Source organism: Epinephelus moara, chromosome 21 (genome assembly GCF_006386435.1).
Source record: "Epinephelus moara isolate mb chromosome 21, YSFRI_EMoa_1.0, whole genome shotgun sequence".
NCBI lineage: Eukaryota > Metazoa > Chordata > Actinopteri > Perciformes > Serranidae > Epinephelus > Epinephelus moara.
In genome coordinates, this window is record NC_065526.1 from 31,829,110 (window position 1) to 31,973,288 (window position 144,179).

At 40.2% G+C, this 144,179-nt stretch overlaps 6 protein-coding genes across 11 annotated transcripts in view; 2 read left to right on the forward strand and 4 right to left on the reverse strand.

The window, feature by feature from the left end:
• Positions 1–3,491: 3,491 nt before the first annotated feature.
• dad1 (defender against cell death 1) lies at positions 3,492–6,703 on the reverse strand. The gene is made up of 3 exons (XM_050033346.1): positions 6,371–6,703; positions 4,575–4,746; positions 3,492–3,733 (listed from the first exon to the last, which is right to left on the reverse strand). The coding sequence occupies exons 1-2, from the start codon at positions 6,579–6,581 to the stop codon at positions 4,616–4,618; spliced, it is 342 nt and encodes a 113-aa protein (XP_049889303.1). The 5' UTR covers positions 6,582–6,703; the 3' UTR covers positions 3,492–3,733; positions 4,575–4,615.
• Positions 6,704–7,788: 1,085 nt separating this feature from the next.
• Positions 7,789–14,880, forward strand: abhd4 (abhydrolase domain containing 4, N-acyl phospholipase B). 2 transcript variants are annotated; one of them, XM_050033341.1, is made up of 8 exons: positions 7,789–7,970; positions 9,038–9,123; positions 9,333–9,437; positions 9,540–9,828; positions 11,649–11,836; positions 11,922–12,033; positions 13,806–13,992; positions 14,151–14,880. In XM_050033341.1, exons 1-8 carry the CDS (start codon positions 7,921–7,923, stop codon positions 14,238–14,240), a joined length of 1,107 nt encoding a protein of 368 aa, XP_049889298.1. In that variant the 5' UTR covers positions 7,789–7,920; the 3' UTR covers positions 14,241–14,880. The 2 variants fall into 2 exon arrangements, with proteins under 2 accessions (XP_049889298.1, XP_049889299.1); XM_050033342.1 differs by having other exon boundaries at positions 7,872–7,986.
• A 2,266-nt stretch (positions 14,881–17,146) lies between these two features.
• On the reverse strand, positions 17,147–38,694 carry tgm1l1 (transglutaminase 1 like 1). Its single transcript, XM_050033334.1, has 14 exons — positions 38,522–38,694; positions 32,859–33,145; positions 32,506–32,700; positions 28,271–28,522; positions 24,875–24,993; positions 23,738–23,845; positions 23,078–23,255; positions 22,317–22,455; positions 21,358–21,550; positions 20,768–20,921; positions 20,164–20,448; positions 18,873–19,033; positions 18,601–18,737; positions 17,147–18,479 (listed from the first exon to the last, which is right to left on the reverse strand). Exons 2-14 carry the CDS (start codon positions 33,142–33,144, stop codon positions 18,335–18,337), a joined length of 2,352 nt encoding a protein of 783 aa, XP_049889291.1. The 5' UTR covers position 33,145; positions 38,522–38,694; the 3' UTR covers positions 17,147–18,334.
• A 12,882-nt stretch (positions 38,695–51,576) lies between these two features.
• Positions 51,577–63,123, forward strand: LOC126382997 (nucleolar protein 9). The gene is made up of 12 exons (XM_050033335.1): positions 51,577–51,625; positions 52,574–52,866; positions 52,962–53,198; positions 53,306–53,512; positions 55,359–55,466; positions 58,501–58,642; positions 58,743–58,935; positions 59,031–59,171; positions 59,364–59,483; positions 59,674–59,886; positions 62,681–62,786; positions 62,897–63,123. The coding sequence occupies exons 2-12, from the start codon at positions 52,641–52,643 to the stop codon at positions 63,049–63,051; spliced, it is 1,848 nt and encodes a 615-aa protein (XP_049889292.1). The 5' UTR covers positions 51,577–51,625; positions 52,574–52,640; the 3' UTR covers positions 63,052–63,123.
• A 12,028-nt stretch (positions 63,124–75,151) lies between these two features.
• rem2 (RAS (RAD and GEM)-like GTP binding 2) lies at positions 75,152–110,337 on the reverse strand. The gene is made up of 5 exons (XM_050033345.1): positions 109,843–110,337; positions 106,139–106,475; positions 103,765–103,838; positions 90,143–90,320; positions 75,152–76,819 (listed from the first exon to the last, which is right to left on the reverse strand). The coding sequence occupies exons 1-5, from the start codon at positions 109,852–109,854 to the stop codon at positions 76,491–76,493; spliced, it is 930 nt and encodes a 309-aa protein (XP_049889302.1). The 5' UTR covers positions 109,855–110,337; the 3' UTR covers positions 75,152–76,490.
• Positions 110,338–142,545: 32,208 nt separating this feature from the next.
• The window catches only part of carmil3 (capping protein regulator and myosin 1 linker 3), a 119,387-nt gene continuing 117,753 nt past the window's right edge, over positions 142,546–144,179 (reverse strand). For all 5 annotated transcript variants that reach the window (XM_050033331.1, XM_050033330.1, XM_050033332.1 and 2 more), the window contains one exon: positions 142,546–143,303. In XM_050033331.1, coding sequence (XP_049889288.1) covers positions 143,263–143,303 — 41 coding nt within the window. In that variant the 3' untranslated portion in view covers positions 142,546–143,262. The remainder of the gene's footprint in view (positions 143,304–144,179) is intronic.

Below are 144,179 nucleotides of genomic sequence, written 5' to 3' on the forward strand. Positions count from 1 at the left end.
TTATCTGATATGCATAGACTAGTACTGGTACTGTTTAAATTTTGAGTTCTACAATAATCCTGTTTTAATGTGTTATGTACATGTATACATATTAGGTGATTCATTCTTCTTCCAATAGACTGGTTGTTCTTTTCCTTATGTAGTAGGGAGGGGTGGGTCAACCCTACTAAATAAGGAAATGGGCCCCAGGTGTAGCTCATTCATGCTACCTTATATAAACAACCCAGCAAATCATCAGGCTGAAAAGTCACTGCTCCTCATTCCTGTGGCCAGATATTCCCTTGATGGCCAGCACGCTCCCTGGGTTTGATGTCTCTGTTAAAGAGGTGAATGCCTGGTCCTGCCATTAGCGAGAGCTGATTTATCCTTTCTCATGACCGGTGAGTGCTGACTGCTGTTTTGCCTAGGGGTTATAATTTTAATAATGTATTTAACTTATGTGATATTTTGTAAAAAGTTACACGGTGTTTAACAGTGTTATTGCCCACCTGCCCATTTTAATGTTTTTTCTTTGTCTTTGTTTTTAGGCTGAACCTTGACTGAGGAAGGGAGGGTTGAGGCCTGTCTAAGCCGGGGCCTCGCTCTTCAAGCTTCCACTTCTTTTTCACGGTTGAGTGCTGTTTGCTGTGTGTGTGTGACCTCACTCCCCTTTTTTTTGAATTGGCTTGAGTGGGTCTTCCCATTAATTTTCTGAAATCTGAAATGGTCCCAGTCCTCACCATCTGGTCACACTTTAAGAGAAATTTCAGCTTTAAAGTTAATTGACTGTAAGGAACAAAACATTTACTGGAAACAAGACTTTTCAAGTTTAGGGGAGACTCGTGAGAACCCACAGAACCAATATTCATTCAGATATCTTGAGGTGAGAGTTCAATGGACGCCTTTGTAAAGTGGCCATACCAATGGTTCCCTCGCCAAACTTTTGCCTTAATTTGGGATGTTATTTAGCCCCCTTTCAGACAACCTATGCTGACATGGTTGATACCAATAGATGCCTTAGGTTGTCTAGTTTTAAAAGATGCCATACCTTTGCACTAGCTAGCTTACAAAAAAGAGCCAATCCAGTCTCACTCCGAAGTTGTCGAAATCCGGTGCCTGGGCAGTGACTTGCTGCCTCAGATGAACAAAGCCGTCCTTTCACATTGACATGATACACGGCTGGTCACTGTTACAGTTTAAGAGCGCTTGGAGGCATTAGGGGGAAATGCAGCTTGACAAGAATGAAAGTTAAGGGAAAGGGAAGGCAGGAGGGGTGGTGAACAGGTCCAACAAACACTGACTTCCACCTGGGAGAGGGGTGTTCACATCCCTTTAGATGAAAGAGCCAAACCCTATTCTTTTGTCCTAAGCCCAACCACGTGCTTTTGTTGTTGAAAATAACGTCAATTCCCGGTGTTGCACCAGTGTAGTGCGTTTATTTTGAAAGAGACTGTATGCAAACTGTACATTTCCTTCCAAACAAACAGAACTTAACATGGCGTCCCAGAAAGTCAACAACCAAAGCACCCAGGGTACCTTGCAGTAGAGCTTAGATTCTCTGCCCGAGCCCGAACCCGACACTTAATTTCCCGCCACTATCCTTGGGCTCGGACGGGTCGGGCTCCTCATAATAGACCTAGGCTATGGAACCAGCAACTCTTGACGGTGCCACTGGCCATGCACATGTGAGTTGTCGGTGGTGACAACATGTGTGTCGGCTTCGTCAAGTGTACCAAGGGCAGCACAATGCTGGTACATGACAACAAAAAGACGGGGACCTGGACCCTTAAGAGGCACGTGACGAAGGCTTGCCATGGAAAGAAAGACGGGAATCAGCCTTCAATGTCCACGTTCATATCCTTAAAAGAAATGTCGGGTTTAAACCGGGCTCAGGCTTGTAATTACAGTTAAAGGGACGGGCCTGGCCGGGCTTGGACAGAACATGCAAAGGCTCGGGTGGGATCGGGCTGGATTTTCTAGCTTGCACATTGTATCTGGACGTGGAAATCCATGGTCAAACGTTGATATATTTATGTTTAGAGTGAGAATGTGTTTGAATGAGCATGCCACAGCATCTTAAAAACACTTCTTTTTAATTTTTTTTTTTCACCCAGAGGGGGCCAGCAGTTTTATTGAGGGGGCATAGACCCCCTTGGCCCCACCTTAGGGGCACCACTGATGCCAAATAGTACAGTATATAAAGTAGCTTGAATCTGATTGCAGCAATATAAAAATGTGTTTTACATGTAAATGCTCCAATAGCAATTCTACAAAAATATATGGAAATGATTTTTACTTGTGATCTCTACAGAATGGTATCGCTAGTTTCACTTTGGTGAAGGATCTAAATACATCTTGCAGCACTGACAATAAGTAGCTTCTAGTTACCTTTACCTACCCTATATCTAGGACAAGACATTTAATAAGTGGCTTGATTAGGTTGAAAATTATTTCAGACCTCTCCATAGAAATGCATTATCCCCAGCTCCTTGTTAAGATTCGTCAGATTGCATGTCTAGTATCTGGTGTGTCAGTTCTCAGAATCACCACTCTCACTACTTTAAACTAACCTAACCTCTTTTCAAAAGGACTGGTGCTAATGTATCCATTTCATAGGTAAAGGTCGGCAGATAGAGTACTCTGTCTCTGCTATTAAATCAACAGAGAAAGAGATTTAGATCTGACCTTTACATGAAAAACCTGAGGTGCCAACTTGATTCAGCCTGTTTTTCATCTCTGTATGCAAAGCACTTTCATATCCAGTTCAAACTGGCCTTCACATTCAAACGCCAAGACCAAACCAGCTCAAATTTACCCTCGGGTCCTTCTTTGACAAATGTAAGTGGCTCTGCACAGTCACAAGTAACTGAGCTGGAATGTGTTTCCATCAGTTATTCCACAGCGAGTAATAGCAGCAAACCCTCTCATTGCTCTGGGGTGCAATGTTCTTGCTTCCCCCTCTCTTAGCATGATAGGCACTGTGCTGCACACGCTCACTCTCACTGGCACAAGCATATACTTTAGTCTCGGTTTTTCGGGCTTTTAAAAAAAAAGCAAGAGATGCAATCTGTGGGGTTCAAAAAAAGTTCTACAAGGCATGGAGCCTTTTCCTGGCAATTCTCCCTGTTACAGTTTTTGTCCTGTCAGTCTTTAAACATATATTTCTTTTTCTGTAGCCAACTCAAAATGTAGCTTGCAGATCCCCCAAACCCTGATGAAAAAAGTGCTTCAGAGGTCACTCTGACAAAGTGGAGTTAGGTGGGTATTTATAATTTCATATTAAAAATAAATAACATTTTTTAATGTTCAAATATGAAATATAGTGCATGGCCTTTATTGCTTAACTTATTTTCAGCCTGTTATGGACAAATGTATCTATTTCATTTTTTTTTTTTTTTTTTTTTTTTCTGTTAACCAGAAATGACACCTGTTCACACTTACACTTTTTTGGAGAGTATCATGCATGTGTTTAAAAAACTAAAAACTAAAAAAATAGTTCAAGAACAGCTTCATTATTGTCAAGGTCACCATTTGAGTTGTTTTTATTTCTTCTCAGTGCAAAAGGGAATGCTTTACAAATATCAATATTAAAAAAAAGAATGCAAGAAATCAATCGTCTGTCAGAAAATTGTACCGCATCATATGAAAAGATGCAACTAATTCAGTGTTGATTGTGGGATGGAACTCAGTGGCACAAAAGCAGATGTAGCTTCATGTCTTGGAGGGGAGTTCTGATAACATCTCTTTTTGTCATCTACGGAAAAAAAAAGAAGAGGTCGTTGAGTAAGCGACACTGAGGTTATGGAAGGAGTTATTTAGAAGCAAATGAGAAACAAGAGAATGCAGTATGCGCTTTCCAAGTCTTAAAAAAATCAGTGACAATGTTTTCCTGCCGAGCAAAAGCAATATGTGGTATCATGTGGATCTCCCCAGAGAAGTTAAACTGGAGTCTGTATTATCACATGCACTATCTGGAGCTATTCCACTGAGAATGAAGTGATGAACTGGCAAGAATGGTTAATGTGACTGAGAGCACCCCAAGGACAAGGGTATATTTCTTGTTTTACAGCCATAAACCAACACAGTAAGGCATATATCTACATAAAAGCCCACATAAACATCCTTGGAGTTCATTAAATCTCCCATTTACTGCCCATCGAGAGACACTATAAACACTAATGGATATCTCACACACATCACCTCCCAAAAACATTTTCTCATCCAATTACATTTTTTTCTCATTATTCAAAAGATACCAACAGTACGGAACACACTTTTTAAACTATTTGGCGCTCATGACCTTGAAACCACGTCAGTGCTGAAAAATGTTCAGGTCTAATTAATCAGTGTGCTCCAGAAAGTGTTAGCTGCAACTCAACAATGAGGTAGTTTTAAACAACAGCTGCAAAAATGTCATGCTCTGAGGAGTGTAAAATATACAGCTGGAAGGAAAAGCAACTACAGAATTTAATGTGACGACTGCTGGATGTCAGACGTGTTCAAACATCAATTAAAAATAAATGAAATTAAAGAATAACACATTCATTTCTTTATTGTGGCTAAAACTAGACTGTAACAATGGGATTATACAACACCTTCTGAGAGGGGGACAATGTGAATTAGATGGACGTCTGCTTCAACCAATGAAGTTCATCACAACCAGATGGAGGACGGTGTGAGCAAACAGGAAGTCAGCGAAGGCTCTCTCTGGAGAGATAGACAGGAAGTCTCCTTTGTTCTGTGGGTTGATCTGGATACGAAGACATACTAAGAAAAAAAGCACAAGATACAGAAGATTAGGTATTATTGACAACATTTTGACTGTTACTGACAAATAATTTTATTATTAATTAAGTTGTTTGTTGTTATCATCAATTGATTAACTTATAAGTGTATCAACTTCAGCACTGAAACTCTGCTGTTGCTTCCATGGTTACATTTGTACAGACAGGTGTCTCTAAGAATTATGGTGCATCTGTAAAGTTTGTTTGAACCTGATACTATCTGGAAACAAGAGGAATAACACGAGCAATGGTGTCTGATTCATTCTCCCTAGATCTACATTGGAGTTCAATACTAAAACATCTTCCTCAGTGGAGCCACAATCAGATTGTATGACAATAATGCGACAGACAATATTTTCAAAACTGATTACCAAGGTTTAAAAACTCACAAACAATTATGAAACACTTCATGAAATATTACTTGAACTTTAAATGTGACATACGTTGATGTTACTGTGCAGTGGGGCTGAAACGATTAGTCGAATAATTGATTAGTCAGCAGAAAATGTATCAAATTGAATCACTGATATTCATAAGTTAAGTTGCTGTACTTCTATCACTGTAGACGGATTATCTTTGAGTTCTGGTCTGTTAGCTCATCATGAGCTCTGGTGAATTATAATGAGCTATTTTTCATTGTTTCCTGACATTTTAGAGACAAAGATTAATCAGATAGATTGATTATGCCGTCCAATGCAGTCAGGATCATCATATCAATCAAGATGCTCGGTCTCTCTCAATTAGCCTAATTGTTTATGGAGAAGTTTGCAAGTCATCTACAGAAGATTCGTCAATATGAGCTCTGAGTAACGGGGTTTTGACTGTCCTTCTTTGTTACCAGGAAGTACTCAAAGGTACATCCTGTTGACAATTTCTAGGTAACATTCCTGCAAAACATCCAACCTTTATTAGAGTTATAATGTTCAGTACTTACTGAAACTGTTACAGAGAGGACAGGGTTGGAAATTAACTTTTTGTACACCTGCCACTGTGGCTGGTGGACTTCAAAATCTACCAGCCACTCGATACATTAGCACTGTTTTTTTGGCTATTGCAATCAAGCACCCACTTACGTATTTTACCAGCATTTGGCTGTTGGCTGGTGTTAATGTCTAACCCTGGCAGAGATGATGAATCAGCCTTAACATTGTTATGGAGGCTGTATTTTTTTATGCTGTTTTATTGCTTTATATTTTATATTTTGTGTGATACAAAGGAGTTTCTAATTAGTTGGTGTGATAAAACCTAGATGGATTAAACAACTCTTATTAAAACGTAACACAAATCAAGGAAATGAGGACTGTTGTGTTGACTAGTCTTAGCTAAGAGTGGCTAAAGTGGAGACTGGCCGTACTTTTTAATTCTAATGGTGAATGAACATATCCATGCTCAGTGTACATGCATTATTTATTTTCTGTTTTTTTTTTTTTTTATCATTTCTTTATACAGTTGCAACTCGAGCCATTGGACTTTAGCATGGTTAGCTAACTTGTGTCTGCACACACGTTCACTAATGGGCCCCGAGTCCAGACTGACTGAAACCCTCGCGACTATCGCACTGTATAATTCACCGGCAACACATAACATTTAACTGAATAACTATTTACCTGCAAGAATGAAAGCTCCCACACATGAGATGAAGCCCGACAGAAAGCTATTGAAGGGGAAGGTGCCAACGAGGAGACAGTAGAGGAACTGCAGCGCTCCTGTCAACAAGATGTACAGCAGATACGCATCCACCACTTTGAGCTTGTTGGGCGTCGTGGAGCTGTACTCCTCTAGGAACCGAGAAATAACAGATATGACTGAGTTCGACATGTTTTAGCCGTCTTATTTGTACAAAATGGGGTCAATGAGCGAGGTTTGCACGACTCCTCTTCCTCAAACGAATGAGTGACGTGTCCTCATTAACCGGAAGCGGCCTTGGTGTTACAACGAATATATTCCGAGTCGCTCGGAGAGAATGGAAAAATGGCCCGTTGTGGAAAGAATGATCCTTGGCACCTCCCACTGTACATCAGAGATGGGTAGAAATAAGTAAGAGCATTCACTCCGCTAGTATTCCGAGATACGGCTGCATCAACTGCATTCTCAACTCATCAATGTTTTGTTGGTACTAGAGGAGCCCCAGTACCCTATGGACCAATTTAAAGATTATTTTACAAAATCCGACGTGACTTTGGGACTGTTCTTTACTTATCAGAGGAGGGGGTGGGCGGGTGTTATTTTTGTTTGTTGTTGTTGTTTTAACCCTCCCTGAAGCAACAAATGTTTTTCGTTGTTTCGTTGTTGTAAATTATATTTGATTTTTAAAACACACCCTTTGATGTTTCATAGTTAAAAGTTTAATGTTGAAGATGTTATCCTAGAGTTACATGCTGGTAAATTAATGCAAACAGTTCATTTTTGGGCTGATAAATTAAATGAGATATAGAATAAAGTGATTTTGATGACATATTACTATTTTAAGCCTTTTTTTTCCCAAGACAAAAGCCTTAGTGCATATGATGTGTCCGAGGACTGTCGGATATTTGGAAACTCAATGATACTTTTTTGTTTTCACAATTTCTAGCAATGATGGTATTTTCATTTAAAAAAAAACGACAAAAAAATGCGATAAGATAAGATAAATACAAAATGCAACCTTTTACATTTGTATGCCCCTTCCCAAAGCCAAAACATAAAACATAAGTCCCTCCCCAGTGCTCAAAAAATTATTTGACATGCCTCCTCCACTTTGCACCACTCCGTCCCCATAGATAAGTAACGAACAGATCCTTAGGCTGATTCACACAAAGGCAAATTAGCAGCAGCAATACAATAAAATAATACTTATAATATTATAATACTTACTTATAATACTGGCCCATTTGGATGTTTGTGGCTAATAAACATTGTAAATTGATCACTTTTATAAACCACACAGGGTGTACATTAGTTTTTTATTGACTGTGAACGAGTTAGAGGAGCAGTTAGGAGTGACGCATCTTCGTGATAGACCATCTTTGTGGTTGGTCAGCTGATCCGTGGAATGAACGAGTTACAAAACATTAGAAACTAGCCTACAGAGGAGGTGTCATTTAAAAGCAGGTACAAACCGTGTTGTCGGCCTCACAGTTTGATTTAACTGAATGTAGTCACCGGAATATGTCAACCAATGGACCCTGCTACAACCACAGCTCCGATGCAAAACGATTGTGAGACAGAGTAAGTGACTCGGAAGGTAAACAACTGGATACAATCTCCTCCAGCACGCCGCTAGTCTGCTTACATGACACGCTAACTAAACTTTAAAACACTGAATGTGTTTATTGCGTCGCTTTCCTCCTTTAAGACATTTAATAGGTTCTGTGTAATACTTAACTGAAGGGCTGTGTCATTGTTCCTTAAATCAATTTGGACATTATGATCTTATATTTGGTGTGTTTTAGATATATGAGATAACACATAGATCATTTCTCAAGTGCAGCCATCTAACTATGTACTACTGATATAACACAAATGCTGTCATCAGTAAGCTGTATGCATCAGAAATAGGAGGGGAAAAAAGTTAAACCAGAATAAAATGATCACAAAGTTGCCAGTAACTGTCTCACTGTAATTTAATGTAAGGCATCAGTACTGTAGGAACATGAGGGTTATCATTAGGAACTTTCAGGAGTGGCCAGTGATTAAATCAATGGGATTGTCTGAATGTGCCATTCCTGTTAAACAGGTCTTTAACATTTCATTCACTGGAGATATGACCACCTGTAATGACTCAGCAAATTTGAATTGCCCTTTGACTGCATAACAGGTGGAAACCCTGGTGGTGCACCAGGTGTATTGATGGTGGAGGTAGAAATGTAAGACAGACCTTTTTCTGTCTCCTATCACAGAGGAAGTACAGGGTCAAGCCACCTCAGCTCAGTTTACCCACCTCCATAGTTCCTTAAAAATAAAAAGGTTGGCAATAATCTGTTTTGTAAATGTTTTGTTCATGTAGCAGCGTAAACTACCTGAAATGTAAATAAGAATTACTTTTAAGAGGTCACGGGTAATCATAATGAATATTGACAGTTACATCACTGCTGTGGGTTCTGGCACTGACTTTGATTGACATCATGATGGCCGTGAAACCTGACACTCCTGCCTGTGTCTGCTCCACGCAAACAGATAACGCTGACTCTAACCTTGCACTTGGCCCAGAAGCATTTGTATACATTCAGCATGCGGTGACTAATTCCTGCACTATCTACCATCTCTTCTTTCTGTGTTTTTGTTTCTTTCATTAGGCCAAGTTCAGTCTGGAACTGGTGGCCTTCCTGGCGTCCAACCTCCATGTCCCTTTTAAAGACTACAGAGTCCAAGATTCTTGCTTGTAAGATTGTTTTGATGTATACTGACAGATGCTGGGAACTAATACAAATGTAGCTAATCAGTTGTAATGACATATAAAAGCTGCTAACTCTTAAGAAATATCTACGAGCTTCTGCAAGTGTAATACAACACCATTATGTAACCAGCTGTAAACACAGAACTCCACTGAGGGTGCACTGATCATTACTCCTCTATGACTGGTCACGGCAGGTATTCAGAATGACCTATGGGCTCGGTTTGTGACCCTGCCCAACCAGGATCGAATATGGACTCTGACCCTCACCAACAAGGCGGTGCACAAACCTGCAGAACAAGGTATCACCCTCTCACTGTTTGTTTGTTTATTGGGAGGCAACAGCTGTGATTCTGTATGCATTGTATAACCCATGACGTAACGCCTCTGTCTTTTTCCTCCAGCCACAAAGACTCCCCTGGTGATGGTCCACGGCTTTGGAGGAGGGGTAGGCCTGTGGATCAGGAACATAGACGCGCTGAGTCGGTCACGGCCTGTTTACGCCTTCGACCTCTTGGGCTTTGGCAGGAGCTCTAGACCTCCCTTCCCCTCAGACGCTGCCAAGGCAGAGGAGCGGTTTGTCGACTCCATTGAGCAGTGGAGACAGTCTGTAGGCCTGGAGAACATGATTCTGCTGGGACACAGTCTGGGGGGGTACCTGGCTACCTCCTACGCCATCCAGTACCCTTCTAGGTAATAATACTACTGGGACACCACGTAAAACATGAGATAATGAGGGGCAGCTGTAGAACAGAATACTCACAGCTGGAAGTGATTTAGTGTTTTGTTTTGGAATGAAGGACTTCGGTGAGTCATGTTCTGTGGAAACACATTGGTGAAGGCAGATATTCAGATACTGTGCATTGAGTGTGTCTTATTAAATATTAACCTAGCTCATATCTAAAATTAAGAAAACTGAATTTCAGTCGAATAATAAATATATATACTATTGATTTAAATATACATATGTCAAAATCAAAATTCATGCCAGTCAGATATGATCTCTATTGACAGTAATAATTTTTCCCAGCCTCCATTAGAGGTGGGGGGAAAAAATTGACACAGCATAGTATTACAATATTTTTGTATGGCAATATTGTATCGTCACACAGTGCCAATTAATTATAATAATAATAATCATAAATGTAATAATAAATTCATTTAATTATATAAATTATTAATATTACAAACACAAATAAAACTTTAAATAGCCTACAAGAGTAATATTATTACAAACACAAATAAAACTTTAAATAGCCTACAAGAGTAATATAATCAATTGTGTTTTCAGTCTACTAGATACATTTTGCTGCAAAAAAAAAAAAAAAAAAAAAAAAGGCGGAAGTGAAATGAATAGACTGACAACTTTATCGTATTAGATAAAAGAAATGAATAGACTGACAACTTTATCGTATTAGATAAAACAGATGTTTGTTTGTTTTTGTCCCTTCTAACGATTTAGTTTTGATGAAGTTGGTTACTTGATACAAGTGCTAGCAACATGATAATAATAATAAAAGCAGAGAACATAACCCGCCCTAAAATCGCAACTTGTCACTCTTACACTTGGGCTATTGAACAGATCAAACAAATGATATATAAAGTGTCAATTAGTGATCCTAAGAGATGCTGGTAGATGGCTTTTGTTACCTTTGGGATGAACCAGGCTAGTTTTTCCCCTGTATCTATTCTTTATGCTAAGCTAATTGACTGCTTACTGTAATTTCATTTTACCATACAGATACAATAGTGATATATTGTCATTTAATTCTCAGCGAGGAAGTAAATAAGCACATTTTCCAAAACTTAAAGCTGCAATAATCAATATTCTTATATTAAGTGTGGATAAAGTTATTATGTGTAATATGAAGGGAGCACTCGTATTGACACAGACGTAGAATTACCACCAGATAACTAGAATAACCATCGAACTCTGTAGCTCCCCTCAGCTCTTCAGCCATTTGTTTTGGTTCCAAGTAGAATGAATAATCTCACATTTATCATTTGTCCAGAAACATGACTCCAAAAGATTGCTTATATTTCTCTGTTGTGTCAGCTAGACGTATAAATAGGCAACTGTTTGCCAACATGTTCACCATAACCACTTCATAAGGTGATAATGTGTCAGTGCTGTGTTTACAGTTTTTTTTTTCTGCTGCCCCCAAGTGGCCAAAAAATCTTCTTATGCCACTTTAAACCTGTACTAAAACATGGGGAAAAAAATGTACAAATGAAGATATGGGTGAGAAAATGTCAGATATTAATAATCCATATTGTAAGGTTCCTTTTTTAATCGTACCTCCATATTGTGGTGTTAATAGCTCAGACAAGCAAAAAATAAGAAACTGCAGCTGCTGTGTGTAGAATTTGAAAATTCCTGACTTTGGCACCCCCTAGTGGTAGTATTCACAAAGACAGCAATGCACATCACCTTATGCTGTGTATTTTTTTTTTAAAGACAAATTAATGCCAGTTGATGGGCTTTCGTAATGTATTGTGCCCTCCTCTTGCAGAGTGTCACATCTTATCCTGGTGGACCCCTGGGGTTTCCCAGAGCGACCCCAGACACAGACCCAAGATGGTCAAGATCAGAGGACAGAGGTGGTGAGGAGGCCACCTATTCCACGCTGGGTAAAAGCTATCGCAACAGTGGTTTCCCTCTTCAACCCCCTGGCTGTCATCAGAGCAGCAGGTCCATGGGGTGAGATGTCTTACTGTTTATCCAAAACTGTGCTATGCCACATTGTAATTATTTCCACCCATCTTACAGTATGTCATTGATTCAGGTCCAGGTTTGGTGAACAGATTCCGTCCTGATTTCAAAAGGAAATTTGAAGATCTGTTTGATGATGACACAATGACGCAATACATCTACCACTGTAATGCACAAACCCCGAGGTAAGCCAATACATGCATCGCTTAAGCCTCAGTTATGCTTTCTGCATGGACGGTTCTACAGACATGAGCTGACACAGAATCGTAACAGGGAGAATTTTGGATCTTTTATACTCCATGTGGGTTCCTCCATGCAGCTGACCGATATTTTCCCAAAGCAGTGTATCGAAAACTCACATCTTCTGCATGGTTTTCTGTGTTCTCTGCCTATATGTGTCAGCGCAGTTAGAAAATGTTGGATGTGCATGGACAGGGATGTGCACGGACGGGACCCCTAGCAAATAGGCATGTCTGATGGTGTGATGTCAGTTTGACCATGTGGACACTTGCACACACTCTGGGATGTATTAAGCATAAATCAAGCATGAAAGCTAGAAATAACTCTCTGTCATTTTAACTGAAACTGTTACTGTATCCTGACAGTAGTACATGAGACAGATAGTCAGCTTCCTTGTAGTGCTCATAATGGTGCGTGATTGAAAACAACCAATCAGAGCTGAGGAGTCTTTAACACAGCTGTCAATCATGTAAATCGTGGCTCATAAACTGCAGTCAAACTAGTCAGCGCTGATCAAATCTGAATCAAGGTTCTTTTACTGCATTGCCTTTTTCTTGCCTCGAATGTTTCATAAACATGTTTCAGTATACTGTTTAGCTTTTACAGGTAAAAGAAAGTTTGTGACCCAGCTGCCATGTTGAAAACACTGCACTGCTCACTGGACAAAGCAAACTGTCTCACTTTACAGCTAAACAGTACACTAAAATATGTTTTTGAAGACATCTGAGGTGAGAAGTAGGCACTGAAGTAACAGGATCTTGATTCATATTTGATCAGCGCTGCCTAGATTGACAGTTTGACTGCAGTTCATGAACACTGATTACCTTGATTGACAGCTGTGTTAGAGACTACTCAGCTCTGATTGGTTGTTTTCATTCATGGGCGGTGGGTTCTTACAAATGCCATCATGAGCACTAAAGGAGACAGAGCAACATGAATTGTTTTTACAGTTGAATTGTCTCCTGTTCTTGTATTAAAGTTATAAACTGTAGCTTTTATGCTTGACGCATCCACAAGTGTGTTTTAAGCTGTGTTTGGTCACTCTAATAAAGATAAGTTCTTGTTATATTTGCTGCAACTGTCACTATATAATGACAATAGTACATAATCTGTGAAGAAAATTATGTTCCTCTGCCTCCTGATAGTGCTTGTAATGGCATTTGCAAGAATCCAACACCTGAACAAAAACAACCAATCAGAGTCTCTAGCGCCGCTGTCAATCACGTCAATTACTGCCAGTGAACTGCGGTCAAACTTTCAAAGTGGGCAACACTGATTAAATATGAATTAACACTCTGTTACTGCATTACCTATTTCTTGCTTTAAATGTTTTCAGAAACATATTTCAGTGTACTGTTTAGCTGTAAAATGAGAAAATTTGCATCTTGTGGGCAGTGCTTGGTTTTTGCTGGACTTTTGTCAACATTCTGACTAGGTCACAAACTTTATCTTTGTTCATGCGCAATGTCTTTCAGCAAATGCCATTAGGAGCATAAGGAGGAGGTAGAGGAACATGATTTTTTTCTTTTGCAGATTAGCTGTCTCATGTACTACTGTCAGCATATAGTGACAATTTCAGCAAATACGACAAACATTATATATATATGGAAATGACCAAATACAGCTTTAATCACACTTTTAGTTACATAACATAATGCCTGATAAAAGCTGACCCATCTCGTATCACATTTTCTCTTTCCTCTCCTACTGTTCCCAGTGGTGAGGTGGGTTTCCGGGCCATGTCAGAGTCTCTGGGCTGGGCCAAGAGGCCCATGCTGCAGCGGATTCACCTGCTGCCCCCCTCCATGCCCCTCACCATGCTGTATGGAGCACGATCCTGGGTGGACAGCTCATCTGGGGACAGTGTGGTACAGATTAGGAACAAGGCCCACACCAGAGTGCTGGTGAGTCATGAGGGACATATTATCCAATTAGGGGTCTAAAATGTGCACTTCAGCTTGTAATTAGTGTAATTTTAACTCAATTCATTTTTTTTTCTTCTCCATGTGGTAGTGTATGAGTGCTGACAGTTTTTGTTATCTTCTTTTTCTCCACTGTGCAGCTGATCGATGATGCCTCTCACCACGTATATGCTGATCAACCAGGGGAGTTCAACAGAGTGGTTGAAAATATATGTAACTCTGTTAACTGATGACTTCTGAGTGTGTGTGTGTGTGTGTGTGTGTGTGTGTGTGTGTGTCCGTATGTGTCTGTGCTTAAAAGAACTGAAGACTGAAAGTATAGAGGCAATTCCGGATGGTAATAGGACTGCGAGCTCTGCATGTGCAGCACGCTGGATGGTTTTGCGTCGGGGCATATCAGGACATCAACATGAGTCTGAATGTAATTTTGTTCTGAATCCTGTTCTCATAGTAACAGGTTATTGGTATTAATGTAATTTACTTATCTTGTCATTTGTAAGCTGAGACATGCTTTTTTCAATTTAGTATTGTTAGTAAATGATTTATTTATAACATGATTGAACTTGTGTGTTAATGTGGTCACACAGAGGAATAATTGAACCACTTAATTCAGTGCTAAATTATGTTGCCTGTTATATTTTTAACATTAAGTGAAACACGCACACCAATCTGTATGCACTGGTTTTATGTGATACAGAGGTGCCACATGGCTACTGATAAACACTTTTTATGTGCCCAGCATGAACCATTAAGTACTGTATAACATTTTTCTTATTTAACCTCTGTTTTTCTCCTCTATGTATTTCACTGTATCAAGCAGCTGTTTGTATTTTATACTTTGGAAAGAATAAAAACCTATTTGACAAGCTGCGACTGTAGAAATTCCATGTGATGCACTTTGTTGCCCAACCAGTAGAGGTCAGTAAGTGTCATTCCTATTAGTTTTACAGTGCACTTTACGCTTCTGTCTGTCAGCAGTGGAAAATGGGCAGTGGAACTCCTGCATTCATAATGTTGTGTTAGTAAAAGCACAAATATTATTAGCAAATTAAGGTAGAATAGCTCCTATCAATGTTATAATTATCATATGATTGAATTATTAGCATCAATTTAATGTTGCAGCGGATTGAAGTGTAACTATTTTTCAATATGTTAGTTTAATCTAAAACAGTGTTTCATATTTTATGAGGGTCAAATGTGTTGTATATAAACTATCACTATCAGATAAACAAAGGGGAGTTAAAGATACAATATTTCCCTCTGAAAATCATAATTTAAAAAGGAAATACTCAAGCACATTTAATTGCATTCCAGCACTACTGCCTGTGCTTTTAACTATAGGACATTATGTAGTATGTTCCAGTTCCTTTTATCACCCTATCAGTGGTTGAAGAAATATTCAAAGGGGGATTTAGTGGCAACTAGTGGTGAGGATTGCAAATTGTAACCAGCTGAAACATCTATTTAGAATTTTTTCAGTGTTCATTGTTCAGGAGATTTTAAGTGGGAGCTGAATTATCGTCAGAGTTCTCCTCCTCTCCAAACAATTTAAACCAGTAAAACTCTGAATAAAGCAGTAATGCATTATAAATCAGTGTTTTCTGACGCTGTTCGGCTTGATGGAGATGGACTGCTAGCCGAGCACCTGCTAATGTGCTCTCATCTTTTTTCTCTGATAACTTTAGATCCAGACATTCAGGAGGTTCTTACTGGGGGGCAAATTATCCATAGAGGTCTCCTCCTCTCCAAAACAAACAGACCTGGAAGTTTAAACTAGTAAAAACACTGACTGAATAAAGCAGTTTTGTCACAAATTTCTGTTTTTCCTACGCTGTTTTGCACATCACAGACACTAGCCCAGCACCTGCTAATGTGTGCTTACCTATTTACTGGTAATGTGTGCTCACTCTATTTTTGTTCCAGAAATAAAGGACGCTGCAGGAGCTTAATTATCTGCAGAGGTCTTTTTCTCCTGCAGAGGTCTCCTTAAATCATGATTTAAATCGGTAAAAACACTGAATACAGCAGTTTAACGTTAAAAAAATCAGGCTTTTACCTATCCAGAGCTCGTGTTTGGTTTTTCCCTTCTTGGCTACTGTAGAAACATGGCAGTGCAACATCATGGACAACCGCTCCTTAAGTGGATATAAACAACTCATTCTAAGGTAACAAAAACACAGTGGTTCTTATTTTCAGGTGATTATGCGCTAAATAAAACATACTTATTATATTCCATTTATGTTCTAAATCGTACACACTGGTCCTTTAAGTAAAAGTAGCAATACTAGGATGTAAAAATATACACACAAAAAAGAAAATAGAAATGCAACAGTACGTGGTATTTTTGACAAAATTAACTGTATAATAAAAATTCAAATAAAAGTAAATGTACTTCTAAGGCAGCAGAATGACCCCTGGCACTGTTTTATTATCATGTATTCTCTGATTATGATTATTACTGATGTATTAATTGTTTCACTGTTTTGTATGTAAAGTTTTGAAGTGGAAAAATAGCTGGTAAATACAGCCAGTAAATAAATACAGTGGAGTAAAAAATTAATATTTCCCTCCAAAAAATGTTGCGGAGTCAAAATATAAAGAAGCATTAAGTCCATGCACCACAAAACAGTACTATTTCAATAAATAAAGGCTACTCTGTTTCATTCCAACACTGACCCTCTTCCCATGCTTTTTTTTAAAAGACTGCAGTTAATATATAGTAAGTTAAAGAAAAAAATAAACACTGCATTTTGCAACCAATAAAACACAAAGCAGAAGGGAAGAATAAGAACATAAATATATATAACATTACCTCATCAGTCCCAAGGCATGTCAGAGGAAAAAAATAGAAAATAAAGCATTAAGTCATCGAGATCTTGAATCATGAAAGGCAACAAAGGTGTGTTACCTGCCTCAAGTTACGCAATTTAAATGAGTCACTATACAGCAAATCATACCTCACGCAGCACACTTTTTTTTCAGGTGAAAAAAGGGTTGATTGCAAAAATGGAAAAGTACAGGTAGCCACTTGTGTCCCCTTAAAACTCTGGATTAAAAATAATAAATTCTTTCATTGCCATCCAGTCAAGACTTGTCTCATGTTGTTTAGAAGTAGAAAGTCACTCAGGAGTCAGCCATCATTTCAGCGTAAGGTTTATTACCATCACAACACATACAATACTGAAAAACAGTCCAGGTAGATATGGTAGATAAATAATGTAATGTTATTAAAATACTTCAATTCACATTGTAGTTTGTAGTGCTGAAGTTAAACAGATGAGAACCAGCTGAAGCTGAAGTGAATTAAGGCCACTGTGGTCTGATGTGGTTTGCTTGAATTCACAGCAGTAACCAAGTCCGATTTTTCAGGTAAGATGCAATATATTGTAAGGATGGCTTCAGTGTTATTATACACACACATATGGAGAGGCACACACAAGACACACAAAAGCATCTGGTAAAATTCCTCCCAAGGGAACAGTTTGGTTTGCATTCTGCAAATGGAGAGCTTCACTTGTTGGTTTTCAAAATAAAGGAGGCGTGAGGAATTTGCATTCATCTGGTGATTAAAATAACCTTTTAGCCATGTCCTTGTAGGTTTCAATTTTTGGAAATCACCATCGTTAATTGGTACGGGGGAAAAAATACTTTATCTTTTCAACAATAATTACAAGTGTTTCAGTCAAATGTGACAGAAAAGACTTGGGAAATTATAATAATGTGCCCTTTGCAAAATGTCAATGCCAATTTCAACATCATTCCCTTTAAAAACACCTCACAGTACTCTTCCTTCATGTGAGCCACATGAGGCTCTTTTTGTCTAACAGCACTTTTCACATATGTTTTTTTTAATGACAAGCTATAGGAATAACACACATACAGTATTTACATTATCACAAAATGATCATGACCTGACTTTCTGCACCTTCACATGCTTTGGTCAGTGTCTTGAAATGCACTAGTGTTTTGACAGTCTGTGTAATTTGACAGTTTTATAACTTCAAAGTAAGAACGCTTGTTAATTAAAGCACTTCATTTGCATGCATTTAATCCCTGCTGCATTACTTCACTACAGTTTAGAACTTTCAGAGCAAGGCAGACGTGTGAATTTATATTATTTTAAGTTAAAAAATATAATACTGATAGTGCTACAGTTGCTAATTGTCTATTCATAGTTTTAAAAATAACAAAAATGTTGGTTCAGTACAAAATAAGCAAGATAGTTTAAGATACAGGAACTCAGGACCCTTTACATATAGTCAGAGGCACTCAGCTCATGTTTTATAAGGAAATGAAGTGACATGACAGGATGTGATATCGCCTCTTATTGCTCAAGAACGACAATATCGGCCACTCCATGCACTTGCGTGAGCTGTTTACAGTCAAGAGATGCCACCAGCTTCCTAGGTCCGGGCTGGGTGGGGATGAAGTGCTCTGTCAGTGTCACTGTGGAGTGACCGCCTACATCACTGTGAGAGGAAATGAAAAAAAGAGGAGTGGGATATTAGTCTAGAGAGGGAAATATTGAGGGAAATGTGTGGTGACAGAGATAACCAGGCAAAATAAGAAGGAGGCGTCTCATGTTCTTACCCAACAACCACTTCATGGCCCTTCTGCAGACCCAGGCCCTCCACTCTGAACACCACTCCCTTTAGCATACGTGGCAGGGGGTTGGTGAAGGTAATCTTGGCTGCCATCTCCTTACCAACAACTGCTTCTCCCAAAGGCTGCCAGAGGATAATTCAAAATGTGTCAAGAGGGATAAAGAAGACATTTTCCTATGCTTTTCCTTTTTTTCCAGAGTGAATACTGCTCTGCACTACTAGTAATCCTGGAAATGTACAGAAAAATAGAAAACCTACCTTGATGATGAGGTCAGGTGTACGGAGCCTGAACGTGGTCTGGTTGGCTAGCACTTGCTGGGTCTCACTGACTCTTCCAGACAGGGTCAGCATCAGAGCTGCCTGATCCACCAGCTGGTTTTGGTACTGTTGGTAGGGCAGCACCCACTCAATGGTCTTTTCTGTGTGGGGAGGTACAAAAAAGGGTCTGGGCTCAGTATTCAGCATTTTCACTACGTAAGTTATACTCTATCAGCCCCTTCCAGATTTGGCAGCCTTTATTTAGGGACTGTTTCAGCCTAAATGCCTGTTTTTTAGGGTAGTTTTTCTTAATAAAAATTGTGATGTATGTTGCAATATTTTTTAGATGTTGTGTATTGATGGAGCAAGTGAAAATCAGAAAATAGTTGCAATTTTGGGGGGGTAATTTGGAGGTAAATCATTAAAAAGCAAAGGCAACTTGTTCCAATGTGAATAAAACCGCACTGTTCTGAGTGTTTTATGTAACCCTGTCCTCATGCTTTAGTCATTCTGTGGGTGTGTTTTGCATTAGAAAAGTGTTTGTTGAATCGATGTTTGTTCCACCACAATGTTGCACATGGTGCAAAACAGTTTACCCCTGCTTTTATGCAGAACATGAGGGAATCGCCTTGCCTGGTCTTCACCTGTAATTTTTGTTGGTAAATGTGAGACATTCCTTTCACACATGTATGCATTTTAACAACCAGAAATAAGGAAGTGAGTTTGTTGACACTGCACAGGGGGCTGCTATGATTGGTGAAACTTATAAGAAACTTCGATTGGTCAAATCTGCAGAACAGTCGCTGTGATCAGACTAAAATGCAAGGTCGCGCAGAATTTATGGGGACTGGTTGAATTAGCATGTTGCAATCGCAACATCCTAACATCGTGGAGGTACTGACTTCCTTTTGTATTATTAGCTTATTAGCTTAGCATAAAGATCATAAACAGGGGGAAACAGTGAGCCTGTCTCTGTTTAAAGATAACAAAATTACCCCACGGGCACCTTCAAAACTCACTAATAATAATAATAATGTTGTTGTGAAATCCAAGCAAAAACCAAAGTGTAAAAAAGTCAGCTAAGTATGTGTCGGGTGTATGACTTTACTGACATGGAGTAAAGCATCAAGCAGCAAAGGAAGTGCATCAACCATTGCACAACAAAACAGTTTGCTAGACGATCTGGTCTTTGCGCCAACAGTGCTAACAATTACACACTTCCAAATGCTATGGGGGGAAAAGTTTTATGAATATAGATTCTTGCAGGATTAAAACTTAGTGGAAAGCCAACCTTCATTGGGCAAAAGCTCCACAGCCATCTGCTCCTTCTTAATCGTGCCCTTCAGCACACCAGTGTAGTACATGACAGCCACCTGGCTGTGCAGAGTGGTCCGACGAGGCTGCGAGCTCAGGTTCTTCACCAGGATGGTCAGCTGGGCATCAGCACCCATCAAAGGCCCCTCACCCTCCATCTTCACCTCGACGCTCACATCCTCCGCCATGGGTGTGGAGTAGACATCTGGCTTGCTGCCATAGCGACTGGCAGTCTCCACGGCGATGCGTTCCTCTTCTGAACCTGATACAGAGGGAGGGAGAGAATGTGAGCGCACTTCACTGTGTCTGGTGTTTCAGGATTTATTGACAGATATGAGAGATATGGCATGGATCCTTCAAACTAAGCAAACATCATATTTTAATATTGCGAAGAGCAGGTGAACAGTTGAGGGGTCAGACAAGGGGAATCTATGCACAGTGAAATGATCTATGCAGCCAGAGAGTATTAAATCATAACATTTAAGATTGTTCCAGGTAGCATAGAAATAATTCTGTCTGGTTCTGGAACATCAATCTGGGGAAGAAATGCAATTAGCAAAGTACGATATGCATGCCAGTACCTTCTTGGTGTTTGTACAGGTGTGTGATGTCTGCCCGCTCATCAGAGCCTACAGCTTTAGTGCTGATGCAGTGGCCGACAGCTTTCTTCTCACTGTGGAACTGGCTGAAGGTACCGTCCAGGTTCCTCTGCCAGTAGATCTTGTCACTGTTGACCTGGAAAGTACCCACAAACATGATCAGCTCAAACATCATAGTACATGAGAAGTTTGCCTTGCATACCAATGATGAAGTTGAACCAAAGTATGCAACAGTCTTATTCATTATTTATCTTTGCACAGGTGGATAATGAAGAAATTCCTCTTTGTTATTTCTCTGTGAATAACACGGCTGAGTTCTGTTCTCGTTCTAACAAGAGTCAGGTACCTATTCACAGTCCCTATTCAAAGAAAATGACTGTCAAGAAGCACTTAATGATATCTATTAAACTTAAATGTTTCACAGGTCATAGTATGTATAGTTATTCTCCACCTTTTTAAACCCTTTAACCTGCAATATAATTTGACTAGCTTTTCCTAACTATGGTAATGCATCAAAACGAACCTTGAGAGAACTAAAAGGAAACACACACATGCCAATTTCTAGCACTTACCTCAGCAAAGACAAAAGGTGTGTCGTGTTTGAGGTAGACCTGGCCAGAGCGGATGGCGTTGATGGAGGCAGGGCCACAGCGGAAGGTGCCCTGACTTGTTTCCTGGGGAGTAGAGTCAACAGCCTGCCAGCCTCCATTACCAGGGGGCAGGTCAGGTCTCGCCATCCAGCAGTCATTCCATACGTGGAAGTTCCTAGATGGATAGATATAGTGTTAATTAGTGAGTTATAGAGGTGCTGGTTTCTGGATTTTGTTACCTTTGGACAAAGCCAAAGTAGCTAAAATAAACTAAGCTAACCGTACCTTGCTTAGCCTCATATTTACTGGATAAATACAAGAATTGTATAAACTTTCTCTTTTAACTCTCAGCATGAAAACAAATGAGCAAATTTAACAAAAATGTTAAATCATTTCCTTAAGATTACATTGTATATTCTTCATTTAAACTTTGTAGAAGCCTCCAAATTTCATATTTGTGTTACTATGGTTTCATGAACGTGTGCAGGTTAGGCAAAAGTGGTAGCAAACATTTATGGAGCGTGAATGGATAGAACGTTGTAAAAGGATAAACAGAAATTGGATCCAAAATTATATAGGGAGAATCAATACAAATGAAGTTTGCTAACATCGCTACATTTAGCTACATTTAGCTACATTGCAACAAGTGCCTGGTGTACTTTAGCTTTGTAACATTAGTGAGGGGTACACAAGAAATGGCAGACATCATTCTAAGGGCATTTTAAGGATGCAAGTCAACCAAATAGCAGATAGATACCAGATTAGCCTCTGCAGTCCGAGAGGAATTGTAATTGAACAAGCATGACGTCTCTGAGGTTTCAGGTTAGAGGGGACTGCTTTCAGAGCAAATCTAAATATACGGCACATTCCTAAAGTATGGATTTAGCAGCAATCAATTTTCCTAGAATGTTGTCACGGTCATGTAAAGTTACACATCTTACCACACAGAGTCACTATTGAGGTAGTCGATCGGCTCCAAATTCTCATCAAAATAGACATCATTGGTGAGGGATACATCAGTATCGTGAGCAGACTGGAAGTTGGTCACACTGCGGGCGGGTATGCCAAGACAGCGCAACACTGGCAACATAAAACAGACAGAATAGAATAATTAAAACCCAATTTACAAGGTCATTTGATAATCACATTATGTTCCCAGATGCTAACAGTTGAGCATAATGACTTCAGACATTTCTGCTATGATGGCATTTGCATGGTTGCATGTGATTTTATTATCCTGGCTGACTGAAAGCAACACATGTGGCTCTATAGGTGACAAAACTAGGAGGTATGACAGGAATGCCAATGCGAGGTATTTAGGGTGTGTATGAGCTACGACTTGCTATCAGGTGCAAAGGTCAGCTGGCCACCATGTGAGGGACCCCGCATACATGCACAATTCTGTTACAGAGCAGTGAGAGCTAATAGAAAGGGCCTGATAGACAGGAAGCCATGATCAGAATCATTTGACTGTTAATCAAAGTCACATGAATACTGGGAAAGTCAAACACTATTCTGTATCCTTTGCGTTGTTTGCACATGCACACACACAACACCCACATACAGTGTAGTGTCTTCATACTCCTCTGTCATACAATCTATAGCTTTCCACCCTCTAAGCTCCAATCTTTCTCTCTAATCACACATTTTTCTCTCACACGGCATCACATGCTCTCTCTGTTTTATTCTTCATCAGCCTCACCCGTTGTAGTGACTCCGGAGAACACCCAACACTGTCCATATGACACAGGCGTTCCATTGGAGGAGTGGTACTTCCTCAGGATCTCCACGCTGCTGCTCCATGCCGCAGGAGAGACTCCGTCAGAGTAATCCCCAGACCAATTCCCCACCAGAACCCCAAAGTCATCCTGAGCGTTAATCTGAAAAGAGGATGGGGATACAGGCAATTACAAGTGACTGCTCTCATTTACAAATTAAAATTAGAATTTTCTGAGCAGAACATGATTAGGGCCGTATAATGAAGACACTGAGTTCTTGTCCTCTGCAATGTTCTTGGAAATCTGGGGTTTTGGTAACCTGAGGTACAGCTTTAATTTATGATTTAAAACACATGGAGGGTATTTCATAGGCTTTTGCCAGTATTTTTTAGGATAATTATATTAACATCTGACTACTTTTAGACCAAAAAGTAAAATATTCAGTATTTTCTAATCAGAATTTTATTATTGGCACTGCTTAGACACAGCATATCTCATTATAAAAACTAAATACACTGTAAAAAAAAAAAAAAAAAAAAGGTTAACGGAATAAATGAAATATGAACACTGGAGGACTTGGACTCATGACCTCGGTATTTCTAATATCCTGAGATAGTGGGATGTTAATATAAAACAAAACTCACCATGGCAGATAGGACTCTGACCACGTTGACAGGATCGCCTCGACCAGATGGAGGCATGTCACTCTTCTCCAGGATAAACAGGCACGCTTCCAAGATTCCCTCATGAAACTACAGCCCAAAGGAAAAACACAAATCATCAGCAAAGGAAATTAATTCATTCATATGGGGATTCTGATCACATTACTGGGTTGACGAAATACTGCACTATTTAAAGACAAGTCTTACTATTAAAACATCAATAAACGATACCTACAACAAATGAGAAATAATCTATCAGCCTCCATGCTGTACATTTTTTTTTACATTTTTGGATGGCCTTATGGCACAAAACAAGAAGTTGCTGCTGTTCCTTAGGCACAAATGGAAGTTGAGGGATGGTGGAAGACTGATAAGGCTACAGAAGCATAACTTAAATCATTTGCCACTGATGATTATTAACAGACTGCATTAAGAATAGATACCAACAGGCATATCACCGTAGGAACATGATGTTGCAAAATAGACTTTCATTTTGAAACAACTAAGCAACTAAGAAAGTAAAATAAAGGTTTGTGGTCACCTATGGTTGGCCATTCATTCATCTGATAATTGTGAATCATACGATTATTTCTGATGATATTCTATATCTTACTTATTGTTAAGAAATCCCAGGAGAAGCCCAAAGCCAACAATTGATTTATCCCACTGACAAGTATTCCTTGTTCCTTGCTAAAGCCTGATATATCTTATTTTTCTGTGCCCTACAATACAGCTCCAGTGTTGTCCAAAGAAGTATTCACAACACATCAGTATTGCACTGCTACTGTGCTTTGTTTGTGTCAATACCACATACACCATCCTGCTGCTGCAAATACTCTAGTGCAATGGATGTGTATTAATCCACAGATTAAAAAAAAATACTTCCAAACAAATGTATAGTTGACTTTTGAGTATATGTAATAAAAACTACAGTGCCCAGCTGTTTTAGAGAGGTACTTAGCATTCTTTTTTCAATAAAACTATATATGTGTGACCCTGTTTTAAAGATTTTCCTTTCCAGTAGGAACAGATTGGTGCCAAAGACAATGATGTAATGATTATTCAAAACCACAAGTGTTCAGTATTTTCCAGTTACATTTTGTCTTTCGTCGTCCGTACCTGTCCAAAGTTCCACGTGCGAGCACCTATTTGTTTCTCTGTGCCGTAGTAAATCCTCCCAGTGTCATTCAGAACGTACTCCTTACTCTCCTCTTCGTCATCCAGGAACACTGTGTCCTCTGAAAAGACATGACAACATTAAGCTACATCATTGAAATCAGGCATTACAAAACTAAAATTGATCCTATTAAACAAGCCTTGACAGGAAATACAAAGAAACACTTTTTTTTGTAGAACAAGGATTTGTTTTAATGATGTTGCCTCAAGGCCAAAATTTTGGCTTTCCCTTTCCCTCTGTCTGTAAGAATCCATGCTTTAATCACCTCTTCAGTGACTAAACCGCTCAAGAATGTGATTTCTTTTCACAAATTATGTGACAGAATCCCCAAGGCCAGGAAATAGTTAGGAAACACAATGACTCCATGGACCTTGCAGTGGGGCCCACACTCATTTATGGGAAACAGTCTGTTTTGAGACACATCAGGCCCACAGACTTGGGCGTGCACCCATGACATGAACTTCACAAATCTGTGTCTTTGTTTTTACACCACTTTTATCTCTTGCTGTTGCCACAGTGATTACCAGTGGGTGGAGAAAAGGAACATGACAAAAAAAAAGAAAAAGGGTATTCAGTCAGAGTATTCAAGATGGACATGAGAAAAATCAAGTGGAAGGAAGAGGTTTAACAAAGTCATGAGGGACGAGTGAGAGAAAGAGGGGAAGTTATGCTTGGGAGGGAAAGAGGGGAGGGAGTGAGGGGGAGTGGAGCGTAACAGAGTGTCTTGAGATTTTACAGGAGAAAGTAGAGGCTGAGGCTGACAGAATCTGGCAGCTGTGATAATTTTGGTTTTCGCTTCTTCTTACTGAATATTTCTGCAATGTAGGGAGAAACACACACACAAAGACACAGGAGCATATGAAGGAGGAGGAGGCCAGAAAACAGAGCAACAGAGCTGGGATCGGGTCAACAGATAGCAACAAGGGAGGAGGACTGGGTGGGAAAGCATATTAAAGCAGGAAATACACATGGAGGCAGTAAAAGCTAGGGAGAGGACAGGTTGTCACCAGCTGCAGGATTACTGTGAGCTCGCCCCATGGCGTTTTTATACAGTAATTGTAGGATTTTGAATTTTATGAGCGTGAGGGAGAGATTGGTCTCGGGAAGAAGAGATTGAAAGAGGGAAGAGGAGATTGGGCTTGCTGCCAAAAGCAGCCACACCATAATGAAAGACAGACCGTCTTTTTTATCAAATCCAGGTTCACTGTTTTTTATTTTGCTGTGTTGCAAATACACTTATTTTTGTCAAATATCCTGTGCAGATAGTTTGCAGAGCTCAGCACACTGAGAGAAACTCAGCAGAATAGACAATGGAGCTCATTTCCTAAGGCTTTTCTGTATACGGCAGCATTAATACAGCATCCAACAACTACTTGTTATGTATACAGCAGAGTAATGACATCCTGAACAGAGAATGAAGTCACGCTAACTCTGTGTGTGTTGTGATCTGAATGTCTCTGTTTGTTGTGGTAGTGGTTAGTGCACAAGTCCCTGTGTGTGTATTCCATTGGTTAGCTAATTGTTAAAGCTCTGCACTGTGCTCATACGGTGGTTAACCTACTGCTGATGACGTCATCCTGACCCACGCTGTCATCACAGAAGCCTACCAATTTTCTTCAGGTTGACACCGTTAGCTATGTCAGCATTGTTGCCATTGTTAATGCTGTTCGTGCTGTTAGCATCATTAACTGCTAGCCAGCAGCTAAGCCTCCTCCATGTTTAAAACCATGTAATGCTATATAATGCTCATATACAGGTGTTTTAATAAGTGCACATAATTTAAACTATCCAGACTCATATGTAGCTGTGACTGTTTATAATGCTTATAAAATGGGTGCATAAAGGCTATAAATTCTAAAATGTGTATGATTCACATACATCTTCAACTCAGCAGCACAGATGATCTACACAGTCAGCACAGTTTCAAAGTGGATACCTGAAATTAGTGCCAGTCGTCCCTCATGACTTTGTGATATCACAGTGAGGCTGACCTTTGACCTTTTGGATATAAAGTGTCATCACTTCATCATTTTATCATGTTAGACATTTGTGTGACCTCAACCTTTGACCTTTGTTCACCAAATTCTAATCAAATTATCCTTGAGTTCAAGAGCATGTTTGTGCCAAATTTGAAAAAAATCCCTAAAGGTGTTCTTCAGATATTGCATTCACGAGAATGAGACAAATGGACAATCCAAACACATAATGCCTCCGGACACAACTATCACCAGTGCAGAGGCATAAAAAATTAAAATGATCTCTACTTTTTTCAAATACAAACATTAAGGAAAACCTACACGGCAAGTTGGACCATCTTAAGACAGCGCAAGAATGAAGAATGGGACAGTTCATGCAACAGATGAATTTATATAGATAGATATCAGTTCTATTTAAGCCAACGTCTGTGTTTGTTAATCATTCACCAGACCTTAAAAGAAAGTGTCTATGACATTCAACTAATGACAGAAACACTCCTGAATGACTGCTAATGTTGCTCTGCTGGGTCTGCAAATAAGCAGCACTCTGCTAACATGTTAGGCATACGAGCTTAAAAGGGGGATTATATGTCATTTGTGTTTACAGTTTGTTTTTGCTGCCCCCCCACTGGCTGAAAAAAATATGTTAGGCTTAACTACATGATGGGAAAATAGGTATATTTGATTAAATTACCTTCTTTTTTTTTTATCTGTGATCATTTTGAAAATCAGAAAATACTGATAAACCCCACAAAAGTGTTGAATTTTTGCACAAGCTAAAGTTAAAACTGCAATCTGTATGTACGAATGTCTGAAGTTGAAGGTCTGTTTCATCTTGCAAACTGTTTTGGTCCCAAACATAGTTCAACATGGTGCTTAAGTGACATAACCAAGTGTGCCAGCAGTCTTGAATCAAAGCCAGTGGAGTTACATAGTTACACACAAGGTCACACTGGAGCTATTTGATGGACAGCAACATGCTCATGGATTGAGTTGGCCCTTCTCACCCATGTGTGACTCCTCTCAGAGATTAAAACAGACACCTACTTTGTGCCAGTGCCTGCTATCAGAATGCTGATGCTATTCGTAATATAGCAGCAATGCTCTGGGAACACTTTCCCTGGTAATTGGGCTGTATCAGACAGTTCTACTGCAAGAAAAATATTGACTCTTTGAAGATAATCCGCCTCAAACCTAATAGTAAGGCTGATAATAATTCCAGACATGTTATGTAATGCTGTCTGTCTTTTTTCCTTCATTTTTCTGCTCTTATCACCTATTACCCTTCTTCTTTCCTCTCCACATTCTTGCCCTCGAGCTGTGTAAACCCTCTGGTCCCTTCACATCCCCTGCCAATCTTACCTTCACACCAAGGGTTGAAGAGCATAACGATGTTCTTGCTGGAGTTGTAAGTAGATGCCGCCTCGCCCATCGAAGAGCTTGTTGTCACCGTGAGCCCGTACAGACCAATCACAGCACTGGCTGGCGAGTTGACGGACAGCTTGACCTTGTTGCCATTCTGCTCTACAATCTTTGCCTCCCAGCGTTCATCCTCCAGCTGATCCACCAGTGGGATGATGACATGGGTGCCTTTGGCCACCAACGGCAGGGGACCTACACCACAAGGGTTATATTTAAGTCAGGTTGCACCAGGAATATAAAAGAAACACTGTAATATAATCTTCATGGACAAAAGCCTTATGTATTATAAAACAATTCATGCTATGCTTTTAGGTGGTACAGTCAAATGTGGGCTTTGAATTAATGTGCAAATTTCTACACAATTAAAGGAACAGCTTTGACATTTTAGGAGATAATGGTTATTGCAACCCAACTCTGTCTCTCTAAATATGAAATGAGAGCCTTGATAATGTTATTTAGCATACAGACTGTAAACAGGGGAAAACTCCTCGCCTGGCTCTGTCCAAAGTAAAAAAAAAAAGCCTACCAGCACCTCCAAAGCTCATTATTATTAAGTTATTTCATGTTTCATTAGTTCATTAGTAAAAACGGAAGTGCCATAGTGACTTTTCTAGGCAGAGCTAGGCTCGCTGTTTCCCCTGTTTCTTGAGGGACTACCCATTATTTTGCTCCCATTGGACCGAAAGCCCATTTCTCCAACAACCCGGCTATCCCCAAAACAAATGCCCATTGCCAAAGTCCCATTTCTCTGACAATATACATTCCCTACAGTTAGACAACCCAATGGCCAGAAAAAATGTGCGCTTGGACATTTCTGTAAACCACAGATACATAACATTTGTCAACAACACAGTGATGAATGTGTTTTTAAGGTTTATGCAAGAAAGAAAAAGATCATGTTTTGGCTTAAAACTCCCATATTTGGTAGCACAATAGTTGCTGGACAAGCAGAGATGGGTCACTAATAACACCCAGGATTTGTGGCTCATCACTTGTAAAAAGGTCTTTGGAGCAACAGGCATTTGTTTTTGGGCTTTCAGTCCAATTAGACATTTTTCAGACTAATAGGGCTTTGGAATATTGGGCCGTCTAGTCTTTGTGCTAAGTTAAGCTTGCAGTCTTGTCATAGCTTTGCATGTAACGGACAGAACTCTTGGCAAGAAACCGAATAAATTCCAAAATGTTGAGATTGAGGTTAACTGTCTGAAGGCAACTGATTCGCTATGAACCAATGGAGCTATTAAAATATCTCGCCATCAAAATACCTAGCAAAACATTTCATATGAAAAATGTATAACGAAAAAAGCTCAAGAAGAAAAAAGCCAGAATGTCTGCAATTCAGAAATACATTCCCATATTTGACATGAATTTTTGAATGACATTTTGCTTTCTATATGTGTGAGAAAAGTCAAACTGTGCAGCTTGACAAAGTGCTTTTCAATTCGTCTGATTCTCAGCTGTCCTTGAAAAGTTGAATTAAATAAAGTTGGAAGTGGCAGTGGAAGGACGCCATTTCAATATGCAGCTGGGAATGGAGTAAACTTGATTATTACCGTCACAGTAATTGTTAGTCTGTTCCCACAGTGGATAACACAAGCATAACAAACTGTAAACCACATACTGTATGTGTATCACAGCTCCTTGCCCGGCTGTGCATAGTTTGTCTGAGTAAACAAAAACTCTGCTCTGGAAAACCTCCCACACTGCACTTACGCACGCATCTCTGCAGAAAGCCAAGCACAGTTGGGAGTGTTTCATCTTATGACAGTCAGCTTGGAATTTATTCTTTTAAGCAGCCTGATATTTTACTGAAGGCTGACAAACTACCAAAAAAAAAAACCCACTTTGTGTAAACTTTCTCTTTAAGAAAAATTAATATATCAAAGTTCATTCTAAGCCATTAGCATGATTAAAACAATTGGATGCTTTCCTCTGAGCTATTTGTGGCACCCTGCTGGGCTTTAGCTGCCATTTACTGAAGCAAAAATGGAGTTTATCAAGAGACCATTGTTCTCCATCCGACCGAGCCAGGACTTCCTTTCTCACCTCTTAGGACATGTTCAAAAGGAAATCAATGAAAAACATTTTCTTTTCTGCTGGTTCGGCTATACCTTCATTGAAAATTGAAAATCTTTATTCGTGCTAGTTGAACAAAATAACAGCTAGGACACTGCAGCCATACACAGACCTGCTTTTAGTGCATCACTTAGAATTCTTCCACAGCAAATGTGACTATGAAAGCAAAGGTAATGGGAGCCTGTCGAATGTGGATGGCTCAGATCGTTCTGTGCGTCAATTCTGTCTCTCCTTCGCCCTTCCCATGTAACTATCCAAGAAGCAGGTGACAGCAAATCACCTTTCTGTGGTGATGTAATGACCATTTATTCCTAAGTGTCTAGTAGATCACTGTAGTATGAGGCCTGTGAATACCAGAGCGAGGTGTCCGGTGTCCTGCGGTCTGGAAGCTGTAAACACTGTGGGGTGGTGGGTGGAATCCAAAACTTGTGGTGCAGATATGGCTGAACTGCTGCTGGATTTAAATGTGCTAGCTATGCTTGGCATTTTGACCATATTTCCCATGCTTTGTTTTGAGTCAGTCGTTCATTCCTCCCACTTTCACGTGGCCTTGTAGCAACTTCTGGTTAAAGGGGCACGCCACCATTTCTACACAAGATCAGTTTATTCATGATGGATATTCTAGTTGATAATGTTTTCCGTTGCTCTATAACAGTAGTTCCTAACCCTTTATTGTATGATCAACCCTCATAGACCTGTCAGATAAACTTCCCCATCATCAGCCATCATGTTTTCAGTGTTTTCAACCATTTATCTTTACTACTACTTCAACTGTTCAACAGTTTAGACCTCTACGCTCACTTGCTAACTCACTATGTTAATATTTTTTATAATGAAAGCATAATTTCAGGTTTTTTCAAATTAGTTGAGGTACTCTACAATCTTTCTACCGGCAACAGCTGAAGTACCCCCTTTGGTACATGTACCACTGGTTGGGAAAAGACTTTGAATTTCCTAGGATAACAAAGACATGCATGACCTATTCCACTCTCCTTCTGACTGGCTGGTACTTGTTGCCTTCACTGGTTGGATAGATTAACTTTAGGAAAGAGAAGTGAGATTGGTTAGGCTTAGGGTAAGAATGTCAGGGTAAGCCAATCAGAGACAGAGTAAGGCAGGTCATGCCTTCAGTATCCAACGCAAATTCGCCGTTGGGAATCTCTGGTCTAGAGGAGCCTCCTTAATTCTCAGAAATAATTATATCCTGGATTGGGCTTGGGCCCTCATATTTCAAACACAAATGTAGAGTCTGAGTGGGCATTTACCAGTAGCTTGGGGAGCAGTGGTATCTGCTGGAGCAAATGAAACCCAAACTTGCAAATTTACCAAGTTGGCATGTTTGCCATGACTAGGAGTGACTGACAACTTGTGAAGCTTTCGAAGAGCTTGCATGCTGAAGTCTGTTTACATTTTCCCAGAGCTCAGCACTATATCACATATATCGTTGCTTAAATGGTTGTAGGTCTATCCAGTTGCGTCCAGAGGTATTTTGATCTATGGCAATTATAACAACCCTTGAAAATCAAAAATGAACTGAGGGTTTCCAGGCTGAAATTATGTTTGCAATTTGGTCTGGCCAAGCTAATTTACCAGGTTCGGAGGGTTTACCTAAGCACTCATGAGTTAAATTATGGGAATTGTAGGACCCAGTGCTTTTGGAGCATGACCGATACTGGGTGCTAAAAGTCAGAATATCTTGGCCTCTGCTGCTTGGATTTTGTTCATTCTTTTTTAATCTGTGTCTTCTTACTCCCCCAAATGTATGAAAATGCAATGCTAAATATCTGCAGTATCCCTTTAAGTTCTATCTATATAGTTTGCTTTACTGCGTTGCATCTTTTTATTGTTACAGTTTTGAATCCCTTTTTACCTGCCTTCCACTTTGGGCATTGTCTTGCATCAGGGAATTTAATGCAACCCAAGACGACACAGTATATGTTTTTAACCCTAAACCATGCACACAAATAGCGCACCCAACTCTAAAACACTTCTACCTCTTCTGATGATCATACTGATGATATTTTTTTGTCATATTGTTCATAGGTTCTGTTAGAAGGTTTAAAAGATGTGCGCAGAGACACTGCCAATCCATTCCATACCTGTTTTCAGGTCCAGATGCAGCTTGTCATTGTCAGCACTGAAGGGCCTGTTAAGCTCCAGCTCCATCTGGAAGGTCTGTCCTCTGCGGATTATCATTTCATCCCCATGATACAAGTCGGTGTGATGCTCCTGTCTGTTCTGACCCGTCTTGGAGCTCAGCAGATCCACAGAACACACTGACAACTTGACAATGTCTGAGAGAGGAAGATTTACCATGAAATTGTGTGCCTGCATCACTGCTGCTACGGATTTGTAGAGGTGATATGTACAACATGCAAAAATAGTCTGGAGAGTTGAACTAAACCTAGTCAAAATTTCATACCACAGTTACCCCAAAAGTCAGTGACATTACCTTCCATTTCCTTTGCCTCTCCATTCTCAGGCTTTGGCTTGACAGGCTCCGGGGTCGGGGCTGGGGGTTTCACATATTCCACCTTATCTGTAACATCATAGGAGGTACTGCTCTGGCGCTTACAGCAGCATGGACACATCTTCCTGAACCAGCGGCGGCAGGCTCCCTCTTCCTGTTTCTTCTCCCCCTCTTTGTGAATGGTCAGCTCCACCCTGGTGGGTGGGGCTGCTCCAGGAAAACGCCCCACCTCTGACGTCCCTCTTACTGCTAACCTCTCGCCTGGCATTCTAGGAGACATTTTGGAAAAATGCTATTACAATAGGGGATTAAATTGCAGATACCAATCATCACATTGATTTATGATTATGTTTGTTTAGTACACAGATAAGATGATGGAATCCTGCTCCTCCTGAAGTTAAGTGTGTAAAGAAAGAATTACTGAAAAATAGTTATCAGCTATCAGCTAGCTATCAGATTTATTTTCTTATCATCCCTTTAATCATCTGACCACAGGCCATGGGCACAGATATGCAAAAGGCCCCACCACCTCTGCTACATAGCAGCAAGACACACAGACATCAAGGGCAAAACGTGTCTTTGTAGGCGTTTTGGGACTTTTTGTAGTCACTTTGTGTGTTTTTGTAGTTATTTTGTGTCTCTTTGCAATTCATTCGCATCTCTTTGTGGTCTTTTTTTTTTTTTTTTAACTTTGTGTTCATTTTGAGTCTCTTCCAAGTTGGAATGTTTTGATTGGCCCTGTGCCTGATAGGCCCATTCAGTAATCCATCTGGTTTTGGGACCCACTTGGAGGTCTTATCCTTAGGTTGTGAACCATTGCACAAGTGGTATCTATCAGTGCAAATAGTTTGGGTTTTATTTGACTAAGTTTTGAAATATTTGCCTCTGAGTAATCCCCAGACTTTGCTGTAAACAGTTTTACTGGAATCCCTCCCTACAAGAGAAACAGACATCATAAGAAAACTGCTGACTGCTTTGTGGTTTATCCACAGTAATGGGTGCATTGTTTCTGCAAAGAGATACTGCTGCTGAATCTCTAAATGATTTTCATAGTGACGTGAGTGCCACAAGCAAAACTCCATTCATCTTGATTGTATTGGGGTGAGAGCAGAAAGTTAAAGCCCAACAGCTTACCAACATTGTACAGCAGACGCAGTTTCCTGACTGTAAAGGTCATTGGCAGTGTGATACAGTACATTTCACTCCACCAAGACTTTGTTTTCATAACAATCTGATTAAAAAACTGTCCCCCACTTCTTCTTCTCTTTTCTTTTATCTCCCCATCATGAAACAGCAAATGCACTTTTCCTTTTACTTATTCCCACAATTACCACATTCCAGACTTGCACTCTCCTCAGCAGTCGGGCTTTCTTAAAGCATTCTGAGGTATTCATCCTCTCATCTTTGGCAGCTACACACTCTGAGCAATCTAACATACCTCCTACAAGCAGCTGGATTTCATCCGCTTCACCGCAGCTATTGTGGAATAATGTAGTTTGCGTGTATATCTCTGCAGATGTAAGTGTGCAGGACTGTAGATCATGTGAACATTTATCACACTGTCACATCCCCACCCTCATATAGTGTAATAATAATCACAACGGAATTAGCTCATTTGTCACGTTGAAGATAAGCCTGTCCTTCCTGCCCATCCGCCGATTTTAAAATTGGGCTCACACACACCAAATGTCAACATTAGGGACAGTGAAAGCAAAAGCTGTTTACTAGAACTAGAGCGAGAAAGACTTTCCCTCTCCTTTCCTTCCTTTTTCTCACCATCTGCAAAGTGTACCATCAAAGCCACACAGGGCTGTGGTGTTGCATGCAAAAAAGAAATCTATATTACCCTATACATTAAAGCACAACTGGAGTTTTGTTAGTTCTTGTAAAACGCCCATAAACTGTAATGAGATGCAGTAATGCACATAGACAGGAGAAATGCATCGTTAAGAAAACGTGTAGGCTGTTGCAGATGTTTGGTTTCTAGGGCAATTAGGCTATTCTCATTTTTACAAACACACTTCGCTGAACCCCATCCCCCTTAGTTGCTGTTGCTACTCCTGTCAAACTTAAGCACAGCATGTCTGGTGGCAGATTTACACTCAAACCTCTTAGTAATATTTTAAAAGCGAGGAGCTGATATTTCATACAGATACACAGACGCAGGATTCTGTCTTCTTACCACTGACTGTCAATTCTTTCCACTGAAATGACCACTATCACCAGCTTATTTTATCAACTATAGCCTGCTGGCTAATTAATGGTAACTGTGAGTTAGTTATAAACTGTATCTCCAACTGACTTCTTTAGTATTTCCAGCTGACTAATTTCGATATGAGTTTTATGTAATCTTAAATATGCGGGCTACTTGACGGCTAGTTGCAGGGCATAGGGGAGACCGGGGGCATTTGTAATATCTCCAGTTGCACCAATTAGAAATGAGACAGAACCGTGAAACTCATTATGCACATGGTTCTTCTTTGCCTGCAAAAGGACAAACTCATGTCTCATACTTTTTAAAAGTTTTTCTGCCAAGACTCAACTTAGACTTTTCATCCACAGTATTTTCTTTATGCTGTCAGAACTTTTGAATTATGTCAAGGAATTAAAATCTATATTCTCTATCTATCTAAAATCTATATTTAATGTTAAATATTAGGCCAGTGGTTAAGTCTTTTGCATCTCAATCTGGGGACCTGGGTTCAGTTCGCTGTCTGTGATTCAGAAGCTGTCTTACCTTACAGTCTTGACATTGCCATAGTGGTTAAAAATTCAATTCAATTATTATTTTTGGTTTGTAGTAGTAGCCTTGTATTGAAACTCATTAGGGCTTATTGAAATTCAGATTCAAAACCTGATTGGAGCCATTTAATTTTACACATTTTAAACAAGCTGCCAGTAGACAAAGTGATGTCTCATACTTGTCAGAGTTTTTGTTTTCAATTTGTATATTTATATGTTTAATTATACTGTTTTAATTAAACTGGAATTTTAACTGCGCCTGCATGTGCCAAATGCAACATTTGACTTCCAGTGTTTCAGTCAGGCTATGCTTGGAAAAAAACATTTGATGACTGTCAACATGTCGAGCACAAATTCACTTTACCGCTAAAAATTGTTAAAAATTCCCCCAGTCTCCCCTTGTCCTCAAAGGCTTAGCTTAAAGCTATATGTTCCATACATAACAATGTTTCTTTGGCAAATTTGTGGGTAACAAGTTATGGCTGAGGTTACTGGAGTGTAGACAGAGCCACTGACATTAGCTAAAGTCTTGATATAGGAGCATCTTGACTCCCCCCTAAGTTAACTTTCTGTTCAGTTCCTGTAATAGGATTTCCCCGATGTAAACTGCATCCCTAAAACATAATGTAGTTAGCTAATAGATGCTACTTGGCTTGGAGGAAACACAAGGTTACTGCTGTAGGCCTGCGTAGTAAGAATTGGGCAAGATGTTTGTGGTCTATGGAGCAGATAAACACAAAGCCATAGCCATAGTAATAGTGGTGGAGCTATGATAATCGCTGTTCGGGAGGAGGGTTAAGCAAATGGTCAGTTAGTATCTCTGCACATCTGCTTCGTCATTGTGTCCCATTATGTTGTCTTTGTTAAACTTCAGCGATCTGCTTTGCAAAGAAAAGCTAAAAGCTGAGGCTGGACAGGTTATGCAAGGTGTCATCAAAGGAAAGTCAGAGCATATTTCATACAGATAAGCAGCAGTGAGAGTCTTTGATAAAGTGCTGCTGCTTTTCTAAAGATTTCATGGTTAAATATTTGCATGGGACAGTCGTATCGAACAGGCTGAGCATGTCAGTTTTGGGAAAAAGACAGCGATAGTGAAGTTATGTGTTGCAGTTCAAAGGACAAGCAACAGCTGAGGAAGAGGTGGTCGGGAGGGGCACCACATTTCACAGTATCAGACCACCAAAATCCATGTGTGGGTGGAATGTGTGTGTGCAACTGGGCGTGTGTGATATACGGCCACTTCTGATTTTTCAACTCCTTGAGTTCATCTGCTGGTCAGATGATCGCTCCCTCCCTCAACTGTTTCCAAATCCTCTAAATATTTGGCAAAAACATTCATAATCATTGTGACAGACACAATGGCTCGAGTCAGCTGTGTGTATTGCAGCATGATCTCCACCCAAAACCGAAGTCACACTCACTGACCCTTTCTGTGCTGCCTTCGCTCCATCTCTAATTTTAGCAAAGAGGAACTGACATGTACGTTGAGCTGAAGTGAAAAGCGTGACAGGATTTAACACATCTTGGTTCGAGTGCAGTGAAGTTCAATATGTAAAATGGAGCTTCCGTGTCTTTTTCTATGCACTCACAGACAACTGGTGGCTTTGTATTTGTTGTGATAAAATGCAAGATACAATTCTAATTGGCTAAATAATACTGCAAATATGGACTCTTTTCAAATGTAACAACTGAACAAAAGCTTTTCGGGCTGTTTTGTTGGTAATTTGTGTCTTCACGGGCTTTAATAATGCCAAGTTATCTCACTACTGCACCTTAGGTGGCCTAAAATTGCCCAATTAGAGTCATCCACTCAACCCCCTAAAACCATGAAAAAGGCATTCCAGCGGCCAATTTTTTGGCGGTCTTGCTCTTCCCTCACACTTTAATGCACAAACTTAAATGAATTTATAATACAGCCACCAGCCAAGCTTGAAAACAAGTGTTACTTCTTCATCTTTTCTCCCCGCCCTGCCTATCACTACCACATGTATCACTTCTTCCATTATTCTGTGCCCTCTCTCTCTTTCTGCAGCTCTGCATTTCTCTTCAGTCAGTTTGTGCTGGCATGCCGGCACCTCTGGTATGCCCACTGGCCCCTGAGATAAGCGCTTCAAATTCAAGTCACTGTTTCCAAACAACAACACCAGCTTTAAACGACTGGGCTTGTTTGTCTGATATTGGGCCCATGATGCAAAATGAATTAATTGATTAAATAGATTTTAAAAAGTCTCACAGTTAAAGCCTGGAATGCCATCACATGCAGAATAAAAGGTTTAAATCCTTTGTACTGCACATCCTTTAAGGTGTTTGAGAGAAGAAAAGGGAATCAGCTGCAGCTGACTGGCCATCAACCAACAAGACTGAGCGGAGGTGAAAATATTTGAACCGACTGACTGTGTTCTTTACTAAACATGGACAATGCTTTAAAAAATTGGACAAACTTCTGAAAGATTGGAAGGATGAGAGAGCCTCCCTCTTATCAACTGCTGGAGACCCACCAGTTGATTATTAGATTTTCCTATTTGTTGCAATAAAAGTTCATCAAGTTCAAGGCTTAACTTTACCCAGAACTGCAAAAGACTGAGAAAAAAAAGGATGATGAAGTTCAATAAAAGCAAGTAAAAACCTTATGAATGGTGTAAGACCAGTTTTTATACTATTGCTATATTTTGATATGGTCTGTCCTTTTGTAAATGTGCTTAAATATCTCTTCCTGACTTTATAGGATGTGAGCCTCCCTCTCTGTGGTGGATCACCTTATAAGCCTCAATTGTAAGAGAGACTTTCTCTGGTCTGAAAGAAGAAACCGTTAGGTCATGTGCGCACCGCTTCAAGTTTACTCTTCTCTTAACAGCTCTCTTATTAGAAAAAAGACTTGGAGTAGGAGTGACTGAAAATCTTACTTTATCTGTGGGGATTCTTCTCTGGATCAGCGATGAATCCTCTGCTTCGTCTTGAGTAATTATCTCTCAGCGTCAAACTTTTGGAACTTTTTTTTCTTCCTCACTCGCTCCGTTCTTGGATCAGAATACTTATATGTCTGTCCTGGAATGTACCGCACGGTACTTTAAGCTGACACACACCCCTCATCTGCGCAGCTCAGCCCACCCCGCCCCACCCTCTACGAATTACGAACTGAAGTTTCCCACTCCCACCAGGAGGTCCCATTGCAATTTGGGCGCGCTGCGTAAAAGTGCGCATGTAGTGTGTGTGCATGATAAATAGCACACACAAACAGGGCGAGGGAGACTAAGAGGAGAAAGTTTGTTACGCAATACTTTCCAATACAGGAAGGGAGTGGGGGCAGACAGTCAGAGGAGGGCAGAGAGATAAGTATTTAATGTTTGAATGTGTACGGTGAGTCCTAGTGTGATCACCCAATAAAACCAGTAAATCAGAGGCAGTGGCGCCCTTGGCAAGCTCCTCCATGTGCCCTGTGAGCAGACGGGAAATAAAAGAAAGATTATAGAATCAGTGTATCTGTTAGTTTTACCATCTACAGATGTTTAAAATGTGCTTTCTTTACCATATCATATAAAATGTATATTTAGGCTACAGACATATGTAGTGGTTGTAACCACCAAAATAAACCCAAGCCACAGTTTGAGTGACATGTGGGTGATTCAAGGTTAACCACCTCTACAGAAAATCCCCTGTGTCAATGTTGTCCGAGTCACTCAAACATTACAAGATATTAAACTTCCCCAGCACACTTTCAGTTCTCCTCTGTTCTTCAGTTTACAGAGAAAAACCCTCTGTGACCTCTCATCCAAAAAGACCCATCCTAGATTTAAATCAACTGATCTCATGCCCAAAAATGCGACCTTAGAATTACCGGAAGAGATTTGATAAATAGAAGATGGCCAGAGCATTTACTTGCTGCTGCATACTGTTGATTTCAGTCCAGACCATCAACTCAGCAAAAGCACAATGTGATGAAATGTTTACCAGGTCATTTGTGTCATAGATTCCAGGTCTTTCAAAGTACCAGCAACCAATGAGAGCAAAGAGTGTTGGTGACTAAAGTGCACCAGTAAGTTTGTGGTTTGGCAGGAGATCCTAATGAAGTCATATCTGATACATGATGATGATGAGAAGGGAATACAAGCTGAGATTTACAGCAACAGCCATGATTGCTGCTCTGTAAGGCAGGTACTAAGACAGTACTTTTAACTACAGGCTAATATCAGTATGCTAACATGTTGATGTTTGGCAGGTACTGATATGTGTTTACCGTGTTCACCATTTTAGTTTAACCTCCCCCTAATGTCTGATCACACCAAAACATTAGGGGGCATGATCAGAATATACCTTAGGAGTACAAGAATCCCTTAATATTCAGAAAGTAATAAATTGTTTGACCAAAATATGTATTAATTTTGACTTTTGCTCTTATAATGTGCATAAAATTTCCAATTGACATTGATTTTCCATAACGCAATGAATCGTGAATGTATTTAACAAGAAGGCATGATGTGGTTCAAAGGAGAGAATCACTGCTTTTTTGGGTTGTGGCTAAAGCGGTTGCTAATTTTTTTCGAGACTGCAAAGCATAGGTTACATAATTAGTGACCTTATTTTTGTAATTTTCATAAGCTAAACAGTGAAGTGATGCTGGTGTGAAAGGGGTCTATACTCGACTTATAAAAGCTGATGTGAACTTCCAACTAGTGTCCAGTGTAGCCACGACCCCCAATATTTGTGCTTTGGCTGTGTTTGACATCATATGAATAACTGTGAAAGGAACTGTGACATCATGCTTTTCTTTGTAAAACTACAAAAGAGATTGCATATTGTTGATTTCACTCCAGAGCTTTGACTCAGTAAGATTCCAGGTCTTCCAAAGTACCAGCAACCAATGGTAGCAGACAGTGTGGATGACTAATGTGCACAGGTAACTTTGTGGTTTGGCAGGAGATCATAATGATGTCATGTGTGATAGTATATGATGATGATTAGGGAAGACTCAAGATACATATCTAAACCTGCCTTGTTCTGCCATTTAAATGGTTGCGTCATCCCAGCTGAGATTTACAGCATTGGCAATGCTAGGTGCTCTGTGAGGCTGTGCTAAGGTACAACAGAACTTTAAACGAAATGCTAATGTCAACATGCTGACATGCTCACAATGACAATGCTAACATGCTGATGTTTAACAGGTAAATGTTGACCATGTTTATCACCGTAGTTTATTGTGTGAGCATGCTACACTTGATAATTGACGCTGAACAAAAGAAACAGCGGAGGCTGTTGTATTAAGGCTTGTTCTGCGGGTATTTGTTCATAAACATAGGCCTAAATATTGGACAAACTGAAATTTCGACCTAAATCACCCCGTGGAAGAATCCACAAGAAAAGCACTGGAGCACTCAGATCACTTGTGATGAATTTATTTGTGACTAACGTTTCAACGCCAGCTGCGTCTTCATCAGAGTCAAACCTTCAACCTGTTGATGGAGCTGGATGAAATGTCAGAAGATTACCACAATCATTTGAATATCATTGTCATTATCTGAGAGTAGATGTAAATAGTTGACTACGAGCAAACCAGAATTTAATCATTTATTATTACTTTCCAAATATTTCTTACCCCACAAGCTTTTGACTGTCTTTATATACTGTAGGCTATACTGTCTGTGCAAAGCATTATGATTTTTTATTAGCTCCATTAGAGCAATCCTCATTTCAACTGCCAACAGTCTACAGCCTCATTATCAGCTCTGCATTTTGGCACAGTGTTGTTTTGAGTGAAATGCCAACGTCAGCATGCTAACATGCTCAGGATGACAACAGTAACATGCTGATCTTAAGTAGGTATAGCTATTACTATGTTCACCATCTTAGTTTATGATTTTAACATCGGCAAATTAGGACTAAAAAGAAAGTAGGCTATAGCTTGACTGGACTGGACAAATATGAGTTTGGATCTAATGGCAGTGGATGGATTACCAAAGTTTTTCCAAGTCATCCTTGGGGGGCATGACTATCTCTACCAAATTCAGTGTATATTGATTTAATAATTTTTGGGATGTTTAAGTCTGGACAAAAGTGGTAGACCAAACTCTCAAAAGATTCATGGATTATTGAATGGGCCTATCGGGTACAGGCCTAGGGGTTTCAGAGGGCCCTCTGTCCTTCATTTGCAAAACGTCACTCAAATTAACGTTCACCTACCAGGAAGACACTCGAAATGACCACACAGAGACCCAAAATCACAAACAGATGCATAATGACTACAAAGACAGGCAAAACCTCCACAAAGTATTTGTGTCTTGCTCCTATGTAGGAGAGGTGGTAGGGCCCTTTGCATGTCTGTGCCCAGGGGCCCATTGTCTCATAATCTGCTCATGAACACATTGCCATCCCTTAATCCATGAGGTAATGTATGGCTTAAAACCATCTACTTCCCTTTATCTCCATCACCTTCTTTATAATGAGTGCAGATCTTATAAATAACCTTTACCTGGATACACCTCATTAGTGGACATTTTAAAGAGAGCATTTTAAAACCATTTACATGTAGTACATTCATCATATAAAATACTCCACCTTCTTCTGCTCTTGCAGTTTACCTGTGGAAAGTATTACATGTCCTGTGTTTCCCTTCTGATCAGAAATGACAACTTCTCAGCTTGCCTCACCTCTGATTCATGTAACTACACACCCAAACATAGACTGCCTCCAGGGAATGTCTTTCCAGAGAAAATCTAATGCTGTCATTATCGTCACAGAGGGGGCAGAGGTGCCGTTATTTCACAAGCCAAAAGACAGTCATATGCCAGATGTTCTGAACAAATGATTTTGAGTCTTAAACACGTACATCCTCTTTTGAAAATATTGTACTGTACTATTATATAATGGTACAGGAAAATAGAACAACAACATTGTGACATGGAGAAAGACAGACAGAAAGTGTGCATGTAACATTTTAAATGAAAGAACAGATGCAAAAGAACACTGACTGATTTGTGCCAAACTCCTCTTGTTCTTGCTTTATGGAATTCCACAGCATTTCCAATAGCTGTAAATATATTTCACTCAAAACCAAAGTTGTCAACTTCATTGTGGCGCTGGAGGAAAAGTCTGGGGATCATAACGTCATTAGGAAACATCCTCTGGGGACCATGAGCATTTGGCAAAGTAGGAAAAGTTCTCATGTACCATTATTTCTGCATGTGGCCTGATTTTCTATGTATGCTTATACTGTAATGCATCATGCTGCTGGTGACCCACAATTTGCAGCAACTGTAGCATATCAGGTGTGTTTGTTGGATGTATATATTATGACTCTTTAACCAGAGACCTTTTTGAAATACTTAATGTGTGGGATACATAATTTATATATGCTGGTATTTTCCCCTTTTGTATTTGTCAAGAGTAGCCCTGGTATGATGTTGGGGTGCAATGTATATATTTTTGCTGTTATCTAATTATAAATTTATTGACAACAGGTATGGTATGTCACATGAGTGGTACATACACTATTGGTTTTTAAGATGGTGACTTTCTGTTGTTTAGAAGTCTGAGGAAGAGCAATATAGGGAGCTGCTTGGTGTGCGTACTTATTTGTTTTCTACTGTTTCTTTGGTCCAGCACCCACTCAACTGGACATTGGGGTGTGCACGTTTTTTTTTTTTACAGTTTTTACACCAGATTTCATGGCAATCCATCCAATAGTTTGCTCAAGACATTCAGCTAAATACATGAAAACTTGACCTCATGGTGGCACTGAAAAAACAGGGGACCACCAAAGTCACCGGGCTCCATCCTCCGGGGACCATGAATGTCTGTACGAAATTCAATCACAATCCATCCAATAGATTTTGAGATATTTCATTCAGGACCAAAGTGGTCTACCAACTGACATTACCATGTATGTATCCATACCATATGTGGCTAAACCCCTCCACATATGTATAATAACAATACATTATTAGAGTTAACTGCATTTGCACTACATGTGCTAAGTCATGTTTTCAGTATTGGGTGGCGGTTTATTCAGTCTGTCAGCCCGAGAAGAAACTACTATTTCCTGCCACACAGCGGGGGTCAAACAGTCTGGGTCAGAGTTGGGGAGAATCCTTTAGATGAGATACGCAGGATGGCAAAACACACGGTAAACAGTATCGCAGTGATACTCAATTGGCCAATGGGCCGGATTTGGCCTGCAGTAGGGTGCCAGGTGGCCCACCTGTTTTTGTAATTTGAATGTAAATAAGGTGCAACAGTGCAAAAAAGCATTAAAATAGTGCTTGTTATCAAAAAATAGTGTCATGGGAGGATCCTGGAGACCCCCTGATGGGGGTTCAGGCTAAGCCCCAAATGTCTTTGAATCTTAGACACCCCTGCGTACACCTGACCTGTGCAGGGCTGCTGCAACTGGATTTGCCTCTTGGCGAAGAGACAGCAAACAAAGACAAATTGAAAACAGGCAATTTATTTGTTAAATATGCTGACAAATATTATTAATGTTTGTTTATGAACTGGCCCCTGTCATTTTGCAAAAGTGGCCCCCGGGCAAAACAAGTTGAGTATCCCGTCAGTATAACAACAACAAGGACACGACTGAAAGTCATTAAAAGGCACAGGCTAACTTTCATTAAACATATGCAGAATACTGTAAAGTATAAAGTTTAGAATTTAGTCAGACTGTTACTACTCTTCAGGAAGTATAATGATTGCTAAATTCCTTTCACGTGTGCCAGTTCCAGTATACCGTGCATGGTGGCTTACTAAAATGGCAAACCAGGGCTCGTAAATGGAACACAGCCATTGTTAATGTTATTACTTACACCTGAGCTTTTCCTGATATGGCAAGTTAAAATGTCTGCAATAACATTTTGAGCAAACCCCTTTGTAAGAAAAAAGTAAGGAACTGATTTATACATTTGCTGCAGTATTATTTGTAAAAATCATTTTCTATAAGAACTGTAGCTTAGAGCCATACATTACATTTTGTCATGACTATTTGTATTTTGAGAAATGCAGACCACCAGTCTTATTGTTCATCTTGCTGGCCTGACACCGGTGTGATAAACGACACAGACAACATTTGCGGCTTCTGCAGAGCGGTGGGCGTGAGAGGAAACATAAAGGTGACTCGGGTTCGCTGAGTATCTGAGCATAACAGATGGGACTGGGTCTGGGCTCTCACACTGTACGTGGGAAACCAAACAGCCAGCAGCGGGCCAAAGGAAACTTCCTGACTCTGGGAGACAAATTACGATTGGGGAGAAAAGTTATATAAATTTTTACTGAGAACCGGTGAAAAAAACCCAATAAAGGAATCAATTGCTGTTGTTCATCATAAGTGGACAAAATATGAGCACCACTGTGCTGCAAACATAGAGTACAGCAGGATTGGCCCTGCGTCAGGGAGTGTCAGGGAGAATATTTTTGGTATGCGCTGTATTGACACGTCTCTGTTAAATAATAACCAAGTTCCTCTGACCTTTTCTGAACTTATGAGGACCAAAGAAGCATACAGAGGTGCAACATACACTACTAAATGACTTGTTTTACATTAAAAAATAGGATAAAAGAAGAATATGAATAGGCACAAACTGAAGGTTCATATGGTGTTAAAGGAATAGTTTGTCATTTGCAAAACATACACAAAAATTGTCCCAAAGTATACTAGATTAGCAAGAATTTCTGAGTATGAGACATGAGTTTACTGGACATACTCAACCACCCCCAAAATGCATTGTGACTCTTCAGATTGTTCATTGGCAGACTGTGAGAGGGATGGTTCTGGCACCAGCCAGCAACCAAGCATGAACAAATGTGAAAAACGTGAAAATTCTAGACTTTCATTTCATCTACAAGATTGTAGTTTGGATCGGTAACATAGTGATCAATACAGCCATAATGCAGAGAAGACATTTTGCCTGAGTATACTTCAGTTTGGACAGTCTGCTGAAAATGGCAGAGGTGGGACCAAGTCATTGTTTTGCATGTCACAAATAAGTCTCCAGCCTTTGCACTCAAGTCCCAAGTCAATCCCCAAGTCCTAAACTTTGAGTTTCAAATCTTAAACAAGTTATAATACGCTCTCTGATGAACATAATGCAATTCTAACGATACAGTAATAATACATTTAATTTACAAAAATCATGGAGCCTTTTTAAAGTTTGTCAAGTTAAAACAAGTTTTTTAAAACAAGTATGACTGAAATTAATTCACAAAAAGTGACGCAAACACGTACTCACATAGCATAATAGCACTATTAATTAAATAGCGCCACAACATGTGGGATTTTTTATGTTTTTGTTCTTTATTGTTGTATTTAACTCATCTTATATTGGAAACATGTCTATAATTTTCTCTACCTGAATTGCCTTTGGGGAAGGTACAGGTATTTTCAAGTCAAAAGGCTCAAATCCAAGTGAAGTCACAAGTCACTGATGTTAAAGTCCAAGTCTTTTTGATTTTGTGAAGTGGAATGTTAAGTCCTCAAATGTGTGACTTAAGTCCATATATACCTAGTACACAATTTGCAGTACAAACAGATTGAATACAGTTACAAAGTCTGTAAGTTTGCAATTTCAAACACACTCTTAGTCTTAGCTAAAAATAGGAATAAGGAAGCAAGGTGGGCCCAAAAAGAGTCTACCATATGACCTCCCATAAAACCACAACTTGTGTTTTTACACTTCTGTTTTTGTATGAATAAAACAATTAAGATAAAATGTCTTAATTAGCAAGATGTGCTGGCAAGCATTTTTCTTAAGCTAAATGTTTCCCCCTGCTTCTAGTCTTTATGCTGGTCCCCTGGCTGTAGCCTCATATTTAATGGACAAACATGAGAGAGGTTTCAATATCCTCATAGCCTAACTCGCTGCACAAAAACAAACAAGTGTGGTTTCCGACATCGCTAGAATGCAGATTTGCAATGTATCATCTAATGTAGGGTGTTTGTTAAAAAGGTCAGCTCTTGAAATATCAGAGGGCAAAGCATTTGCAGTAGTGTTTTCATTATTGTTATGACTAATGTAACCTCTAACCCTGTTTCACAAAAAAATTGATTATATCTTGACAGGCAGCCAAACCAAAGATAACTCTCAAGAATTTCTAAAAGCTTATTATTATCTCTAAAGAACTGTTCTCTCCTGTAATAGGCAGGAGTGGAGTATTTACCATTGGAAATGACTGCTGTTGCTCTGATTTCTATGATTCATATCAAGGTTCAGGCTGTGACATCAAGAGCTGTGTGTGTTTTACAACGCTGTGATGAAATGTGTCTGCGTACGTCTCTGTGACTCTTAATCAATTGCAGTGTTCATTCACAGTTTGCCATGCGGGGGCTGATTCATGCGCCGCAGTTGCTCTGGAGATGAACACAAACAGACAAAGCCAACAGGAGCTCTGCTGGTGAACAAATGATTTATCTGTTGCTCTGCCTCTCTGCTCCAAAGCTCCTGCTCGCGCTATTAAAACAAATCCTGACTGAGCATGTAAGGTTCACTGTGTCCTCTGAGTATTAAAGGCAAAACTAGGCTATCTCTGCACACATTATAGACAGGAAACATGTTCTTTCCTGAATAGTACTTAATAATTTACAAAGAGCAGACCAATATCTAATCATTTATTATTACTTTCCATATTTTTCTAATCCCATAAGCTTTTTGCTGTCTCCATTTAGGCTTTATTTGTGCACAAAAAGCGTTATGATTTCCTTACTTATGTTGTATTGAAAGTTCATTTAAGCAATGGTTGTTTCTACTCTCTAAGAGTCTACAGCCTTGTTAGCAGCTCTCAAATGCTAACGTCAGCATGCTAACATGCTCAGAATGACAGGGCTAACATGATCATTATATGCAGGTATACAGCTCTGAGGCTACTATGTTCACCATCTTGGTTTGTGATGTAGCATGCTAACATTTGCTAATCAGAAACACAAAGTGGAGAATGAGGTTGGGTGTCACATTCATCAAATCTCGCTCTCTATAGGATGCTGTCAAAACATGTTGGTACTGAAATTTTCATAACTGGGGTCAGAGGTCACCCACAGGGTCATTCTAGAAGTAAGATACTTTACATTGAGGTGAGAGAGCTTGTAGTGTTTTTCATGGCAAAATGTAAACATCCAGATTTTCTGTGTTTCTCTTCTACACAATTGGTTTATAATATTAATAAAATAATTACCAATAAAAAATACAAATGGAGACCTATAGTTTAAGAAGTTTTTGAGCTAAGCTAGGCTACAACATGTGGTTGTTAGCTTAGTCGCAAGCAAAAAACACATTTGGGGATGCTCCTCAGGGTTGGCTGTCAAATATGCTGTTCTTTGTTTTGTTCACTCCTGGGTTGGGAGTGAGTTACTGCCCCAAGCGAAGGTGTTCAAGTATCTCAGGGTCTGGTTGACAAGTGAGGGTAGAATGGAGTGTGAGATGGATCGGTAGTTAGGCGCAGCATCTGCAGTGATGCGCCGGACTGTCATGGTGAAAAGAGAGCTGAGCCAGAACGCAAAACTTTTGATTTACTGGTCCATCTATGTCCAAACCCTTACCTATGGTCATGAGCTCTGGGTAATGACCATAATAATGAGATTGTGGATACAAGCAGCCAAAATGAGTTTCTGACCAAGAGATAGGGTAAGGGGCTCGGACATCTGGAGGGAGCTCAGAGTAGAGCTGCTGCTCCTTCGCTTCAAAAGGGGCTAGTTGAGGTGGCTCGGGCATCTGATCAGGATGCCTCCTGGGTGCCTCCTGTTTGAGGTGTTCTGGACACGTCAATCTGGTGGGAGGCCCCGGGGCAGACCCAGAACATGCTGGAGGGATTATGTCTTGTCTGGCCTGGGAATGCCTCGGGATCCACCAGGAGGAGCTGGAAAGTGTTGGTGCGGAGAGGGGCATCTGGAGTACTATTGGTGGCATGTAAGAAATCCTTAACCAAGAAATGGCTGAAAAAAGAAATGCCTAGTATTTATGAATGGATTGACTTGGTTTATAATATCTATGTAATGGAGAGACTGACTTTCAGTCTGAGAACCCAGGAGGAAGTTTTCTATTGAGGACTGGACAAAATTGCTGGTATATATCTCAAACATTAGACCTAACTTTGTCTGATAGGTACTAGAAACACTCCCTTTGTATGAAATTAAACATGTTGAATTTATCTTTAAAGTCTGCCGTCCTGTCCAGGGTGTACCCCACCTCTTGCTCAATGTCAGCTGGGATAGGCTCCATGCCACCAACCCCCCAATGAAGATGAATGTCACAAGTGCACAAGATGTATTTGACAGTCCATATCCTTTCACAGAATAAGTTTAAGGAGAGTAAGGTCACTCCATTCTTACCTGACATTTTAGGCTTCCATTATACACTGACAGGGATTCTATTTTGGATAAAGTTTTGAGGGGTTGAAATGAAAGCAAAAAGTGTGATGAAAAGCCCTGTTCTCTCCTACAGCTTGATGGGAGTGTCATTAGTTTGACGTATTTAGAAAAAAAAAATTAAAAAATGAACAAATCGGAATTTGGATCTTATGATGACGCTAGATGGATTACCAGGGACATAAATATCTCTATCAAATGAAATGTTTATCTAAATAGATAAATATTTCATCATTTGAGATATTTCAATCTGGACAAAAGTGGTGAAGCAAATACCCAACAGATTGACATTCCTGTCCCTAAATCCATGAGGTGAAGACTGGTGACAAAACCATCTACTTCCCTTTATCTCCATCACCTTCTTTATAATGAGTGCAGATCTAATAAATAACCTTTACCTGGATACACCTCATTAGTGGACATTGTAAAGAGAGCATTTTAAAACCATTTAGTACATTCATCATATAAAATACTCCACCTTCTTCTGCTCTTGCAGTTTACCTGTGGAAAGTATTACACGTCCTGTGTTTCCCTTCTGATCAGAAATGACAACTTCTCAGCTTGCCTCACCTCTGATTCATGTAACTACCCACCCAAACATAAAGTGTCGCCAGGGGAATGTTGCTTTCTAGAGGAAGTCTAATGCTGTCATTATTGTCACAGAGGGGGCAGAGGTGTCGTCATTTCACAAGCCAAAGCAAGTCATAGGTCAAAAGTCCTGAATTTATGATTCTGAGTGTTAAACATGTACATCCTCTTGACCGAATTTAAGATCTTAATATGTAAGCAGCAACAGAGCAAACACATACCATCATCATTTAGTAGTATAGTATAGTTATAAGAGTTGTAAAATGTATTTATTTATTTAATCTATACTTATTTAGATGCTTTGCTTTGTGTCAAAACTGTACATAAAATAAAATGTAGCCTGTTTTTGAAATTATGACAAAAAACAACAACATATGTAGAAAGAAGCAGAGATGGGATACATGTACCTGTTTTAAATGAAAGAATAAAATCCAAAGAGTACTCTGTTTGATTTAGCCCAAACTCTTCTGGCATATATTAACCATGTAATGAAACATGTTTTTATGCAGAAAGGGTGCCAACACAAAGGCCCGTGACATTGAAATGGGCCTACAAATTGAAAAATGGCTGTCTATTTTCTGCTTAATACACAGCAGTTACCCACCAAGGTTCTTCTGCTTTGTGCATGGGGAAGGTCTGAGGTCTTTCATGCCAAAAGCCCTCATAAAGTCACGAGTCACTGGTGTTAAAGTCTGGTTGCAGGTCATTTTATGATTGAGTCACATGCCCTGCGGACAGGTCCACACCTCTGATCGTTGCCACCAATGTGAGTTTTTGGGTGAACATTGTAATTTAATCCCTCGAGCAGAGTAACCATGCTGCCCTCTGGTGGTTACAATGAAAGCTCACTGCAGTTTATGACATTACAATTAATATTCTGCATACATCAAGTGATTCGGTTTTGGCACGTGTACATCAAATACTTTGCCAAACATGAGGCGTTTCTTTTTCCTATTTTCTGTTAATTACTTAATCACATGCATGTTTAAACACAAGACTGTTTGCAGTGATACATAACAAATATTCATTATTTCAGTCGTCTGAACCAAAGAGGTCATCGCTGTGCACATGCACACAACAGCAGCAGAAATGCAAATATTGCAGCTCTATGTAGAGTGGTCGTGTGCTCAGGATGTGATGTAACATATGATGGATTCGATTTTATATCAACCTGACTGACCATATAGGCTTTCAGTACTCAAAACTAGGCTTTGTATTGGTAGTGTCAGATTTGGGGATGGATCTGCCCACTCCTATTTATTAACTGGCTGAAAGCAATATTGTAAATAGGTGATAATGAACTAAAAGTGATAGTCAGGTTAAGTGTATTTCAATAACGGCCCATGAGGTATTAGGTTTTTCTAATTGGGAATAATGGTCATTCTCATGGAGGAAACTGTGGGCTAGGTCACAAGGAAAGCAACACAGCGACTACAGTAGCCTGGATGGGTCCATTAAAAATAACACTGCAGCTGCAAAGGTTGTATGTAGTGGCATTTAAAAACCCTCCCTTTTTGTGTTGCTGCATGTTTAACAAATCATATTTTTTCAGAGAAACCTGTAGTTGAGATAGTTATAAACATTTTTCAGGTCAAATTTACTCTATCAAACTATGTTTGGAGGTAGCAAGCTGATAAAACTTACAGTGGTATACTGCTTTCAAAGGACATTTTTTGTAAACTTTATAAATAGTAGGCCTATGGGAACTTGATGTTTGTTTCTTTATGAGAAAGGGGGATTATTTATTTTTGCAGGGGACAGCACATAATTAAAAGTAATTGCACCAAATTTAGCAAGCAGCTAATTTACATGTGTTGTCCCTGCTAGACATAAAATCGACAAATATACGATATGTGGCCCCAAAAGTGACGTGATACATAAGTAAATAAATAAAATAATAAATAACCGTAATAATTTCGGAAGGAAAAAAACAGACAAGCAAGTTCTGAAGTCCATACTCTTTTTGGTGGTTAAAAAAAAAGAAAAAAGAAAGGGGAAAAAAAGACGTCAGGAGGCACCGCCCAACACTACGTCATCACTACGCGTCCACAACACACTTCAGTCAGGTCTACACATCTCACACGTGAGTTATACTACACTTTTTCTTTTTTTTACCTTTTAAGAACTGTGTTTCTATCGTTTCATATTTTGCACCAGTTACGCCGAATGTCTCAATAAATGTACTAAAAAAATTGCTAAAGATATCCGACTGTTTCGAAAACTATCGAGCCGGGTTGTGTCAAGAGAGTTAGCATGGACGTCTCCTCTGCTACTGTCTTGTTTATGCAGCCAGGGTCTCTCAGCCAAACCCCTTTTTCAAGAATATGTCAGTATGACGTTTCATCGCTTATCGCCACCAGGCTAACCTTGTAAAACCTGAATTATAACATTGTCCGAATCATTAGTAGCTAGTTGTAAATTCGGCATACATTGGTGTTACCCAAATCTCTTGTTTATATATAATTTCCAACTTTGCCCCCCTTAACATTGGTCTCAATCACACCGTTAGGTAAGATTTGCAGGTGGAAAACAGAATAGCACTAGCATACTACGGTACTAGTACTCTAGGGTACAAATAAGGTACCCAACTGATACAGTAAATCCTATTTGTTAGTCTTGGGACAGCCACTGAAATGTATTGATTACAGAGAAGGTGTTTCCTCTTCATTATTTTGACTACTTTGCAGTGACAGTTGTAGTTAAGGAAGGTTAATGTTTAATTTCTAATAAAGTTTGGTCCTCTTTGTTTTATGTTTTTTTTTTTTATTATCAAATACAGTCTGACCCTGTATCAATGATAAATGTAAAATAATTTTTCGTAGGTAAACAAAACTCAGTGTAGCTGTAGCATCATATCAGTAATATCATTGCATAAAATGGTATTAGCATCCAAACCTGATATTTTAGTAACATTAATGTACACTTTAACTGTAGATAAAGATGTGCTGGTTGGTAAATCTAGAGAATGTGTACTTCACCATCAAAACCTAACGATCAGTTAATGTTTTCCCCTCGTCTGTTCCTATGTCAGCCAGAAGATCGAGGATCTTCTCCATCAAGACCAAGTCATTCTGCTTGTATGTCATAAGTTCCAAGCTATGTTGGCTAAACCAGAGGAAAGGAAGCCGCAGAAAGGGGGAGAAAAGAAGAGGAGACACCCTGGTGGAGATGGAGAAGGAGGAGAGAAGAAGAGGAGGGGAGGTAAAGAAGGAGAAGGGGGTCAGGGAGATGGTGGCAGGAAGCGCCTGGATGCACTGAGTGTGGGCTATTTCCGCAGAGTTGGGGAAAGACTCGGTGAAGGCTTTGAAGACAATGAGGAGAGAGGTGAGGATGATTATTTAATATTTGTCATTATATATCAAACACTGCCTGTGTGTGATCTCTGTTAACTCTTGTTATTCTTTCTATTTCTTTTGTAGAGATGTTTGTAGAGAATGTCCTCACAGAAGTTAAAGGGAAAGCGGCGGTGGTAGCAATGGACCGCACAGGAAGCATCACTTTACAGCGGCTGCTGCCACTGTGCAGTTCTGACCAGGTTGCAGAGGTGCTGGCTGAACTCGGGGGAGAATCAGGGTCGGAGTTTAAGGCGGTTTCATGTGACCGGTGTGGCGGCCATGTAGTGGAGAGTGCTGTCAGACAGATATCCAAGTGGATGGGTAAGATTACATGTTTCATTTCTAAGCAGCAATGTCAAACCTTCTGTAGTAAATAGGTAAATAACAACTCAGCTTTGTGTGTCTCATTTGGATCCATTCATTTTTAGAGTCATCACAGAAGGAGTCGCCTAATAACGAAGAAGAAGAGGAGGAGAGTTGTGGAGTGTTAGAGGCCCAGGTGTTGTCTTTAAGTCAGGTGGTGAGAGACAACAGCGCAGAGTTCATCAAACATGTCCATGGCTCACACGTGGTCCGCACACTTTTACATGTGCTGGCAGGCTGTCTGGGACCTCCACGCACTGAGACCCGTCCAGGTACACACACACACACACACACACACACACATACTCATTTCTTGGCCTAACATAGAGGGTTTCCAAATCTGACACTGTGGGCCCCACTCACACAGAATTCAGTACCTCCACACCCAACCCCTGATTTTGTCACTTTCACTGCTTTTATTATTCTTTGTCTAACTTCTATTTGGTAGATAATTATGGCTTAAGTTTTAGAGCTACAGTACAGATAATTTGGGGCCATTTGGGGATGTAAACAGAAAGTTTTAATGGAGCCATGGAGTCAACAACTTTTTTCAGCATACTTTTAATGGCAGCATTAAAAGTATGCCAACTTAGCTAATAGCTTTTCCTGTTTGTACAGTACACATGGGGATGTACAGACTGCTATAACTGGATTACTGTGATACAGAGGCAAAGGTAAAAACCTGATGATTCTCAGCCAGGTTTTTGGGCCAGATACATTAACAGTGTATATGCACAAATACCATGCATACACCTTTTCCCACATATGAAGTGGTATTTATAAAGGAAGAACGTGCGGTGAGAATATGTGCACCTTTCCCATTCTTCAGATATACACATAGTTTCAGAGATAGCTGCGAATGAAGTGATAAGGAGACAGATAACATGCTTTTAGGTTGTCCGCCAATTTCACTCATTGTCTTATTTATATTGAAGGCGACACATTACTCAGTAAAATGTCAATCAAAGGCGCATTTATAAAGTTAATTTGAAATTACAAGTGATGAATTTTATGATCATTGTTATTTACATTCATCTCCCTCTTAATGATTGTTTAGTTTTTTCCTGTGAAGCAATTTGTGAAGTCAGTTTCAACATGAGCACTATGAACAAATTATTGATCATCCCTCTGACGTTTCATTATAATGCTGATTGAGATTTATACTCAAATGATGGTTTGCAGAAACGTAGTGAATTAGTGATGCAGGTGCTACAAATCCACAGTTGTGTCCTGTTCTGGTACCCTTAGAGAACCTCACCGATGAGACACAGTCAGTGAAATTGCACTGTAATTTTCAATGTCTACTGACTGGTGGAGGGGCACAAGTATTGATGTGCAAATGTATGTTTAGAGGTCTTTCTACATTCAGTTATGGCAAACTTTGGGAGTGGAGATGAGGCTTGTGGATATGCGCCCAGCACCACAAGATTAAGATTTATAAAACAGAATAAGGCGTATTCACAGCTTTGTAAATCTGACAGAATTTCTGCCTTAGTATACACAGTTTAAGCTGTGAGTCTACACAGAGTTTTATACATCTGGCCCCTGGAATTAAAAGGAGCGAATGTTTTCCATGATTTCTAAGTGAATTTATGTTAATGTATTTGCGATGACTTATTAAGCGGGCAGAATCAGCGGCCAGGCTACAATAAGCAGTAAGTGACTTTCAGATGATTTTAGATCAGCAGCATGCATCTGTCCCTTTGACCTCATGCACTGTTTTCGCCTCATGTTTCTCTCTGTATCTCTCCTGTGCCCCAGTTCTGAGGTGCGCCTCACAGAGTTTGAAAACCCCTGGTCTAATAAAGTTGTTGTTGAAAGTCTGTGACCCTGCATTGCTCAGTGTCTGGCAACACTGACCGTATCCACCCTTACCAGACAGAGAGAAAGAGAGCTGTCTGAGAGGCTGTTCATCCTAGAAAATAAGTGGTTTAATCTATTTGTTGAGGTAGTTACCACAGTCTCCATTTTGTCCCAACAAGAAATCAAGGAAGAAAATAAAACTTTAGGTCTGCATGCTCTGTCTCGGCTAGTTCTGTTGGGACTTCTACACACTCAGAGGCTTGTATCTGCAAGCTTGTGTTCACGTTGCCTTTTGTTACTCTTGTTTTTTTCCAGGTGCAAAAGAACGCAACGTTGCTCCTCAGCTGACAGATTTTGAGATTCCAACGTCATTTTGGTACGAGCTCAAAAGCCTCACAGAGACCTTGATGGACAACGTTAATCGTGAGTCATATGTATTCAAACCCAAGCACTTGCTTATCATAGCTGAGAACTTGTATTATGGTCAGAGAAAAGAATAACGTGCGCATTAAACATCTTTAACAGTGGCTGAATTAAGGTTGCCCCATGATCTTTTAAAAGGGAGAACCAGTATTTCAAATAATATGGCAGACATGCCCAAGTCAACAAACCCTGTCAGCAGTGTTGCCTCCCTCTTCTCCTATCTGCTGACTGCGCTGGCATTTTTTTGGAATCGGAAAAACATTTAAGCCTTTTAAATGCGAGTGAGGACTCATAGGAGAGTCAAAGGGGAAGTGCTCAAGGGCTGCTTTTTTTGTGCTGTCTAGATTGTGTTTAGAATTTAAATGATAAATCCAACCTTGCAGTTTTTACTATCAAAACAAAATGAAATGGTCAGTAAATAACTTCGGGGCAAGTGCACATGCTGTGGAGAAACATAAGTGGCTTTAAAGAGAACTCTGCTGCACAGGGACAAAACAACTCCGCATTTTTCATACAGCAAACAGAACAAAAAGTGTCTGGATAACTGGAGAGAGAGACCACATGGGCAGCTCTTTCAGTCTGCTTTGGAAGTGATGGAGGCTGACACAGCTGGAACTATTGATTATAAGCTTTACAAGCATCATAAAGCCAATTCTAAAATTAGACTCTAAATGCACTGTGAGTACAGGAGTAAATAAGGGCTTTAGCGTGTAGTAACTTTGGTACAAGTGTTTTCTGCCTTTACTCTGTAATTATCAGAAAAAATTGCATTAATTGTTCATGTCCAAAAGTCCGCATGTGTACTTGATCAGTTTTGAAATCCTCCACAGGCTTTGGTCCTGTTGCAACCTTTAAAAAACATAACTTGAATGAGTAATTGGTGCTTTGTTACGGATTTTATTCCCGCCACAGATTTCACACTGTTCCACAGATCTACAGTTAGTGGTGATAACCATAGACGGTATAAAATAATGGACGTAGCCACTCTGACATCATTGGTTTTGAAGCCCGAGTTTCACATTTTGGCCATTGCCATCTTGGATGTTTGCAGCCAGAAATGGTGACTTTATAAGTGACCAAATGTGGACGAGAGGGTGGAGCACACATTAACAATAGCTGCTAGCTTGGTTAGCACAGTGTATTTACAGTCTATGGTTAACTGTGATAATGCCAATGCTTATAACCATTAGGGGTGAGTTTGTGTACAAAAATCACTAAACGTTTAGAGTGGGTAATTTTTTTCGTGTAAACGTGTACACGGGTTTCACCGCTGGGTGGTGCTGTTGCATTATACCCGTAAAGCCCCAGTTTTCCGAATACCAACCGAACGGGCCATTTAACCAATGGTTACAGGCCGCCACTCCAAAATATCGCCATTCCGACGGTCCGCCATCTCGAATTCTGGTCCCTGAGTCCTGACAGTAAGCTATGGCTAGCCTGTAGAAGCTGGCACTGTGATACGTTGCTCGTCCGTCTGTCCGTCCGTAGCATGAGTCATGTGCGCCACTTCACCACCGTGCGTAGAAGCACGAACAATTCTGTGTCCTCTGACTGTGGATGCTGTGATTTGGTGGCCTGGTACTCATTGTAGCCCACTGGCGAACGACCCCCTTAACAAATGCGCCATTTTAATAGAACGGAGCACGTAGGCTACTGACCTGTTGCCAAACCCGGTCTCACACCATTTCTTGTCTTATTCACAGTCTATCACAGTTAGTCAACAATTAAAAAACGTTTTTCGTGTACTAATTTTTCATAACCGTTTATGATCTCAAACACGTGTACACGGACTCACCTCTAATAACCATGGAAACAAAATGTACTTAGTGGAAAAACTGAACATCCAACTCCTTACCAAAGGAAAAAAGTGTGTTACAGTATTTTGGACATCTAGTATTTTTTCTACCTATATTAAAGCAACCCCCAAAACATTTGAGATGGAAATAACTTTATGAAGAATGATTTACAATCCCCATATATGTGCGTTTGACCCACAGGTACTAAAGGTACATTTGTCAGTTAATAGTAGCAGTGGTGATGCAGCAGGCTGGGTAAGCTTACAAGAAAAATATCAAAATATAGAATGTTAAGAAGTCACAAAGCAGCATCCTGAGTAAGTTATTAATAAGTTAAATAAACATTGCATGCTGTAGTACACCTTCCGTCCTACCCCTCTCTCTGTTACTCTTTCTCTCTCTCTCTCTCTCTCTCTCTCTCTCTCTCTCTCACACACACACACACACACACACACACACACACACACACACACACACACACATACACATACACACACAGGCAGGAACACTGAGGTCATGTCTCTGTCCTCAGTCCTGACAACTGTGCTACTGTAATGCATTGAGTTTGTGGTTTGCATGTCAGGTCACGTTCAGGTGGTTGATAACCCATATTTTGTTGGTAAGGCAGTGCAGATTGGAAAAGTGAAACTGAAACAAATTCCAGTCTTTAATAAACGGGATGCTGCTTGGGCCATATCTTTAAGAATGGGGACAAACTTAAAGCTCTTATTTAACCTCTTATTTTATTCCTACATGCTCTCATGTTCTTATTTAACGTTTTGTTTTTTTGCCCAATATCTTATTTAACATTTTATTTTACAGATTTTCTATTGGTTAAATAATGTTATGATATTAAACAATTATTAAATTAATCTGACAGCCTGGCCCCAGAGTGTCTGCTTAAAAAAATTCCAACATTCTAAAGTTAACTCCCTTAATTTATTTATTTTTTGAGACCAAGATGTATCTACTGAATGAGACTTTTTAGAGTGTAAAAATCAAGTTTGTTAATAGGGACACTGCTTCTAAATAACTTCTTAAGTTCTCGTTCCTTATCTGCCAACATACACACCCACATTGATATATCTGTAATAAGCTAATTTCGGACTGGCAGAGTTGGTCTCACTCTGTGTCTTGGATTTGTTTATTAGACCACAAGGATAAACACAATGTGTTTTGATGAAAATCACTGAAAGTAAATATAACTTTTCTCTCCCATTGTGTGTTTTCCTTCCTAGTGAGTGTGACAGATGCTGTTGCCAGTGCAGTGTTCCAGACCATGTTGACTGTGTGTCACAGGAAACGGCCGAAACTCTGCAAACAGCTCCTCAAACGCATCATGGAGTACCTGACAAGTCGCAACGCAGCTCCAGGAGTGAGGTCAGAGACGACCCTTGAGCCATTTTCCTTTTGACCAGGAATGAGTCGATTAGTCGACAGCATGTTATCTAACTGTTTGTTTTGTTTCTGTGCTGTTTAGTCCTCTTCTGGTGTTTCTTAAGGATCAGGCCTCCAGTCACCTCATTGAGACGATCATACAGCTTTCCCACAAGGCCCTTCTCCGGGATCTCTATAAGAACCACCTCAAGGGTCAGCTGGTCGACTTGGCCCTCCATTCTATCGCCAACTTCCCCATACAGAGGCTAACCGCCGCCTCGGCCAAATACAAACTGGTTCGTCATGACGTCTGCATGTCACATGGTGCAGGATAAAAGTCAGGATTTTGTAATTGTAAGAATGACTCCATTTTCTCTCTCTCTTTGCGTAGTTCCTGAGGTTGTTTGATGAGCTGATCCAGGGCGTGGAGGCCATCTTAGCCGCAGGCCACATGGGTGTGATTGTCCAACTGGCCGAGAGCTGCGCAGAAAGTGAGGAGAAACAGGACGAGTTGGTGCAGTGCCTTCTCCGTGTAAGCATCAAGGGGTGTTTGTAACTGAGATGTAATGGTCCACCTGGGTCTTAAATCAATGTAACAATACCCCTGTTTTTATTTATTTCTCCCTCTTTTATGACTGAAATCCAAAGTGCATAACAACACAATAAAGCTGCTTAATGTTTGATTTGTTGGTAATGAAATCCTTGTTGATGTGTTGCCTCTCAGGCATTCCACTGTGCTGAGCCCGGCTCGCGACACGTCACCTGCCTGCCTCTCTTCATGTCCCTGACCACCTATGAGGTGTATTACCACTCTGACACAGCAGAGGGCAACATACAGACAGAGGTAAACAACACAGCAGTCTAATGAAATCATTTGGGGATGCATTTTAATTGTAGTTTTGACATTTCAGTTTAATTAGCGCAACACTGCACCACAAACAACATCCCTTTGAAAAATGAATGCACCCTGCAGCATATTGATGTTGAATTAATGTTCAGTGAGGTGCCGTTCTGGTGTTCTTCATCATGTCTAGATCCCATTGTCCTCCATCTGTTACCACGGCTCCCGGCTGGTACAGGCGCTGGCCAAGTTCAAGGAGCGCTCCCTCCTACTCAGCAGCCTGCGCACTCTGACCCCCGCTGACCTCCTGACGCTGGCCTGTGACCCCTCTGGCAGCCATGTCCTCCAGGCACTCATCGCCACATCCAGCGACAAGGGGAGAGGCAAGATCCTCAAGAGACTGGAGGTACGACTACACGAGCATTATAAGAATATTACAGAATAGGAAGCTGTCACACAGGAGAATTTTTACTTTTAGCAGTTCCTGTTCCTGTTTTAAATACTTCCACTGACATTTAACTGACATTTTATCGGATATAGCTCAGTCTTGGTTTTGGTCTTTTTGTGGGATTCATTAACAATACCAGAAGTATAGAATATCAGCAGCCATATCCATTTAGATGTCTAAATGGATATGGCTGCTGATATTCTATACTGATAATTCTATACTCTCTGAAGGCTTAAATTTCACAGTAACTGCTGCTGTTCACTGTCGGGACAGATTGCAGCTCTATATCAAATGCTGCTGCTTCTCCTAACTGTTTTAGATATGCCTCCAGTCTCTGTGTAGACACTTCCTTCGGGAGGAGATAAAAATTTAAGCTAATAGAGAGCAGGGCTGCAAGTAATGATTTTTTTTATTATTGATGAATCTACCGTTTATTTCAGGATTAATCGATGAAGCATTTAGTTATCACGATTTCCCAGAGCTGAAAGTGACGTCTGCACATTGCTTCCTTTGTCCAACCAACATTCCAAAAACCAAAGACTCTTCATTTACTGTAATAAATGACAAAGAAAAGCAGCACATTCGCAAATTTAAGAAGCTAAAACCAGCAAATATTTGTTACTTTTGCTTGAAAATTACTAAAACTATTAATTGATTATCAAAATACTGATTGATTGGTGATTGATTTTCTTTCTTTTGACTAACCTATTAATCAACTAATTGTTGCAGCTCAAATAGAAACCCAAAGTGAAGGTGGAACTTCCAGGTTGCCAGTTTGTCTAGAAATATAAAAAGTAGACCCCAGGAACATTCTGAATTTTTCAGTAAGACTCATGAAAGAAATGCTGAATGAGACACTACATTAAGTTACAGAAACAGGTTGAACAGAGACTAGCTCAGATGTGACATCATGACTGTGGTGCTTAATGAAACAATCATGCATTTTTTGCAAAGGTGTGAAAGTAGTACTGAAACTGTTGTAATCTTGATGGCACTCGACCAACACTGTTATAGCACTGTGTCTGAATACAACAGGCCTTTACTTCAAAGACGTTCTTGTAGTTGCTTCTGACTTCGTCCTTCATAACCTTATCCAGAGTGACGTTTTGGCGCAACACACATCTGCTCTTGAGGCTGAACCCAGGACCTTTTGAGTACTGCCTAGGATTACTGCTACTTTACTTTCCTATTACTACCCACTGTTAACTGGAACATATTTGGCATTTGTAACTGTGTTAAAGACAGAAATTCTTTAAGGTTTAGTCAACTTTTTCATTTTTATCCTTCCTAATTTTAGTCTATCAAAATAAAATCATTTTAGTTAACTTTTAGCTAAGCCCTTTTTGCGTTGAAGCCATCCACTGTCTGGCTTGGATTCTGGGAATCTGCACACATCGCTCAACTAATTCAACCAATGACATTGCTTATAATTTGACAACAGGCTAGACATACAGTTTGGGGGAAATATCATGCATTATGAATGTCTGATAGGGCACCAATGCATTTTATTCCCGTCTAGTAAAAAAAAAAAAAAAATCCTACATTTAAAAAAAAAAAATATTTTTTATTGTCATCATACCATTTCATGTATCTTACTCATTACAAAGCTCATGTACTGATGACATTTCTTTCTAAGTGTGTCACCCAGTGATACATCAGAATAACAAACTATTGATATACAATGATAACTAAAGATAGATAACAACAACAGTTATGGTACAGGTATGTAATCGTAATTTTGGAGTCATAGAAAAATATCTCTGATTCCATCTCATATTCAAGGTCCTGCCTAATATAATTCATGGTTTATAATGATTTTTCTTCTTTCAGTATTTCCACCTTCCTGTACAGCAACATAAGAGGAATTTAAAAAAGTAAAGAGATGAAAAAAAAATAAAATAAAGAAAAAACAATTACCCACACATGCACGAATGCAAAAAAAAACAATACAGGAAAATAAATAGATATAAAAAATACAAATACAAAAATAATTTTAAAAGAAAGTACTCCCCTGGGTGACTGTCAGACCTGATACAAAGAACCACATTCCAAACCTGCATTTTTTCCTAGTTTTTAACTATCAAAGATCTATTTTTAGCCCTCCAGTGTCCCGTCTTCATTATGGAAAATGGTTGTTGCTGAACATTTGTCATCATGGAGTATGTTAATGAAATGAATACAGTTGTGTTAGAAGGAGGGTGGTGCTACGTTCATCACATTTAGGTGTGAGGCAACTAGAAATCACCACTTCACACCACAAATTTATTTTAGTGGACAGCAGATGTGGTTAACCATCCGTGTGGCCCAGGGTGATTAACATCTCGAAACAATTAACACGTGGGGAAGCATACAATGCACACTCATACAAAAATCCCAGAGGAAGTAGAGAGACAACAGTGCATCGAATATATCATGCATATCAAAAATATCTCAAGTATGCATTAAAACGTTAAATAGTTGTGTAGTAGGACACATGAAAAGAAACATTGCAGTATTGTACATAAAAAGTTTTAAAATCACATTTCACTAGAAAATCTCCACTCATTTAAACATACTTCAGCATACATGTTTATTATTGCCTAGACTAGACTAGACTAGACTGGACCTTTATCAACCAGGAACAAAGCCAAAACCTTATAAATGTAAAGATAGTTTTAAGTTTTTATAACATTGCTGTTGACTTTTCTGTTTGAATGGGAACACTATCAACAGACGTCATCACACTCTCTCTCTGTTTTATTTGTCCTCTCAGGGCCAGTATGTTCAGATGGCCTGTTCCAGGTTGGGTAGTCGGGTGCTGGAGGCTATATGGAACAGTGCGTCAGTCAGTCACAGGCAGAACATCGCACAGGAACTAGGTAATATAAATCATTACATAAATCCTGACTTTAAGGAGTGGCTGGATATATTTCTTTAATATAGATAATTTATGTTTTGATTTCCTTTCTCATTTCCCCTTGCCTTCCAGTGCCAAGTGAAAACCAGCTGAGGTCAGATCAGTTTGCTCGCCATGTATGGGCCAAATTTGCCCTCTCCCACTTCGTCCACAGAAGAGCCCACTGGCAGGAAATACAGACCGGAGAGTCCAAAAAGCGGAAACTCTTTAGTGACATCCTTGAGTAAAAAATGCTTATTTATAAGATGTGTTTTTTTTCTCTGTAGTTGGATAAAAAATAAAGAAGGAAATATTCCTTATTTGTGTGTTACTTTTTAACTCCAAAAGAGCATGGATCCCTATTAGCTCAAGATGGGGGTGACACAGTCAGTGAAGGTATACACACATATCCTTTCTCGCAGTGGACCTCTGCCCACCTGCAAACACACCTGCCGCTTCTGCTGCAGCTGCTCATTTATCTTATTTCATTTGTTCCATTGTTGCATATATCAGGACTTTTCCCTTTGTTTTAACTGTGTAACAGATGCAACTGCAAATGTAGAGAAGTATGATACTAATAGGGCAACTACATCCATTTTCATAATTCATTCATTTTATTTTTATGGTTTAAGACAGTCCATAACTATTAGTAAACATCCAAAACCTAGAGTGCTAAATTTATGATGTCATAAGTAAAAAGTCTGGAGCTGCTCCACAGATAATGAAGTGGTTAAGATGTTATAGATCAGAAGAATACTTTGAAAATCTATTCTCAAACAGGCGCATAGGACAGGGATGTGCAGAACACAACTTGCAGAAAAATTCCTGCACACCGTCTAACTTGCAGAATAATGCATCATTACACAGATAGGAAACTTAATAATAAATACAACAAGGCCTCCAAAATGCCACTGGGTACAAATTGCATAAAATAAACATGACAATAATCAAATGCAAGAATGCAAACTTGCAACTAAGTGGGTCCTTACTAGAACATTTTGCTCCCAAAAAGGTAATTGCAGTCAAACAATGCAGGTGTCATTTGTGGATGTTTTTACTTTTTTATTTCTCTATCTTTATGTATAATATTGTAGATTATCACATGAATTCATATTTGGTTTTTATGCCCTCCAACTGCATGTGGGTAATGTGACTGATTGCAAACTCACAGCCACTCCTACCTAAGAGGGCCTCTCTTTGTCAAAAACTATTTGCCTGATAAAGGTTTAGTTATCGAAACATTGCAATAAAATGATTATTTTTGCAAGTTAGACAGTGTGTGAGAGTTCTTCTGTGGAGAGATATTATAGATGACAGTGAGAGCACCCAGTGGAATGCTCTGAGTGTATTGGTACATTTTCTCTTTCGCAACTGAGAGCACTACATTAGAATAAAGCTCATTTGGGTATAAAAAGAAAACAAATATTCTGTGGGTCCACAATATCAGGCTCCCATTCATTGTCTGTGGAGCAGCTCCAGACTTTATATTTGATGACATCACAAGTTGGAGACTTCTCTGGTTTCTGGCTTTAAGAGAGAGAGTCTCATGTTCACAAGTATTGATTGATCTTACCTCGGCCATAAAAATAACATATTTGAATTCTTAATTAAGGTGGAATTCCCCTTAAAGTTTAAATGCACTTAAAAGTAAGATAACTGATTAAAAAATGAAGTACGAGTTCACAAAAACACCACTTTGTTACAGTTACAAGAGTAAATGTTTAAATATTCTAAAACATATGAGTCAGATTGTTTATTCTGTTGTGATGTTGTTTCAACGTGTCCGATTTAATTAGAAAGAATGCACTATATCTGCCCCCCCCCCCCCCCCCCCCTACTGAAAATATGTTTAGCAAGCAAGCAGAGCCTTAAGAACAGCAATCTAGTTGTATGTATCCACTTTTAACTGTTTGATGTAGGGAGCTGCACGGCCACTAGGGGCTGCTGGTGTAATGTTTATTCTCTGAGTCTGTGTAGTTTGCCCACAGGTCCAGGTCTTCTAATGAGCAGATCAACAGGAGCTAAGTGTGTGAACATTAAATCACCTACACTAAAAAGACAAAAGGTTTGCTGCTTGTATTGCTGACTAATAATGACAGTAACTATGCTAATGTAGTATGTGTGCATACATATGTAGAGGCAGTTTTAGTACATGTCAGTGATTTGGTGGGAAAATGGAAGTCTGAATTAGATCTGAAAGTACGGGACAATCTTTGAAGATTGACTCTGCTGTTCCACTAAACGTCGTGTTTCCTCCACGGAAACACAAACAAATTCAGGCTGTTAGGAACCGTTCTGTGCCTCAGCAGCGAGCTTCTTTTGTTGCAGGCCTGTGGGAGACACATAAGCTTAGTCACAAAGGAGAACATTGGTTTTAAATTGATTCAAAGAAAGAAGGCCTTTATCTTGGCAGATGCCTTTCAGTAAAGAAGATGATGGACACGGCCGTGGAGCCACGCTGCAGGACAGCACGTGTTATCAGTGTGGGTACAACCACAAAGGCCACCATCCCCCTAGGTAATAAATACGCTGTCAACTCATTCACAGTTTGATTTGAACCACACAGACAGCATGCAGTGTTCCATACTCAACATACTGTACTGACTCCCTGTATATCAGCTGTAGACCACACTATAGAAATCCCTGTGTCCAATTCTTTTAACCAATTTTAACAAATAATGACACTGATTCATGTTCAGTCCAAAGATCTAAATGAAAATAGTCAGGACCGATGTGTGAGGCAGAAAAAAAGAAACCACTCTACATTACAGTTCAATTCAACACAGTGCTCCTGTAATAAATACCACCTTTTTAAAACTCTTGACACTGTATTGAATCAGCTGAGAGCTGCTGAGTCAACTGTATGGTAATTTGGAGGCTCCAGGTTGTGTTGGGTTGCTCTTTTGTCGTGTATTTTATTGAAGGACGTTTCTGATATTTCTGCGCTTCCACATTTGTGAATTAAGAGGAAAAAATATTAGAAGCATCTCTCAGCACAGTGCAGTATAATACACTGCCACCAAAGAACAGTTTCAAAAAAGAATGCCCTAAACACCTGACGAGAAAGTCTCGGCAAAGAAAATCAATTATTTGATCCAGGTTCTGCATTGTTTAGGATTACGTCATAAAAGTGTTTTGGTTTCAAACAGCATTTGCCATTAAAGAATGTATAGAGGGATTTATTTATTCAAATTGGGCAGGGCTGCTCATAAAGGGGGAACAAGGGGGAGCACTCCCAATATAAGCAATAATAACCAAATTTTGTTTTGAGCCAAAATGTTTGTTGCTTATTAAAACGACAAAAATAAACATTGTACAATATTTATTATTGCTTTAGTAAAATGTGGCCTGTTTCATAATGAAAACCACCTCCTCTAAAGATGGTTTGACTATTTTTACTTCTTCTTCTTCTTCTTCTTCTTTTTTTGCGTATCAAATCAAATCAAATCAACTTTATTGATCCTTTCCAGGGAATTGATTTGTTTCTGCAGCAATGACACAACAGTCACAACAACATGCAACCAAAAAGACAACACAATACTTGTTCAAAGCACCACAGAAAAAATCACTCAGAAAATACTAAAATACTAAAATACCAGGCATGGTAGTTAAAAGTAATTGATGATCAAATATCTTAAAGCCACAGACATACCAGGTGATAAATAAATAAATAACTAAATTACAGTACATTACAGTGCATTAAAAAGTCTGATGGCAGCTGGAATGAAGGACCTCCTGTAGCGCTCGGTCCTGCACCTCGGCGCCATCAGCCTGTGGGAGAAGGTGCTCTGATTAATAACCCCCAGGGCATGAAGGGGGTGTGAGGGGTTGGAGATGATCGCTCTCAATTTTTTGAGAGAGCGTTTCTCTCCAACCCGCTGCACTGTATCCAGCTCAGCTCCAGTAATGGAGCTGGCTTTCCTGATCTTTTTGTCCAGTTTATTTTTGTCTGACATATAGGCACCTTCTCCCCAGCACGCCACAGCGAAAAAGCGTGCGCTGGCCATCACTGTATGGTAGACGGTGCACAACAGGGGTCGGCAGATGTTAAACGATCTAAGCCTTCTCAGAAAGTTAAGTCGCCTCTGACCCCTCTTGTGCACCACCTCCATGTGACCACTCCAGTCCAGTCTGTCATCCACCAGCACTCCCAAATACTTGTGGTTGGGGACCCTCTCCGCCACAGTGCCCTGGATGATAATCGGCGCTGGTGGGGCCCTTCTTCTCCTGAAGTCCACCACGACCTCCTTGGTTTTGGAGGCATTGAGCAGGAGATGGTTGTGGTTGCTCCAGGCCACAAAGTCCTCGATGGTATGCAACTGTTGAAAATAAACACAGTGGCTAGCTGGCCACATCGCCTAAGTTTACTGATCTCAACAATTAGCTACTGTTAATGTTTCCTTACTATGTTGGGACCTGCACATAAATCAGGATGCCAGAAAACAAAGGAAAATGATATGAGGGAGTTGGAAAGGGCTTAAAACCCTAAATTATAATGTGATGACTAACCTATTTCAGTCAACTCAGAAAGTTACTCCCAGCCAGTGTGAAGAGGCGAACGATAGCCAAGAGGCTAATGTTACAGCTAACATTACTAGCCAAGACGTAGCCAAGAAGAAAAAGAGGATATCCCCAAGGGAAAATTCAATTTTTTTCCACTCTGTTGTTATATACACACAGGCCCGAAATACACACATGTACAAGCAGGACCTGTACATGCATTAAATGGAGAGATGTAAAGGTGGGGGGGCTGCCCATAGACGGGTACGTTGAGCAGTTGTGGATTCGGTTCCTTCCCATTTCTGTAGAAGCATTGAAGTATGAGATAGTTTTGTTTTTTATAGTGAGGCTCTGAGATATGCCAACACCTCACTACAATTAAGCTGAATGAAAGTTGCTTTGCAGTGATCAAAGCAAGTAACCATGAATATACCTTTGAAAACTCAACATCAAAGCGTCTGTCCTGAAACACTATCCTGGTTATTATGGGGGTCTCTGGTCTCCACAGGATGAATCTTAATGTTTTTGGACTTTGCCTCTTGCAGAATACAACGCCAAAGTGTCAACTATGCAAAAAAAACTTAACTTAAAAAAGGATTCAAGATAAGGATTCTTTGATGATTTAATGCATGAAGTACTGCAGCATGTGTCATGAATTCCCATTGCTCACCACTGACACATGATCAAGCCAATATGAGTTTATGTAATTAATTAACACTTATGGATCAATTAATGAGTGTTAACTCAGTTACTCTCTGAAAGCAGAACAGTGACTGTACAAATATTGTGCTTATTTAAGTCTAATCAGATTTCCAACACAACATTAATACCCAGTTTTCCTGTCTCACCTCATTACAATCTGAGCTGTTGATATGTACTTTAACATGTCAGCCAGTTCTCCCCTGATCTGTGAGCTGACACCTGCTTGATGTTGTTCATTTGCTGGCATATAAATTCATGTTTGCAGTAACAATGAATTACAAATCATTACATGATGATCTATTAAGCTTGAACTAATCACATAAACTCACAGTGACTCGACCATTTTTTAATAGAGAGCAACGGGAATGCATGATTTATGATACATACATAATGCTTCAATTCAAGCATTACATCACCATGACTGATACACTAGTTATGCATTACTCAATAGGTGCTTTGTAGTGTTGTCAGATATTTCATAGTCTGAGCATATTAATGCCCACAAAGAGATTTGGCCACAGTTTGATACAGCATGCTTTAGCTGCGCCATTGCATACCAAGCCTCGATCAGCTGAGTTTTAATGGTCGTCTCACATCAAGGGGATGTAGCGACACTGTCCCATGATATTGCTTAGCAGCAGGACCAAAAAGTGACAGTCTGTTCTCAAACCAATCTGGGTCTTAGGCTGAACTACTTGGCGTATTACCTGTGGTTCTGCAGGCGACTAGAGGAAAGGCTCCGTTTTTAAATATCCTGATGTTTTCAGATCTCAGTACTTTCAGTTTGTGTCTAAATCTCTTTGATTTGCCCTTTTTCCCTTTACTCTTTGCATACTTTTGGTTTGATTTTACTGAAGCCATTGCCCTCCCTCTATATTGAGAACAAACCTTACATTTCTGTCCCCACATTCTGCTAACATGCTACCTTAGAAAAAAAAGAATTAACAGTATGACATTTATTACATCAAATATTTTTGTAATGGGTATAACATCTAGACCTTTAGAGACAAATGACTGGGTATATTTTTAGTCTTATTTAAATTACTGTGAATGCAGGGGTTAAAGGGACAGTTCACCCCCAAATCAAAAACAAATATTTTCCCTCTTACCTGTAGTGCTGTTCAGTTGCTGAGTGTTGGACATATCAGCCATAGAGATGTCTGCCTGTTCTCCAATATACTTGAACTATATGGCACTCAGCTTGTGGTGCTCAGAGCGGCAAAGACATACATTTGAAAAACTCAAGAGCAATGTCTCTTTCCACAAAACATGACCCAGTTACTCAAGATAATCCAAAGACCATGTTTTGAGCAGTTTCATATGGGAACAATTTTCTTTCTACTGAACTACACCTGTCAACCATATAACTGAGTAGGAGGAAGCGTGCATCTACTCATGCTCTAAGCTATTACGATTAGGCATCGATTTATATGCACCTCACCCATGTAGTTACTCAATCTGCATGTGCTGTGTTTGTGTTGTTGCAAATAGCTAGCCAGTGTATGTTAAAATACGTTGAGTTCCAGAGGGTTTAAGAGTTACACTAGAAGAATGATACTCCTTGCATATCTCTCTGTAAATACTAAGATGGAGCAAGGAGACAGTTAGCCTAGCTTAGCATAAAGACTGAAAGCAGGGGGAAACAGTTAGCCTGGCTCTGTCGAAAGGTAACAGAATTTACCTACAAGCACCTCGAAAGCTTATTAAAACAACACATCAGAGTTTTATTATGGGTTATGTGCCAGATGAAATCTTGACCAGGCACAATGAGCCCTACTTTTCACTCAGTCACCACCAATGTAGTGTATTAGACACTTGATAGTCTATAGTGTGCAGTATTTTAGAGATCATGAAAAAATCTGCATCTAGAAAATCAGACAAATTTCATTGTGGGATAACAGACAGTTAAGTACATGCCACTGACACCTCCATTGTGGGGATTTTTGAGGACACTATATAGTGCAAAATGTTATACTCAAGATTAAGGGACTCACATAAAGTAGACAGTAAATTTAGCTCACTATATAGTAATAACAGAGTGAAGTAACTGCTCCCAGCTAAGAAATATAATGTCACAATAAACACAGGTAAAATCAGAGCTAGTTTTTACACCTCAATTTTTGTAGTGATTAAAGAAACAAGATGTAATGTCAATTATCAAGCTTTACAGGCAGATATTGTTACCTTTCTCCAGATCCAGGCCAGTTTTCCCACCACTTTAACAATTTCATAGCACCATGAAGTTTATGTCACTTGCAGCCACTATCTGTCCCATCTCAAGGTTCGAGTCACAAAAGATACTGCACTAATGATATTACAGTGCAACTACATCCATAAAGATTTGCAGCTGAGAACAATTTGTTCTTTTTTTGCCTGATTGTGATTACTCATGTGGTTAAGTATAAATATTGCCTCTGCACCAAGAATACATAGGCAGAACAATGACAGGGAGGCAAAGCAAACTCAGATTTTCAGACTGTGTGCTACAGGTCGTGACTGACGAGGTGCAGAGGCATTCCTGAAAATTTCAGGTAGTCTGAAAAGTCTAGGCATTATACATATTATGAACATGGGTGGAATATGAGACAGTGGGTCCCTGGGCACAGATATGTAAAAGGCCCCACCACCTTTCCTACATAGGAGCCAAACTAATAGACTTTGTGGTGGTTTTGCCTCTTTTTTTGTCATTGTTTTGCTTCTCTTTGTCGTCATTATGCATCTTGTTGTGGTTTTGTGTCTCTTTGTAGTCATTTTTTGTATCTTTGAGGTCGTTTTTCCCCTATTTGTAGTTATTTTGTGTCTCTTTGCCATTCCCCGACATCTCTTTGTAATCACTTTGAGTAGGCTATCTTCCTGTCCTGTCCTTTTTTGAGGGACATTTTGCAGATAAGGCCAGGAGGGCCCCTGACAATCTGTTTGTTCAGTAGCTAATCCATCTATGTTTATCAATGTGCTTCACTTGACACCAACTCTCTAAAGACACAAACAGTTTCACTGTATGTAGCTATTAGAGCAGATTTTTGTGCATTGGACAGTCTTTGCAGTGAGGCTCATTTGCAGAGAAAGGGGCCAATTAGGCACCAGATGTATGCATATTACCTCATTTAGATATATGAAAATAGCACAGGTGCATCAAAAGGCTATTTGCTTGGCAGTGCAGTTAGGAGTGCATTTCACCCTTTTCGGGTGCATTGAAAGTCACACAATTTCCTTTTGTCATATATTTGTAGAAAAGATTCTTAACTGAGCTAACATCTTCTGGCTCCAGTTTAGCATTTAACAGATGTATGATTGATGTCCATCGTTTCCCCTGCATCTTGGCAAGACAGCCATTAAGCATATTTCCCAGACTGTCCAAATATTCCTTTGAAGAATGTGGCTTAGAGTGTTTGTGAGGTGCACTCATGTTTTTGCAGTTTTTAGACCTTTTACACAGGATTAACTTGATGCATTGCACTGCATCCAGCACATTCATCCATCATATGAGCTAATGTCAAGATCAATACTAACCATGTGATGGGATCTAGTTATAGTTTGCCATGTTTTGCAGAACACGTTTTGCTCTCACCTTTTGACCTGCTATTAATCCACATTACTGGAGATGTGGGGAGCATTGCAGGAGGCATTCGGCCCATAATGATTTGTGCCTTTGTCTTCGACCTGCTATAACAACCACTTAGCCTTAGCTTTCACTTTGGGCTTCTTACTCTGACTAAACCAGTTTTGGTAACATGTGGTTCATCCTGAGCGTGCTATTGAAGCGAGACTGATCTGGCTCATGCTCACTCCCTTGTATTGTTTGGTTATTATAGCTCTGTGCATGTATAATCAGCTGTGTGCACTCAGTAGACAAAGCAGAGGAACAATGACCTTTGGGGTACAATGAGCCATTACTCCTTGAAAACAAATCACATGGATTCCCCGGGGATTTCAGCAAGGCTTCCTTTAATGCCGCTCAATGTCCGGCCACACCAGCGCTGTCCATCACTGCAGCCTCCACATGCCCCGGTCTTTTGCCAGATCCACTACACAGACCAGTATTACCTCCTAACTAACATGTCTACACCCACACCTCAGGAAAATATGCATCTCATTAGTTATGCACAGTGCTCACTGAAAATAGTCTTTCTTTGGTGCAAAGTGAGCAGTAAGTTCGACAGGCTTTCACTGGCACACAGTAGGTGGTTTTTCGGCTGTTAAGCTCCCTCTGTCTTCCCTGCTCTCGAGAAGTATTCTTTTGCCCGAAAATCACAGTCAATGCCCACAGAATGAGTCAGCGACAGAAAGACAGAGAGAGGGAGGATTTCTGTCACGATGTGAGAGAGTGATAGGGTGTCACAAAAACAAATTGTATCATATTGTCCTCTTTCTCTCGGTTTCCTGCGGGCGTCTGTGCAGCTGTCAAATGTATGCTATTATCTGACAGTTATCTGACCTGTTTAAGGCTGATAAAATGCCTAATGTGTCATTTTCTATTCTGCCAGACATGTTGTGTAAAACCCAGCCTGTCTCCGTTGAAAGGGTTCACCTTTTCATTGTGCTTATCGCCATCTGTCTCATTCACCTGCTGGGGGTGAGAAGTCAAAATAAACAAAAACCTCCTCTTTTGGAAAATCAACATAAATATAGGACATTTAAGATGCCAAAGGACTCTAGGACTCATCGTCTCCTTGACAACAGTCTCCAAGCAACCATTACTCCTCAAAGCATTTCTCCAGCCCTGTCTCTCTCTCTCTCTCCCTCTCTGACTCTCTCTCTCTCTCTTCAACCCCTCTGTCTCTTTGCCAGTTTTGCCTTCCTTTCAAGAGTCCTCCCATGTATCCACTCCAGATACTTACTGTACCAGCATCAGAAGCTGAAAACCACAGCTAACTGATGTGATCTCATGTGATTGGCTGGATGGAACTGTGTTCTTGCATTTTTAGCCCAAGGCGCTTCTCTACACCTGCTAAAACTAGGGTGGAGCAGAGAGAAGGGAGGCTGACAGAGATGTTTTCTTGTGCCAGTATTTTTGGAGACTCCAGCCAGTGAACTAGAATGTGTCTTTGGTGCATTGTGTTAAAGGAATAGATGAGACAACTGTTTGTGAACTTACCTGTTTAGTCATGTGAAATCAAACCCAAATTCCTTGTAGATCATCAGCTCTGGTACTCTATGCTAACATTTTACACACCATGATGACTAAACTGTATCCAATTTTTGAGTCTATCTAAAAGTGTTGCTTTTGACGGACTGTCATTCCAGAAATAACCCATGTAACTGATGTAACTAACTTTGTTTTTGGAGCAATGTCAGGTAACCAGCCGCTGCATGGTTATTTTTAGCTGTAGACCATATCCTATGCCACCCTCCCCCTTAACTTCCTTTGGAGGGAGGGAGAGTAATATCGGAAACTCGGTGTTTTGTTTTCAGACCAGACTGCATGGAAAACATGGCAATTTTGTCAAACAAATATGAGGTAAAACTGTGCCAGAAACATATGGCATCCATTCAACTTTAGGAAATTTGTTATTTGCATACAGTTGCTTGACAGATGATGTTATAAAGTCAGTTCATCCGTATTGCAAAGAAACATTCCCTCCCTTTCTTTCAGTGATGTTAAGCCAAGGAGATAGTTTTGCTTTTACTTGGCCAAATTTTGAGATATTTTTTTTTTTGTATCTCAGTACAATGGAGGTAAACAGAAGGTTCCTTCAAATCATTGGAAGGTATATCATTTAAATCATTTAATCATTTAAAGAAATTCCAGGGCAATATCCCTTATATGAGAACATGTTCTTGTCACTGAAAATCTACAGAGCTCACTGTTAACTTTGGACTACTGGTTCTACTTTCTACTGAAGTCATTTGTTTTAGATAAGTCAAAACATCTGCTGTGAAAAGGGGCTACTTAACCAAGCAGTGATTCCCAACCAGTACATAATTGTACCCCAGAGGGTACCTCTGCAGTTGCCAAGGGACATTGAAAGTAGCTCATTTACATAAAAACAATAAAAATCAAAGATTAAAAAAAGTATTTTTTGATTGAAATATTATATATATCCACATATTGAATCAGAAACTAAAGACCACATGTTTAGATTGAGTGTGAAAACTAGTTAGAAAACTAGTCAGCAGAGAAGCTGAAACAGTTAAAAGTAACATATAACTGTTTAAATAGTTAGCAAAAAGTAATATATGCTTGTAATAATTTAGCTTTAGATAAATGGTTGAAATAGTTAGCTAATAGTAATGGATAAACACAGTTGTTAAATGACAAATAAAGTACAAATAGTTAGCAATGGATACATGGTTGAAATAGCCGAAGTGTTGGATCCATGGTGTGGTAGTTTAAAACTTGCAAAAACTGTTGTTGTTTTTTTTGTTTGTTTGTTTGTTTTTGGCCACGTGGGGGCAACAGGAACTAGTTGTGAACAAACAGGGACATGTCATTTTTAGCAAACAATGGCTTTCTCAATTGTGGGATCAATAAAGGTGTATCTTATCTCTTATCTTATCTTACCCAGCATGGAGCAGCATCATCATGAGTTTGGAGTCATGTTTGTGGCCACCTGATTTATGTAACTCCAGTATTCACCCTCTCTTACTTGTGTTGGTCTCTACCAACTCCTGAGGGAAATATCTTGCTCTTCAGCTGCTAAAGGCTCCACTATGTTTACTAGGTACTCACTAACTGTGCCTGTCTGCTGTTTGGGGTTGATCAGATAGTGTACTGTGGGTTTTTAGAGCTATTTCTCTGAAAAGAAGCCGCCTGCTGCAGCCGAAAACAACCCTATAAAAGCAATGAGAGCGAACCAGAACAGTAAAGTTGTGGGCCGACAGCTTAACAATGAGCTGCAACAAGCTATAAAGCTGCGAGAGGAGCTGCAGATTCAAGTGATAATTCTCTGTAGTTTCATCCCTAAAGTTGCCATGTTGTTGTCTCACATTGTATATATATATATATATATATATATATATACATGTATATACACATTGCGTGACATTGCATGTTTTTGCTGCAATGGAACAGCTATCCTAAGAGGCTGTCTCACAGTCTGTCTAGAGGACCCGTGAGTCATCTGATGACCTGTCATGCCAACCTTGTAACGGCTGTAATGAGACATTCATTTCATAACGTTGTTTAAAAGAAGGACAAGACACTCATTCAGGATGTCAAACAAAAATTAATTTATTCTCAGTGGAAAGACAGGAGTGCTTAGTAGACTGTGACAAACAAGTGAGCGTGTGTCGGTGACGAGGCCACGCTTGACGAGATATCCAAACAACGTTTCCAGAACGTTCTGTTATGGGTCACCTGTGTGGCCAGCCCCCACAGAATTCAGTCTCAACACACATACTAATGCCAGTGGGTATAAAGAGAAAAAAAATGAAAAACATCAAACAGCCACAGGTAGATTAGGTTTTCTCTTGTTTGTCCTCCTGTGCTTCAAGAACATCGCAGTGTCCTGTGACTCAGCGTCTGTTGAAGAAAAGTTCAGTCTGGTCATCCCTGCTTACGTCTTACTGCTTATAGCCACTTTGACCTTTTTTTTTTTTCCTTTCGCCCCACATCCTTCGGTAAAGGGTTCTTTGTGCTGATCGCCCATGATGCATTCAGCGGAAATATGGCTTGAGCGCCTTGTATAAAAATCACAGATGCCACTGGTGGTATCATCAAACACTTCAAAATCGGTACGGGACACAAAAGGTGAATGCGGTGTGAAGATTGTGGCTTAAAAAAAATGCAAGGAGCATTTTTTAAATACAAATAAAGGGTCTTGCCTTTGAGATGGCATTGCTAGAGACACTAGCTGGATTGTGCATTAGCTATTGGCCACTGAGGTACAGTCAATCCAGTATCATGTAACTGTAAAACCTACAGGGTCTTGACTTAGATCGTCTACTCGGCATGCTATAAAACAGGGTTCACAATAGGTATATATTAGATTGCTATCAGTCTCTACGTAATCAGTGCGTGCTACTTGGGTGTGTGTTTATTTGTGACCCCCCTTCCGCTCATTTTACCACTCTAAATGTCCAATCAGCATCTTAATGTGACTCTCTCCACTGTCACTAATTTTCTCTCTCCTGCTCTCTTCAGGTAATGACTGCTTGCTGATTCGAGCTGGAGCAGCAAATCAGGCTTGCCTTCTTATCTGTTTCTCTGTTTTTCTCCCCTACCTGGCCTCTTTCCCTCTAAAAATTGGTTTCACTGATAGGGAGAAGATAAATGTTCAGTGCTGAGATCCAGGATGATTTCAGTTTTATCTATCTAACTTTTTCTACCACTTTGTCTCCTTCCATGACATTTCTCTGCCATTGCTTCTACTTCCACCCCTATAAATTTGCTCCTCTTCTCCATCGTGTCTTCCATTTGATTCTCTTCTCCTCCTCCTCCTTGTTTTACACCTCCCCCTCCCCCGTATCCTTCACTCTGGTTCATGTGTGTACGTGTGCAGGAGTGTGTCTCTTTTGCCTGTGTGTATGCATGTATGTGTGTGTGTCACAGTGCACTGAGGTCGTGGCAGGAGCGAGACTTCTGACGGAGGATCTTGCTGCCCCTGTGGCGGCTCATCTCTCTGTAGCGCCCCCGATCCCGGTCCCGGTCTCGCCCGTACGAGCGTGGTACCAGCCCTGACAGGAAGCGCTTGGCCCGGCTGGTCAGGCTCTCCCTGCGGCCCGCCCCTGGGTCGCCATCAGTCCAGCCAGGACCCACGCAGTCACCCCTCGCGGTCCGAACTGCCGCCTCCAACAGCTCATTGGTACCGTGGTCCAGGGAGGCTGAGAGCTCCATGTAGAGGCAATCGAACATTAGGGCGCTGGATTGGGCCTCTGGTGAGAGAGAGGAAGCTTTTTTATGGCACACATTATATATAATCGAGGCTTCACACACTGGCAGCTGCAAGTGGCAATTAGAGGCAGCAGTTTGAGATTTAAGGACATTGGATCATGGAACCAGCAAACCATCGACAACCTTTTAACAACCCTGCTGCTGTGTGATGAGTATCACCACAACATAATACCTCCGGATCAACAGCTCACTGCCGTTAGGAAGACTCCATTAGGGTCTTAAGTGTTAATTTGTTGCTTCTTATGTTCCAAATTGTTACAAATAGAGTCAGTCACATCGTGGGGAAGGGAAATCCCTCTCTGTGCAGTGTGCCCGTGAAATCTCGTCTGATAGCCATGATAGTGAAAGTAAAATAGTGATAAAGGGTGAATGTTTTTTGAGGGGATTGTGATTTATTATAATATAAAAAAATATTTTTATACTACAAAAAAGGCATTTTTCCATCCATAAAATTATCAAGTATTTCATATAGGCCGACGGTATGACTGATATCACATTTAAGATAGGCATGAAAGTCCATTCTTGACCTTGGAAATGCAAAACACAACCAAAACAATCCCAACCCAAGGTCCACTTACGCGCTTTTTTCCCCCCTGAGATTTCAACCATGGTACAATCTTATTTAAAAGATGGAGTTCAGTTCAGCTCAGTTGTCATCAGTGTTGGGGTACCTTAATCACATTTACCAATCAAACAACTATGTCGTGCTGGCGTTGCATAAGTATTTCAATCAGCAGCACTGTCCAGTGCACCCATGGAGAGGCTCTTCAGTCTGGGTAATCTTGTGCTGAGTCTGAGGAGGAACAGGTTATCCGACAAAAGATTTGAGAGACTCCTCCTTATTAGGGCATAACCACTGCTTTAGTAATGCACATGATTTATTGAGTGAGCGTGTTCAACACATTTTTTTCCTTTCAAGTCTGTCATCATCGAATGATGTTAGGAAGGCTGATATTATTGTATTTAGCCCTACTGATATATTATTTTAAAACAATATTTGTAACAGACAGTGTTAGGAAGGCCAACCTCTTATATATTGTTTTATATGGATATAGTTTTATATTGAGGCAGTTATAGCCCACTGCAGTGCCGCCATGATTCTCCTGAGCCTTGTTTTGTGCTGATATGTGGACATATGGAAAGTTTAACGTTATAATAGTATTATTAACTTGCAATTAGCTTTGTGACAATATAACACAAATAAGAGTAATGAATAGTGTAACTAAATAATTAAGTTAAGTCATGCATTACTTTTATGTAAAGGAACGTGTAATGTATATTACTTTTTTGGATTAACGACCCCAATACTGGTTGCCGTGGAGATAGATGAGTTTACATGTGACTGAGCAACCTCTATCTGCTGATAAGGACTGTGTAATACAGTTGAAAGCAAGAACAACAAATAAAGCCAGTGACTGAACCTTGAGTTTGGATTGTTGTTGTCAAATTTCCAAGGTAAAAAAAAAAAAATGTGCAGATGAAATCATAACATAACAGCTCACATGGCATCATATTAATTTCCAACTGAGCAACTCCATCTGCTGATGAAGACTGTGTGATTATTAGCTTTTAGAAAAGCTAATAAGTGGACCTTGAGTTGGATTTTTTTTAGGGATTTTGAACAATGTCCAGAAATATGTGAAAAATGTGCTGATTTTTAAAAGAAGATTGGTGGACTGACAGTGGCAACTGTAGTTCAGAAGTCCTCCGGCAAAGACCGCTGCTCAGACCATATTCAGTTAGAGAAAAGGAGGAAGTTGATATTAAAAGTTACAAAGCAAAAAATGGTTAAACCCAAAATTAAAAAGATACAACAAAGAGCTGTAAATAGTAATGTTAAAATGAGAAATCATCTGGCTTTATGACTAACATCTTTTTTCATACAATTTTTTAGTTTTACATTAAATAATCATCTTTTCCAATTCAACTAATTAGCCTTTGTTGCATTGTAATGTTTGCAAAGAGCCGGAAAGAGAGACAGTGATGGCAGGATGGGGTTAATGTTGCCACCTAGCTGAGTTGTATAAGCTCAAATCTCTTTGCTGCAGCTCAAATAAAAAAATCGTTTCCATCTCAATGTGACTCTCCTGGATAAGGACACTAAACAAGGCTCAGTATCTCGGCTAAACGCTGCTGTTTGTCCCTGCTCAAACACGCCTGGATGATAAGGAAAGCTGACAGATACAGATCATTCTGCAACAAACGGGCTTCACTGTCAGCTCAAATAGCATTTTTTTTCAACTATACTTCAGCTTTTTTTTTTTTGATTGCCTCTGCTCTGCTCTCTCAGAGCCAGTATCCGAGCACTCTTGAGCAGCTGTGCGCAGAAAAGGCTTTTGAGGGTTTATTATTGGGATTCATAATAACTGTATAAAACTTACACTGCATGAACTCAAAATGACTGCAAAGTGTTGGCAGCAGGAAGATTTTGCTGCCATAGACGAATTTCATGTTGTCATGCCAAGTCATGATTTTCCCTGACAAATCTGCAGGTTGTAAAACAAAATGTTCCTGCACCTCTTATTAACTTTTTCTGGTGCATTTAGCCGCATATTTTTTTATCCGTCCATAGAGTTTGCTCGGTGGTCATGGAGACAGATCTGTTGACATGGGACTGAGCAAACTGTAGTTACAGGAAAAAAGTAAGCAGTTCATAAGCTGAACTTGAAGATGATTTACGAAACACTTATACCCCATTAAATCTAATTAAAACCTTGTTAATATTCTGAACTATGGTCATTGCAATTTCACATGTAAATCTGTTTTTTGTGTGGCTGCATTTACATGGCATGAACACATACTGAACAGGTATTACAAAAAAACAAAACTAGATTTGATCTGGGCGTAATAATCCAGCCGCACAGCAGCTGTCGACTCACAGCAGTGTCACATAATAGTCTGTGAGGTAAGAGCGGGAGGAAAAGAGACAAATCCCAAACCGGGTCAACGGGGCTTATCCTAATACCTATGACAGCTGATTGAATCGAACTAAATCTTTATAACCTGTTAAAAGAGTGTTTGGGAAATTGAATTGGAGAGGAGGGGAAACACAGGGAAGAGAGGAGAGGTGAACAGAGGAGAACAGGGGAGACAAGGAGAGGAGGAAACAAGAGAGGAGAAAAGAGGAAACAAGGAAAGAAAAATGGAGAGCAGGGGAGTAGGGAAAGGAGAGGAAATTAGGAAAGGACAAAAGAGTAGGAAGCATGAGAAGACAAGAGAGGAGTCAGGGAGATGAGGGGAGGAGAGGAGAGAAAATGACAAAATAAGAGGAGAGGAAACAAAATGAGGAGAGGAGATAAGAGCACAAGAGGAAAGGTAACGAGAGGACACAAAGGAGGGGAAGGACAGCTGATGAGAGGAAACAGGAAATGAAATGAAACGAGGAGAGCAGAGGAAATGAGGAGCAGGAAGAGAGGAGAGGAGGCAATGAGAGGACACAAGGGAAGGGAAGGGCAGTGGAGGACAGGAAACAAGAAAATGAGATGAAACCATGTGTGGAGAGGAAATAAGGAAGCAAGAAGTGAGGATGGGAGATAGGAGATGAAACAAGAGGAGGGAACAAGGAAAGGAAACAAGTAGGGTAGAGGAGGAAACAAGATAGGAGAGGAGATGAGGACAAATGGACAATATAGGAAATGAGAGTACAGAGGAGACTAAGAGAGGAGAGGAGAGAATATGAGGAGAACAGGGACGGAAATGAGAGAAGCAGAGGAGAAGCATGAGAAAAGGAGAGGCTAGGAAACAAGGCGGGGAGAAGAGGGTAGAGGAGGAAACAAGGAAGGAGACAAGACAAGAGGAGAAGAGACAAGAGGAGAGGAGAGTAAACGAGGAGAGTAAATTACAAGGCGAATGAATAAGAAGAACAGAGGAGGAAACAAGAGGAGAAGAAATGAAGAGAGTAAACAAAAGGACAGGAGAGGCTAGGAAACAAAAGGAGGGAGAGTAGGGGAGAGGAAACAAGGTGAGGAGGCAGAGGGCCACCCAAAAGTTTCTACCTGTGTGCTGACAAAGACAAAGAGACAGACAGAGAATAAAGTGAGAGTTACAGTGAGACGAAAAGGAAGAAAGATGTGAGTCACAGGGACAGAGGAAGGAAGGAGACGCTGAAAGGAGATGACAGGCAAGATTGCAGATGAAATGAACAAACAGTAGGAGAGGAAGGAGACAGAAGGAGACAGACGGACAGAGGAGAGAGACAGAAAGAATGCAGACTAAGCAAACAGAGCCAGAGTGCACATTAATCAAAGCCCTGAGGAGCAGGGCCACACCACAGCCATATTAAGCAAATGATAAATATGTTCCAGTGTGACAGTGTATGTGTCACTGTGTGTGTTAATGCTAGGGAGAGATATGTAGCAAAGGGGGGAAGGTGAGAGATAGGAGAATAAAAGTGTCACTGTATATGCCATAAATAGACTTTATGACTTCAGCACTCTCCACCAGGCCCCAGGTTCTTTAAAGAGGATGTTAGTTAGCCGGGCAGGCCGGGTCAGCTTCCTCCGTCAGGCTCACATATCAGAAAAAATACATGTGGTCTGTCCAGAGAGAACATAAGAACATCCTTGTCAGGTGCCTCGGGAATAGAGAGGGAGCATTTCCATATCGCTGACCACATCGCTGCTCCTGGGTTGTTGTTGTTTTTTTTTTATGTAGACAGAATATGCTGAGTATAGGCATCTCTCATTATTCATTCCTCGCCTCCCTCCCTTCTCCTTCCACTCGTGTCATTAAGAATACACCAAAGCAGTGACCGAACTTGAGTCGACACCAATGTTCAAGCACCGATGCGCACACATTTTACACTTGCTGCCTCTGTTTAAGTCGTACAACAAAGCAAACCAAACAGGATTTGACCTCAGAGTGTGGTTTCTACAATTCCACGCAATAAAGTCACACACACAGACTTCTCTATTCTTGTGTCCTTGTTAGAACCTTCCACTGACTGTACGCTTTTTCTCAGTCTTTACCCTCATTGCTATATGCATGAAGTTAACCCCAAATCCACAGCTTAACTTGTCCTAAACAATAGCTTAAACTTAAATAATATCATTAATGAAACCTTAATGTTGTTATAACTCTAATCATAATCCTAAACTTAACCAGACTCTTTGTAGAAGTATACCAAAACACTAAAGATACAAATTTTTCTAGTATATATGTTATTTAAAATAAGACACACACAAGCTCCGACACAATGTATTGAAACAGTGTGTTTCACAGGTGTGAAACAAGCTTCATCTGCCCATCACTAGCTTACATGGTTGTTTTGGTATTTTGTCCCACACCATCTTGGTTTTTTGGAGCTAGAAGTGACCAAATTTGGATGAGAGGGTGGAGCTATGTCAAAGTGATGGGTGGATCAAACTCAGATTGCGGTATTGCCTCGCAGCCTGTCATTCAGAGTGGCCCGCCCTTAATTATGCATAACTTAAAGTCAACCCTTAACTGTCATGAAGGGAAAATTAGCTAAGACCAAAACAGTTTTTTGTACCAGGCTGTTAATGTGTTTATGTCTGCTGTAAAGTTGAACATTTTAACATGGGGATCTACGGGTATTGACTCACTTTTAAAGCCAGCCTCAAGTGGCCATTCACGGAACTGCAGTTTTTGGCACTTCGGCATTGGCCCTATTTTTCAGCCCTGTATTTGGCGCTTGAGGCAAATGGGTTGCTTGAGGCAAATGGGTTAGCAAATTACTATACACCTAGCACACATAGAGTATTAGCATTATATTTGAGGCCCTTTGCTTCAGCCTCCACCAACTCGTGAGGAAAATATCAGGGACTTGGCTAGCCCATCTACTTTACTGTGTTTGTATATGGGGGTTTTGTGGGGACAGTGGGTCGCACTCATACAACCTATGTCTACATACACTGGGAAAACAAGAGGGAATAGCTTAAAGTAACATGTAAAAAAAAAAAGAGCCAAAAGTAAAAGCATGGTAGAGCTACAGGGATGAGTGTGGGTTCTCAGCGGGTTGACTAGCAATCTTTTCAAATTACAGGGAGTCATTTGACATCAAAAATGGTTAAACACTAAAAGCTGAGTCAAATGGAGGCTAACATGACATTGCTATCTGGATTCTTGTGAGGATTCATTATTCAAACTTGTATTGTATCTGAAAGTTGAGTTCACCTCTGGTCACTGACAATTTCTGCAAATTACAGATGAGACAATTTACCTTTAAAGCCTCCCAGGACCAGCAGCAAAGGTTTAAGAGGGGTAATTTAGCAATTCTAAATGGCAACTATAAAGGGCAGAATTTGACGAAATGGGCAGGCCAGGATTGTCTTTAATAAAAGAGCTACAGAATAACCTCTTTTGTACTGGCAAGGAAATATATTCCAACACAACCCAAATGATGTGTGGAAAAACCAATGCATTGATGTTAACACCAGCTATACAGACTCCCTTTGTAAAATATCCTCATTCTGAAGGTCGGAAAACTCAAAGTGGTTCTTTCAAGGACAGCAAAACAAGCTAGACTCTCCCCCAACACACAACCACACACTCACACAACGCGTTCCACACATCTCTTTGAACCAAGACTCCCGTTCATACGCACACCATTCTCATCCATTCGCTCTTCCCTCTATCACTTCTCCTCTCGTCCCTCTTATCACAGCCCTTGCCACGAAACAGCCTCACAGACATCAGGCAGAGAGAAGATTGAGAGAGATGAAGCGTCTGCTTGTTTGTGCGTTCGCTGCGTCTGTATACAAGCAGGCAGTTGAGCACGTATGTCGAGTACAAATATACATAAAGATAGTAAGAGCGGTGGCGTCCTGTAAGAGGGAGATAATCCCAACAGAGATGTGCCATCTGGAAAAAACAAAACAAGACAAAAAGACGCTCAAGGGACACAGAGAGATGGAGCCCCTCCAGAGGAATAGACAGGGAGGTATAGTGTAATGTTTGCAACATATGCAAAAGATGCGTCTTTATATTTGATGATGTGACAGTGGATACATTAATGATTTGCAGCAAACTGCAGAGATGACTGTAAAGTTTTGAATTTGTATACCATATAAACTGTGAATGCAAGTTCATGTCAAGGTCTTTCCTCCCTCTCAACTGCAGTCACTCCACACCCATTTGAAACATTAATGAAATTCAGACAATGGGACAGCCTGCCAGTGCTACAAAAAAATAAATAAAAATCGCCCATTAAGTCCAGCAGAAGCATAACCTGCCTGTGGTTTGATCTCTGTTCAGTGGATTTTCACCACTATCTGGGTTCAGTACAGCACTGTGTTTCTTCTTCAGTGAATTTACTTTGCCAAGACCTGCTTCAGTGTTGCATGCCAAAATATATAAAAGTGAAGCTCGCTGCTCAACAGTGATATCTACCAGAGTAAAGTGAGCTTTTCGATTCACAGGATTTATTCATTTTGCAGAGGGAATTGTGAATCAAAACAACACTTACACATGCCTATAAAAATATTCATCCCCATGGACTTTTTCATGTTTGTTTTCTGTTGTTACATTGAACCACAGTGGATGGAATTAGAATTTCTTGACAGTGATCAACAGAAAAACACACTTCCCACACAAAAAAACAAACCTCACGCATGTGTACCTAAACTGAATACAAATACAAAGCACAAAATAATCAACTGCATTAATTATTCATCTCCATCAATACTTAATAAGGGCAACTTTGGCAGCAGTTGCAGCCTTTAGTCTACTGAATGTGGATCATCTTGTTTCTACTTTGCACCCCAGGCACTCTTTTGTTTATACCCATTTATGATTGTGAGCTATTCAGTAATCTCATGGTGGATTTGTTCGAAATGTTGTCATGATGCCATTCTTACCTGAAATAACGTCTAATTTTATCTTTAAAAATACAGGTATATTTAACCTGGAATTATGTGGCTCACTTGGATTACTCACATAATTTACTTTATTACCACAACTGGATGATTTATGTTTGTCATAGTAACCCTACATGCAGAAATTTGCAGGTGAAACACAGCTAGCCTAAATGCTAATGTCGGCACACTCATCATGACCTACGTTAACATGCTGATGGTTAGCAGGTGTTGTTTTGAGTAAATGTTTTCACCCACTTGCTGTGGTTGCATGGACAATATTAGAATATGACTTTTCTGATTTTGCGCAAAGTGGTTCAGCCCACTGTGTTTTTGTCCCCAACTTTACTGAGAAAATTCAATTCGTTACATAAAGTGCAGATTAAGTAGTGAGTAATTTAAGTGTAACCCAGGTTATTTAACTGCAGCTTCAAATTACAGATGTCCCTTTTTAAACATCTCACATGCAGATTATTGGTAGACACTAGAATTTACAGATGTCCCTAAAATGTCTCACAAGCAGGATACTGCCACTGGCCATGAGGTCCTGATAGACAATTATGTCCAACAACTCCACAATTCAGCCCATAACAGCAATGTTAAGTGAGGCTACTGTTTCAAAATCAAAGAGCATTCACATAAGAACATAGCACTAGCAGAGCGCTAAATATTTTTTTAATTCACGAATGATTCTCTGTCAAAATCAGCAGAGGGAGGCTCGTAGACACAGCTGTTGCAGCATGACAGCGCAAGCACCATCTACATCACCTAACATTACCTCCACATGGGCCAAACATGTGCAGAAAGAATATATTTATTCTAACCAGAGAAAGAAACAATCAGATTAAACCTTTAAATGGTTATTAGTCATGAATAGTTTCCCATTGAATGGACTACCTCTCTCAACCTGATTGAGAATTCTTTCCAATCAGGCTGGAGCGGGCAAGTCTCCTCTGATTTGTGTGGTTACATGAATTATTTTTATTCTGATTGGGCTATTATTCTGATAATTAGTGGAATATTAGGGTCCATGTAAGAACACCTAATAGAGTGTTAGCTTGCTAACATCTGCTTATTTGCGCAAAGTGCTGCTGAGGCTGAAGGGATTATAATTATTTGGTTATAACTTAAGTCTTGGTCAAATGAACATTTTTATCTGATGATGGCTTTAGATGACCAAAAGATGACCAAATTTAATAACATTTCATCCGCTTGGGGAAATGTCAAGACCAAATATGACAATCCATCAAACAGATGTTTGGACATTCAAAACCATATTAACCTGCTGGTGAATCAAAGGATATTGCAGTTCCTGATGTCCCACCGGTAACTGATGCATTACGGAGGCCTTCCAGTTTATTTCGAAAGCCAGTGGCTAGCAGGATGCTAGCTAAGCTGGTGCCCAGCTTCTCTTCGTATTTACTGATGTTTACATTTGACAACCTCAACCTGGCTGACTAGCAGAAGTGAGCAGGAAGAGATTTTACAAACTGGTGAGTTGATGTCCTAATCCTGATGAGTTACTCACAGCCACACGCCACCGTCATCTAAAGCCAACCACAAAAATCAACACCAAAACTAACAATACTAACATTTAGCCCAAATTTACTGGAGCTGGCAGAAAGGCAACTGGAAATGTGTTGAGATATTTCAGTCTGGACCAAACTCAGTGACGGACTCAGGATGTTTGAGGGCAGGGGCGAAAAGGAAAAAAGGGCACCTACTGAATGACATGGGGAGAAGAGGGCAGCCAAAAGGGCACATCCGCTCCTTTTCATCCAATAGTGCACATCGTCTTGTTTTGATCACTCAAGGGCAGCCAAAAGGGCACATCCGCTCATTTTCAGCATTCAAGAGGGCAGCTGATAGGGCACATCCTCTCATTTTCACTGAGTCCATCAGTGACCAAACTGGTGGACTGACGGGCTAACTGAATAGCAGCCCCAATTCTAGTATGGCTAAAAATACCATCCTCTTTTGTTTCATGGAGGGATTGGCCAGCTATTTTTTTTCAATAGGCGTCAATGCATGTTGATACCTTGACTTTTCTGTGTTTTAGCCATAAATATCTGCACAGCTTAAACTGGAGTAATCAAATATTTTGTGTTTTATTGTTCACAAGTTCAATTTGTAGATTTGTCTTTCTGTTCAATTCAATTCAATTTATTTATAAAGCCCAATATCAAAAATCATTTGCCTCAGGGGGCAGCATCCCTCCTTTAATCTCAGGAAGAGCAACTGAGTAGGGATCCCTGTTCCAGGATGGACAGACGTGCAATAGATGTCGTACAGATCACATCAACATAATAAACTTACAGCAATACATATGACAAAGTGATACATAAAGAGAGTTTTGACATCATTGTCAAAAAGCTGATTAACACTAAGCAAACTCTGTGTGGTAAACAATACAACATTACAAAAGCCATGGGGATAAATTGATTTTATTTAATATTTCCAACCCTTTAAAAGAATAATAGATCATAGATTTTTCTTCCCACAAGGAGTTTACCAACAGAGCGTTTATCCCTGGATATTGTAAACAGTGAAGAAATTGATTTTGCTCATCAAAGATAGATCCCCCAAGAGTCTTTCTAATGGAGACTGATGTCGGCTTGGAGAAAGATTTATGGTAGAATACCAGGGCAGAGAGAGAGAGAGCTGAGCCAAGACAGAGAAAGAGAGAAAAGAGGATAAATGAAAGGGATGGATGAGTAACTGCACAAAGAACACTACCATTGTTCTCCTGGGGAAAATGTGTCTGTATGTGTGCGTGTGCCTTAATACACATATATATCCACACATCCATTATAACCAGCAGAAAAAAGCATCAATATCTAGTCAATCACTGTAATTACAAGAAATTTTCCATTTCAGATGTTTCATTTGGAGAGCTGCTTGAAATGCACAATAAAGAAGCGAACAAAAGAGTGCATTTCAAATCTTTCTTGTGCATTTCTTTTCTTGCATCACACAGCAGTCTGGCATTTGTACATCATCGCTTGTGTCTGGGAAGATGGAAACTAAGTGTTTTTGAAGCTCCCAGTCCTCCTCAGTTACCTCTGTTTTCCTTTTAAGTATTTAGTTCTCACATGGCACATACAATATAAAGTTTATGATGACAACGGTGGCGGCTTTACAACTAGAAATTATTAGTCATTTTTTAAACAATGAGTCCTTTGAGGTAGGCATATGTGAGATTCTTACTGGTAGTTGCCGACCGTCAATTTTATCAGCTGAAAATGACGACCGTCATTCACAGATTTTATTGGCTTTCGCTAACTAGCTTATTAAGCTAATGTTATCTCCATGACGTAGTTGAAAATTTGGTCAAACACAGCTTTACAGTCTTGTTATGGTGGTGACGTTACGTCATGTGACCAAAGTGTGATTCATTTATAGCCTAACATTAGCTTTCTCTGGTGAGTGCATTCAGACTTAAATAATCATGGAGGTGGTATTCATTTGTAAAGATTATCTTGCTGAACAAAAAGTGTGAGTAGATCTTTTTTTTCAGAAAAAAATCTATAATCCGGTGGAAAAATCCTGTTGGCTTTTTGACAAGGGAATCAGGGTGATGCTAACTTCCATGTCAGCCTACAGAAAAACATCATCCCTGGCGGACTCTATTATTAACAATGCCAACAACTACAATCTGGTAGGAGGCCCCAGAGTAGCCCCAGAACACACTGGTGGGATTGGTTATGTATATCATCTGCCCTGGAAACCCCTCGGGATCCCCCAGGATTAGCTGGAAAATATTGCTAGGAAAGGGAGTCTGGGGTCTGGAGTCTGATCAGGAGTACCTTGCTCAGCCTGTTGCCCCCACAACCCAGCCCTAGATAGGTGGATGAAAATGGATGGAAAATGACTACAAATCCAGCCTTAGATAAATTTCTCATTAGGAAGGGAGTGTCTTGAAAAATAATTTAATATTGTTTTCTCAATGTTACTGTTTTTAGCTGCCTTTAAAAAACACCACTTCCCATAAACCCTAGATGTTCACAGGCTACACACCACAGCTCAAAAAAAGAGGCGAGTCCATGGGTGAGTCAAGGGGCTGCCATTCACTCAGTACTGGTGAGTTTTATGGATATTGACAAGGGCTGTAATCAAATATGGCAATATCCAAATCTCAGTGGCAATTTTTTGATAAAGGTAAAATGTGTCAATACATACAATTATTAAAATAAAAAAAAAAAAAACATTGTTGTGCTACAGAGATGCCCGGCCTACAAATCATATTCCAGATGACACGCTTGTTTGGTATACAGACTCCAGCAAAAATCCCATAGTCATCATTTTTATATATTTTTTTCAGTGAAAATGAAATGCAAAAATTACAAGACCCACTAACTCATATCACCATTGCAATATCTGTCAAAATAATTGCAATATCATTTTTTGTGTATCTGTCTTGCAGCCCTGTTATGGATGGAACCAATTTGCCATGCCTGGAAATTTTTAACCGAGCTGTAATTTTTTTCTGCACTCACAAAATTGTTTAATTATGATAAGAACACAAAGGTTTCCATTTCTAATGGCAAGTGGAGTAATTGCTGTTGATTTGTCTGCTTAATGGAGCATGTTCCCGTTCCCATTTTTCTTCAGAAAGACTGATAAAAGAACACTGAATGAGAGATTGCTTCAAATTACAGAAGCTGGTGGACCAGAGGCTGCCCTGACATGATGTCATGATTCTGGCTTTGTAAATGCTGTTGATAATGTTAGAATAAAAAAAGACATTCTCTCTCTTGGTGTTGTGTACCTTCCCACTATGGGCCATGATACCCTCCTTGCATTGTCCATGAATCAGTAAAGCATTAAAACCAAAAATTCTCACCAGTAATTATCCATGTGGAAAAAACTGAATAAAATTTACATTGTTTTAGGATGCAGTGTAGAACTAGATAGTCCTTGTATTAAAAGTATGATAAGGAAAAATATGAGACCAAACAAGTATTTTTTTCTAACATAATTCCTGCTGTTACGCTTACATAATTTACATAAGAGAGAGATTATGCTTTATTATTTTTTATAATCAAACAGTTTGTTTCACTTCTACTGTTAGAAAGGAAAACTATTTAAGGGCTATTTTAGGGCTAACCAATGTGTTTGGTGAACACAATGCTGTCGCAGACAATGATTTTGGCTGGGGTTGCTTAAGTGTTAACTCCCCGAGTTCCAATTACAAGCAGGCAGGGCTGCTAATATAGCATCCAGGATCAGCTTCCACGGTAGGGAAATGCTTCACAGTGAACATGCTGTTGTGAACAGGCACATAGCCTGTAACCCCATAAAGTGCTTATTTTGGCCATGGAAGTAACATCTGGTTAGGTTTCTACTATGTAATCCATAGCCTGACAGACCTGCCCTGCCTTGATATGGTTGCTAAGCTATGATTGGACAATCGTTGTTCAGGGGAGGGGGTTGTCAAACGGCCAGTTGTGTGCATGAATGACAGGTTTACATTACAGACACTCTACTTACCCTCTGAGCTGATTTCACGGGAGCGGACAAGGTCGCTCTTGTTGCCCACCAGGATGATTGGTGTGTGTGGCTGGGACTCCCTGAGGAGGAGGCGGAGTTGGGCGGTGCGGTGGAAACTTCGCCTGTCAGTCACTGAGAAGACCAGGATACACACATCACACTGTAGAGTGGAGAGGTCCTGGGGATACAAAAACACACATGCACATTAATAAAACAACACCTCAGTGGAGCTGATTAGTACTGCATACATCATGGAGAGGTCTGATGACAGCTCAATAGGTGTGGGATGTCAGGTAGCTACACATAATGCTTGATCCATCTCTTGCCATCAACAAATTAACAATTTGTCCTTGAACAACACATTTAAACTCAGATTCCTCCACAAGTCCCTGTTTTGTTTCACTGGAGCTTAGCCACTGAAAGGACATCAGTGCCAATACCAGGCAGGCGGCACTCAAAGTTTTTATCACCATCCCATGAGAAGACACAGAGGAGGCTTTGCCCAACTTGACTGTACACACGACATGCTTCACTTTGAATCTCCTGACCCTTTTGACAGTGAACAAAAACATCCCATCGGGGCTTCCTGTCACAGAGGCTCAATTAGGCCGAGTGGCTCTAGCAGAAACAGCAGCTTGGGACTGCCTGAGACCATCTTTGTCCTCTCCTCGCTTTCTCTCCTGATTCTGTCAGCAGCATTTACATTGAACTAAAGGTGGTTCATGGGTGTAACTTGAACAAAATCTCAACTTTAAGTCATCAAATCCAGGGAGTGTCCAAATCCCTCCCTGCTGATCATTGGTTGACCTAATTATTTATCAGCAAGTATGAATACTTTGTCAAAGGTCTGCTGATTGGGTGAGTGCTATTAAATAAAGGGAGTTTGCCATATGGTTCAGGGTTTAGTGAAACGAATTCCCTGTGACTGTGAACTGGGGAGTAAAATGCAGTCCAATTTTGTCATGCGGATTATGTATGCACCATTTGTGTCACACAGCATTATAGCTTTTCATGTGAATCACCGTCTTTGTTGAGAGTATAACGGAAGAACATCACTTTTACCACTTTACCAGTTCCCTTTTTTCCCCGTAAAGCAGCACTAATAATCATCTTTACACGAACAATAGGTCAAATGATTACGTTTAATATCAAAGATGTCAATCACAGTGACGTACCCTCAGAAAATCACCACCAAACCTTACAGATCCCTCAGCTCCATGGAGCTTTTTATCATCTATGAGCCAGTTTACATCTGGTATTAACATGCGTAGACAGCCGAGACACATTGACGTTTAAATATGTGTCTATCAGGTGTCTCAAAATGACCAGATCAGATCAGAGGATCAGATTTCGTTACTGCCTACGTCACTTACACTAGAAGGTCAAAGGGCCCCACTTGGAGTTATTACATCCACACACATATAGCTGCTCGCTAGTCGCATTAGTCGTTGTGTCGGTGCAGCTGGAGATATCGCTGTCAGCAAAATTCAACATGTCTCCTTTCATGGGGCAAAATGACGGACTGTCATGCAACACTTCGTCCAACTTGTCACAAAATGGGCAATTATAGAGGGCCTGGCACCAAAACAACCACCATATCCTGCATTGATGATGTAGTCAGCGATGCACCTCAGACCACCTTGTCAAGTGGTTTCAGTAATCTGATCACAATGCGTCTTGGTGGTTGTTTACACTTGTATTTAGCGCTGTCCTCTTTTGATCAGACCACCCAAGATGCATGTTAATACCAGGCATAAAGAGGCTCTATACACCTACTGTTCTGTTTTCATGGCCTTAAATGTTACTTTTTGGTTAAATTTTTTTGCCCTCACTAACCCTGTACTAGATAGCTGCTTTCTGTGACAAACTGATGCTGTTAGTAACTAGCTAGTTAGCAAGAGCATTTACAGTAGCTGCTGAAGAGCAGGATATGTCCCTCTGAAGATGGAGGAGACCAAAAAGGAGGTACAATAAATTAGGTTTACCATTTTATTGAATATTTGACTTACATTTGGCAGGTGGCAAGAAACATGACTACAAACACATACTGGTATGTCTGCTGAATGTGTAAATAGGCAACTGTTTGCTAACATGTAAATGCTGGGTTTACAGCATATTCTACTACCAAAAAATCTATTAATGCTGCTTTAAAAATTCACCTAAAGTAACTCCAAAGTTTGATACAGGAATATTCTGGTTGACAATGCCACATTTGTATCTACTTGATCCAGAGTCTCAAGGATTTGTGTTTTTTATGTCTAAAATATTGATGGATGGAAAACATTAGACAATTTACCTTTCATATCATGATATTTTTGAGAGTTTTGAAAGCCTTGGCATCTTCACTACACTTAAAGTTTTTAGGCTCTATGGGATAACCAGTGCTACTACACATCTGTGGGGTTGAAGAGGATAAAAAAACATATTTTTTTCTCAAACTGGACAAGCACAATCAATACAAACCGTTTTTTCCCCAAAGACAGAAACATGAAACCAGACTCCAGTCTGCCAGTCAAAGTCCAGTTCTCTATTAATGAAATCAAAACCCAGTATAGAATTAGAGGAAAGTCTTCAAATGCAATTTGTGTCAACAAAGTTACTCTGTTCACTGTTTATGAGACAGTACCAGAAAATAAAGCTGATATTACAGTCTGGAGGTCAGACGCTTTTACTTGACTTAACTATCAGCATGCTCAGAGGGAATTGGTAAAATTCTATTTGAGGCTTTAATCTATAACCTTCCATTTTGTTATTTCTAAGCACAGAAAAAAATCTGACCTACAGAACTGCAAACACAATCAAAGTGTATTTCAACTGGAAACAGGCCTCTGAAGCCATAACACATGGTGACTAAATCAATATGAAAGCATGTTATTCCCACCAGATAACCCAATCTGCCCGCTGGCTTTGGACTGCACATTTTCTGTGTGTATGTGTGAGTATGTGGATGCCCTTGCCCTACATCCACCACCCTGAAGGTAAATTCCAGCCCTCCAGAGAGTTTCAGACGCCTGAAAAATTCACACTGTCTCAGAGCAGCCAAGTAGTATCGGATCAGACCCTGGAGCAGGAAATTCGTGGGGAGTGCCTTGGCACTCTTGTCTGTTTGACAGAGCACAGGAAAAGACAGGGAGCAGAGAAAGTAGGAGGGCAGGGAGCCATTGGCGTGAAAGGCGGCTGCGCCACCTGTCACTGTCTGATTTAGGGATGAGGAGGAAGAATGGAAACAACAAGACAGAGAAAGAGAGTGAAAACGAGGGAGACTGCACTAATCTTTGTAAGCAAAGGAGTACAAACAGTGAGTGGACATCGATTAGGAGTGTGATGGAGCGCTTCAGGAGGAAAAACTGTGACCAAGTAAATACACCTCTCTATCAAACGGAGGCAGAGAAACTCAGGACAGTGCCAACTCCCCTCCCTCCCTCTCCCTCTCTTTCTTTCTCTCGATTAAGCAGCTCCTCTCTGTTCACAGGGAGCAGGCCATCTGTCAATACCTACTCCCCTCACACACACACTCACATGGACTAACACACAAAAACAAAAGCCAAACCCACACAGAGTAGTATTCAAATTATATGCAAATACACGCAGATCAGTGAGCATTCAGGAAAATACCAATTAAATCATCTCAGTAACAAAGAACTCATGTGCATGACCAGGCCACTTTTCCTGTAAAATGGATGCTTTGTGAGGTTTCACTTGATTGGCATCTTCCTGTACACTCCACACCTTACTACACTACATGGCCAAAAGTGTGTGGACACATACTGGGTCTCAGTCAGGCTGTTCTCATGTTTCCTCAGAAAAGTAATGAACCCAATTCGTACATATTCCATATAATCATGAGCCAGTAATTTGTGTTTAACTCATTTATTTGGGAAGGCTGTGATCACATGATCAATGCACAGATGGGGCGTTGAATGGGTCACAAAGATTGCTGTTCGGAACCATCTAAACTTTGAATGAAACTGTCACCATGTTTCTTTTCCTAAACCTAACCTACATAACTTCACTTGCCTAAACCTAGAGACACCTAGCTATGTTTGTTTTCCTAAACCTAATAACTTTAAGTCACGTACATAACTTACATACGTTAGGTATGAAACGTCATTCGTGGGGCACCAATCCATGCACCACTTTCTGACACCAATCAGGATATAGCAATATTTCAGTCAGTGGGATGACAGTTAGAATGCCAAGTGTGAATGCCAGCCATTATCAGGCCAACGTCTCCTTATACAACATATCCTCATGATATCTTAAAAAAAAAACATGTACAACAGTTCATATGATAGCAAGCGAATTAGCGTCCCATGAATGATGTACTTAGAGTAAATATACACACTTAACGTAAAGATAAGTAGGTGAAGTTTAGGAAAAGAGACATGGCTGGGCGGCCATAGGTTAAGCCAAGTACAGTTATGAAGGGTAGGGTTAGCCAAATAAAGTTACATAGGTTAGCTTTAGGAAAAGAAACATGGTTGGGCAGCCTTAGGTTAAGTCAAGTTAAGGTACGTAGGTTAGGTTAGGCAAATAAAGTTACATAGGTTAGCTTTAGGAAAAGAAAAATGGTTGGGCAGCCTTAGGTTAAGTCAAGTTAAGGTACGTAGGTTAGGTTAGGCAAATAAAGTTATGTAGGTTAGGTTTAGGCAAGTAAAGTAACAAAGGGTAGGGTTAGCCAAATAAAGTTACATAGGTTAGCTTTAGGAAAAGGAACGTGGTTGGGCAGTCTTAGGTTAAGCCAAATTAAGGTACGTAGGTTAGGTTACGCAAATAAAGTTATACAGGTTAGGTTTAGGCCAGTAAAGTTACAAAGATTAGGTTTATGCAAATAAAGTTACATAGATTAGGTTTAGGAAAAGAAACATGGTGTTCACTTAAGTTCACTTGGTTTCACATGGTTCCAAACACCGGTCTCCTGGGGGAAAGTCCTGTGTTTTGTGACCCATCCACAATCCCAACCTGTAACCTTAAATTGACTACTCCCTTCTTTATTTCTGCCAGCACTTTGTTCATGTGACTGCAGCCTTCCTGCTTTCATGGGTTTACACAAATAACTGCCTTATGATTATGTGGGATATATACAAATTGTGGCGCATTACTTTTCATAGGAATATGTACGAACAGTGCATGAAAACAGCATCTAACATAAGTGCCCAACCTCACTAATCACTTCTGTGTCGAAATGGGAGCAAATGTCAACAGCAATGTTCAGAAATCTGGTGGAAAGAGAAGAGTGCAGGCTGTTATAGCTGAAGGTTAATGCTTAAAATTATTAAGTAATAAGCTCAGCAGTTACATATGGTCATAACATTTGGGTGTCCACATACCTTTGCCCATCGAGTGCACTAATACTTCAGCATATATGAACACATTTCATTTTTCCAAATGCTGAAGCTGAACTCCTCACACTTTGATAATTACACAGCTGTAAGTTAACAACTGATTTGTATTCAAAGCTACACGTATAATGTTGGCTCTATATTGAAATTATGAATAAATAATGGTGGGCGACTGTTGCTTTGGGCTACATCCTGGAATGTCTCTGCCAAGTGCCTCACGCCGTTGCCCATCATTTATGACTGTGTATTACTATTCATCTTACTAATAGCTTTAGTTTCATGAAACTACCACTCATGCTGAATTGTTGAGGCCATAACATAAACACAAAACATAAACTTTTAACATTTAACAAGGGTTGCCTAAAGTTGATCATTGAAGTATTCTAACAATATGTACTGAGCAGGATGACAACAATACTCTTTATAAATTATCATAAATATTCATCACTTGTGTACTTCATTTTCTGTTACTTACTGTCTGAAATATACGCCCATACAGAGGTATCTGTGATCAGCTATAATCAGCTGATGATATATCATGTGCAAATATTGGTGGAGCTCCTCCTACCACTCTGCTGCAACACAGTTCTCTAGGGCAATCATTCAGGCCTTAAAACACCATGATAAATAGACAGATGGGCCTATCCGTTCCACCATTAAAAAGGGTTACAAACCAGGCTTTCTTAGAATCAATTTTCCACTACTTCCTGTTTCTGGCGCAGATGTAGATAAGAAAAACATTCAGTGAAACCCGACAGAAAGCATGGTTTCCAACCCCGCTTCTATCAGTGCAACATACAGACATGATTTTTCTTTCTGAAAGGGAGATTCATCATGGTTTGTGCAGGCGTATGTCTGGTGAGGAGCTGCAGGAGAGTTTCTCAGAGCTATCAGTGGAGATGTGGTTGAATTTAACAAACCACTAAACTGAGATTTTCATGTTTCACAAGCTTTTTATACACAAAGAAACTATAAACGCATACATTAACATGCACTCAAAAAATGCACTCACACACCAACTTGCTAAAGCCAGGCACTACATCAGTAACCATTAACAGCGAGGACAATGAATCACTTATCGGGCATCATTTGCATAGCATGCTGTGGCTCTGCAAGCACTCTAACCAACATTTCTCCCATTTGTGAAACAAGGCAGAAAACGCAGCATTTGGCTACATTTTGAGAGTGCCTGAGCTTGTATGTGTGTCTGTGTCTGTGTGTGTTTGCATCCCTCATTATACAACATTCTCCCCACTTCCTGGAACACTGAACCTGAACTACTGCAATCCATTGGCTCCCAAGTAATTTGCTTTGCAGAACAAGATACATGAGCAAAGCAGCTTACGGCCTTTACATGGAAACAAAAGGTCAAACACACCCCCACCTGCTCACACAAACATCCATAAATACATAGACCCCAATGCTACCATTTTGATCAAAAGCAAACACCTCCTTTGCGCATGTCTGCGTCTTTGACTTGTATGCTATCTGTCTGACTGCCTGTCAGAGCAAAATGAAAGAGCAGCCAGATCAATAAAGATGCAGGGGTGATGAATGAAGGGATGAAAGAAAGACAGGAAAAAGGAGGGAGGGGACGGAGGAGCACCTTACTCTGGTAGCTAAGTCAAAATCTGATAATAGGATGACGAAGCTTAGTGCGCATGGAATGCTGAGTTAGTGGGTTTGTTATTTTTCTTGCACAGACTTTCTGCTGCGCAGAGACAACGCTTCCCTAAGGAAATATATTACAGAGGCCATCTGGCCTGTACTGGCTAGGCGGCACACACACACACACATACATGCACATGCGTACATACATGCGTAACCCGAGAACCAATGACAACGAATGACCACATCATCAAAAAATGTGGCTGATATCCCAGCACAGATTTAGTGCAACATGCAGACTACTGCGTGCCATGACCACCAGCCACTTAAGACGCACATACACACACACACGCAGGAGGGTGGTGTAGCGAGTGTCCCTGTATGACCCAGATTCAGGCTGCAGCACGCGGAGCCTCCTCTCTCCGCTGAAGTGTTCATTAGTAAATCCCAGAATCCCTACCAGTTTCAGGGATGCTGTTCTGCAGTTGACCTCTGACCTCCCCTATGGAGGGAGGATAAACGAGGATTGCCCTCCAGGACACATGTAATGCATTACGTTATTAACATTTTGTATAGGTTTACGGTACTTTTGTGTCTTTATGCAGTAATGTCCTTATAATTTGAAAAAAAAAAAAACCCAACCTAAAAAGTAACTATTTTGGTTCTATAAGGTTCGTCCTGCCAATCAGTGCTTTGAAATACACAGGAGGACCTATCAGGTTCTGCCTCCTCCTGCCTGTTGCCTCCCTGCTCTGTGACTGAGGCGTAACAAGATGAATGAATTATGAAATGATGCGCAATCATAAGTTATGTGAGTGACCCTTTTAGGCTATGATCTATCGAGAATGCAATGCTAGAAATGTGTCACCAGCAAAACCATTGTTTTCCTTTGGCTGCCTGCCGTGATTCAAAAATATTGCCACCATTTCAGTGCAAGAGGCAAAGTTGCCAAAGACACACTTGGCCCAGGCAGCCAATCAAATCCAGCAAGAGGTAGGCCTACTACTGTTTTGATGCCAGTAAATGAGGTAGGAACAGTGGGACAACGGTAGCTAGAGACAGAGGGTTGACTTTAGGGGTATTTAATTATGATGAAGGTCACCCCATTAATCAAATACTCGCTCTGTCCCCTGACGCGCTTTGTCAAGACATTTTCGAAGCAGTCGCACCCGTAGTGACATGTTTCTGTGGGATTGGGGCCATACAGAAAAGAATTAAGTTGAGAGACATTTTTTATCTCATTTGAACTGGCTGATTTCTACCATTAGCTTGCATGCAAAATAGCTAGCTTATGAATGTTGATTGTACAGCACACACTAACATTTAGTGGCAAGAATAAATGTCATGACACTAAGACAGTTAAAAATGACACTGAACTGAGGGTCACTTTAAAAAAAAAAAAAAAAAAATCTTGTTTGAACATGATGATAAATTCCCGGCTGCTCATGCGGGGCAACAGGGACAGGACCTGCACCCAGACCAATAAGGAAGCAGCATGAATTCAATGATTTACTGATGAAAACAGCTCACAGGCAGGTACAGGTAGACTGATGGGCAGGCTGGTTGGCAAGCAGACAGGTACACAGGTAACAGGCAGCGAGGTACAGCTCCAGTTAATTGTTGAGATAACAGATGCTCAAACACAAAAGCACAAATAAGAAACCAACAAAGCTGACAAGGGGTGAACAAAAATGGGCTGGGTAAATATTTGGAGGGCTGATGAGGGAATTGGGAACCAGTGAGTAGATGGGCAGGCAGTCAGGTGATGGGGAAAGGAGAGACAGTCCTAAAGCATCTGGTGGGACAGAGGGACCAACTGTCGATGCAGTCCAAATCACATACTTTGATTTTTTACTTTTAGGAGACACTTGACCCTCTTGCTCATACCTTGGAGATAAAACAAAATGCCATTCACTGAGCTCATCAGAGACAGAGGCGGTTCTTACTTTGCAGTCCATGTAGTTTTCCATTTTAAGTAATACTGCATACATTGTAGATTTTGACAGACTATGTTCGCTACAGTAAAATAATATAGGCATATCTCTGTCAGTCATTTTTGTAGTTTTGTCTTTTTGTGGTGGGTAATGTTTAAGTTTATGATTATTTTGTTCACATAAACAATAAGTATTCCTCTGTTTACTATCTGACTGGTCATTAGCATATATTATATATAAAGATAGACAGTGCATCACCACTTTTAAAAAAGTGAAGCCAAAGCCGCTGCGATTTTGCGCTGGTGACATCATTAAGTAGTAATCTTTGCAGTGTCAAGTTCCTGCCCAAACATCAATCACAAGCAGCACCACTGGCACACAAAGCTGTTAATCATAATGTCAAACTAATGAACATACAGCAGCGTGATAAAAAACTACCTAAAATGACAGAAACCGTCTCTGGGGAAAAAAAAAAAATTTGAGGTGTAGTTTGATTTTTTAGTTTGGCCCATGTCCCATCTGCTAACACAGAGGGGGGCGGGGTTTATGACCTATATGCAGCCAGCCACTAGAGGGCAATCGAGATCTTTTGGCTTCACTTTGGGAAATTTGTCACGTTGTCCATCTTCATACTGTTTATGGTCATCAGTCTCTTGAATTGACTGCCGTCTGTTATTGCAGCTTCTGACAGCTGTCAACAAGCTTTCAAGCTGTCATCTGTCTGCAGCCCAGTTGATGTGATGTTTTCTGTTGTGCAGAAGATTGTGGGTCAGAATAGCCTGAGAATTATACTGGTTTTGCATACTGCAAAATGCAACCAGATGCAGTGGGATCAAGCAGCAACCTCTGAGGCTGAAAAATTAAGCCAACATGGAAGCTCCAAAAACTGTAGTTCTTTGAACGGCCACTTGAGGCTGGCTCCAGAAGCCAGTTAATCCCCATAGACATCCATGTAGAAATAAACAGCCTGCTTCAAAAAATGGTTTTGGTCTCTATAGTTAATTTAGCTCTTCATGACAAGTGTACAGTGGGTAGATTTTTTTTTATGTATATTACTCACCTGTTTCAATTTTATTAAGGCCTACAGTTATGCCTAATTAGGGGAAGGCCATTTTAAGTGATAGGTTGTCTGCCAATAGTGTCCTTGGCTTCTCAGTCAGATCCACCCTTCGCTCGTTCACAGTACCACCCTTTTGTCCAAACATGGTCACCTGGCACCAATAAACCAAGATGGCGATGGCCATAATGCCAAACTAAAGGCTTCAAAATGGGAGTTCACAAACCAATGGGTGATGTCATGGTAGCTACATCCATTATTTGTACAGTTTATGAGTAAGAACATCCTGGTATTTTTGGCATACTGTATTAGACATAGTGTGTAATGGGATATACTTAATATTTTTCTGGCATGCTAAGTAGTGTGGTAGTATGGGTATTGACACAGTCACACAGTGTGTCTGAAAAGCTTTAGCATTAGCTACCATGAAGATAGTTAGCTCATTAATGTCAATTTTAGCTCATGCTAATGATTGTTAGCAAGAATTAATTTGATTATTATTAAGTTACACTGGCTACTTTCGAGATAATAGTTATTAAAGCAAAAAACAAAACAAAACAAAACGAAAAAAACCAAAACAAAGGAGCATGCAGCGATGTTAGATGAATTCAGCTGTCTAGCAATGAGGCTAGTTAGCAGACAGAGTTACTCTAGCGTGAACTTTACTGTGCTCCCTACTCGGTTTGAGTCTGTTTATAACTTGTGTACTACAGTAGACATAACATGATGATAGACATACATTCAGAACTCAGACCTTTCCAGTGATTTGCATTTTGTGAATTGCATTATTGATGAAACTTTATGGACTAGCTGTGTTGTCAGTGAAAATCTTAAACTTAAAACATGTTGCTAAATTGGTGTCTGTTCCTATAACATCTTAAAACAAAGCAGATGCAATCTACCTGATAATACAAAACTCAGTTTATTTTAGTAGGACTTTGTTATTTGTCCCTTAAATACCATGCAACATGTACCTTTTCCATTTCTCGATTTTTGTTCGCAGATTATTCCACACAATTAAATTAAGCAGTGACTCCCAGAGGACACTAAAACAAACAAAACTGTTAAGGTAGGCTATAATAGCTTATGTGGACTAAGGCAAGCATTGATAAACTGTTAATTGTCAGAATGGCTCTCGTAAGGCTGCAACAAAGCAAAACAAGACAGGGAAAGATGTCCAGGAAGAAACCTGCCCTGCAGACAATGCCAAAATCTGTCTCTGTTCCAAGAACTGGATAGTGTAATGATGTTTTTCCTCCCTCTTAATCGGGCAAAAGAATGTGGTCAAGCAGCAATTACCCGCTTCCAAATTACATCCTGGACTTTTTCTCTAATTTGCTTTAACATAATAAACGACCCTGTCCTCTGTGTGCAGCAGCAAATTCTCCTCACTGCATGCTGATAAATACACACATATACGTCATTGGCCTACATTTTTACAGGCCTCAGGCTGCACCTTTTAGTTGTGTTTGATAAATATTTTAATTTCAAAATATCAAATAATAATGGGAAACTCCAAGACTGACACTGTCTCAGAATAAATTCACACACATGCATGGACACACACAGACATCGAGACAGATAAACACACATTACAGATTAAGGGTGAGAGGGCCCCTCTGGTCCTTAGTGACCTAAATCCCCCACTTGGCTCCCTACATACAGAACCCAGTTGGCTGTTTAAGAGATACATTACACAACCAATGTCAGTCTAAAAGCGAAGGGCAGCATGGGCCGGCGAGGTCAATGCCAAGTATGCCAGCGTTTCTATTTTAGGCACACCAATGACTTATTTAAACCATGCAACCGCTGTGACGTCAACAACACTCACAACGTCCCAGCGTCTGGCTGAGCAGACTCTCAGCCTTCTGTGTATGTGTATGTTGGTGTGTGTTTTACACATTTGACCATGCTGGTACAGCGTGTGCACATACACACACCAGTCTCTCAGTAGAGTCAATATATATGCACACTCACACTAAACTCTACCTGCAGTTTGTTGTGTGCCGCTCCCTGCACTGCAGTTGGGAAAATTACAGCTCCAGCCTTCAGACCTTCATGTGTCAATCAGCTGTGAGTCAAGCCAAGAAAGCACTTGAAGGAACAATCACTGAGTGTGAATGTAACAGTTTTTCATCTCTTTTGGCAGTTTGTATTGCAGGGGAATGATGAGGCGCTGTTCGGCCTGGCCAGAGAACATAAGAAGCCCCACAGCCAACAGTGTTGGATGCTGACTGTTCTAGCATGATCTTATGCGTGAGTGATTAAGCCAGCTCTGTATGTGCGTACGTGATAGTGTATGTGTGTGTCTTTGCATGTTGCTATGGTAACTTCGGTGTAGGTTGGGGTCCCCCATGGAGAACACTTGCAGCCATGACGCTTGGGACCGGCAGTTAATGCTGGGCCAGCTTAGGGCCACAACATGTGTTAGGAAGCTGGACAACATCTGTCTGCACATCTGACTCCGTGTGTGCAAGTTTGTATCTGTATGTGTATGTATGTGTATTTCATCCATGGGCACTACCATAGAAAAAGTACAAAAACATGAGCATGAATTGGCGGATGATTTGGGACGCTGTCCAGTCCTCTTTGCCTCCCCCCACTGCAGACGGCCCTGGAGTTATTCCAAGCTCCCCGCTGGCCTGGGTCTGTTGCTTCAGCCTTAATGCCCTGCCTCGTATTAACACGCACAGAATAACAAATGTAATTAACTCTCCGAGAGATTAAACCATGGCAGAAAAGGGCCAGTGGAGAAAAGCGAGCAAGCGCCACAAAAAAAGCAACAAAGAGAGTGAATGGACATGGAGATTTGAAGATGATGACAGGAGCAGGAAAAAAGGGCAACAAAACTGGGGGTGAGAAGGGGAGGAGAGAGCTCACAGAAACAGTGAGGAAATGAAGAAATGATCTAGCTCTCAGAGGAGTTCCCCAGAGCTAAATGTAGCTGCATGTGAATAATTTAACCTTAAGGGGAGAGCCCCTGAAGGCCGAGTGGACATCTGGAATAAGATGCATTAGAGATGATCCACCCTACACACTAATTAGAGTGCCCGACCGTTCCATCACATTAATAATAGGCATTAATGACTGCATGCTTTTTAATTTCGCACAATGTCATCAGTGTGATGTGGAGCTGGTTTGACGAGCTGTTATTGCTCCCTGCCGCTGCCTGCTTTTTCCTGCTCAAAAACCATTGCCAAGGGTCACATTAACTCACTCACACTGTTAAGCTCAAAAGGTTGATGATGCATAGCCACAGCAATTTTAGCCCTCGTCAAAATGTTCTTGTTAACTGTTGATTTGAATTGAAACAAGTAAGGTTAACAAGAAACCGATTTCCACTTTTCCGAATGAGAGAACTTCAAAAAGCTCGAGTACAGTGAGCACAGCTGCTCCTGCAGGATTCCCTGCACACAGACACACACACTTATGCACATAAAAGCTACAGTATGTACACACTCTCTTTACACTCGAATACACACAAATAATTTGCCCATCAGAGAAATTGAACAAATGGCTTTTTCCATTTTTTTCATGAACAGGCAATGAATGTAAAACCAGAAGAAGTGGCTTAGAGAGGAAGAGGTCACCAGAGCACAAAAAGACAGGCAGTCATTCTAAATCGTGCAAGATGAACAAGACAGAGTGACTGAGGTGTGAAGCAGACAGTCAGAAACTCACCTGTTTCCAGTTGTCGAAAATTATGACTTTGCTGTCCTCGTCGTCCACTGTCACTGAGCACTCGTAGCCCTCACCTGCAAGCAAATAGCCATGTCACACATATTAGTACACACAGTCTGATGATAAACACCTCTCTACCATAAAACAGTTGGGGCACTATGAACTGAAATACAAAAATATGCATTGTGGAGTCAAATTGAGTTGCAACATTAACCAAAGTGATTGCTGAAAATGTTGATAAATTAATCTAGGACTTGAGTAGGTCAATGTTCTTGACCTACTCAAGGCACCTAAAATCAGTCTTGTGAAGATGTTCAAATTGGGTTATGTGGCCTGCTGTTTGGAAAGTGTTACTGCAACCCATTTTAGACATCTGCTCCTTAACTTTATAGGTCATTCTTATGCAGACATTTATCAGACTTTAAAGGGTAAGCCTGGTGAAATTCTTTTTTTTTTGTGTTCTTTTTAACAAATCCCAAAAGAAAATGAAAAGCAAAACCAACATTTTAGCCTTCACACTGGAACACTTCCAAACTCCCATCCCTATCTGTGGCACTCAGCTTAGAGTCTGTTTGTTCCTTTTCCTTTTCAACATGTCAACCTTTTAAAGGGGGTTGGAGGGCACAGATACAGAGTTTTGTCATTCAGAAATACTCAGTACTTCCTTAAAAAAAACCTGGGCACTGTAGTTTTAAGCAAAGGTTACTCAAGTAGGAGTAAACAGTGTATTTGTTGGGGACTATTTTCAGCGGCGGATTAATACACATTTAGTACACTATTGACTTTTCAAGGCAGCAGGAGGGTCTATGTGGGATTGAGCAAAAATAGTCTTCAGCACACATACTCATCTCAGTGAAGGTAACCATCACCCAGTACAATGGTGTGGCTCAGTGACATGTTTTGTGCCGCATCAGGCTTTGACCACAAAGACAGCACTTGGATCAGTTTGTTTCTGGTTGTGGCTTTTCATGGGATTCGTTCAGAATAATAAAACATAACTTGGAAAATGCTTGTATTAGCTGCATTTTACTGGAATATCAAAGAAAATCTATCATTACTAAACAAAAAAGGTAAAACTGAACTTGCATCTTGACTGCTTGATTGTAGCTATACACTCTGAGAAAATGCACTACCTATAATTGCATGGCAGGTTTTAAAATACAAATTAACCCAAAGCAACCTGAAATAGATCGGAAAACCCACTATGATGATTGACATGTCTATCTTAAGGTAAAAGCACACCAAATCTCCTGGTGTTAATCAGGTCTTGCTGTCTTCCACTGGTAATTACTTAGCGAGGACACATTGATTGGTGAGGTGTTAACCCAATCACAGAGCTGATATGGTGCTAGAGCATCTGGTCAAAACTATTAAAAAATGTTAATTAAATAGGTGTTGATTAGTGGAGTTTTTTTACTTTGCAATTTTGATGTGTTGCCTATGGAATAATTTAGCACATTGTTAAAATTCAGAAGAGAATGAGAGCGCCATCATAGAAAAGTGTACAAGCTCTTTGGCTGGAAATGCTCTCTCTGTCCATTTATGATGCATGAATCCAAGTGTACTACATGAGCAGTGATGAATACTGTATGGCATGAGTCAGGGGCAAGTCAGCTTTATGCATAAGAGAGAGCAGTCGCCTCTTAGTGACACTGAGTTATCGATTGGCTGGTTGAAGACAGGGGCTCATTATCCTCAGTGTTGCAGTGAGCTGTATGACAGACAGGCCTAGTGACTGACAGGTTTTTAAAGAGAATTATGTGGAGAGGGAAAATGCTTTATTTGCTGTCTTGCTAAAGTTAGATGAGAGATTGATGCTCTCTTATATATTTGTTAAAGATGCTACAGCTAGCAGCTGGTTAGCTTAGCAAAGCATAAAGACTGGAAAAGGGTGGGAAAAAAATCCACCTACCAATCAGGGAATGGGGAGTCTGTAGTTTTAAGCACACTGATGTTTGATAGAGTGTTTGTTTTCTGTTAGTTTTCGTGTAATTAGACATTTGATGCTATAAAAAGCATCATGTTTGACAGCTATGTGTGCGAACCTGTGTGCTTGAAATAAATGGCACTGCTTGTAATTGGTCGGATGGGTGTATGGGCAGGAACTCAGTATGGCTGAGATTGCTGCTGCACAGACTCTGGCTCCAAGATGGCAACAGCTGTACCCAGGATAATTTGGCTTCATTTTTGTCTAGTGAGAGGCAGTGGACACATGTCGTCCATCTTTATATATTGTTTTAACCCCACACTATGTGTCTAAATGAAGCTTTTATAAAGTTAACCATTAAGACAGATTTAAATAGGTTCATCAGTCCCAACACAGGTGCACATTCACACAAAAACACACTCAACCAATCCCTATCCATGTCTTTACCACATGCTTGTGTCTCAGAGTCTATAGAGAGGGATCTGTCCGACTGCCCAGCCAGGGATAAGGCTAGCGACGACTTGCCAACGCCATTCTGTCCCAGTAGCACTATCCTCAATGCCCCGCCATGGCTGTGGTAAGCCGACTGGGCGGCTGCTGACTGGCTGAAGGATTCATCCCGAGGCACCGCTGTGTCACTGATAGGCAACGTGGCAGGCTCCTCAATGCCTGGGATCCAATCGCATTCGTCAGACACGGCCTCTTCCCTTCGCAGCTGATGTTTTAGAGGCAGGGGTGTGCTGCCACGCCGGAGGGGGGCCGCCGTGGTGAGAAACATACTGTACTAGAATGAAATTGAGAGAGATAAAACAAAAGGACACGTGTAAGTGTAGAAAGGAGCCACTGGGCAACAACATATGGTGTTGTTGCCAACTTTAAAATAGCCCAAGAGGTACAAACAGGCTGCAGATGTACCTGTAACACTGTCTGTTTTGGTAAATGTTATCACTGAAGAATGGGGGAAGGGTGTTTCCACTGTGTGCGTATGTGTGTAAAGAGGAGGTAGGTGATAAAAGTGGAGGTGAGTCAGGTAAGTGGCAGAGTGAAAGAAAGATCCTGATGAAGAAGCGGAGCATGTCAAAGGAAAACCTATGAGAGGAGGAGGGGGGGGGGGGGGGTAGGGGGGGCGGTCTGCTGAAAGAATGACAGAAGATAAGAGGATGCTAAAAGACAGCAGGTTGATACGGACACACACAGAGAGAGGAGAGAGGCAGAAAGAGGAAGAGGGGCATGGAGAAAGGAACACACAAGGGAGGGACAGAGCAGAGGAGGCTGCAGCTGTGTGTAATAAGGGGATAAGTGCTCTATAAGGTAGCTCTGTATTGTACACTGTGTACATAGTAACCCCCGCATGAATTCACATGAAAATGGGTCAGAAACATAAAGAAAAAGTCTTTAGCTCCACCGTCCCCAACCTATTTCGATAAAGGAAAGCTGTCAGCAGTTTTCTCCTCAACAATAGTTTGGCTTAGAAAAGTGTGTGTGTGTTGGATAAGTATGTTCGTGCATGTGCATAATAGTGCGTGTGCGTTTCCAGCCACAGCAGGTCAACCATAGATGACCCTCATCAATATTTAAACAGCAATTAATCTAGCTCCAGCAGCATCCCTGGGCTTCTGTGGCCCAGCGTCTGCTTGTGGCAAAGCTAAGTACAGTATTGGCGCTTTAAATTAAATTAAAGGGTATTGACACAATAACAGGAACACATTAGAATATAATGTGATCCAATTCTGCATCACCACAGAGGAAAGTTTCACAAACTACTGCGAGCTAAGTCAACACCTCTCTGACACAGTGTCAACAAAAGCTAGAGATTATGAGCTTCACAAAGTTAGATCTTATCTTAAGTATGTTGTACTGAATTGCACTAAATTATTACTTTGTACAGGTGTACCTAATAAACAGATTACTTTAGTGCCATAGCATGCTATTGGTTTGTCATTATAACATCCTTTAAACATTGTATAATTATGTTAGTATAGCATTAGTGCTGTTATATACTGTAATATATATGCAGTAGCATGTAGTTTGCTGTGTAGAACAGTACATTGCAGTATGAGATAGTGGAGTCGGGTATAGTAAATTTAGCTTAAATATGTATAGTGTAGTGTAGTGTAGTATAGTATAGTATAGTATAGTATAGTGCAGTATAGTACAGTAAAGTATTGTGTAATGTAGGATAGTATTGTGTAGTGAAATATAGTATTGTATGGTACAGTATTAGTGCTGCATAGAATGTGATGCACTGGAAGAGTGTGTGGTGTAATGTAGTGTAGAATTGTACTGTACAGGGTAGTAAAGTATAGTATAGTATAGTACAGTGTATTGTTTTGTAATGTATGTACTGTAATATATTGTATACTGCAGCACTGTGTAATATATTGTTGTATAATGTGGTATAGTATAGTGTCATATAGTAAAATATTGTATGGTGTAGTGTCGTGTTTTATTATGTGTTTATGTTGTGTATGTGATTTACTGCAATCTAGTGTAGTACAGTACAGTGTGGTGTGTAGTGTAATGTAATTTGGTATTGTGTAGTGAAAGGTGATATTGTTTGGTACAGTATAGTACCGTATAACATGTCATTTTCTGGAATATAGTATAATGTGATTTAGTGTAGTACTGTACTGTATAGTATAGTATAGCATAGTATAGCATACTATGGTATAGTATTCTATTGTAATAAATATTGTCAGCTAATATATTGTATGGTGTTGTATTGTGATATATTAATATTTTGTTGTATAGTGTAATAGAGTATAGTTTAACGCAGTCGAAAATTGCATAGTGTCGTGTTGTATACAGTGTTGTGTACTTGATGTACTGCAATATATAGTGTATGGATGTGTATAGTATTATTGTATGGTATAGGACTTTATAATGTAGAGTAGCATAGTATAGTACGGTAGTTAGTAGAATGCAGTATAGTGTAGTGTTGTATAATATAGTAAAGTATTGTATAGTTTATAGTATGATAAAGTATAGTAAAGTATTGTCTAGGGAAATGTAGTTTGTATGTATGTATGTTGTGCTATACTACACTGTGGCACAATATAGTATAGTGCATAGTAGGCTATAGTGTAGTATAGTATAGTATAGTATAGTAAGGTAGACAATAGTGTAATGTGTGTGATGTGCAGTAATATAGTATGGTGTGGTTATGTGTATTGTATAACACAGTACAGTACAGTATTATAGTATGGTACTCTACAGTATTATAATTATTTTTCATCCAGTTGAGGTGTGGCAGTTTGTGACACAGCTATGTAGCTGCTTACACACACAGACTGTCACACACACGCCCATACATCATTCACACAGGCTCACTCGGGTAGCTCAATTAGGTTAATTGAACGAGCTAATCAATTAAACATGGCCTTTATTGTCAGGGGCGCTCAGGGGAGCTGTACATGCAGAGACAGGAAACTCTGACCGCGGGCTGAGGCAGTGTGTCAAGGGTTAATCTCCTCCTCTCGCCAGGCTGTCGAGAAACTGGGGCAAACAACAGTGCGCAATACAAAATTAATACTACAGGCAATGTTTTTATTCTTCCGTCGTTACAGCCCAATTACACCGTCTGCTGCCTCTTTACCAGCTGCAGTCTGGTTATATCTGCTGTACTCTGATTCTTTCAAACCACTTACTCTACTGCTCGTTATAATTCAATTAAGAGTATCTATGAAAGAATCTTAAATGGTCCACAAAGAGAGAGGGACAGATGAAAGAAGAACTGATACCCATTACAAAAACACCGCATCACAGCAAATCAATGAACCACCTTATAACTAAGACAGAAAATACAACATATAACCTAGTGCGTAAAAATACTACTAGACTCACAAATGTTACTGTAAGTCACCGCTGAGTGGCACAGACGCGCTGGAAGTCTCTGTAATAATATTTAAAAAATCATATCCTCTGAGTCAAGATGAAAAAAGCTCCAAATTCTTAACTCCACACAGAGATGGTGTGACAGGGAGAAAGTGTGCTGCATGAAAACAATGATTCCATCTCGTGCTATTCTGAAAAATTGGCTACACACTTGAGTGTGTGTGTGTGCCTACCTGGTGTGTGCGCGTGTAGTCCAGGCTATTGTGCAGAGCGCACGAGGTGGGTTTAAGGAAGGTAGCAAATACATGTCGCCTTACCTGGTCAGCCATGATTATCAATAAGTCTTCTCTTTAAGGAACAAGCGCTGGAGTTGCAACCGCCTCTGCCGCCCAGTTCAAGTCATCTGTGCTGGGTGCAGACCCGGCATCACATTCACAGCGGCGGTAACAGACGGCGCACAAAAGAGACGCGCCACATTTCATTTAACGTGATATTATTCTTCCCATCCGGCGCGTAAAATCCTCCTCTGGTGACTTGAAAGGAGAGGTGCGGCGCATGGAAAGCTGGGGTAGGTAGTAGTAGAATGGAGGGGTGGGGGGGACAAAGAGGCTACACCTGCGTCTCCGTTTGGAAGAAGAAGCGAGTTCTTATGGGAAGAAGACAGAGAGCCATCGGCACAACAACACATCCCCTCCTGTCCTTTTGGAGTCCCAACGGCCAGCAGCGACTGCGCGTCCCTCCCCACCTCCAGTTAATACCTGCATCTCTCTCTCTCTCTCTCTCTCTCTCTCTCTCTCTTTCTCTCTCTCCTGCAAAGTGTGTATTGAGGGGGTGGAAGGGTGGGGGGCGTCCTTGAGTGAGTGCACACTGGTCTTCCAATGGGTTTGGGTGGAGGTGGAGGGATGGACGATGAGGGTGAAGCAGTGCCCCACGCTGCGTTCATCCAGTGTAAACTTCAGCTCAGGTGCACAGATTCCCTCAAATATGTGTTTTGGTCAAACACCGGTCTGTGCTTCTCCCGGTGTGTTTCCTCCAGGCTTCACGGCCGACAATCAGCATTTGTCGCTGTGAGGTGAAGCGGCCGCCAGAGGGAGGCAGAGGGACGCCTCTTGGAGAAGTGGATGTTTATACAGAGAAATTAGGTTATATTGTGCTCCCCCACTACCTTAAATGACCAGAATAAGTTTTCATCAAGGATTTAAAGGGGCACAGTTTACACATGCAGCGCTGTTTATTACTTAAAATAGTTGCATAATGTCTACAGTGGGACATGAAGAGCTGGAGTATGAAAAAAACCCTGATTATGTCATCAGTTTAGATTATATTGCATTGAGCTTGAGTGTTAAGATTTTTAAAGGAACAGTGTGTAAGATTTTGGGGGATATAGCGGCACCCACTGGTTAGAATTCCTTCAGTGTTCATTGTTCAGGAGGTTTTTACCAGGAGCGGAATTATCCGTAGAGGTCTCCTCCTTTATAAAACAAACGCACCAGGTGATTTAAACTCGTGAAAAGAATGAATCGTTTCATCCTAAAAAAAAAACAACAGTCTTTTGCTTAAACTCTCATCAACTTCTAACCTCTCTGGCTGACATGAAAATCTGAAAGGCCCTATCTGGAGCCAGTGTTTGGTTTGTATGTTTTGAGCTTCTGTAGAAACATAGTGATTTTGGTAGACGAGGACCTGCTCCTTATTTAGATATAAACGGCTCATTCTAAGGTAGCGATGTTATGTTCTGCCATAATACTCCTCAATCCTACACAGTGGACCTTTAATGCCCAGCTCAAACTACTTGCAATGCGCCATTCTGTACTGTTCTAAAAACCTACGGGTTCACACCAATGCAGCAGATGAGACAATGTATCATCTCTATGCAACAACTGTCTGTACTTCCGTTCTGATTTCCAGCCTTTCAGGCTTATTTTAAGGCTGAATATAATTTGTAGCTTCTTAAAATATGAATGAGGATAGTGATAGTGAGATACTGGCTACAGTTGCAATTGTAGTAGTGATGAAATGGCGAAAAACATAAAACAAGCATCATCCATCCATCCATTTTCTAACCGCTTATCCTCTTTAGGGGGCCTATCCCAGCTGACATTGGGTGAGAGGCGGGGTACACCCTGGACAGGTCACCAGACTATCACAGGGCTGACACATAGAGACAGACAACCACTCACATTCACACCTACGGACAATTTAGAGTCACCAATTAACCTATCCCCAATCTGCATGTCTTTGGACTGTGGGGGGAAGCCAGAGTACCTGGAGAAAGCCCGAGCTGACATGGGGAGAACATGTAAACTCTGCACAGAAGGGCTCCCGCACCCCGGATCGAACCAGAAACCCTCTTGCTGTGAGACGACAGTGCTAACCACCACTCTACAGTGCCGCCAAAACAAGCATCAGATGGACTGTATTCATAATAAAATAAATAACCAAAATAATATAAATAACCAGCGCCAATTTATCAGTCAATGAGAATGTGTGTGTGTGTGTGCATACAGCGAGCAGCAGTGACCAACCGTCCGACACCGGCACACTGTGAGGACAGAAACACAGGGCTTGGCAGGGACAGAGCACTTGCCACAGCAAGCGAACACACCATCTGCAGTCATTTTGACTTGTCCAATGGACTTCACAACAAGCCGATTGGCTGTTGAAACAGGTGACGTGCTTTACATTCTAAAACCAGCCGCCAGCAATTTGACAGGTGACACGATAAGCCGGCTCAGACCAGCCAGTTCTCACCGCTGCAACTTTGCTCTGCAACGTTCTAACGTTCATTGGATTTGTCTCGTCGCGAAACTGGGCTTAGGAGAAGCATTTGTTACAAAACTATTGAGTTTGCATTCATAGACCGTAAAAATATGTTGCATTATGGGAAGTGTAGGATCCATGATGTTTTTGGGAGCTTGATGCAAGATATCTACCAAGAATTTCAGTTATTCAAATTAAAAGGAGAACATGGGTTGTAGCCTATTATAGTGCATTAGGTTTATAGAAATACACTGCATCAGTAGAAACAAATGATCATCTTTCAGCTCCATGTGTTCTGAAACCCAGAAATTAGTTAGTATTTTAGCACTACCAGTTGTTGTCTTAAAGTCAAAGGGTTTTTTTAATGGGTTTTCGGTTAGATGCCGGAAATTAGGTCTGTAGTTAAAACAAGCTTGAGAGACTTTCATGTTTTGTTCTATGACATATAATATGTCAGTAAAAATAGAAGGTTGCTAACAAGTAGCTAAATGAGACTATGAAACATCATCACACCAAACATGGCTTTGCAGCCTCATTGTGGTGGTGACGTTTAAGTCATGTGACCACGCTGTAGTTTGTGTATAGCCTTTACTTCTGGCGATCGCATTTAGGCTTCAAAAATCATAAAAGTGGTGCTCATTTGTGAAAGTTATCTCACTGAAAATGTGCAGGTATCAAAAACTTTTGTTTGCCACAGAATTTATTTTCTGCAATAATCCAAAATCCAGTGGAAAAATACCATCGCGTTTTTGTTGAGAAAACCTTGCAGCACTCTGTACACCCATCCATACCATGAATTATTATGGATCCCACTGCCTGCTGTGATTAGCTTGTACTTGTCACGTTGATGTGTCAATGTCGGAAGTGGTCAGAGGTTAGGGCAAAGAGGTCAGGGCTAGCCAATCTCAGATGTTCTCTGAGATTAAAGTAGTAAATTTAAAAGAACCACAAATGTACTACCAGAAAGTCAGGTGATGTAGCATCAAGAGGGACACAGTCCATGGAGGCGGGGAGTGGGTCAAGCACAGGACTTTTACAAGAAGACTAGAGTTCAAGTCCTGTGTGACTCAGTCGTGGCTTATAATTTTTAGACTTAGATGACACATATTTGAAAATTATTATGCACTGGGGCATGTTCCCAGTTGGTCATTCTCAATTTCTCCTCTCTGTCTCTTTCTCTCTCTCCCTCATTTCCGGTCTGCCTGTCAAATGAAGTCAAAATGGCCCAAAAAAGAAAACGAAATGAAATAAAATGAAAGAAAGAAAGGATGAATGAATGAAAGTGCTTAGCTGTTAACCCCAGCTTTCAAAACAACCCTCAAAATATAAAGACATTTGAGATCATTAGAAGCTGATGAACATCATGTGATCATTAGCCTGCATGCACCTTTAAGTAGACTTGGGTTGTATGATATTTATGTGTGCTCTTTATTTTGTTTGTTCTTTAAAAGACTGTCCAATGTTGATGACAGACAGTGTTAGGTCACTGTAAGATGGTGCAAGCTGTGTGTCCAGTGGCTCGTTTAGAATTATACACTCTATGATCACAGTTTCACAAGCACTTCGCAGGAAATAGTGTTTCTGAGTGACCTGATGATTTGTGCCACTCAGCTATCACGTCCATCACAAGTGCTGCCAATGTTACACCCATGTGACTGTGTGTATTAGCTAACTGGCACTCTCAGTGGAAAATTCATTGGTTCAATTCATTTACAAACCCCCTCTTGGGCTGACAGCATCTCAGCCCTAGATTAAATCTGTCAAATATGTGGGAAATAAAATTGGCTTCCCACAAACACATCAAGTCACATTCTGTCGAAGAGTTTAAACCTTCTTTGGTCATATCTCATTACAGTTTACTGCTCGCAGTGACTGGACTCTGAAATTGGGAAAATAATTATCTTCCCCTTCATGTTTTTGAGAGTTATACTGTATATTGCAGACTGATTGGCACATGTGAAAAAGGTTCTTAGAATATGCAAAAGCTTTTTTATCAATGAAGCATGTTTGCTACTGTTGCTTTTAGCTTTGTCCTTGTTGTCGATGGTGGTGCTTTTTTTAATGTTGTTAGTCTTTGAGCCAAGGTTAGGCCTGCACTAAATATCACATTTTAATAATTTCTGTTGCCTTCTGCAAAGTCTTATCCTTTTTGTCTTACATCCCTTTTTCATGGTATGTCATTCCTCCAAATGCATGTTGCTAAACCTATTGTTAGTCATTGACTTACTGGGTTAAAGACACAGTACTGTATATCATAGACATTGGTGTCCTATCCCAGTGCCACGTAAGTTGACCTGACTAATGATGGGGAGTAGAATGCTCACATCCACCATCTTTAATATGAAACTAATCCAGCATGAATGAGCTTGCTCTACTTCCTCCCCAACTTACAGAACAAGCCTGGGGCAGTAAAATGCTACTTGCCACTAATGTTAAGAGGCCTGTTTCCCTGTCTTAGACTTTTTTATGAAGACTTTCAATGAGTTGCAATGTGAATATTTAATGTCCTTGTAGGGTAATGCCTTCTATAGGCAGTAACCTGAATCGATAAATCAATAAATTAAATCAATCGATTGGTTAAGAACAACCTTTGCTGACCATATATGTTTGCTCAAGGTCTTCTTTTATAGAACTCACTATGCTAAGGCAATTGGTGCCCGATATGATCACGAGTGAGGAAACTTACTGGAAATGTGCTTTGAGACATTTGCATACTCAAACACAAGGAGACCAAACAGCCTTCGGCAGTAATTAGCCAGTTAGCATGTTAAACATTCCTGACAAGTGCAAGAAGAACTATCTTTTTTTCCACTGCTGAATAGCATAACTTTGTTTTATGATGTTTAAGCAGCAGCATTATCAACACTTTCATCAGCTTAAGGTAATGTTCTGTAATATATAGGAAAAAATACATACATAAAAATAAAAACTCTCAAAAATAGAATTACTGACTTGTGATTCTATGCCTCTGCAAGTTGCAGTTACATCTATGCCTGCTCAGATTCATATGTAGCCGTGACAGCTGACAATGCTTCAAATATGGATGTTACTGCAAAGAATCTACATATTTAAAACATGTAAGCTTCACACATATCTTCAACTCAGCAGGACAGAAGAGCTATACAATCATTCCAGTTTCAAGGTGGACACCAAAGGCTAGTGTCACCAATTCAGTGTCTGACCAAATGTCTCCCCTTCAGATTCTGAGTTATGGCATTGAGTAATAGCAAGAAAAGTGTTGTGCGGAACATTATTTCACAGTGAAGATGACCTTTGACATTCCAGACAAGTGCAAAACTTGAGGAAATTCCCTCAAGGCCCTCTTGAGAACAGGTTCACGAGAATGAGACTGATGTGAGGTCACACTGGCCTTGACCTTTAACCACCAAAATCTAGTCAGTTCATCCTTGAGTTCAAGTGGTAGTTTGTGCAAAATTTGAAGAAATTCCCTCAAAGCGTTCTTGAGAAATCATGCTCACAAGAATGGGACGGATGGGTGGACGGACAGATGGACAACCCGAAAACATAATGCCTCCAGCCATAGCTGTGGCCCATGCAGAGCACTGAAACATAAAATCGTAATCATAATAATTGATCAAATGACAATGAGGGTCTTTTAAACCAGTTGGATGTTAGCTGCTCAGTTACAAATGGCAGACAGACAAAATGGCGTATTTAGCAGCTAGTTGGTGTTGGTGGAGACCAAAACAGAGCTAAAAGAGCTGAATATTGAACTTACATTCATTAGGTTGACAGAAACAAAACTCCAAATAGATGATAATACTACTCTGTACCCTCTGGGTGTGTAAATAGGCAACTGCTTCATAACACATTTGCCATAACAACTTTATAAGGAGACAAAATAGCCTCTAGCAGTTATTAGCCACTTAGCATGTTAAAGGTTCAAGACAAGGAACAAGGACAGGACAAGGAAAATATAATATCAGAATATATCTCTAGGTTAACTTTCTGTCACCTTTTGTAAAAACATAGAATTTAAAACTCCTGAAATATATCACGAGCTAACTAGACTTTGAGGTAACACAGTGATGGAGGAAAACTATGCGGCACACCCACTTTAAGATGTCAAGACAGCACATAAAAGGTACAAAACCCATAATTAAGAAATTTATTAAGAGTATTTCTACACTGTGGTAGTATCACTTATCTTCTGTTACAGATCCACCACTGGATGATATTTTAAGACAATAGCTTGTGTACTTGCACTAGGCTACACACCATACAGTATACAGACCATATAGATATACATGTATATATTCAATAAACTAACATTACATTACATTACATTTCACATAAGTTAGATGCTACATATTGAAAATCTGTGGTTTTGTCGCTTGCGATGGTTAATTTAAGCATTATCTTGTGACAAAGATGCCTGCCAGATTCCCAACGAGTTCACCTGCTGTTCGCATATTCTCGAAGAACTGGAAGTACTCCAGACGTTAATAAATAACATGCTTGCTGTCAGGTATTTCTGTCAGGTGTTGCTCTCAGATATTGCAGATGCCAGTGGAGCTGAGGTTGGCACTGGTTACCATGGTTTCATGTCTCCAACCGACAAGGAGGCTCTCAGGAAGTGACGTAATAATTACAGCTTAGTGCATCTGAAAAGATACATACAGTTTTGTCTCCAAGAAAAGAACATGAAATTATCATGAATCAGGTGTTGTAACTCATTTTAACCAAAGCCACATTTGATCATAATCAAAAACTAGCTAAATAAAAGAAACACAATGCTAATTATTATTATGTTTTTATTTGTTTTAAGCAAAGTGAAACTGCTTCCTGAAAAAGACAAAAAAAAATAGTATCAGAAAGATGCATCCACATAGATGAATATTAAATATGCATTCTTAAAATTTAGGAAAGGAAGCATATGAATAAACTTTGTGCTCCTGCTTATTTCTAATTTACTAATTCAGTAGCAAGCCTATTGCTGAGAGGAACAGAGTCATGCTGTGTGAACATTCTGGCCTTGCTAAAGGCTTATTTGTAAATCACTACTCTTCCACAGCTCAGTGTATTAAACAGATCCTCCCTTTGGGATTTAAATAGTGTTCAATGACAGTGAATGTCCTGACATCATCTTAAGGCTATGAAGTGTTCATTCTTGCTGTCACACCACAAACAATCAATAAATGCTGATCTAGATGATGGAGAGCCCCCTCAGTTACAATAACCATCTCCTGAATGCTTTGGAAAATATTCTCCTCTATCACTTTGCAGCCCATTTTGCCCACCACTGCTCTTTCCTGGCTGATCTCACTGTGTTTTCAAAAACCACAACAAGCCTCCAGACACGTGAAGGGCTCAGTAAACACACTGAATGGAAATGGGAAGGATCCTCTCAATGGGCCTGCTGAGCATGACTTATATTTTAAGCTCTCACTAATCTGCAGACTTAATTAAGTCTCATCAGGACATCAGAGCTCACTTGTGCCTTGCACTGTGTGAGAGGATCACAGTGCAGACAGATGACAGAGATAAGTGCTGTCATTAGCAACCAAGACGGTATCAGCGAAAAACTGCCTGCTCGTTCCCACAGGAAACACTTCAGTCTGTTATTAGAATGTGCAGAGGTGCAGTCTGGGAGATGTCAGGGGGTCAAGAGGTAACTGAGGTACAATTTATGGGCTGTCAATAACATCCCAGTACTAAGACAAGGTCGGAGATTGAGTTATGCATTTGTCATGGTCACATAACTGCAATCCACAGATCACAGTAATGACACAACTGGAGGTGAATTACTTTGGGCCATCCAGTGACATAAAACTGTTGTAAATGAAGGATGACTGCTGTGAGCATTTGTAAATTGATTGTGTACATGTGTAGTTGTCCTGGACAACTATTACTTACATACAGTTGGTCAGGGCTGCTGCAGGACAATTGGGTGTCAGTGTAAGAGCTCTGTTGTGCCAATTTAAACATATAAAATATCCACCAACTACTGCAGTGCACATTAAAGCATTGTGCAAATATACATGTGTATTTTTTTTATTACCACCATACTGTTGTGGGATATAAACCATCAGTTTATTTAGTTAATTCTATAATAGTTTGGCACTGGAAATGATAACACAAATGCTAACGTTAGCTTGCTGGCTGGCTAACAGTGGCACATTTTATCGTCAGGCATTGACATTACATGCGTTGTGGTGTAAGCTATAATAAAAGCTAAAATAAAATAAAGTCTAGTACAGCACAGGCAGTGCAGTTGCACTGGGGCCGCTGAGGTTAAGGGGCCCGATTGCTACCTGGAAATACGCCCGTGTTCAAAGAAGAACTCACGTTAAATCAAAAATGGTGTAATTTTCTATATATGCCCTCAAAAAGGCGAACCCATGTCCATCATAGTTTTCTGTCTTTGTAAAATAGTATCAATCTATAATAAATTATATGTTTATTCAACATAAAACTATTATTTAACTATAACAAAAACTATTTAATTAAACCATACCTATTTTCTTTTGTAGTTTCTGTAATATACAGATATGTAATGATGATTGCTGGGTAACATGTATGTTGATGTCCAATATCAAGTCTCTTTTTAATCATGTAACAAGATGGTACAATAGTTTCAAACAGCTAATTTGGTGCAAAATCTCTCAAGACTGACAAGTTGGGCACATCTGCAAGCTGATATAACAAAAAAGTGGCAGTAAGACATACTGTTGGTAAATATAGGCTATATATGCTTAAAACTACCTTACATCACTGGTGGGCATTGATACTTTTGGTGTTTATGCATGTCAAATTCTCATCTTCACTGTGGAACATGCTTTACAAGAAGATCAGCTTATAGAGCCAGCCCCGCTTACACAAAAAAGGTTCTATGTTTCCTGGTAAACGTAAACAAAAGAATAATTAGATATAAAGATTTTTTTTAAAAATGCCTTACTCATTTCAATGACCAAGTTTATTTTTTCAAAAAAAATTCTACTTTAAATAAACTAAACTATGTGTTTCATGCATGTTTCCCTGTACCCATAAGCAAACGGGGAAACGCATTAACTGTAGCCTACATAATTATTTATCTTTATCTTTATTTCGGCCATGATCAATATTCTTTTGTTTACGAACACTGGTAGATAATTATCTTGCCACCAGGTGGTCTTTGGCTGCTCCTGACGCTACCGTCATAAAAACAAGAGAGGAAGAAATCTGAGTATCTGATTGGTCGAAGGACCGAACTGAACAGGTGATCTCAACATCCGTGATGAACAACATAGACGCATTTATTTTTATCACAAAACTAATAAATAATCATGGTGGATTTACTGAACAGAGTTCCCGAAAAAGCGCTGCACTTAACATTACTGAACAGAGTTCCCGAAAAAGCGCTGCACTTAACAGCTTATTTATCTTTATTTCGGCCATGAGAATTATTCTTTTCTTACCAGCTGGTCTTTGGCTGCTCGAAGAAATCTGCACTGACTGAAACACTGCATTTAACGGCTGGATTAAAAAACCTTCTGTAAAGGATATAATTGCCCAGATTGCCCACCATAGATCGCCCAAAGGGTAAGTTTCTGATTGTAATTTCTCCCCATTCTGTTCCGTTGTGTGTGTGTTTAGAGATGTTAAAACAACATATTAATGCAACTGCTATGTTTCCTGCCTTTTTTGGATAAGCGGGAAACATAGAACCTTTTTTTAGTAAGAGGGAAACATAGAACCTTTTTTGTGTAAGCGGGGAACATAGAACCCGGGGAACATAGGGATGACCCCGAACATATAGAAAAGATATAGAAACGTGCCATTAAAGTTTATTTTCAATACAATAAATAAATAAACAAGTCAAACAAGTGAGCAAGCAAGCAGATAAGCAAGCATATATTTTAGCAAGTGACAATGGTTCATCAAATGTTGGCGATAATGCTCCGCCCAGTTAAATTCAGCAAGCAGAAGAACAGCTGTCAAATTTTTAGTGATTTCTATTAAGTGCGTAAAAACCACTACCCTGTCAAACTTTTTTGCAATACACAAATAAATGTGTATTAACAGAGCAATAGTCTTGCAAGGCCCCCAGGAAGTGCCCTGGGCTTTTAAGACAATTTTACAAAGTAGCCAAGCAGTGAAGATACAATTTCAGAGTCTGTCACGTGATACTCTTTGGTTCAAAGACATTATCCAATACACTTAGATTGGGAAAGAGATGTCTGTATGTTAGCGTTTACATTTTCTTGAACTTCACAGTCCCTGCAAAATGAATCCTTCTGGTCCAGTAACATTTGAAAAGTTTTGAATAACTACACAATTAAGTCATTTCATCCCAATTTCAGTTAGTGGAGCACTAAACCCAAGTGTCCGTCAGGGCTGGCAGAAGTCTCAGGTACTTTGCTCTATGGGCCTGATGATGTGGAAGCAGTGATAATTATCCAGGTAATTTCATATGCGGCAGTTGAATGTTTTTGGCTACATGTGCCACTGGGCAACTTTGTAGGAATAAACAGGGCCCCACCTAAAAGGCTGTATCCAGTTCTCTTTATACAGCCATGAGTCTGACACATAACCCACTGTAAAACCACAAGCTGTCATTTTTACAATTAATATTTTATTGTATTTATTTAGTCATTCATTCAAAACTGCAATATAGAGCCAGGCTTGCTATTTCCCACTGCTTCCAGTTTCCATGCTAAGCTACGCTAACGAGCTGCTCATCGTCTTTCAGTAAGCAACCAAACAAGCTTATTTCCCAAAATGTAAACTACTGCTTTTCATATGTGTGTGTGTGTGTGTGTGTGTGTGTGTGTGTGTGTTACGGATTTAAAATGTAAGCAATTTCCTCGTAACTGCAAAACAAACCCATTATATATTATTTCAGGGCAGCTCAAGTGATTCCAACTTCCCAATAAATTTAAATCACTGCTCCACATCTCTCAGCATTAAGAGCCTGACAGCAAAAAAAATCCAATTACTTGTCCTCAGCCAATTTGTCAGACAAAGAGAGAACATGACATACCCTTTGGATTGTGATATTAAACCACTCCGGATGCAGATGGGCTCCACTTGTTAACAAGTCATTTTCCCATGCAGTCCTCTTCTGATGTGATCCTTTGTGTCAAATCCCTATTTAATAAGCACCTCTCCGCATTCAAGCTCAGAACAAGGCAGCTTCTATTAAAGCTTCTCTTAAGTCAAAGAGGCCTTTTTTCACAAGGTTATTGAGATGACATTGAATTTAGATATTGCTACCAAGAGCTTTACAGTGAGACAGGCATGGCACACTGTATCCCCAGTGTTTTTGTTCTGACAGACAGCTTAGTAATAGGGTTACAGGGTTGTATTGCTTGTGGTAATCTACTAGATGCAATGTAATGACATCCTGCGGAGAATCCTTGAATCAACTAAAACTCTTTTCATTCCGCACACATGCTATATGTCATACTTATCAGATGCATTTTAATTGCAGTGAAGGGACGGATGTTTAAAAGCTCCATGGGGAACTTGATTTACATTTGCTCGGATGGTTTATGTCAGTCAATGTGTGCTCAGCGGACGTCCTTCAGTCCCTGAAAAAGGCTGTTAAGATTGCAGGTTCAGTCCCACGTGGGAGACGTCTCTTTAAGTTCAGTGACCTGGATTTGTAAATGGTGATGTGTGCTTTGATATAAACAGAAAGTCCTTTGTAATTTTGTTACAAAATTTTCTCTTCAGTTGTTTTAAATCGGAGGCTCTCCTCCTCTGGAAGCCTGCCTGGACAGTAAGTTGCTTAGTGACTCTGGCATTGTGATGAGGAGTATAAACCTTGTGTTTTTATGACACATAATGCATTCTGTTTATGATGCACTGTCAACAGTCTGAGAGGCTGTTGCCTAGAGCCTTTTATACATTTACTGTAATGTTGCAAAAGCAAAGATGTGGCTATGACCACATAAGCATCTAAACAAACACAAAAGCATATAAAGCATGTTGTGCACATGGATTTGGATGTGCAGTGTTTCTTGTGATGGGACTTATGAATAGTATCATGCGGACATGTGAGTGAGCACAGCTGTGTGTGTACTCACTTTACTGAGTCAGTCTGTGTGTCAGAGTTTGGTGAGTAAGCGAGTGTGCAGGAGGCTGAGGGTGTGGCAGGCGTGGAGGAGGAGCAGGAGCAATTCGCCAGCGCTGCACAGGGTTTTTTCCCAGGTGCTTATGAAAGAAGGAAGGCAGCAGAGCTCTGAGCTGGCGCACAGCCGGACGTGACAACAGGAAGTAGAGTGGCGGGTTCCAGCATGGTGCCAGACACACCAAAAAAATGGCCGTCAGGGACGCCACCTCCCACAGCAAGGACACCCTTGTCTCTGTTTCCTCACTTGGCGCAGGAGAGGTGGATGACAAATATGATGTAGTTGAAGAAAGCCTACGCCGATACCTGCTTATGGGGGAAGCTGCAGAGCTAACATACGGGGACATAACATTAACAAACTCAAGTGCATAATATGGCAACCAGCTAATTGCAAAAACCAGCGTTGAACCAATCAGCAGAGCGGTAGCTTTCTTGTTGCGCCTGTTGGCGGCCAGAGTGCCCCTGCAGCCATGGAGGTGAGAGATGATGAGGCCACAGTTGACAGCAATACAGAGGAGGGGGGCCACATAATAAACCAGGAAAGCAGGAACCAGGAAGGACAGCCACTCGTCTCGGCCCACTGCCCACGTGCAACCCCCATCAAAGCTGATGTAGGTGACCTTGGGTAATGCCATGGTTACTGAGACCAGCCAAATGGCCACAACAGTGCATAACCTGTAGAAGAGGAGGACAGGACTTAGGTTTATTTGTTGTGCAGGAAGATCATGTATGTGCTGGGTCATTTATATACGACAAGAATACATAGACCTGGGTCTGATGGGAAGGTCAGTGACGGTTTGATTTCATGTGATTAACCAACAATTAGTTATAACATGGATCTATACGTCTGCATTGACCTGCGATGTATAGGATTGCTCATGGTTCTGCTTTTTGTTAGTGTATTTTATTTTACCCCCGTTTTATTGCCTCTAGGTTGTAAATAAGCAACTGACTCTTATTATTCCCACGCATGCCAACAACTAATAAATTTAGATGAGAAGATCACTTTAGTTGTCTTGTTCCCGTGTCACAACCACATCTCTATCTGTAGAATCTTCAGAGGTCCAGTGTGTATAATTTAGGGGGATGTATTGGCAGAAATGGAATATAATATAATATCTTAAGTATGTTTTATTCATAATCACCTAAAAATAGGAATTGTTGTGTTTTTGTTACCTTAGAATGAGCTTTTTATATCTACATAGGGAGCGGGTCCTCATCCATGGAGTCCGCCATGTTGCATCAGATTTTTACAGTAGCCCAGAATGGACAAACAAAGCACCGACTCTAGACAGAGTCATTTTTGTAGTTAGCAGCTCTTCTGCGACTAGCCAAACAGCACTGGAGGAACATTTATATTTAATGTGAAACTACTTTGTTTAGTGTTTCTACTGGTCTGGTCCGTTTGTCTTTGTCAGACCTCTGCTGACCTCCTGAGCGGCTGAATCAGAAACAAGTTGAGCACACATTAGCAGGTGCTGAGCTGGCACCCCATCTGCTGCGAGCCAAACAGTGTCGGAGAAACACTGATTTGTAACGTGAAACTGCTTTGTCTAGTATTTTTTACCAGTGTTAATTACCTGGACCATTTGATTTGGAGAGGATGAGACCTCTGCGACTAATTCGGCTCATTATAAAACCGCCTGAACAATTCACACTGAATAAATACTAACTGGGATTTCACGGTTGGCACATGGGAGAAGTTTCAGCTGGTTGCAATCTGCAAGTCGTCATTAAATCCTACACACTACTCCGTCAAAGCCATTATGTGTACAATTAAAAACCTTTCATAAAAAAAAAAAAAAAAAAAATCTTTTTGATTTTTTGCTGTGAATACCAAGCCCCCAGGAACAGCACCAAGCACCAAGCTCAGGAACAGTGCCTTCCTGCTCGAAGCCAATTTTATATAGTGGCAAAACATGGAATTACAACTTCGGACGGGGTCCGTCACGTGATGCCACGGGGCCCATAAAGACTTTTTCCCTTAGACTTATACTGTGAAAGAGACGTCAGTAAAAGAATGGATATAATGAAACCCCCATGAAAAGAATCGTTTCAGTATCGGGATTTGATCCATTTGGTCCAATAACATTTCAAAGTTTAGAAGAGTCACATGATTAAATCATTTCGAACCCCATTTAAGTTAGTGGAAGTTAGCCGCTTGGCCACTGTAAGTCTCGAGTGCGCTTGCTCTATGGGCCCCACAGGCCATAAGATCCAGGTAAGCTTTTTCGGCTTCATGTGCCACTGAGCATCTTACGTAGGAATGAACAGGGGCCGCCCCCTAATGCTGTGTCCAGTTTTGATTATACATCAATGGGCTTTATGGGATTTGTTGACAATAACAAAAATTCTGTTGAGACATACATACTCACACTTGTGTCAGGCTAGCAGGCGGTCTCGTCCGCGGCGCAACAATGCGATACCTCAGTACCGACAACGCCGCCAGGCTGAAGATTTCCACTCCCACTGTCACTGAAGTCATGAACCCCAGGAGGACGCAGGTCCCACCGCCAAGCTGCCAGTCCTGAAAACTGGCGCTCAGAAGAACGCAGGGCAAGGTGAGCAGGGCACCCAGGTCTGCCAGGCTGAGGTTGAGGAGCAGGACGGAGCCCGGCTTGGAGCGACTGCGAGGGTTTCTCAGAAGCACCAGCCACAGCAGGAGGTGACCTCCAACCCCCACCAGAAGAGAGACCAGGCTGACCATGGGCAGAACCACGGTGAAGGAGATGGTGGTGTTGGTGGAGACGACGTTGAAAAGGAGGTTGACTATGGCGGGCATGGTAAAGGCGAGGCTCTAGCGGGTATGATAGTACAAGGTATCACTAGGATGACAGACAGTTGTGCAGATGGGGGGAAAAAAGAGAAGATGGTGCATAAGGATCTCAAATAAACAAATTTGAGTAATTGTACAGAATAGGATTGTGGATGAAAAGGGAAAGGCTAGATGAAGGGAATGAATGTGCTGAAGGTGATACAGGGGTCGAGAGGAGAGAATGCAAGAAACAATGTGAAAAATTACAAATGAGATGAGACAGGAGCACTTGAGAGATGATGAGAAAGCAACAGAGTTATAGAGAAAATGGATATTTAGATGTCATGAGAATTACCAACCACTGTGAGAGCAAGACAGACAAAATTAGGGGTTTAGAGAGACACAGAGTGATAATAATTCTGAAAAATCATGTTGATAATCAGCCATCTCCCATGTATTATTCATGCTTATAATAGCTGCAGCTCCATGGGTCCCAAATCACCTGCAATACACAGCTCATCAGGCCCTCCCTGTGACTGACAAGCCTGATGATTCAGGCCCGACGGTCTAGTCCCCCTTCTCTTCTCCCTCAAGAGACTTCAGCAACAAGCACTCGGTGACATCAGCAAGTCGACTGCATCACGACACAAACAAGACAACTCACCTCGGCGAGCACATAGCACAGGCAGGCGTGCCAATCAGACAGAGGAAGGGAGCTTGTTTGTTCCCAGGGGGATAAACAACACACACATAGACTAGTTGTGCAGAGGAAGAAATGCAGTCTATGGTTAAAGAGCAGGCAGTTGACCAGAGCGAAGCCCCGCAAGTAAACAAACCACTTATCCCTATACGTAAACAAGCCACTTATTTGCTGTTACAGAAATGACTTGGCTGCCTACACACTGACATTTGGGAGGGTTTTTTGAATACCTGATTTAACGTTGATGTCTGAGCAGAGTGTCCAACATTTGCCCTGAATATGCCCTAAATTTCAGCAGTGTGACGGACGGTTTTGTGGATCGATTCAAATACTCTTTGCTGCATCCCTTCGGAACATCCTGAACAAAACAAACCACAGCGCTTTGAAGATGGATTAAACTGAAGGCTCTGTGAAGCACCCTGGCAGTTGTCTACTGAGTCATGCAGTCATTTCAAATGTCTAGACTCATTCACATTATCCAATTTTTACTTTGACACGTTTTCTTAAACCTCATACATTATTAAATGAGCCGAGACAGTAGCTAGACAGAGGCATGTGATAGTGAAGTTAAACCAACTACTTATCATTAATCATGCATTTTTGCTTTTTCTCTTAGTTTGAGATATGAAAATCTATGTTAATGTATGCAGCTGGAGTTAGCCTAGCTTAGCATAAAGTAAGGACACAGGCCGTAATGCAATTCATGGGTTAAAGGGACAAACTATTATTATTATTTGTTTCTCTCTGGATCCTGTTTTCCAATGCCTTTGTGTCTAGGTGACTCCTGAAAACAGCAATTTTTGAAACTGGTCCAGTATTGAGAGAGTGCGCTCCAGCCACAGCAGCAATACAGGCTGCAATGTAATCTCTATGGGCAATTGTTCACTGTTAATTTAAGTTCACTAAAAGTGCTTGATTTTGCAACTGACAGGCTCACACTGTCATTACAAATGTCTGACAACATCACGGAAAAGACAATGCAGCAAAATGGAATGTTTCTTCGTAGCTGTTGCTGGTCTGTTTGCAGAAGTCTTGTTAAGGCTAATGAGAGGTGACTCATTGCAGGAAAAACAACAATGAACACGTTTATGAGAGTTGGAGAGAGGAATGCCGGGAGACTTTGTTGTGTTAGAGTATAGTAAGCATAGTGTTATCTAAAAGAGTTAAATGTCGCGGTTGAATATTTTGCTGATTTCGACAATACGGAAAAGTCCGCATGATCTCAGAACACGACTTCTCCCTGAGCAAGACAAGAATGTTGTCAAACACTTCTAAATACAATCTGAGCCTGTCAGTGAAAAAAGTAGCATTTTCATTGGATGTAAATTGAAGGTGCACAATTGTCCGTTGGGACCGCTGGGATAGTTTAAAAAATGTCTGTCTCCATTGGTCACACACACACAAAATCATTAGGATAATAGAGTCCAGGTTAAAGAATACTTACGTTTCCCTTTAGGGGTGGTGTTGCCACTGTTCTGATAAGGTCTTTCTTTCATGTGTCTCTTACTTCCTAAAAACATCTTTATAATTTCCTGTATAGGATGATCTAATGTGGAACCGATTCATACATACAATTCATTCACACAAGGTTTGTATATCTTACGAAAATGCACATGCAAACAGTTCATATGATATCTAATGAATTAACACTCCACAAATGCTACCATTACAGTTACATAGGTTATGGAAAAAGAAACATGGTTGGGCATTTTTACAGTAGGTTTAGGCAAGTAAAGTTATGTAGGTTAGGTTCAGTAAAAGAAGCAATGTGACATCATCCCTTAACACACAAAGTTCACTTGGTTTCACGCAGTTCTGAACACAAGCCTCCAGGGGGAAAGTCCTGTGTTGGAGAGACCTATGTTTTGTGAAGTTTCTTGACTGTTAGCTAGTAGTGGTGTTTTTTGATTTACAGAGGAGTTTCCTCAAAATTCTGCTCCATTTAAACCAAATATGAATTCATTATTCATTTATAGTTGAAAATGTATTTTTCATATACATATATGTTGAATTGCATGCTCAAATTGCCATTTTTTGGCACACAGCTGACCTGCTGTGTTCTGACTAAAAGACAACAATGCTATTTTAGCATGTGATAGGATTAAAAGAGTTGCAAGTGTATCAATTGAGCTGTCTGTAGTTGTGCCTATAATTAGTGTAAAATTACAGAAGAGCTGACAGCAGGAGCCCTCTCAGTAATTTAAGAAATACAGATTTTCTCAAAAAATAAAGCGTTGATACTATTTCTTCTGAGTCTTTCTTGCCGTCATTGTGAAGTTTCTAATTATGGTACAAGTGCTTACCAATCAAAAAATAGCTACAGCAAGTAAAACACAACAAGCATGCTAATTAGTGAGCTTCAGCATTATTGGTTGGTGTATTTCAGAGCCTGGCTACTGCAGCTGTTTCCCCCACCTTTCAGTCTTTATGCTGAGCTAGGCTAACTGAATCCTGACTCCAGCTCTATACTTAATGCAATGACGTAAGAGGTTTATATTAATATTCACATCTCAGTCTCTGAAAGGTGCAAATAAGCATGTTTTCTGGAACGTTTCCTGTGGCTGCTTCACAATAATTAGTGTGTGTTTTGCCAGTTGAACACTTATAATGTGAAGCAGCAGTAGGATGTAACTTAACACAGCTCTGTCACAGTGTGAAGAGAGTAAGCAGCACACTGTGAAACTGTTTTCCTGTGAATCCCATGGGTTTAGGTGGCTATTTTAAAATACAGTTAGGCTGGTTATGCTTTAATCACAAGCTCGGTAGTTCGACCCATGACACTGAGCCCCATGTTGCTCCCAGTGGGCAGCTCAGCCACCATCTGTGTATGAATCTGTGTATGAATGATTAAAAAAGAGGCAAATTGTAAAGTGTTTTGTCTGGTAAGGAAGAAAAGCGCTATATCAATGGTGAAAGTAGTATTCAAATCCTTTACTTAAGTAAGCGTAGCAATAAAACTCTGTTATAAATAAAAGTCCTGCTTTCAAAATTCTTCTTAAGTAAAAGTACAAAAATGTACTTTAAGTATCAAAAGTAAAAGTGTTCATGCAGAACGTCTCTTTTCAGTGTTATAATATTATTGGATCATTCTAATATTGATGTGTTAATTTGTAAGTGGTACCTTAATGTAGTAGTTGGATGAGGTGAAACTAATTTGAACTATTTAATATTTCATTACTTTTGGGTAATTTAATCAGTAATGATGCATTGTTTGATGAAGTGACCATATGAGTATCTTTCAATTTCAGGGATCTTAATCTAAGAAGTAGTAACTGCAGCGGTTACATAAGGGCAGTGAAGTAAAACATGCAATATTTCTCTTTGAAATGTGGTAAAGGCATACAGTAAAGTACACAAACTTCAAAACCGTACTTGAGTACAGTACTTGAACAAATGTGCATAGTGACTTCCTGGTCCTGACTCGTTATGAAAAGTGTCATTTTCCATAGATGTGCTTTTCATCCATTAATTGTGACACTGTGAATGTAATTTCAAAATGCCAGTGTGGTGGTGGGATGCATCATTACTCCCACTTTTTTCAAACTCTGATCAAATGTGTCTGTGATACTGTGTGTGAGGGACAGATGGACAAACAAATGAACAAACGTTTGTTCATTCCATCATCCATCTGTCCCTTCCGTGCAGTATCTCACTCAAGCTTAACATCCCTGTCCAAATTTCATCTTTGGGGGCTGGGTGATTATGTGCGCTTTACACGCAAAGCTAGAAGGTCAGCGGGACAGCTCAGTTGGTGTTTTGAACAAAGAGTCATCACTAACTATTAACTGTCTATTTTAAATACAGGCCTTAAATGAGGGTGATTAGAGGGGACATAGCAGATTTGCAGCCTGTTTCCAGCTTCACTTCATTTTACTGCACACATCATAATAACACAGAAGCAGATGACAGAGCTTTATAATGTTTATATTTTTCTTGTCACTCTGGTTTTATTATACAGCTGCAACTGAATGAGGAGTGAAAAGCAGAAGTAGTGGGAATGGGTTGAAAAGGAAAGACGTAACATGACAGATGAGGAGAGAAAGCCAAGAACACAGAAGTGATGAGAAGTACAGAGACATGAAGTGAGCAACACAAGGCTAAACCGATTGTGTTTAATTTTAAACACATTGACCTCCAGCTGTTCTGATTTACTGATTTAGACATTGTGACTGGCTCCAGGCTATTTTCAGTCCCATCACTCTCACTCCTCAGCCACAGTATGGATTTACATACATCTGTTGCATGAAAATCAATCAACCCAGGCTGTAGTTTTCAGTGGAAAGTAAAGGGAAAAACCTGATTGATTTACCACACAGTTGAATTCAGAAATACAGATGGGTGACATATTAGAAACAAATCTGAATAGATGTGTGGAGGAAAGTGGATGCTTCCGTACAGGGCACTAGGCGTCCTTAATTGGTGTGATGGACATACAGATATTATTAATCATTTACAGTCATCTGATCTACACTTAACTGAGCAGCAAGGGGATATTTTGGAGCAACGTGCTAGACAGTGCTCTCACCATCATCAATCATAAGGGAAGCTCTTTTGTGAGAATATTTATTCCCCCAATAAGGTTCCAGACACTTGCTGAAACTATGACAGCTGTTGTGGTTCAACACCATACTAAAACAATGCTGGTTTTCAGCCATGCCAGTGTAAGTCTCAATAACTACTGGAAGGATTGCCATGAAAACTGGCATAGATATTCATGATCCCCAGATCATGAATCCTAATGACTTTGGTGACCCCCTGACTTTTTAACTAGTGCCACAAGCAGGTCAAACTTCTCCAGTTTTTTGGTTTATGACCGAATACTGGCAAAGTGAATGGCATTCCCATTGGCCTCAGCTGTATTTTGTGTTCAGTTCTTATTAGCAAATGTTAGCATCATAACATACTAAACTAAGATAAGACAAACAAAGCAGATGCGCAAGTGCCAAAAACTGCAGTTCTTTGAATGGCCACTTGAGGCTGGCTCCAGAAGGAAGTCAATCCCTCAGAATCACATGTTAAAATGGCCAACTTTACAGCAAAGATAAACATGTTTACAGCCTCGCTCATCCACAGCTCCACCATCTCATCCAAATATGGTCACTTCTGGTTCCAAAAAAACAAGATGGCAATGGCCAAAATGCTGAGCCACTGCGGCTACCTCCATTATTTTATACAGTCCTCAGTACCAGTACTGATAGTTCCAGCATTATCGATATCAGCATGTTAGCATGCTAATGTAAGCATCTAGCTCAAAGCACAGCTGTGCCTACAATTATAGCCAACCCTTTTTTCCATTGTCACTCTTGGCCATGCCAAGTTAAGCCATGCTGCGCCGATTTCTGTTTCCACTGTCAGTTTAGATGCACTGTGCCATGCCAAGCTGTGCCGGAGATGGACCTTCTCCAGAGTAGGTCCAAGGGTTGGCCGGCCGCCCTCAAGTGGGTAGCAGTGATGTCTCGCCGACTGCAGCCAACGCCCAACAAGCCCCGTTCTTCCCCCCAAAAAAGTGTGTGTGTTGCAAGACTCTTATCACCTCTGCCTGCAGGAGACCTGTGGTTTGGAGTTTAGTTTCTCTCCTGTGTCCTGTTTTTACCTTAGATATCTACTTTATTTTACTGCTTTATGTTTGCTATCAGCGGCATTAAAAGCTGTGTGAAGTTGCTGCTTGAAAACTCAACATTTCCTTATTTTGGTGCTTCGCAATAAAAGTTTTTACAAACAACAAAATAACATGTGCCTGTAATTGTTAAGTATCTATAGGAAACGAAATGTGTTATTAATGAATTAGCAGAACTTTGTTAGCAGTTTTTCTTCCATAAAGGCAAGCCTAATAATACAGCAGGGAGGAAAGTGGGATCAGTGAGATGTTGATGAACAGCTGCTCTTCATGCATCTCTGCAAACAGCTCATCTCTGACAGGTAAGCTTCTTTTAACTGCCCTGCTGTGGAAAAGCACATGCAACCAAAATAACAAGGGACTTAAGTCGTGGATCAGCCTGTCGCTTTTAAACATCATCACTTAAGACATGTCATCTGCAGTTAAAGACACACCTTTAAGACGGTAGCCCTGTTGTCATTGAAATGCAAATATAGTTAAGCTACACTGGATAATGCAATAACTTGTAAGAGTAGTTGTGGGCACATCCACAAAGCTTAACTGGAGGAGATGCAGGGTATAAAGATCAATTAAATGCATTAGAAAAGTGGCATATTAGAGTTAGACCCCCCTTAGCCCTAATTGGAACATTTGAACACAGCAGCCCCCAGTGTTTCTCAGGCATGTAAAATAACAAGATGACTAGTCACATCTTAATAACTTAAGCACATTCATATGCACCAGGGAATCCTAATCAAGAGTTAAATGACAGCCATTAATATGAACAAGTGCCAAAGTATAACTCAAAGATGTGTCACACTGTCATTAAATCAGTAGGTCACAAGAGGATCCACTGAAAAAACAGTAACAGAGCAACACAAAGAGTCAAACCTCAAGTGGGTTCAAACAGAAGCCAGGAATTCTGCAGCAACTCTCTGACCCAGGCGTGGACAGAAGGTAGAAGATAAAAGCGAAATGCAGAGGTCTGAAATGCAGGCAGAGCCACAGGGAGATACAAAGACGTTAGATATGTGCCTCACTTACTGTGAAGAGTAACCTGCTCAGGGGAAAAGCCCTCCGCTCACCATCAGCTGATGTGCTGTATAAAAAGGGGAAAGAGAGGGCACACACCTGCGTTCCTCTCTGTATCCCCTCCTCCTCTTGACTTCCCATGCTGTCCTCTGGCCACACCACACACGCAAACGAAAGAGAAGATGAAGAGATGAAAGAGAGGGAAATTTTTTTTTCTCCATACACACTTTGCTGCCAAAAGTATGTGGACACATACTTTGTGTACTCGGGACAGACATCTGTGAGGCTGTACTTCGACACATTGGTTCTTTGAGCTGAATGCTAACATCAGTATGCTAACACATTCACAGTAACTGTGCTAACATGTTTACCTGTGTGTCAACATGCGGATATTTAGTAAATTATTGTTCACTACAACAGCTGAGGCTAAGTGTAATTGGTTTCCAGTTATTTAAAGTATTAGACAAATTGATTTTTTTTTTAAAAAAAATGAAACTCAGGTGGTCACCAAATGTTTCACAAGCCATCCTGAGGAGGTAATGAATGTCTGTAACAAATTTCATGGTAATCCACCCAGTACTTGTTGAGACATTTCACTCAAATACACAAATGTGAACTAGGATTCATCCTCTGGTGACCATGAATGTTGGTGGAAATTATTATGCCAATCCATTCGATAGATGCCAAGATATTTCACTTTAAGTGAATACTTTGACCTGCTAAAGGCGCATTAAGGAAAGTCATTACATCACTGACATCTTAGAGATTCAGCCCCTGGGAAACATGAATGTCTTTAAAAAATTTAATTGAAAACCATCCACTGGTTGTTGAGATATATCAGTTTTGACCAAGTGTTGGAAGACCAGCTTTATTGGCATACAGTGTTTTCTGTTCAGATGTCCACATTCTTTTGGTCATGGAGTGTATCTTCAGTGTACAACTTTGGTGCTTAAGTCTAAACATCCCCCTCCCTTCTGTGGCTGGGTTACCTCAGTCAGCCTCTCCCCCTCTAGGTATTTGTTGTCTACAAAATATCTCACTCCCACTAAATCTAACACTGCCTCAGCTCCTCCAACACTGACCTCAATATCACTTTCCTTTTCACTCACACAAACTGACTCACACGCACCTCAACAGAAGAGCACGCAAACACATTGAAACACCTACGCGAGTGCAAGCACGCCTAGACACGCACACACAGCTTTAATCTCCACTAATTGCTGGCAGTGGGTATTATGAGACTCACTTGTTCTCAGGGAAAACAAACAGGTATATATGAGAGGGAGAGAGAGCAGAGGGAGGAATAGGGCTAGAGAGCATTAGGAGCCAGGCAGGCGCTGATGAGATGAGGAAGGAAGGAGGGAGGATGAATGACTGCTTTCACTAAGGCCCGCGTGGAAAGTGTCAAACCCGCCTCCTCAGATCGTAAAGATGGATGCAAACTGAATAGAAGCCTTTTGTGAACCTGAGAGGAGAAACACAGTGACAGCTGCGTCGGTGGGAGATGTCTGAGTCGTGGAGAGTTCAGGAGGGAGCCAGAGGAATGCAAGAGAGTGGCCCTCTGTTGCGTCACATTCATTCTTTTAATGGAGGAATAAAGGTGTTAATCTGAGCTATGGCAGGAAAATGGAGGCTGTAAATTTTATGGGTTTACTTAAAAGCTCTGTTGCCTCTTAGATGATTTACAGCACAGTGGGGTTCAAAGCTAGACTCGGTTTGTCTGTGTTGTCATGGCAGTCTGATTGTCTTTGACAGTTTTTTTTTTTATTTCTGAGATGGAGCCTTATTTTATTTCTACTAAAGTGGTCAAACCTTCTATTTATTCTACTATTTTATACTGTAGACAGCCATTTAACCAACACATCAAGACACTAATCGCTAGACCTTTATAGCTCTATGGCTGACCAGTGCTGCTGACTGGCATTTTAAAGTGACAGTTCACCCCAAAGTCAAAAATACATATTTTTCTTCTTATCTGTAGGAATCTATCAGTTTAGATTGCTTTGGTGTGAGTCACCATGTGTGATATCAGCTACTGAGATGTTTGCCTGCTCCCTACTTTAATGGAACTAGATGGCACTCGGCTGGTGGTGCTCACAGTGCCAAAAAAATACTTTTGAAAAACTCATCAGCAATGTCTCCTTCTAGAAAACATGACTCAAGATAATCCACAGACCTTGTTGTGAGCAGTTTCATGTAGGAACTGTTTTCTTTCCACCAAACCACACCTGCTAACCATATCACTGAGCAGAAGGAAGCGTGCATGTACTGCTAGCTTACCCAGCACCACTGAGCTAGTTAATGTCACAGCTGAGTTGAGGAGGAAGCCATTAATGTTTACATGTCATGCTGTCACAAACACATGCCTCTCGTCCTTGAGTAGACGCACCCTTCCTTCTGCGCAGTAATACAGTTGGTGGATGTAGTTTGGTAGACAGAAAATAGTTCCTACATGAAACTGATCACAACAAGGTCTGTGGATTATCTTGAGTTACTAGGTTGTGATTTCTAGAAAGAGACATTGCTGTTGAGTTTCAGTGTATTTTTTTTTTTTTTTTTTTTGGTGTTCTGAGCACCACAAGCTGAGTGCCATCTAGCTCACTTATATTGGAGAGATGGCAGACATCTCTACGGCTGATATCTCCAACACATTGTAAGTCATTCACCAAGCAAAATGCAGAATGTATGCAGGTTCCAGCTTTGAAAATGTGACAGTTTTTTGGTTGAACAAATCAAATCATGCCATTTGAAGATGTTACAAGATAATTTATGATGACCTTTTTTTTATTATCTTCTAGCATCTGAAAAATAAATGTAAAAGTAATTCAGGAGTGGGACAGAAGTTACTGTTAAAGTTTCTCAAGTCTCAACTGTATTTTGCATTTTTGACAAGTCACTATGGACCCTTAACCAAATGTAATGCTAATCTATATAGCAGCAGCAGTAGAGTGCAGTAACAGATAGTAGAATAAATTTACATAAATGATTCACACATTTAAAGTGCAAACAGAACTAACACAGTTTCCACAGTTACTTTTGCTGTTCCACTATCCACTATTTCCACTACTGGAGATAGTAACAGCAAAGAACGTTTACTGACACTCTTTGATAACTGGGGATAGCTCCCAATAGCTGCTGCGGAAAACAAAAGCGCTATCCTCCTTCTGTTTCGGTTGCACAATGATTGTTGATTGTTGTAGAGAACTAGTCTTAATGCTGATGATGTCATTATTCTATAGCCATTACATTGTGCAATCAACATTTACTTCATGATGATAAGTTAAAGCAAAAAAACGTGTCTATTTCCACTTTAAAATGTATGTACATTACTTTTAAACAAATATGTACATTAATGTAGCAGCAAACAGTCATTTGCTATGCAAAGATATAAGGCAGATGTGCCTTGTATTACTGTGCAGTCTGTTTTTTGTTGACCTTGTACCCAAATGTGATAATAAAAGATATCATTTGTTATCTGCTTGCCATTGCCACTGCCCAAGTGCATTGTCTAACTACAGCCACTGGGAGCATTTATATGACACACTCAGCTCCACTAACGCATAAAAAAACATCTCATTCTTGAGTCCTGTCCACTTCCCCAAACCTTAATCAAGCTGCAGACTATCTCGCCTGACTTCAAGCTTATTTTCTCTTTTCCTCAGCACCAGTTGACACGAGAAAATTAAAAAGCAAAGCTGCCCAAGCGACAAAAGGAGAAAATTAAACTTTTGTTGTTTTCATCAAAAGAATCTGGAGCAGCCGGCGTTGTTGCTCACAAAATTAGCACTGCCTCCAAATGCCACCAGCATCACAATAACAATCTGTAACTCGTGAAGGTTTAGCAGAGACCCAGCCAGCCTTCTCATCCTAATACTTAAACCACACTTTGATGAAGTAAACAAGGGCAGACTTAAGATTCAGAGGGCCTTTACATAAGGCCAACAAATTGTGCAGTAAGTCTACTCTGTCTCTTTACATGGCTCAATCTTCAGCTGTGGTCCATTTTGGTCTGTAAGTTTTTAGAAAATCTGTAAACACATGATCAGTGAAATGTGTTGATACAATATGTTCAGTAATATAACACTGGCATAGTTATTTCCATATATGTCTTTTTCATCACAATAAACAAAGTGATGAAAATGACGATGAAAATAAATCTTATGATAACTTGCTACTGCCAATTTTAGTGTTAGCATTAAATATACACAAACAACACAATATGAAATGTTTTACTCATTATTTGTACAATAAAGGAAATATGGGCTGTTTGGTAATAACAGCCAAAAAACATGTTCTTGATTTACCAAAAATTTGACTTTTTTCTCATTTCAGTTCCCTCCATGGAGCTGACTGCCCTCCAGCCATGTGCTCTCCTCTCACATGACGATTACTGTGGTCACCAGATGTACACACTCTAACCAAAAAAAAAAAAAAAGGGTAAGAACTTTACTTGAAGGTATCTGCATAAGAGTGACATGACACTGTCATAACTATGACCTGTCGTGAACATTATATACATGTCATAAACATTTATGACTGCTGTCATTAAGTGTCATTCGGTTTTTGTAATGACAAGTTGACATTGTTTGGGTTGTCTTGATTATGACAAGTTGACATTAATCAAAGCGACACTACCAGAAGTTGTCTTTGTCATGACAAGTTGACATTAAATTTGTTTGGGATGTCCTTATTATGACAACTTGACATTAACCAGGATGACATTACCAGAAGATGTCTTTATGTTAATGTCAAGTTGTCATTATAAGGACATCCCAAACAAATTTCATGTCAACTTGTCATGACAAAGACCTCTTCTGTTAATGTCACTTTAATTAATGTCAAGTTGTCATAATCAAGACAACCCAAACAATGTCAACTTGTCATTACAAAAAAACGAATGACACTAAATGACAGCAGTCAAAATGTTTATGACATGTTCATGATGTTTATGACAAGTTCATGACAGTGTCATGTCACCCTTATGTAGATACCTTCAAGTAAAGTGTTACCAAAAAAATTTAATTCTGTACGGTGTGGTGGAAACGACAGTAAATCCAATGGACAGGTTTTCTTTTTCCAAAAGGACAAAACACTAATGCACCTTACAACACGTGACACATTAAATTTAAATGAGTATTTATTTGTCTTCTGTATTTGAAGTTAATATTAATATGTATTACATTCAAAATTAAGCAGGTTAATTATCCAAAATAGTGTTAATTTTGTCAACAAAATGACAAATATTCGCTGACGTATTTTTTTTTATGACTGAAAACAAGACTAGAAATTAAAAGTAGCGTTTGAAAATGACAACTATGACAAAATGTATACATTTTTCATCAACAAATAACAAGTGATGATAATGTGGAAGATGGACAGTAATGTTAGCTGAGCAGGAACAACAGAGACAAAAAATGTTCATCTACAGACTAAATCTATATAAAAATCAGGTGCCAAAATTGACACTATTAAATAATTTTGCTCAGGGAAAAAGGAAATAACAGAAAAACCACACAGAAAAGGACATTTTTTTTATGGCCGGAGGAAGCATCATGTTTTGGGGTTGTCCATCGCTCCATCCATATGTATGTTCATCCATCACATTCTCAAGAACGCCTTGAGGGATTTATTTTCAAAATTGTCACAACTGTCCACTTGGACTAATCTGAACTGATTAGAATTTGGGGGTCGAAGGTCAAAGGTCACTGTGACATGTTTTTAGCCAAAACTCAAGAACTCAGACACTAATCATGACAAAGTGATGACATTTTATATCCAAATGTCAAAGATCAACTTCACTGTGACATTAAAATGTTCTGCACAAACACTTTTCTTGCCATTATCGGTGACACTAATCTTGGGTGCCCACCTTGAAACTATGCTGATTGTATGGATCCTCTGTGCTGCTGGGGAGAAGATGTGTGCGAAGCATTCATGTTTTCACATTCTTCTTTTTGAAAGGGACACAGCAATGATTAGGTTATTTTAAAGTAAATAAAGCTACATGTGGTGAGATCATTGGTTCGTAACCTCATGAGCTCTGACTGGGGTAAGTGAAATAAGCTGATTGTTTGTTTGCCATGTAGGACATAGCTGTTTGGAAGGAGATTTTACGCATAATGAACTACGTTTATTATTTTGGTGACACTAAGCTGAAATCCTTTTTTAAATGGGGTTATTATACTACCTAACACAGACGCCCACCACCTCCTAAAATCATTTCTTCACCTCATACACACAGTGGATCCCCTCGTGTGCCGGGTTTTGTCACCTGGTTTCCTGCTGCTCAGTGAGTGCACGGTGCAGCACACTGGCTCATACAAACTCATTACCAGCCTTCCACTGTTGACACAACGAGTCAAGTGGCTCGCTGCTGACCCATCTGCTGGTGCTGAACACATGTGACTCACACCAACACACACATTCAAAGGGAATACATACTTCTCTACAGATACTGTAGACACAGATGAATGAGCAAGCTCGGAAACATGCAGATAACTGAGTGCACACCTCACAGCATCTGATACGCACCAAGATGAATGAGCTGGAGTAGCCCTGGATAGGAGTGTGCGCACACACACATAAACACACACATTGTGTACATGCATGTGTGAGCCCTGCAGGTTTACAGACTGTAATGAAACATTCAGCTGGGCATATGGTGTGTGGATGGAAAGACTGAGAGAATTAACCGAGCTTATCCGGTGACCCAGTGAATGTGAATGCAACACCCCTGGCTGTGATCTCTCCTGGCAGTGTGGCAGATCAGGTGACTTGATGGAGGGAATTAAACGCTTCTCATTTTCACAAGACAAACAGGCTTATCATTGTCTGGAAAAGCTGACAAACCGTCCAAGCCTGATCTCACCTGTCGTGCCTTTGACGTGCATGACAGAGAGCACACGACACAAAGTGAGCGCCTGCTGAATGGGCCCAATCTGCTTTTTAAATGCCAAAGATAGGAGTAATTAATGAGTGTGTTTATACTGTCAGTTAAGTGCTGATCTCCCTCATTAGCAAGCCTCCTCTAGATGTTCGAATGATCTAATCTGCAAAAAAAAAATCAACATCACAACAGCTGTATTCTCATGCATATTCTGCCTTCATTACTGCAGCGACAGTGGCTGCCGCTGGGATCCATGTTTATGTTAATGACAGGGCATGATGACTTGGCAGAGACATGTCACTGGAACAGTGAGCAGGCGGTTTAAGGCGAGAAGAGTGCTCAGTCTCTGCTGCCATCTGCTGCTCAGAGACAGTAAGAGTCAGTCAAAGGTGGAACTGGAGTCACCAGAAATAATAAGTCTTACTTTTTAATATTTTTAAGTATTTTTATTTACTTTTCATTTCCTATTACACATGATCATTTTACTAAGACAAGAATATTGTTGTGTCTTTTTTTTGTTTTTCATCCCACGCCCTCCTTATGTGCAAAATGTTTCCGATTTAAAGGAGTGCTCTACAAGTTTAGCAATGCGCCTCCATGAAGCTGGAGGCAGGTTTTTAAAAAAAAAAAAAATGCTGAGAATCGATGCAGCAAAGAATAAAGTTCATAATACATCCATGGTTAAGCTATCTTGACTTGTTCCAGGTATATGTCAAGCTCCAGGAATGCTGGATACTGTATTTTATGTTGTGCAACTAGTAGCATCTTTTCCTTAGACCCTTCATGCTAAATGTCTTTAAAAGTTTCTGTTAAAGGGACAGTTTGGTGATTTGGTAAAGACCTTATTTGTTTTATTGCTGATAGTTAAATGAGAGATTGATACCACTGCCGTATCTGTCTGTTCAATATGAAGCTACAGCTAGAAGTGGATGTAGCCCATGTGATGTCATCCGTTGGTTTGTGGACCACCATTTTCACTTTTCAAATTTTGCTGTTTCCGTCTTGGTTTTGGAGCCAAAAGTGACCAAATTTGGATGAGAGGGTTGAGTTGTGGAGGTTACACATTGCAACACTTATTTCTATTCTATTCTGACTGACAGGTCACCAAAAGCGTACCCTGCTTTATCTTTTATTTTACTCTAATTGGGGACGTAGTTTTCTAAATGAACATCACGATGTACTAAAACTAGTGCCTGAGACTCATCGGGAAAATGTGTACCAAGATAAAATATCAAATGACAATTAGGGTCATTTGTCTCATAGACTTCTATAAAGTCAGACCATTTGCAATCAGCAAAGTCGCCACCTGCTGGCCATTAGAAAGAATGCAGGTTTAAGGCACTTCCACATTGGTTTCACGTAACAGACCCAGGGGCAACATCCACCTCTTTTATGCAGTCTGTGCAGCTAACGTGCCTTTGCCCCAAGGTAGAAAAATAATTAATCCTGCCTGCCAGCATTTCTAAACCTCACTGTTATATCTCTTTTGTTTAATCAGTAGAAAAAACAAAATATACAAATTTGACCTTGTGGTTTTACAGGGAGAAAGATGCTGGAAGTATTTCTTGACCAGTGAGCTAACCTCGGCAGAAAGCTCACCACCTCATGGCTGCAGCTCTATAGACCGAATCACAGTATTTGTACAATAACTTCTGGGTAGAATACCTCCGCGTCAAGCGTTTAAAAAGTTTAAAATATCAGTTTAAATGTGCGCTATATTCAGAATATTTTCAGTGTTCTACCTTGCTGTCAAACAGGCCTTTCTAATGGGAAATTAAAGCGGTTAGCTTATAGCTCACGGACTCCATTGCCAAAAACGGTTATTTTACTTGGATATGGGAATTACTGGTCTACTGCCGCCTTGATTCGTTGGTGTATAAGGTAAATCGGTGAAAGAAAATATTCCAAATAGAGTGTACACTTACAGATATTGATATTTTTTAGGTGGCTAAAGTATGGTTTGCTGTGTCCCTGTAGCTTCCATACCAGCCTGTTCTCACTCCCAACCCGTCAAATACTGCCGCTGTGTTTGGCGTCAGATACTGACATACAGGGGCTCCTTACGCTGCAGTGTGATACGCACCGGGCCGCCGGTGCCCTGGTTTAAAGAGTGAGACAGTTTGTATGGGTGGATCATACAGTACAAACACCTGACTTTCATCTGAAGGCCCACTGTTGAGTGAAACCAAAGTGAAATCAAAAGTCATTGGAGTTATTTTAATGACAACAAAGTATGCTAGTATGTGTAGCATGCTACAGGAGTAACATATGTTACATGACATGACATTACGTTAGTAAGAGCAGACTTATTTTAAGCCACACCATGATTATTATCATCATTATTTTTTCAATTTAACCATGTGCATTTGTGGCCTAAACTTAAGGAAATATACATAAAAACAAAGTGTTTTACATGTGTAGTAAATTTATTTTAAAAAGCTCATCTAATGAGCAGAAACTATTCGTTTCCTGTTAAAACGGAAGTGTATTTTGAAAGGACTCAATGCATGTAACAAGTGTCAATTGAGACGCTGTCCCTGAATATCCAAAGCCAGCACAGGAGGCTACCTAGCACATCATGTGTAGGTCCACTGACAGAGTGGCAGTATTTGATGAGTTTGAGAGAACAGGTTGCAAAGACGCTATCAAGAAGCACAGTACATAGAATAAGCACAGCAGAAACGTCACATAAGTCAGACCACCATGTTTAACTATATGTTTAAATGTTACAGTTACGGCTGAGAATAACAACAGAAATAAACGATCTTGCCAGTTTCACATATCACTGCAATCATAATCAATTGCCAGCTGTCTACCCAGAGGTGACTGTTATTGTTAGCATGACGACACAGTGATTCGGTCTACACTTAACTGCGTATATATTCACAAGAATGGTGTCCATTTTCTCAACCAACTCTTTGCAAGAAAGCAAATGAGTGCAATTCCCAAAATGTCTCTTTCTCTAAAAAACAAAACAAAAACTGCAGTCATCAAGCCCAAGCCAAATGAACGGCGATTACATTATCAAGGCATTTTCTTACTGAGCTACACAAGACATTGTACTACTGTTTAGGCCAAGTAGTAAGTAGTAAGCCTCATGACTAATAAACTGACCTTCATGTGTAAAATTTTTCTTTTTGGGAAATGCCTGTTACTCTCATATAACATTTAAACAAAACATATGCAGAAAAATGACTTTCAATAAAGCAATTCCTTGTGTAAAGTCAATTTTATTTATTCTGATTCATAGAAGCATTTTTAGAAAATATACTCATTTTCAGGCCTGCAAAATCAGATTAAAACTGGAAGTGATCCACGGACTGACTTAAATACTCAAACAGATGGGGGTGCTAAGTGCATGATAACACATTTCTCAATCATCATCATCAGCATACACCAAAAAGCATACTTACAAACACAGTTATCAAATGATATATTATCACAAATAAAAACATGATTGCTAACTGGTAGAGTTACCACAATGGTTAGTGCAGATTTATATTCGGTATGTACACCTCCATTAGAATAAATACAGTACAAACTCACTTTTAGTAGTCACAGATTGTCAGTAAAAGACAGGGAAGGGGATGAAAAGACAGTTTTCTTCAATATTAAATTATTTTGCACAAATGCCAAACAGTTCATGATGAGCTTACTGGAGAGACATTTAACTACCGTGTGTGCTTTATGTACTGCAGGTCAGAGCTTCCCTTATGCCTGAGAAAATCATAGCAAGTGCAACCAGTTAAAAACAGAAAGCATACAGTACATGCATTTTTAGCAAAACAATGTTGACATGGATTAAAAGGAAGAAAAAGCAGCTGTTGAAGCTTTGTCACTTGAGTCCACACAGTTTTAAAAGCTTGTCTCTCTCCAGTCCTCCTTGTTCCAGTCTTTTCTTCCCAGCAAACTGCTCCTAGTCCACTGGTAATGTCATAACGCGTCTCTGTTACCAAGCTGGGGACTCTCATAACCTAAACAAGCAGATACAGCGTCAATACATGACTTTAAAGCTGCACTTTTTACATCAGCAGTGGATCAAGTGATTATGTGTGATGTGAAAGGTGTCACCGAGCAAAATTATAAATCATCACCCAAACATGCAGTCTGCAGAGCTAAAAGGAGAGTGAATATTGGGCTTACATCCATTAGCTGAACATAAACAGAACTCCAAATGAATGCAAATGTTACAGCGTATGTGCTTGATTTCAACAGGTATTGGTAACATGTTCGCAACTTTAAAAAAGGTTTTTGTTGACCCCCGAAATGAAATGGGAAAAGCAAAATGGGTCACCCGTAGTGCCAAACCCACAGGTTTAATAACTGCTGTTTAGTATCGCCATTGATTGCTCAAATTGATTGGTGCATTATTAAAAATATTAATGTTTACATAAAGAATTGATGCCAAAGCAGTTACATTAAAGTCAATAAAAGGTCAAATATAGCACAATACTAGTATATTAATGTGGCTGCAGCTTTATAACAATACTGCATGGGTGTATATCCTTGCATGACAGCCTCTGTTATTTTTTGGGCACGTGGAGTGGGGATGTTTGGGGGATGTGGCGGTGTCATTGCCGTGCGAGACTAATGGCTTAAAGCTTCGACGCATCCACAGAAAAAAGGCGTATATTAAGAGATGGATCTCTGGATTTTATGAATCAATATCGGATCATTTAAATAAAGATCGATTTGAATCTGAAAACCCTCTTTTGTTAAACCCAGCCCTAATAACTAAGCTTTGCATAGCCTTTTGGTTTATTTGGGATCATTGTATTGATTTGGATTTTTGTGCACGCAACTCAGCTTTCAACAACCTTAGTAACCACAGCGGACAAATACAACAAAAC

Bases quoted from the DNA above. Each gene is read 5' to 3' on its own strand.
- dad1 (XM_050033346.1), bottom strand. From the start codon at position 6,581: ATGTCGAACTCAGTCATATCTGTTATTTCTCGGTTCCTAGAGGAGTAC. The intron at 4,747-6,370 runs GTAAATAGTTAT...TTTTTTTCTTAG, and splicing joins GGGAGCTTTCATTCTTGCAG to TATGTCTTCGTATCCAGATC.
- abhd4 (XM_050033341.1), top strand. From the start codon at position 7,921: ATGGACCCTGCTACAACCACAGCTCCGATGCAAAACGATTGTGAGACA. The intron at 9,124-9,332 runs GTAAGATTGTTT...TGGTCACGGCAG, and splicing joins AGAGTCCAAGATTCTTGCTT to GTATTCAGAATGACCTATGG. The intron at 13,993-14,150 runs GTGAGTCATGAG...TCCACTGTGCAG, and splicing joins AGGCCCACACCAGAGTGCTG to CTGATCGATGATGCCTCTCA.
- tgm1l1 (XM_050033334.1), bottom strand. From the start codon at position 33,144: ATGCCAGGCGAGAGGTTAGCAGTAAGAGGGACGTCAGAGGTGGGGCGT. The intron at 24,994-28,270 runs GTAAGATTGGCA...ATGTCTTTTCAG, and splicing joins CTTCAACCCTTGGTGTGAAG to AGGACACAGTGTTCCTGGAT. The intron at 23,256-23,737 runs GTGAGTTTTGTT...TCCTCTTTTCAG, and splicing joins TCAGAGTCCTATCTGCCATG to ATTAACGCTCAGGATGACTT.
- LOC126382997 (XM_050033335.1), top strand. From the start codon at position 52,641: ATGTTGGCTAAACCAGAGGAAAGGAAGCCGCAGAAAGGGGGAGAAAAG. The intron at 52,867-52,961 runs GTGAGGATGATT...TTTCTTTTGTAG, and splicing joins TGAAGACAATGAGGAGAGAG to AGATGTTTGTAGAGAATGTC. The intron at 59,887-62,680 runs GTACGACTACAC...TTGTCCTCTCAG, and splicing joins AGATCCTCAAGAGACTGGAG to GGCCAGTATGTTCAGATGGC.
- rem2 (XM_050033345.1), bottom strand. The intron at 90,321-103,764 runs GTGAGTTTCTGA...TTGTATCCCCAG, and splicing joins TTTTCGACAACTGGAAACAG to GACCTCTCCACTCTACAGTG. The intron at 76,820-90,142 runs GTAAGTAGAGTG...CTCTCTCACCAG, and splicing joins CCGTGAAATCAGCTCAGAGG to AGGCCCAATCCAGCGCCCTA.